The 110,104-nt window shown below is 38.6% G+C and overlaps 1 protein-coding gene across 1 annotated transcript; it reads left to right on the top strand.

The window, feature by feature from the left end:
- Positions 1–11,246: 11,246 nt before the first annotated feature.
- Positions 11,247–109,295, top strand: LOC136886799 (protein I'm not dead yet-like). Its single transcript, XM_068230968.1, has 13 exons — positions 11,247–11,454; positions 11,932–12,410; positions 26,388–26,653; positions 28,357–28,478; positions 33,245–33,293; positions 42,136–42,264; positions 45,319–45,441; positions 52,619–52,846; positions 53,928–54,022; positions 59,699–59,788; positions 74,620–74,813; positions 93,957–94,094; positions 109,170–109,295. Exons 1-13 carry the CDS (start codon positions 11,247–11,249, stop codon positions 109,293–109,295), a joined length of 2,247 nt encoding a protein of 748 aa, XP_068087069.1.
- The last annotated feature ends 809 nt before the right edge of the window (positions 109,296–110,104 follow it).

Raw genomic sequence — 110,104 nt, forward strand, 5'->3', positions numbered from 1 at the left:
AACCTCTACAAATAGCATTGTGTGATTGCTTTATGCTACATTTACTCTAGTTCACTCGAAAAATCTTGCTTTTTTTTCGCTGCTTCTTCTTCCGAAAGAACACTTAATAGCCATCTCATTCTATGACAAACGGCAGTTCATTGCCCTTAACTAACGCGTATCTATAATACGACACGCTTCACCAGTCAATCAAAACACATCCCAGCTGTCTCACTCTTCACCGCCAAAATTGTGTAGTCACAATGTACATGGTACGTAATGCAAACGACACGATTTAGAGTGCCACGAAGCAAACCTACCGTCAAAATACGAAACCAGATTGAACCATCGCTCGCAATGTTGTATCGCGCCTCATTTCCAGGCGTTGGTGGTGATTATTATTTTAAGAGGAAGTACAACTAGGCAACCATCCTCTATATAACAAAAAACAGAGAGAAAAATAGAAGGGATCGAATACTTCGAAAAATGAAGATATCAGTCAAAGAAAGGCAAGGGCTACGATGGGCGTGAAAACGAAAAACTCCCTAGGCCTCGATACCTAATACCGTCAGGGTCAGAAAAGAACAAGAGTTGACCAAGGGAGATCAGATAAGATAATGAAAGTGAGGTGCCTGGCACAAGTAAGTGGAAGCAATGTCAAGACTCAGCTCGGGGTCTCGTGATCGCCAACCCCCGCTCCAAAGCTCAGAACTCCTGGGACCCCTTTTAGTCGCCTCTTACAACAGGCAGGGAATACTGTATGTATTATTCTACCGCCCCCCCCTCCCACAGGGGGAAGACCTTGTCTTATAACGTCGATAACGTAGACGAGTATGGCGCACTGCGTTACGATATACCCATCAGCTGATAAATATCACTGAATCTCCAATTGGTATTTATTTTTGTCATCTCTCGTAGTGGAACTACATTTTACGCTTCTTATATTTCCTAAGCTGCGAAATTCTCATATTCCACCCACCGACAGCATGCATTTGTTGCTATTAGTACCCATACTGCAATGATATTACCATATAATTCCAATATAGGAGGACGTGTAATGTTAGCTGAAAAACTACCTGATGTCTTAACACAAAAAGAAAACAGACATTCAACAAACATAATATATATGTCATAACATTCCTGCAATACATACAATATTTATACGATGATCACGAGTATTGAGATTACTAGCAATAATCAATGCATGCTTGGAATTGTAGCAATTAAAAATCACAGGAATTAGCCTACCGGTACATTACTTCTTAACCTGATCTGGTCTAAAAAATAAACTGTGAAATGTAGATAGCTCCTATGAAATATAAACATCGAAGTAATGATCATATTAATCAGCATACAAATACAGTACATAACTCAAAGGCTACACAACACCCGCGGAAGTACAGTGCCTTACAAGTAAAACAAACTTTCACTCACCGTTTGGAGTTTCATGCGACTTCTTAGAATTCATGTTTCTGACACGCGCAGACAATATGCACAGAAGTACTGCAACACGAAACGTTAATAAAAAACTTAACACTAAAGATAAAGTAATCGAATACTAAACCTTATAACCTAAATATTAAACTGAACTGTATAAAATACGAAGTTAACACTTATAACACATGAATCAACGTGAATAACAACAACACCAACAAACACACTCAAAAACAATTAGAGATAATAGTAAACAAGAGACGCAGGTAACACAATGTAAGTATAACTTTGTTGCAACCAGAAAAAGCGGCTCAATCACGTGGAAAGGGGCTGGTAAATAACAGCGGACGGAGCGATCGCAAAGCTCAAATGCCCAAAACCTTCTCTTTCTGGAAGATCATAATCGAAGATTCTACACATTGACATAGTTCTAGATTTTAGTGCTCTCAAGATTGACCTCTCCCTCGTCAATAAGCTCCCCAAAATAATAAGATTCAGTAGTACGATGTTTATTGTTTTGAAATGCCTTAGATTTAAAAACCGGTAAGATTCCGTTGACCCTTCGCGAAAGATAGGTTAGAGATTTAAATAGCGCGGCTCGGACGACGTCATAGCGCGGTATACAAGACTGCCAACTTACGAACTAGTGATGATTTGGTATATTTTATTTTTCATCGGTTAATATTCACTACTCCTGGGAAACAAAGCAACAAACGAATATTATGGTTATCTAGATACGGAAAAAGCACCTAATAAAATAAATTAAGTGGTTACTGTGTAAGTCCGGTAAATTTAGAACTTTTAAAACGTAGTTCTTCGACAAATCTCGTCGGTGCACTCCCTAAATCAAAAATCACAATACCGGGTACCGGTACAAGTTTACTGTTGCTTCCTTACATCCTCTTTGGTTGCTCCTTACAATATTCGTTGCATAGAAAATTTTAAAACGATTTCCAGCTCTTTTGCTCATATGAAAGTATCAAAATATTAGTTTTGATTCGCTGCTTACCAGTAGGCCTACCGTTTGTGATCCCTACAGTCCTTACCATTTTCTCCGTCTGTACCTAATTTATATAGTCTAGTTCGCAGCAGATTTAGACTTTTAAAAAAACGCAGCCATTCTTGACATCATCACTGACTGACAGATTTGTAAGCGTTTATAATTTCGGTCGGATATTAATTACAGAGGGCTTTATTGCGTCATGATATTAGAGAAAACATAGTCGCATTGTGTAGTTTGCAGGACGAGCTAATTTTAGAAGAACTGTGGTTATTTGTGTCTTCTAGTATGCTATATCGTCGCCATAAGACCTATCTGTGTCGGTGCGACGTAAAGCAACTAGCAAAAAAAAAAAAAAAAAAAGTATGCTATAGTTTGTGTAGTAATTATAGTTGGGTTAGTTTTTGTAATTGTTGCAATTATGAATAATAGCGGAGATAATGATAATGTTGTTATGGTCTTGTGCTACGATGGGGCAGGACAGGACTAGGACTGGGAAAAAGGAACTTTGTCCTTAATTAATGTGTAGCCGCAGCATTTGGCAGGTGTGAAAATAGGAAACCATGGAAAACTATCTTCAAGGGTGCAGATGCAATCTGATATGGAGATGAGTGGCTGAAGGTAACATGCAGTGTAATGTTCGTCATTTACGACATTGCATGCTACCACATTATTTTAGTTTTCTATTGGCTCGGCGGTATTGAAGCATCCTAGGTCAAGGGCGTTTTAGCATTTCCCTTTCATTTCATGACTCCTTTTTCTCTTATTCTTATTCACGTTTTCTTTTGCATTTCGATAGTCATCTTCCTGATAACCACGTAGTTTTGCACCTAATGAAAATCGTTACAACCCGCGGGTGGGGTCACTAGGATTCATCCACGGTGTCCCCTCCCTGTTGTAATAGGCGACTAAAAGGAGCTGTCAACTGGGGAGCGCATGTTAGCGACCATGTTTCCCCTAGCTGAGTCTGGCATTGCTTGCCCTTGCGTTAGGCTCCTCGCTTTCATCTTCCCTATGTCACCTCCATACATCCACTAATTATTATTATCAAAATATAATTCACCTTCCCTGTAAGTACAAACCGTGTTGATACTCACAACAAAACATATCTATAGGGTTAGTTGTTCCTGAGACCAATGTACCTGCGAGAAACTTATACAATACCATGCACTCATTCTTTTTTCGAACGGCTGCACATGTGAGGCAATCAGATAAAAACTGTTGTGCAGGGAACATTTTGAATTCTAGGAAACGTTATTTTAGAGTAATTTATGCTCAAAGAAGACCATGCATTAACATTAATTTCGGATTCAGAATTGAAATTATTAAAGCTGGTTTCTCAATATTCCCTGCTTTTGCTTTTTCTGACCTTAGACATTCTCCAGTGATTTCAAATCTTTCAGAACCACACGTGTGATTTAAACTCTTAAGTGGGAGCTTTAAGAGTTACTGCAAATGATAAATATTATATCATGCGTCCCAAGGTGTAACTTCTTCTTCTTATTATTATTATTATTATTTCCCTATACTCCGCACGGCTATAGCTAGTGTTTGATCTGGATCAAGTTCCAACTGCTAAGCCCATACGTTGCTGCTGGTGCCAATAGGAAGGATCAAGCTTCAAAAAATTGCAAACTTTCTCTTGCTACAAACGTTTGTTCTCTCTTCTACAGACACCACTTTAGAGTTGCAAATGCTGTAGTTACTTGAGTAATCAGATTAATGATCTCAATTGAAGACACCACTTTTTTTTCTATTCTAGACAGGTACTTAAATTCTTGAACCTGCTCTATCTGAATGCCTTCACTTGTGATCTGTCAGATGTGACCTTAGTCTTGCCCCCATGTATTTTTAAACCTTACAGTTGTGCAGTATGGTCGATATCATTAAGAATATCCATGGCTTTGGTATCACTGTTGGCTGTAATGCTGCTGTCATCTGCAAACTTCAGCTGTGTCACAAAGTAGTTCTCATCAAATTGATCTCGACGTCTGCCCTCTAAGACTTTTCTCATGATAGCGTCAACTACGATGTTGAATAGCAGTGGGGATACACCGTCCCCTTGAGGAACTAATGATTAGATGATAAACTCATCTGGTTGTTCATTTTGGATTCGTACTCGACTAGCTAACTTGCCTGGAGAAACATGATAATTTTTGGAGCAGTGTGTTCTTTCTCTGCCACAAAGCTAACCAATAGATAGAGTGAAAAGCTGGAGTATCTACTAGCATTAAATCATATTTCCAGTTTTTAGAGCATTATTTCAGTAGGATCATCTCTCAACAGACGTATAAACGCTATCTCACGGCCAGGTCTGAAGAGCATCAGAGATACATGGCAGCAGAATAAAATCAGATGTGTAAGTATTGTTCATAAGAAACTTGATACTGTCAACTTATGAATGGAGACCTCATATGCTGATTTTTCAGGAGAGTGAAAATCTGTCCAAAGGGTTGAAACTGGAAACAAATTGTGCCAATTCCAAATTATGAATTAAATTTAATGATTGGTAAAAAATTTATTTTTGTTCTCTTAAGAGTTTTATTTTCTACTTACGTGGTTTCAGAAGACGTGTCACCCTATTAAGGCTTATATTTCTATGACCCAAACCTCTGGAAACACGCCTGATCTTGTGCCATAAAAACTATCAAAATATGACATAAAAACTTAAAGGTATGATGATGCTATAGAAATTAAATACAGTAAAACCTCTCCTTCATGGACACGTAAGGGGAATTATTTTTTATGCGTAATTGGGTAGAATCCAGACTGAAGAGAGATGCATATACAGTATACAGATCGAAAATTAAAAACCTTCCATTTCCAGTTATCTATTATTTAGTCCAACCATTCCCAAACTGTGGTCCGGGGGCCACTGGGGAGGCCGCGATGGTAATCCAAGGTGTCCGCAATAAAAATGTAAGTTGTAAATATTTGAAGAGTGAAATTTTATTGTAGACACGCAATACATAGACCAATACACTAAGTTTCGAAACTATGTAAGTTACATGAAACTCTTACCTTGGCCAATAGGTACAAGTTAGCAGCAGAAAAAGAAGAAATACCACAAGGCAGTGTAAGTGATGTAATTGTGAGACATTTGCAATTTCTAGTATCCACACTCAGACCATATTTTCCACCTCTGGTTGAGGAAATCTCGTGTATCAGAATTCCTTCTTTGAAATTTAATATGAACTGCCCTCCCTGAGAAAGATCAACTAGCTGAAGTATCTTGGCAGAGAGAAAGTGAAAATAAATTGAAGTATGATACTGGCGGAGAATCATATGGAGTGGCATGTTTGGCTCCAGGAAGTTCCATGAATGTATCACAACTCCACATCTCTGATCAACTTTTGTGTCCATGACTTTCTTTAAGATCTGCCCCCTCAGTCTCCATCAGCCAGGTGTGAACAGCTGGTTGGTCAGTCTTGCCACATGAACCATGACACAGCTAAGAGGGCCTATGTCTCAGAGTAGAGCTCTATTCCCCATCTTCCACTACTGGGCCTTCTTCTCTACCTGACTTCCAGTTTTTCAACGAAACCTTTTCTGTTTAGTGACAGACAATCCTGGTACACTGGCCTTTAGGGCGGATATATGTAGTGTTTGAACTTCAGATTGCACAACAGACATTGCTTGTTGGAAGTGTTTTGGGTCAAATAAACCACTGAAATTCACTGGTAAACATCTATGTCTTCTGTGTCAATACTATACTTGTTCTCCTCATCAGTGACCAAACATTCCAACAAATAATTTGCGGACTTGATACCTAACCTCCAAACAAGTTATAATTAAAATACAAGAAATGTCATCTACATAAAATATTTAAAATTACATTACTCTAAATAAGTTATAACTAAAAAGACTTGTCAACTAAATAAGATATTTAAAATTAGATAAAACAAAAAAAAAATACAAAAGGTCAAAATATATATTTTTTCCTAAAATTCTAATAATATCACTAAAAACAAAAGTGTACATCTATACATTTGTTATTACATTTTATTCCAACTCTTTCTGTTAGAAACTTCCTTCAAATGGCTAATCTCTTCCTGGTCAGGTGTGATTTAGCTTTCTGTACACTATAAAATGAAAGGTCTTATATGCAAAAAGATCTCTGAATTAAAACTTGAAGTCAAATTATTGACCTATTAGTGTGGCTGCTTGTATGCATATCAAATCGTGAAAACGTGCACCTGCCCTTGACTCGTGATTGCATACCATTTCAGAAACATGCAAGCCAGTTTTTTTAACTTATTCCTGTGCGTTATAAACCCGAAAAACAAAATTAGATTCATGATGTGATGAAATAAAAGAAGACTTTAAACTAGAACAATGACAGACAAATCTCTGCAAATAGCAAGCAATCCGAGTCAATTGTCTCAGCCAGCCATAGCAGGACTCCAATATCATAATAATGTTATTGGCTTTACATCCCACTAACACTTTTTCAGTTTTCGCAGACGCCGAAATGCCGGAATTTGGTCCCGCAGGAGTTCTTTTACGAGCCAGTAAATATACCAACACGAGGCTGACATATTTCAGCACCTCCAAATACCACCAGACTGAGCCAGGATCGAACCTGCCAAGTTGGGGTCAATCAATCAATACTATTCTGCATTTAGGGCAGTTGCCCAGGTGGCAGATTCCCTATCTGTTGTTTTCCTAGCCTTTTCTTAAACGATTTCAAAGAAATTGGAAATTTTTAGAATATCTCCCTTGGTAAGTTATTCCAATCCCTAACTCCCCTTCCTATAAATGAATATTTGCCCCAATTTATCCTCTTGAATTCCAACTTTATCTTCATATTGTTATCTTTCCTACTTTTAAAGATGCCACTCAAACTTATTCGTCTACTAATGTCATTCCACGCCATCTCTCCGCTGACAGCTCGAAACATACCACTTACAAGTAATAAATCTCATTGTAGACCGTATTGGACATCAGATTATGAACATTAAAATAAGAATAATAGTTAACACCACCTTTCCAATACTTATCTTTCCTTATATTTAGGAAATAAACATTACAATAGGCGTTATAAAATGGGACATGTTTCGCTTAACTGTCGTAAGCATCATCAGCCGAAATAAATCTTAGCCTAAAGTTAGGTCAGGGCCTGAACTAGTGTCCTTAAAATATATGGCACCCTAAGAATCAACATTTACATTTAGAAAATCAAATAGGCTTGAAACTAGTGTGAAAAAAACATAGAATGTTACAACATGGCTAAGAGAAAAACAACACAATCGTGTTGAAACAGAGGTTAAAAACAGAAAGTACAATACAGAGCTGATAGTGAAATAATTAAAATCATTAGGTTATCATTGCTACCAGTCAGTCAATCGGAATGTTCAAACATAAAACAAGAGTGAAAATATATAAGAGTTTTCATCACGGCTAAGTGAAAAAAACACATAATCGTGTTGCCAGAGGTTAAAAACATAAGGTACAACACAAAGCTGGCAGTGTAATAATCAAACTCATGGCTGCCAGTCAGTTAATAAGAATGTTCATACATAACAAAAAATGATGATTATATTCTTTTGAATGAAGAAATGATTAAATCTCACTCTTGTATAGATACGTGAGTCGGGCAAGAGAAATCACATATTGTAGCAGACATGGAGTAGTAACACTTCAAACAGGATTGATCATGCCTGAAGCCGCTTGTAAGGTAGAGGCCAATATCCACTTCATCCAAAACAATGGTTAAAGCTGAATAACAGGTGTCTTCATTTTTACTGCGAGTTCAAGACCAAAACGGAAAAAATAAGATACAAAGTGCGTGAACTGAAGTCTGAAAAATGGAAAAAGATGTACTCGGGCCTTGAAAATAGGGTGTTCAAAATGAGAGTCTAAGATCGCTTACCTCTTATGTTGGATGAGCGTTGACTGGAGACATTAGCCGTTCAAGGGTCTGTTAAACGTATGCCCGTTGCTGCATGTGTTGTATCTGTGTGCTTGCTTAGGCGGAGAGTAAGTTGGGACGGGAGGGGTAGGCGCAACAGTGAGAGTGCAGGAAGCTGGCGGTTATCTCCAGTCAACGCTCATCCAACATAAGAGGTAAGCGATCTTAGACTCTCAGTTTGAACACCCTATTTTCAAGGCCCGAGTACATCTTTTTCCATTTTTCAGACTTCAGTTCACGCATTTTGCATCTTATTTTTTCCGTTTTGGTCTTGAACTCGCAGTAAAAATGAAGACACCTGTTATTCAGCTTTAACCATTGTTTTGGATGAAGTGGATATTGGCCTCTACCTTACAAGCGGCTTCAGGCATGATCAATCCTGTTTGAAGTGTTACTATTCCATGTCTGCTACAATATGTGATTTCTCTTGCCCGACTCACGTATCTATACAAGAGTAAGATTTAATTATTTCTTCATTCAAAAGAATATAATCATCATTTTTTGTTATGTATGAACATTCTTATTAACTGACTGGCAGCCATGAGTTTGATTATTACACTGCCAGCTTTGTGTTGTACCTTATGTTTTTAACCTCTGGCAACACGATTATGTGTTTTTTTCACTTAGCCATGATGAACTCTCTTATATATTTTCACTCTTGTTTTATGTTTGAACATTCCGATTGACTGACTGGTAGCAATGATAACCTAATGATTTTAATTATTTCACTATCAGCTCTGTATTGTACTTTCTGTTTTTAACCTCTGTTTCAACATGATTGTGTTGTTTTTCTCTTAGCCATGTTGTAACATTCTATGTTTTTTTCACACTAGTTTTAAGCCTATTTGATTTTCTAAATGTAAATGTTGATTCTTAGGGTGCCATATATTTTAAGGACACTAGGTTCGGGGCCCTGACCTAACTTTAGGCTAAGATTTATTTCGACTGATGATGCTTAGGACAGTTAAGCGAAACATGTCCCATCTTACAACGCCTATTGTAATGTTTATTTCCTAAATATAAGGAAAGATAAGTATTGGAAAAGTGGTGTTAACTATTATTATTATTTGAATGTTCACATACCACTTAGTCGAGCAACTCGTCTTCTTTCTCTCAGTTCTTCCCAGCCCAAACTTTGCAACATTTTTGTAACGCTACTCTTTTGTCAGGTCAGAAGGCCAGCGCCTCAACTGTCCAAGCCACTCAGCTCGGCGTTTCCAATATCACTGACAAAACCAAGTACCGAAGAGGCTAACAGATAGCTGTCACTAGAACAGGGTAAAGTCAAGCGAGCGGAGAAACATGAGCACCTCAGCGACTGGTCACGACACTACCCAACTTGTCAGAGGAAGAATGCCTCTCTGCGAGAATTAATAACCTGGAATCGGCCTGCCAACTCACTCAAAACACAACAAGCGATGCCTATCGCAAAAGTCATCCGCCCAGAAGCCCTGTATGTCATGGAGTGTCTGTCACTAAATAGAACAGGCTTGATTGTCAAACTGGAAGTCTGAGAGATCCTAGGCCTGGTACAGGAAGTTTAGCAGTACCAGATAGATAGGATTTCTGACTCTACCTTTCACCTTGTGGGTTTGTACCACCTCTGATGGAGACTGAGGATGACAGACAGGCTGAAGAAAGTCTGTGGTTTTCATGGAAAACCAAACCTTTTGAAGAATAAAGGTTCACCCTGGTTAGAGGGAAGAAAGGAGCTGCACTGGGAGAAGATACAACAATACTAGGCAAAGATCAAAGCCCAACAGTTGAACAAGCGCAATCCGAAGTAAGCCTATTTGAAAAAAAGAAGAAGAAAATATCTCTTATACGAGGTCTCCAATCTTAAGTGACAGCATGTTAATTTTTTTGTTCTTCCTGTTTCAGAGATTCTCCTGGGAAGTGTAAACTATTCATTAAAGCACTTGGCTACTACTGGCGTTCCATTGTAATTGTGGTTTGGCCGCTTGTCTGTCTTAACATCTTCTGGGCTGGTAACATTCCGGTGAGTAAGAATATCCATATCAAGTATGTGTATATTCTGTGACACAAGGTTTGCCTGAAATAGTTGATGAGTTTGTGAAGCTGCTGCTAGAAGCCTCATCGGGGTCATGTTGCCAGGCTCTCATCACAATGGCTAACTTGACCAAGGAACATCCATTGTTTGATGTTGAGGCTTATCTAAAAAATAATGAGTCTTTTATTCCGGCTGAACACTTAAAGATTCATTGCAATGACAGCATTCTGAACCATAATACTGTGAATCTGTGGATTTCAGACTTCCAGGAAATGTCCTTTACAATAAGAAATGGGCCAATGACCATGATGTTAAGTCCCCTTTAAACAACAAGCAACAACAACAACAAAAATAAGAAGAAAACCATCTGTCAAACCTCTTGAAAACATTGAATATGTATGTGTCAGGTGTTAGTCAGAGGCCCACGATGATCGGTAAAGAGGCAAGCCCTTACATGAAAAATGACTGAACGCACAAAGATTTGAATTTTTGCCTATACAGAAAGTCAAAACTTTCATGAACTAAGTTAAGAGGACAATATTTACGTTACAAAGGTGTTGTAGGGTTCTTGTGGATACTGTGGACATTCAAACCAACTAGGTTCTAAGCAGGGGCGTATTCTCCTTGAATGCAAGGCATTCATTGCATGCGTTATGATAATGCAAAGAACTGTCTGAAGTACGATTTTAAGTTGTTTCAAATCAAATATTAACGATTTCATCTCTCAGAAGTTGAAAAGTTATGCGCAACTGTACTAGTTCCGTTGCTTGACTACGTGTGGTGCTGGTGTAGTCTCGCCATCGATTCCACCCTAGAAAGAAAGAGACAGCAAATGGAGGAGTTAAGGATGTAAGGCATTCAATTTTAAAATTGCATTCGGTGGCACACACAGTTCTGAAACCCTCCGAATGATGTCACTGCAATTGAAACTTGGCCAGACTGTCACCCCATACACGTACTACCATCTGCCACCTGTTAGCAACTTGGAGAAAGTCGGCATGTCCAAGTTTACACCTAACGGGACCCACGGATTACACCCCCCCCAGCGAGAACCCAATGTGATGAAACTGACCAGCCACTGGGGTGACTTACCTCCAGTGCTTGAGTTCTGGCTGACTAGTGAGTTCATTCATTGTGTGTTTTGCTAATTAGTGAGTTCATTCTGTGTGTGTTGTTCCTATGCAATTCATCGTTTTCAGTGTTTTATTATATTTTATGCCTATGCGGTATTAACGATGGACGAGTCTAAAACGGATATAATTGTAAATCTGTTTGAAAAGCCATTTGCTGGCCATTCGTTTGATGAAAAGATTAAAATAGTTAAAGCCGGGAGACCTCTCCCTTCCCTCGCAAATTTAAAAACTGAAAACAAGAATTGTGTTCGCACGTTCAATCCAGACTCTTACAGTAAAACTGTTTGGCTCTGCGGCTCTGAGTCACTAAACAAATTATTCTGTTGGCCTTGCGTATTGTTTGTTGCTGAAAATTCCCCTTGGAACAGCAAGAAACATGGATATGCAGATCTAAACAATCTGCACACTACTATTGCGAGGCACGAGAAATCAGATTGTCATATCCACGCATGGATATCCTTAGGTACCTTTGGAAAAACTAGGATAGATTTGCAGTTGGATAAGCAGAAGCAGGAAAGTGTTCTAAGGCACAACAAAGCCGCTAAGAAAAATAGGGAAATTCTGAAACGGCTGACTGCAGTGACATGCTTTTTGGGAAAGCAAGAGTTACCATTCCATGGGCATAATGAGGCTAGTGAATCCAACAACAGAGGAAATTACATAGAACTAATTAAATTGTTAGCCGAGTTTGATGAAAAATTAGACAGTCACTTCACAACAGCGAGTGTATTTACAGAGCTCTCTCCACTCATTCAGAACGATTTAATTCAAAGCATCTGCACTGTAATGACCACTAAAATAAAGATTCAGGTTGGGGAAGCTAAATTTGTAGGAATTATGATCGATGAGACTTCTGATGTTTCGAACTTTTCGCAGTTATCTGTTGTCCTCAGATATGTTCATGATGGTGATGTTGTTGAAAGATTTGTTGGTTTCTATAATGTGAGTTCTGATAGGACAGCGAATGCATTGGTGAGACTTGCGATTGAGTGTCTGGATAACTTTGACAGCCGCGAAAAATTAGTTGCGCAGACTTTCGATGGAGCGGCGGTACTTGCAGGTCAGCTGAATGGTGTGCAAGCTAAATTAAAAGAAGTAGTTCCTGAGGCTGTATTCACCCACTGCTACACTCACAAGCTTAATTTAATCCTCTCTCAAGCCGTATCATGCACAAAAGAATGTCATATATTCTTCGCAACGATGAGTGGCTTTGAGACATTTTTTAGTAATTCTTCTAACAGAACTAACCTGCTGGACAGTGTCCTCAAGAAAAGGTTTCCTAAACTAGCTCCAACAAGGTGGAACTATTCTAGCCGTTTAGTACAGAGCATCGCGGAATATCGTGCTCCTCTCCAAGAGCTTTACGAAAGCATTTTGGAGGAACCTGGGAACTGGGATAACAATACAATTAATGAGGCAAGCGGGTTTCTCGCGAAGTTAATAGAATTTCAGTTCAATTTTCTTCTGAACGTTTTTAATGAATTATTTTCATTGACTGATGTTACATATAACATCCTTCAATCTCAGACACTAGACATTGCATATTGCACCAGAGAAGTGAGTTCTTTAGAAACTAAAGTAATTGTAATGCAAAACAGTGGATTTACTAACATCTGGGACAGAACAGAAGAGAAATTTGATCCACCAAGGAAGAGAAGAAAGGAAAAAACTTCATTTTCGGTTAAGGATGAGTATAAGAGGGTTTACCTGGAAATACATGATATTATTCTAGCACAGTTAAAATATCACTTTTGTTCATTAGGAGATCTGTACTTCATTGAAATGCTTGATTGTAAGAAATTTTCATTTTTTTCTGTTGATTTTCCTGAAGAGTAATTCAGTAAATTGATTGAAGCTTATGGAAAATATTTTGATAGAGTACGACTTAAATCTGAATTGAGGGCAATGTGCACTTCTGAACACTTCAAAGATGGCTCAAATCCAGAAATTCCTATTGATTAGTAGTCTCCACAACGGTCTTCCCGAACTTTATAAGTTTGCACATTGATTACAACTATTCCCGCTACATCATCATCTGTAGAACGCTCTTTCTCGGCTCTAAAGCGAATAAAATCTTTCGTCCGCAATTCTCAAGGTCAAAGTCGTCTCTCTGCATTAGGAATGATGTCTATAGAGAAGGACCTTCTTGTTGAGATGAAAACACGTGAGGACTTCTACGGTGACATCACCAAGGAATTCTGCAAAAAGAATCGCAGAGTCGAGTTCACCTACATGTAATTAGGGTGAGTAGTATTAAAATTTATTAATACATTGTGTTACTGCATGGTTACTAGTTGCATGCCTCGGTGGAGATTCCAGGATACACCACTGGTTCTAAAGACAGGTGACAGTATCCAGTAATCGGGAGATAGTGGGTTCGAGCCCCACTGTCGGCAGCCCTGAAAATGGTTTTCCGTGGTTTCCCATTTTCACACCAGGCAAATGCCGGGGCTGTACCTTAATTAAGGCCACGGCTGCTTCCTTCCACTTCCTAGGCCTTTCCTATCCCATCGTCGCCAAAAGACCTATCTGTGTCGGTGCGACGTAAAACAAATAGAAAAAAAAAAAAAAAAAAGACAGGTGAAGCAAATTTCCAACTAACTGGCGATTTCAGTTCTCAGCACTGTCATTACTGGGCACCTCAGAATCCTAGGAACGTTCACTAGAATGATGTTGTTTGGTGCTGCCTATCACAGGCTGCGGTTTTTGAATGGGAGCTTGAACAATGTTGTATCGAAACCCAGGCTGTCTGGTTCCAGCAAGAAGGGGGTGACCTCTATTTCCGTGGCTCTACTCAGAGAACCGTCACTTGCAGACAGAGATGTTGAATGGCCCACAAGGTGACTCACTTTCAGTGCGTGAGACTTGTGCCATAAAACATGGACAATAGGAGACTTGAAGAGAAACATAAGAAATGCAATGGAAGGAATTTCACCTACTATGTTGCAGTGAGCAGTGAGAAATTTGAGGAAAGGTTTTGTGAAGGCATGGGCAGTGGAAATCATGAATATTAAAAAAAACATTTTTTAAACCTAATGTGTGTAGTGAAATGGTTTGAGATACAGTATAATTAAATCAATCAGTATTCGGGAGACAGTGGGTTCGAACCCCACTGTCGGCAGCCCTGAAGATGGTTTTCCGTGGTTTCCCATTTTCACACCAGGAAAATGCTGGTGCTGTACCTTTATTATGGCCACCGTGGCTTCCTTCCCACTCCTAGCCCTTTCCTATCCCATTGTCGCCATAAGACCTATCTGTGTCGGTCCGACATAAAGCCACTTGTAAAAAGTTAAATCAATAACTTGTATTTAACAGTTAGGAAATGTGTATTTTATTTTAAATCAAAAGTTATTGGGTATTTTTTACGGACCCTACGTTATACAGTAGAACTGGTTTCTCTCATGGTCTCGACATTCCTATACAACACAATGTAAAAATTTGTGTTTAATTCATAGTAAAAAATACCATGTTAGTATGAATAAGTATTTTTTTAATTTTTATGATCACATTGTACTCAAAATAAGCCTTCAGTTTATCAGGTTGTGTTCAGTTCATACCGAAGAGACGTTAACCACAGAACTAAAATGGCCAACCAGACACCCGTGGCACCTAATCCCACAACCTTCCAAATTTGCATTGTGCAGCTTGCATGGAGGAAGAGCTCTGAACTGAGTAGAGGCTTTTTTGTACTCTGTGGAAGGCAGATCTGGGCAGGGAAGTCTTCAAGCCCGACACGGCGCATCCCAGTGGCTGATAGGGGCTCTCGATGAGTGTGGTGCTTGCACCCACGGATCAACTGAGAACATGATATAGTGGCAGCAGCTATATCATTATTGTTGATACAGGTGTTGGTGGTGGTGATTATTGTTTTAAGAGAAATACAACTAGGCAACCATCCTCTATATAACACTAATCAGAGAGATATGGAAGGGGTCCGGCACTTTGAAAAATGAAGACGTCGGCCATAGGAAGATAAGGGTCACGAAGGGCGTGAAAATGAAAGACTCCCTAGGCCTCCATATGTAATACCATCGGGTCGGAAAAGAACAAGAGTTCACCAAGGGAGGTCAGATAGGATAGATGAAAGTGAGGAGCCTGGCACAAGTAAGTGGAAGCAATGACAGGACTCAGCTGAGGGCCCCATGGTCGTCAATCCATGCTTCAAAGTTCAGAGCCCCTGGGGACCCTTTTAGTTGCCTCTTACGACAGGCAGGGGATATCATGGGTGTTATTCTACCGCCCCCACCCACAGGGGGATATTGTTGATACAAAGACCGATCCGTCGACTTTGTATCTGCAAACAGCTGCATCGTATCGTGGCATCCTTGGATGTTGGGTTATTGTGTGGTTACTGTGCATTGAGGAAGGCAACGGGAAACAACTTCAATTATTTTTCCGTAGTACATAAACAACCATGATATTGTCACAGCAAGGTGTAGAATCTACTGATCATGAGACACGGAACCCAAGATCCAGCAGGGGAAGGAATGAGGCTTCTCAGGTCATCACCCAGCGAAATCCTCAAAAGAATGAATTGATGAACATTGGAACTTGGAATATAAGAACCTTACTAGAGACAGGAAACTGGAAGAGGCCAAAAATGTAATGAATGGGAAAGACATGGATGTTGGAAGGGTAATAGGGAGGTACATTCAGGGAAACGGGATGGCCTAGGGAGCGGTGATAAGGGAACAGGGAACTGGAAATCAAGTAGGGATGACATAAAATTGTTAGTGTTGAACTGTAGAAGTATTGTAAAGAAAGGAATAGAATTAAGTAATTTAATAGATATATATTTACCAGATATTGTAATAGGAGTTGAATCATGGCTGAGAAATTATATAATGGATGCAGAAATTTTCTTACGGCACTGGAGTGTGTATCGTAGAGATAGGATAGGAAGAATGGGAGGGGGAGTGTTCATTCTGGTGAAAGAAGAATTTGTAAGCTACGAAAAAGTTAAAGATGAGACACATGAAATTCTAGGTGTAAGGCTCATTTCTAAAGATAATAGGCAACTTGATATATTTGGAGTGTACAGATCGGGAAGGGGTAGCACTGACGCGGATTCGGAATTATTTGATAGGATAGTCAGCTATGTAGGAAACGACATGGAAAGAAGTGTGATTGTAGCGGGAGATCTGAATTTGCCAGATGTAAATTGGGAAGGAAATGCGAACGACAGGAAGCATGACCAACAAATAGCAAGTAAGTTAATATGGGAAAGACAGCTGATTCAGAAAGTGATGGAACCAACCAGAGGGAAAAATATCCTGGATGTGGTGCTGATAAAACCAGATGAGCTCTATAGGGAAACTGAAGTAATAGATGGTATTAGTGATCATGAAGCTGTTTTTGTGGTAGTTAAAAATAAATGTGATAGAAAGGAAGGTCTTAAAAGTAGGACTGTTAGGCAGTACCATATTGCTGATAAAGCAGGCATGATCGGTGGAAAACGGTAAATAAAAATGTAAACAGACTCTGGGATGGGTTTAAAGAAATTGTTGAGGAATGCGAAAACAGGTTTGTACCTTTAAGGGTGGTAAGGAATGGTAAAGACCCACCTTATTATAATAGAGAAATAAAGAGACTAAGAAGGAGGTGCAGACTGGAAAGAAATAGAGTTAGAAATGGCTGTGGAAGTAAGGAGAAATTGAAAGAACTTACTAGAAAATTGAATCTAGCAAAGAAGGCAGCTAAGGATAACATGATGGCAATGGCAGTCATACAAATTTTAGTGAAAAATGGAAGGATATGTATAGGTATTTTAAAGCAGAAACAGGTTCCAAGAAGGACATTCCAGGAATAATTAATGAACAAGGGGAGTGTGTATGTGAAGTTCTTCAAAAGGCTGAAGTATTCAGTCAGCAGTATGTAAAGATTGTTGGTTACAAGGATAATGTCCAGATAGAGGAGGAGACTAAGGCCAAAGAAGTAATAAAATTTACATATGATAACAATGACATTTACAATAAGATACAAAAGTTGAAAACTAGAAAAGCGGCTGGAATTGATCAGATTTCTGGGGATATACTAAAGACAATGGGTTGGGATATAGTACCATATCTGAAGTACTTATTTGATTATTGTTTGGTCGGAGGAGCTATACCAGATGAATGGAGAGTTGCTATAGTAGCCCCTGTGTATAAAGGAAAGGGTGATAGACATAAAGCTGAAAATAACAGGCCAGTAAGTTTGACATGCATTGTATGTAAGCTTTGGGAAGGCATTCTTTCTGATTATATTAGACATGTTTGTGAAATTAATAACTGGTTCGATAGAAGGTAATTCGGTTTTAGGAAAGATTATTCCACTGAAGCTCAACTTGCAGGATTCCAGCAAAATATAGCATATATCTTGGATTCTGGAGGTCAAATGGACTGTATCGCGATTGACCTGTCTAAAGCATTTGATAGGGTGGATCATGGGAGACTACTGGCAAAAATGAGTGCAATTGGACTAGACAAAAGAGTGACTGAATGGGTTGCTATATTTCTAGAAAATAGATCTCAGAGAGTTAGAGTAGGTGAAGTTTTGTCTGACCCTGTAATAGTTGAGAGGGGAGTGAGCAACTGCAACGTGACCTTGAAAATGTTGTGAGATGGACAGCAGGCAATGGTATGTTGATAAACTGGGTTAAAAATCAGGTTGTGAGTTTCACAAATAGGAAAAGTCCTCTCAGTTTTAATTACTGCGTTGATGGGGTGAAAGTTCCTTTTGGTGATCATTGTAAGTATCTAGGTGTTAATATAAGGAAAGATCTTCATTGGGGTAATCACATAAATGGGATTGTAAATAAAGGGTACCGATCTCTGCACATGGTTATGAGGGTGTTTAGGGGTTGTAGTAAGGATGTAAAGGAGAGGGCATATAAGTCTCTGGTAAGATCCCAACTAGAGTATGGTTCCAGTGTATGGGACCCTCACCAGGATTACCTGATTCAAGAACTGGAAAAAATCCAAAGAAAAGCAGCTCGATTTGTTCTGAGTGATTTCCGACAAAAGAGTAGCGTTACAAAAATGTTGCAATGTTTGGGTTGGGAAGAATTGAGAGAAAGAAGAAGAGCTGCTCGACTAAGTGGTAAGTCTCAAGTATTATTACAATATTATAAGTCCACCTGTTCAATACAATACAATATGATCCACTATTTCATATGGTCAATACATGTTTCACCCTCCTTAGGGGCATCATCAGCCTATATCAATCTTAAAAAACAATAATAATACATATACTTATAAATTATAGGTTAAAATGTTGAAAAATGGTTTCGTAAAACATTATACAATAACATCTAAAACAACGATAATGCACCAAAGTATGTTAAAAGAGAGTGAAATTAACAGTTTGAAGATTAAAACGTGATTAAACATGAGATGTTGAGAGTCTAAAACTAAAATGGATCCATATTTTTATAATATCATTAAGACTGGGAAAGCCTTGAGTATAAAAACAATCATCAAAGGGGGATGTTTCTTCAATTCCCAAGTTGAATCCAAGGTGGTAAAATCACGTTCAGTTATTTAAAACGGAAGTGTGAATGTAATAAACAAGTTTAAAATGTATATGATTGGGATATCTGAAAGTCAAGAAGAAAATGGAACTTCTGTAGAGGCGATGCTTGTGATAAAACGTATGTCAGAGCTAGCGGAGTTCGGAAATTATGGGAGTGGAATGGATCTAAAAGATAGTCAAGTTGATATATAATTCCGTTGAAACATGTGTTGGAAGAAATGTTCAGGATTTTTCGTACGGAGCGTATTAAGTACGTCAGGTTGTTACAGCAACGCAAACGGAATTATATATCAACTTGACTATCTTTTAGATCCATTCCACTCCCATAATTTCCGAACTCCGCTAGCTCTGACATACGTTTTATCACAAGCATCGCCTCTACAGAAGTTCCATTTTCTTCTTGACTTTCAGATATCCCAATCATATACATTTTAAACTTGTTTATTACATTCACACTTCCGTTTTAAATAACTGAACGTGATTTTACCACCTTGGATTCAACTTGGGAATTGAAGAAACATCCCCCTTTGATGATTGTTTTTATACTCAAGGCTTTCCCAGTCTTAATGATATTATAAAAATATGGATCCATTTTAGTTTTAGACTCTCAACATCTCATGTTTAATCACGTTTTAATCTTCAAACTGTTAATTTCACTCTCTTTTAACATACTTTGGTGCATTATCGTTGTTTTAGATGTTATTGTATAATGTTTTACGAAACCATTTTTCAACATTTTAACCTATAATTTATAAGTATATGTATTATTATTGTTTTTTAAGATTGATATAGGCTGATGATGCCCCTAAGGAGGGTGAAACATGTATTGACCATATGAAATAGTGGATCATATTGTATTGTATTGAACAGGTGGACTTATAATATTGTAATAATACTTGAGACATACGTCAACTTCAATACGGAACCAAAATGAGAATAGTCACTTGTAAGTGGTAAGTTCCGAGCTGTCAGCAGAGAGATGGCGTGGAATGACATTAGTGGACGAATAAATTTGAATGGCGTTTATAAAGTAGGAAAGATCACAATATGAAGATAAAGTTGGAATTCAAGAGGACAAACTGGGGCAAATATTCGTTTATAGGAAGGGGAGTTAGGGATTGGAATAACTTACCAAGGGAGATGTTCAATAAATTTCCAATTTCTTTGAAATCATTTCGGAAAAGGCTAGGAAAGCAACAGATAGGGAATCTGCCACCTGGGCGACTGCCCTAAATGCAGATCAGTAGTGATTGATTGATTTCTGGGGTTGTGTGAAATCAGATGGCCAGGGAATGGCAATTTCTACAGTGATGATTTCAGAATGATCTACAGTGGAGGAAGTAATGGAGTAGGACTTCTACTAAGCAAATGGGCAAGAAATGTGATGAACACCTGTCACGTAAATGAAAGGATGCTAGTTGTAAAAATCAAAACAAATCCCAGGAATATAGTTGTTGTTCAAGTGTACTTTCCCACACCAAAGAGCTCGGATGAAGAAATTGAAGAAATGTATGAACATTTTGACCAAATATGGAATCTGACAAAGGAATCAGATAATGTAATAATTATGGGAGATTTTAATGCTATTGTTGGAAGTCATCCAGATTGAGAAGGAATTGGGAAGTTCAGACTGGGTATCAGGAACAAACGAGGAGAGAAACTACTTGATTTCTGTGATCAGTACAATATGATCGTGACAAACATGTTATTTGATGTACCATTACAGCAGAGATATACCTGGAAAGCCCCGGGTGACACTGCTCGTTATCCTTGTCAAGAGAAAATATCGCAATCAAGTTAAAACAAGCCATAGCTACCCTGGAGCAGAGATTGAGAATGATCATTGCCAAATGCAATATCCAACTGAAAAAGAACTGGCATCGAAAAACAAAACCTCTAGATGCGACCAAACTAAAGGACAACAACGAGATTTTCGCCCACAAAACGAATGAATTGGCTGAAAGACTTGAAGAACCAAAATAGGAAAATATTAAAGTAGGTTTGATAAATATAGCTCATGAAACACTGGGAACAAGAAGTTTGGAACCAAAGAAACTGTGGATTACAACAGAAATATTGGATCTGATAGTAAAGAGAAACTAGTACAGGAGGGAGAATACCATAAGAAGTCAGGAACAGTATAGACTTGTTAAAAATAAAATTACAACCCTTTGCAGAAAAGCAAAGGAGGAATGGATGGCTGAGAAAACTAAGAACATTAGAAACAATATTGCTGAAGGAAAAACTGACAGAGCTCATCGACACATCAGAGCCTTAAACCAGAAACCGAAAGTGAAAATTTCTATAATAAAGGATAAAAATGGGGCAGATGAAGTCAGCCTGCAGTGGAAAGAATACCTTTAAGAACTGTATGATGGGAATTTATCTAATAAAACATGGTATATTGAACTGGAAAATGATATAGAAGAAGATGATAAGGGCCCTGTTATCAACAAGAAGAGAATATGAATCAGTGCTTGAGAGAATAAGTGACAATAAAGCTTGTGGTCCAGATAACATACCAGGAGAACTACTAAAGAATATGGGTGAGAAAATGAAACACCTACTTTATGATGTAATCTGCAGATGCTACGAGTGAAAAATTCCTGAAGACTTCACCAAAAGCAGAACAGTTATGATACCAAAGAAAGGAAACAGTTTAGAATGCTCTGAACACAGAATCATAACACTGCTCTCTCATGCATCCAAAATATTATTGTCAATAATAAAAGCCAGGATAAATAACAAACTTCATTTCCAAATTGATCCAGGCCAGTTTGGTTTCAGGAAAGGGATGGGAATGAGAAAAGGAATTTTGGCTCTAAGAACAATATTAGAAAGAAGAATGGAGATGAATAGAAACACATATATAGAATTTGTAGATATTGAAAATGCTTTATATAATGTAAATTGAGACCAACTCTTCAAGATTATTAAATCTTCAGGATTAGACTGGAAAGATAGGAGACTGATACTACGACTTTATGAAGAAAATACCACAATAGTAGACATCAAAGAAAGCAGCCAGGAAGTAAAAATCAGGAAGGGAGTAAGATAAGGTTGCCCACTATCACCATACCTCTTTAATGTATTCATCGAAAAAGCTATAAAGAAGTTCAAGACCAACACAAAAGGAATTAAAATAAATGGACAACAAATCCATTGTATTTGATTTGCAGATGATATAGCAGTGGCTGCAGGCTCAGAAAAGGAATTATCCAAGATGCTGAATATACTGTCATCAAATTTAGTAGATTTATACTTAAACATTAACATGAAGAAAGTCCGGCTCCATGGCTAAATGGTTAGCGTGCTGACCTTTGGTCACAGGGGTGCCAGTTCGATTCCCGGCAGGGTCGGGAATTTTAACCTTAATTGGTTAATTTTGCTGGCACGGGGGTTGGGTGTATGTGTCGTCTTCATCATCATTTCATTCTACGGGTGTCAAATCAAAAGACCTGCATCTGGCGAGCCGAACTTGTCCTCGGACACTCCCAGCACTAAAAGCCATACGCCATTTCATTTCAACGTGAAGAAGACAAAAATATTAGTTGTAAGTAAACACCCTGAGCAAAATCACACTAACATCAGGCTTGCTAACAAAGGAGTGGAACAAGTCACCAGTTTCCCTTACCTCGGAAGTCTAATCACAAATGATAACCGTTGCAGCAAAAGAAGAAGAATAGCGCTTTCCAAACAAGCATTCAGCAGCAAAAGAAATCTGACCAATATACATCTAAATATTGAGATTAAGAAAAGTTTTGTGATGTCATTTGTGCGGAGCGTACTCTTATATGGATGTGAATCTTGGACAATCCAAGAACGGGATAGGAAATGGCTTGAAGCTTTTGAGATGTGGGTCTGGAGGTGAATGCTAAAAGTCAGTTGGACTGAAAAAAGAACCAACGAAAGTATCCTGCAAGAAATACAGAAGAAGCAACAGCTGATGATGATAATACATAGAAGATCAGCTAAATTCATTGGACACACAGTGTGTTATAATACCTTTCTGACCAATCTACAAGAAGGGAAGAGGTCGACCTAGCCATACTTCAAGTATTGATGCAAAACGTTGGATGTAGTTCCTACTGTGAGATGAAACAACAAGCTGAAGATAGAAGACAAGGCATTGCCTTTAGACATTGATTGCTCTACCATTGAGCTCTGGTGGCAAAGACTATATTTGTTCAGTTGGAAAGGATCTGATTGTTGTGCACTGAGATCCCACTGGTGTCTGGTGGGTCATTTCTGTTCTGTACTTATCTGTGAATTGAAAGTTAATTTTGAGTACCATGTTAGAAAACTCTCATATTTTCAAGAAAAGATGTTAAAAGATGATGGCTTGAGGACTTGGTATTTGTGTTTGTCCCAACACTCTCCTCTTCATAGACACACGCTACAGTAACATGCAATAACGATTGGGGATCTTACCATAAAACAGGGCCAAGCTCTACCACCCGGGTGTAGTGGAAGAAGATGATGTTTAAGGACGATGGAACGCTGCCTGGGTGGACAGAGATTGTAGTTGTGAAGCTAACAAAAGGCCTCCTGAGGGCATGTTCCTTGAATAGTCTTCTAGATACTGGACTGGGAAAATCTACTCATTAGGGCTAAAGGTAAAACTTCACATGGAGTTAATTGACAGCTATCAGCAGATGGCTACAAAGCAAAATAACCAGCTTTTTTGAGTAAGTTGTATTTGTAATATCACAGTTGATGTGCATTTTTGTGTTATGTGTTTTTTCTTTTTAATCTATAAAATGCCATGTACAGGTTTATGGTGTATTATTGTGTTACCACGTTCACTGCAACTCATGGAACCACTGAAAACATTCATGCTTCAACAGCCTAAAAACTGAAATTAATTTAGTTGACACTGAGAAACAATGGCTACCTTCTTAAAAAAAAAAAAAAAAAAACCATAGATTGTTGTGGTGACCGTTTTGAAACTGGCGCACTACAAAAAAAGTACCAGTTTGTTCACGCTAGTTCAACTGGTGAGCAATCAGCTGCGCTTACGTCATCACTGAGCCTGGAGGAGAGACTGTCCAGTGGATGACTACATTGTACTGCAGATGCATAGGGCTACTCCCTATTCTGAAGTGTCTGTACAGGTGGATGAAAGTCAACTGAGAGGTTTCAACTCAGGGCATGCTGATCGGTAACAAGAAATAACCTTACCTTTCTAGATTTCATCTTGGTCTGCAAGCTATTTTCGAATATCTTGCCAAATATTTCATTTCACAGACTTTATACTTTTGCTCCAAAACTTTGGTTTGTGTTCTGGCAACATAGAATTGTGTACATTGTATATGTATCATTTCATATAAGTATCACAAGACAGCAAAACCTTCATTTGTATATAGAAAATAAAATAATTTTTCGTGTTGTACTTTGGACATTTGTACACCACATAGATGAAGAGGTTTGTGTATAGACAAGTACAAAGTTTCAGTTCCCAAGCCAGACTTTCACTGCCATGGTCCATGGTAAGAGTGTGAATGCAACCAAGATACTGGACTCTCAGTTTTTGTTCATAGTTACAAGTGAATATTATTGTGATTGACCCAGACTTACAAGACCTTCACTTCAACTCGAGGACAGTACATTAGCACGGCGTGAGTCTATGTTATTTGAAATGTCCTTCACAGGAGCACGTAACAGGATGAACGTTATGGCAAGGGAGCAACACAAAGACGAGACATAGGCTCTTACCTCATCATTCCCACATCTTTTTTATTTTCACTGAAGGGCTATCTTGTTGGATCCTCACTCTGATTTGGGAAGTTTAGGATAAGTACAGGAAAAGGGAAACATAAGACAAAGATAAATACAGTTGGTAAAATATCAGGAATACAGAAGGAGAAAAGGAGGACAAGATAAATAATAGGAAAAAACAAATGCAAATCAATCAATCAATCAATCAAATCAGATCGATCGATCGTACATTCATAACAATGATTAAGATTTATACATTACAATCAATTGGGAAGGGCGAAACATGTCCCAATTGATTGTAATGTATAGATCTTAAGCATTCTTATGAATGTAATGTATTGAAAAGGTTGACCATATAATAAACTTGATTTGTTTTAACTTAATATATAAACATTCACCACGGACCAAACATGAAATTTATTACATGTAATGTACCACTTAGTTGAGCAGCTCGTCTCCTTTCTCCTAAGGCTTCCCTGCCCAAACTTTGCAACATTTTTGTAACACTACCCTTTTGTTGGAAATTACCCAGAACAAATTGAGCTGTTTTTCTTTGGATTTCTTCCAGTTCTTGAATCAAGTAATCCTGGTGAGGGTCCCATACACTGGAACCATACTCTAGTTGGGGTCTTACCAGAGACTTATATGCCCTTTCCTCTACATCCTTACTACAACCCCTGAATACCCTCGTAACCATGTGCAGATATCTGTACCCTTTATTTACAATCCCATTTATGTGATTACCCCAATGAAGATCTTTCCTTATATTAACACCTAGGTACTTACAATGACCCTCAAAAGGAACTTTCACCCCAACAATGCCGTGATTAAAACAGAGGACTTTTCCTATTTGTGAAACTCACAACCTAACTTTTAACCCTGTTTAACATCATATCATTGCCTACTGTCCATCTCACAACATTATCAAGGTCTTTTTGCAGTTGCTCACAATCTTGTAACTTATTTCTTACTCTGTACAAATAACAACATCCACAAAAAGCCTTATCTCTGATTCCACTTCTTTACTCATATCACTTATATATATAAGAAAATGTAAAGGTCCAATAATACTGCCTTGGGGAATTCCCTGCTTAATTATTATAGGATCAGATAAAGCTTTGACTACTCTAATTCTCTGAGTTCTAATTTCTAGAAATATAGCCACTCATTCAGTCACTATTTTGTCTAGTCCAATAGCCCTCATTTTTAATTATATATAGAAAGAGAAGGTTGAAAGGAATGCATAACAGGAAAAATGCAACGACAGGTCAGTGTAGAAAGACAGAGGAACAATCTTAAAGAAATAGCAAAGAGATAAACAGATGTGCTCTCTTCTTATTAATCCCAGTTCTTCTACATCCATTTCTTCTCAGCCTCTGATGAGCTTGTGCCTGGTTCCCAGCTTCATCAGGGCATCAGGATTCACCACTCATTGACAGATCTTCAGTTTTTGTGTGGGAACTGTAGAATAATTAAAAAATGGATGTAGAAAAATTGACATTGCCCATCTCGTCCCTATTTTCAGGCCATAAAACTGGTCTGAGTTGAAGCAATGTAAAACAAATTGCAAACAAAGAACTAAACATATCCTTTAGTGTTTCCACGTTTGTTCTTGTCTCGCCTTCCTACGTTGACCTACCGTTGTGTGTATGACCGAACTCAAGCTTCTCCTTGTGATATGAGTTGTAGCAGACACGATGTGCGTACGTGGTGCTCGTCATGTCGTTGTTCTGGATCACCGAAGCTCTGCCCTTGCCCGTTACCTCCATGATTCCGATCGTCGCCTTCCCCTTGATGGGTATACTTCCTACGGAGGAGGTGTGCATGGTTTACTTCAAGGAGACCAACATGATGTTCGTGGGGGGCCTCATCGTCGCCATCGCTATCGAGCACTCCAACCTCCACAAGCGGGTGGCTCTCAACATTATGCTCCTCATTGGCAGCACGCACATTAGGTAAAGTAGTCTTTTGATCAGTAAGTCTGTTGTTTTTGTTGTTGTTTAAACATTCAGTGGGGACGGAAGAGGCAGGCTCGAGCAACGAGCAGACGAAGCAGTTGACAGAGGCTATGGTTTAGAATCCGAATAGTGATCAAGTTCATGTTTGAATGCTTTAAGGGCGGGACCATACTGAAATTTCTGTATTTTGTTAATTTTAGCCAAATATGGTGAGGTAGTTAAAATGATCCAAATTAACAAAAACTCAAGATTTGCTTTATGAGCAATCCATTTAGAAACTATAGATAATTTTTTCTCTAGGAAAACTGTATTATTTTTAAATGCTCCAGGTTCATCAATATTTGTCTTTTCATTTGACACTTGTTTGTTAAGTTTAAGATCATCAAAGCAATCATTTGTGATAGTATATTTGTTATAAATTTATATTTTAACAAATTCTTTTGTTATTAAGTGTCATTGCATCTTGAAAACATTTTATTATTTTTTCATGCATTACTCAAGATATTTCTGAAAGTTTCAACCATTATAAACATTGATACACTATAAATTTTGAACAACATTTAAGTGCACATTTGAAGACAACTTGCTTAAAACTGGTTTGTATGGAGCACTTACTTTTGAGGAACAGAAAAGCAGGAGTGGACATGCAAATGTGATATAATTGTCTGTGTGGAACCTTTAAAAATTGGCCGCTCATACAAAAACAAGGAATAAATGAAAGAAAGACGAGGAACGATCATGTGAACCCAGAAGTTTGCACCTTCTTCTTCTTCTGATTTTCCTGCCTCATTGGACTGCTTCAGTCAATCATTTTCTGGTCATCTTCTTCGATAAGTTTTTTTTTTTTCCAAATAGCCCCATTGCTCTTCATTCGTTCTGATCTTTTCTGTCGTTCCTCATCTGTAAATACCCTCTTCATTGTATGTCATTTGCCTATTTTTGGTTTAAATCTTATATTTAAGTTTTTCAGTTTCTTTAAAATTTCTGTTTTGTTTTGCAAATCGTCCAGAGTTATTTCTAGTTCTTTCATTTCCTCAATCCATCCTACTTGTTGCTTCAGATTCCAGAGTTTCTCTATAGCCTGGTTTCTGGCATCCTCATAATGTGACCAAACAAAGAGATCCTCTTCTTCCGTGTGGTATCTGTGATGGGCACCACTTCATTTGGCACTATCCTCCATTGTCCATCTTTTTGATGTTTTTTATTTATGCATGTCCTTACTATTCTTCTTTCTACTTTTAGGATTTTCTCGATTCTGTTTCTCTGAGCAACTTAAAAAGAGAGTTTTCCTTCTGTATGTCACCTCTGGTTGAGCCACCGTCTTGTAAGGTTTCAATTTTGCAATTTTGTTTTGATTGATAGACATTTTTAATTGTATGTAGGCCATGTTGATTTTTGAGATTTTATCATTTGTTCTTACTTGCCATGCAGGTTTATCGTCCAAGTTGTACGTTATAATTTCTCCTAAGTACTTAAATTGTTCCACTATTTTTAATTTCCTGTTCTTTACCCTTATGTGGTTAATTACTAGTGGATCTACTAACACCATCTCAGTCTTTTCAAATGATATGTGGAGTTCAATTTTTTTTGTTCTACATTTTGTAGATTTTTTTTTTTGAACCAAAATGCCAGTTAAACTCATAAAATGATTGGAAAGTTGTGAGGACATTTGTTTCATCATGGTCACTATGTTTTTCCAGGCTGTTGCTGGGACTCATGATGTGCACTATGTTTGTCTCCATGTGGGTGTCCAACACTGCAGCCACAGCCATGATGGCACCCATAGCACAGGCCATTCTAGAAGAGCTCGAGGGGGTAAGTTGTTCAACAATGGACAAGCAAATTTAAGAGAGGAAAAGCTGGATGATATGATCATCAATTTGTCTTTTCCAGCTCCAGCTAGGTCAGGGCTGAGTTCCATCCCAGTTTTTTTTCTTATTATACGTTGTTGGTCAAATCTTGGTTCTTGTTCTCATTGCCACCATTATGCACTTCAGTAACATTTCGTCTTCCACCGTCTTAACATGTCCAGACCATATAAGTTTGTTTCTTACTCGTATGTACTGACTCATTAATCCATTAATGCCCATGGTATGATATATCATACGCCTAAGAGAATATTGACTTTTCTTTTGACATTCGTAAGGCGAGAGAATTTTTTGCTTCAGGTTGGTAATATACTGTTGTCTGCTGCCTTCTATGTGATTTTCATTTGTTTATTCCCCCTCTCTCTTATACCAGACCTGTTTGAACATATTCAACAATTGTCAGGAAAGTTTCCTCAAAAAGATGTAACTGTTGTGTTCTCACTTTTAGTACTAATTATATAATTGTTGTTTAGAATGATAGCCTATAATGTAAATTATGTCTTTTCTTGATTATATACTGGTTTTCTAAAATATCTATGGAGCCATAGTCTGCCTTCCAACGGTGTATGATATATCATACGTTGGGCATTTACGGTATGATAACTTGCTGTTGCAGTATGTGGGCTTATCTAATTTGTCAACATGAATAAAGGCAAGAGTAGTGGGCCACACAGTAAATGTGAAGTAAAGCATAGGTATAGGCTTCATTTCCTCAGTACATGTCGCCTCAATATACTTCCTGTTCCGTTAACTGTTCTGTTTTACCTGTTTAAAAAAAAGCAAAGTACCTATGCATTGGTACAGTCAGGGCAGATCTAATTAGAAAAGCACCACTAAGCGATCTGAGAATGCATCGATGGGGAGTTGCTATGCCTTTCAGGATGAGCAAATAATCTTTCTTTAGCAAGATGGAATGACAATGTTTGTTATTGTATCAACTAACATTTGGATACCTAAAGTAGTGGGTTTGGGAACTTGCGCACATTAGAGTGCGAAGGAGCAGGAGAAAGCGACTACACACTACCAATACTTGTGAATATTATAACTCATGAGAAGCCTGTACAGAATGAGGATATAATCCAAGAAGTGATATAGGCTACACTTCCGGTTCTGTCTCAAATAATCTATCTTCAATTTACAAATTCTATATAGAACATTCGATGATGATATTCCTCTGCTAGAATTCCCTTGGAGAATTGTTACAGCACTGCTTGTGGGGCCTAAAGATAGGCTCCAGAAACCTCTAACATCTAAAGGAAGAAAGCATACTTAGGCAGTTGTCAGCCATGATTGAATAGATCATTTTGTTACTTGACAGAGCACCAAATGTTGCTGTGCATATTGTGGAAAGGGTGCAAAATATCATTTTCAGTGCAATGTTGGCCTCCAACCTGAACTTCGTTTTGCTGCTTACCATACCAAAAAAATGTATTTCACAGCTGGGTCCACTGACATAGTAACTAATGCTAAATGTACATTGTTGTCGGCTGATAATAGCTAGCCTCTATATGGCGATGGGGAGTTTCATCACGAGTGAGGACGTACAGTAGAGATTTACTGTCCAAGATTAAAGTACAACAATGTAAATATAGTATGCCTTGGAATAAATAACCTAACTGATGTTATTCGCGGTAAGGATGATTGGATTGTTGGTAACTTTATCAGATAATCTAAACCCAAACAACCACAAGCAACAGCTTATCCACCTTAACTTCATATTATATCAGAACTGTTTCTAAAGCACCTCTTAAAATGTAATTGTGAAAATTGGAATTTATTACTAGGGCCCAGATATTTTAAAAATGTATATGCACGTATGCAAATGCATATTTTGAACGTTAGTGCATATACAGGTATATTTTTCTCTTATGTGTGATCGATTATGTAAGATTTCTGAATGAATGAAAAATCTAATGAACTCTATGTGTTTTGCATCCCTTGGCAACACGAACCTTCCCCTGATCTAGGAAAGGGCAATACAAGCAGGTAGACGGATTATGACCGACCCATTTCACGACAGCTATTTCCTTCTGACATTCTTTTCTCCTCACAGTAGCCTTCCAAGGTTTGCTTAAACAAGTGCGTTCAATCTCTTAACTTGCTGGTCGTCTATTGCAGTGTTTTACCAGATTAAACTGCTAAAATGCCTACAGATAAGAGCTCTAGGTCTTTTTTAATTAAACAGTCGATATCAGGCAATAGTGACAGTAATGTAGTATACTATCAACTGTGCAACAGAATGTATGTGATAAACAATTTCAAACTGAACAGCATTCGAAAACAGCTTCAAAAGATCAAAAGAGCAGAGTAAGAATACGCAACAGCTATTTTTAACCGCCGTGAAAACGTGGTGTGAAGTTAATACATTTTCTGCTGATATTTGTAAGTCTTTTGTATACAGCAACATTCCACTGCATAAACTGAATAATCCACATCTACGCTCGTTTCTTGAAAAGTATTGTGCTAATCAAAGAATACCAGATGAATCTACTCTTAAGGAAGAACTATTTACTTTCACTGCACGCTTCTGTTGTTAATTCGATACAATCTGACATAGGAGGGAACTGTGTGTGGATATCGGTAGATGAAAGAACTGATTCGTGTGGTCGATACATTGCAAATTTCATAGTGGATAAATTATGTCCTAAAGAACCCGGCACACCTCGTTTACTTTCATGCAATGTGTTAGATAAAAACAACCATGCTACAGTTGCAAGATTTGTTAACAATTCCCTGCGACTTCTGTGGCCTAGTGAATCGGAGAGTGATTGTTGCAAAGTGTGCCTTTTAGTCGCAGATGCAGTTTCCTATATGTTGGAAGCTGGTCAATCTCTTCGAGTATTTTTTCCACATCTCATCCATGTCGCATATGTGGCCCATGGATTGCATCATATTACAGAAGATTTATGTACCCTCTTTCCATCTGTCAACAAAGTAATTTCAAGTGGGAAAAAACTGTTCCTAAAAGCGCCGGCTCGTGTACAGTTGTATAAAACCCATCTGCCTCAAGTTTCTCTTCCACCAGAACCTGTTCTCACTAGATGGGGAACTTGGTTATCCGCAGTATCATTCTACCAGGAGAACTTTAATCAATTGAAAGATGCCGTTAAAAGTATTGACGATAGTCATACTGCGTGTTTTCGTGAAGCAACGTGCATTTCAGTCTGAAACTGTATATAATTATATCAGTTTCATCCATGTACATTATTCGTCACTTTCGAAGGTGATTAAGGGCCTAGAAACTTGTGGTGCCCCCTACACAAATCCCTTCAGTTAATTCAAAACACAATTAGTTCTTTAAATGGTGTCCTTGGTGAAACTGGAGAAAAAGTTGAAAGGAAACTCAGTGCGGTGTTGGACTCAAACCCAGGACTGAAGAAGATTCAATCCATAAGCAACTACATAAGTGGAATCAGGCATTCTTTGCCAGAAGAATGTTCCGAGCAGTCAGTGCCAGTATACAAGTATTGCCGAGTTACGTCCGTCGACGTAGAGCGATCATTTTCAGCGTATAAATTAATTCTGTCTGACAACAGAAAGACATTGACCCCTTGAAAATATTGAAAAACTATTGATAACGCACTGCCATGCATCATTTTGCAAAGAACAAAACATGTTTGACAGTTTAACACCGAGTTAAAATTAAATAATAAATTTAGTAAGTGTATTTTGTTTTATTTTTAGTGCATGTTTTCGTGCATATTTTCAACATTTTTAGTGCATATGAATCACGGCCTTATTCATTATGTACATTATAAAAATATTTGAGGTTGCAGGTGTAACTCCCTGTTGTATCCAGTCAAAATACATACACTGCAATGAACATAAATAACTTATTTCTTACAATGGAAATTGAAAATGATGTGGATTTCTGCCCCCTTTCTTTCATTATTTTCGACCTCTATTTCGATCGGCGCAGTGATCGAGAGTGACTGGAAGAACTTTGCCCAGCCTTCACGGCCTGTGACGTAGCCATGTCAGTGTGCTTGAATAGCATACGTTGCGCTCGTCGTCCGGCCACTTACAGTGCCGGGCTCCCGCGGGACGGAATGCCGAGCGCGAGCACCTCTGCTTTATGTGTTTGCTTTGCAATATATCATTTATTTGTGTGTTTTGCTTTTGATTTTGTTCTTTCATGAATTACTTCTGATATGAGTAAATACAGTAAAACCTGTCTTAACGGACACCTCTCACCGGCGGACACCCCTCATTGGCGGACGATTTTCTAGGTCCGTAATTAAATGCCATGTTGTGTATGAGGAATTTACCCCTCTTATACGGACACCCTTTATTACGGACACGGTCACACCATAGCCCGAGAAACTCCAATTAAACCTCTCCTAACGGACACTTTCTTCTTCAAAAATTTCTGTATTTGTGTCCTGTACAGTATGTATTCGCTTACTTTTTGCACAGCCGGTACTTCCAAGAATCACAGACAATGTAACTTTTGATCCTGGCTGTACACATTCCTGGAAGGCAACACTAAGCTACGCTATCACTTCCGGAAGTTGTGTGATCTGACATGCTCGACTGCTGGAATTCGTATGTTCACTGTCAGGTTACTTTTCATTGACTCGTGGGCTTTTGATGTGTTCAATTTTACGTTAGTAAGTTGGTGTAAACACGGCTCCGAGGAAGTTTTTAACTTTAAAAGAATAGGTAGGCATAATAGACTATCATAAACGTGAGAAGTGTGGTGTGCATAAACTGTCCGAAGTGTTTAAGATTGGAAAGACACAGGCAGCTGAAATTGTGAAAAAGCAAGAGTAACTAGTGAAAGAATGGCATTTAAATGGCAACGAAGAGCGCATTAAACTGTTTCAAAGTGGTAGTGGAGCTCTCATTGACAAGGTAACGCTAGAGTGGTTTGCTAAAATAAGAAGTCAGAATGTTCCTGTGTCAGGACCAATGATCCAAGCAAAAGCATTAGAATTCGCGACAGAATTAGGTATTGGAGATTTCAAAGCCTCGAATGGCTGGCTAGAAAGATTCAGAAAGCGACATGGTATCAACTTCAGAGTGATTTGCGGAGAATCATCCAGTGTTGATATGGAGATTGTTGACATCTGGCAAGAAAAATACCTTCAATCATAGACGGGTATGCTCCGGAAAAGATTTTGAATGCCGATGAAACTGGATTATTTTTCCGTGCTTTACCCGACAAAACTTTGTGTTTCAAAGGAAATCATTGTACTGGTGGAAAAGTTGCGAAAGAACGTCTTACGGTCTTGTTATGTGCAAGTATGAGCGGAGAACGGGAGGAGCCCCTTGTGATAGGAAAAGCTGCAAAACCAAGGTGTTTTAAAAATATGGACGTTACGAAGTTTGGCATTGAATGGAAAGCGAATAGGAAAGCATGGATGACCAGAGAAATAATGACAGACTGGCTAGGACAATTGGACAGAAAAATGATACGCCAGGAGCGAAAAGTGTTATTATTCCTCGATAACGCAGCATCGCATCTGGATACAATTAAGTTGCAAAATGTGAAGATCGTCTTTCTCCCACCAAATGTAACATCAGTTTCTCAGCCGCTTGACCAAGGAGTGATCCAGAACTTCATGGTTATGTACAGACAGTTAGTGATGAAGCACATAGTATCAGAACTTAACGGGAATGAAGTAACCCTTCAAACACTGACAAAGGGGCTGAATGTTCTCCAAGCAATTTCATGGATAACCAATGCATGGAAAAACGTCACGGCCTCAACAATTTGTAACTGCTTTCTGAAAGCCGCTTTCCCGCTAGTGGTGGATATCTCGAAATAGAATCGGATACCCTTCCTGACAGCATGGAAACAACGCAAGAGTTGATGAATGCAGCAGGTTACATTGTATAAGTGAACACCTATATCGAAACTGATTCAGATATTCCAACAGAGTGTGAGAGTGGAGACACGAAAACGATTCTTCAGTCAATCCAAGGGAAGAAGGATAAAAATGAAGATTCTGACTAAAGCGGGAGTGAAGGTGATGCTAATGACGACTTAAGAAAATACGGAAATGAATGTGCTGCCAATAACCTCGTACAGTGAGGCTCTCGGCTTTGTTAAGCGACTGAAAGAATTGTATTATAAACAAAATGATGAAAGAGGTGTAAATTTGACCCAGGATTTAATTGCACATAGTGAAAACATCATTGCTAAACCAAAATGGAAAAAACAAACGAACATTAAGGATTTTTTCAAATGCTAATGTTTTACTGTACTGTGCTAGAGATTGTTACATCTAGATATTGATTTAAAGTTTCAAAAACTCGTATGTTCTTCTTCATTTTAACATGGTGAACAGTAATAGTGTACAGTATACACAATAGAGGTTTCCAAAGAAGTGTTTTTGTCTCTTTAATACAGTGCATTGCAGCTGCAGCAGCCCATGTGCAGTACAGTGCAGTATATTGTACAATACTGTATACAGTATACAATTAAAGGTATATTTGCGAGAATTGTTAACACATACAATACATGGGTTATTGTGTTCCAACTTATGTTTAATGGTACCGGTTTCATAACCTCTCGCGGACGGACACCCCTTCATAACGGACATTTTTTTCGGTCCCGAAGGTGTCCGTTATAGGGAGGATTTACTGTAATAACAAGTAATTCATCATCATCCTGATGTCTGTTTAAGGAAGTGTCTGCTTTTCTGTGTTCACAGCAAAACTTGATGCATTTCTATGAGAAAAATCCTGACCTGGCCGAAGGAGAAGAAGAGTTGAGTACTTTTAGTGTAACTACTGGTAAGAGGGTGGCTGGGAGTGGGTGGTGCGAGTATGGTATGAAAATTAGTTCCTGGAAAACCTATAAACTTTTGTGTCAATCTTCTGTTATCCCAGTTTTCCACATCTTTCTGTATTGCTTGAATCCACAGGTTGCCATCCTCGTTATGTGGTTAACACTGTTAGAGCAATGTTATGGAAAAGAAGTATAAAATGGGTGAACAGATTAAAGAAGGAACCAGTTTAATGCAACAAAATTTAGTAATCTGAAAAACTAAAAGAAAAGGCTATGACACTAACTCCTCCTCCTTATCATCATCATCATCATCATCAATTCCCCTATTCTCAACTCTTTTTCGTGATCTGTTTCAGAATGAAAATGGGTTCTACTGTTGACCTTCCACTTCTGAATCAAAACTGTTCCTGTTGTAACTGACTTTCCACCCTTTTTCAAATGCTTCTTTCCAATAGCCTTTCCATTATCTTGGCAACACGAAAGAGGATGCTGATTCCTCGGTAGTTCCCGCACATCTTCTTATATCCTTTCTTGAATATTGGTATTGTAACCCCCTTTTCCCAATCCTCAGGCACTTATTTCTCTCTCCATACACACTTGAGTATTCAACAAGTCCACTGTAGTCAAGACAATCATTTCTATGGCTACTTCATCTATTACCACAGCTTTCCCATCTTCATCTTTTTAACAGCCCATTTCAGCCCTGCCATTGTAATGTCTGATTTCTTCTCTGTTACTTCTTCTATTCCTGCTGCCTGGATACCTTCTCCACATTTTTGGTTTCTCACGTTCAGCAGTCAACTGAATATTCTTTCCATCTGTTCATTATCTCTTCTGTTTTTGTCACTATTACTCCTTCTTTATTCTTCACAAATCCTATGTTCACCATTTCATTCCTGCCATTTCTAAAAACTCCAAATACAAATTTTTTCCCCCACAGTCAGATCTTCCTTTACTTCCTGGGTGAATGTTTCCCAAATCTTCTTCGGCTACTACTTTTTTGGAAACTCTTCTTTCTTCCATGTATCTTGCTCTACTCTCTTCAGTCTTTCGTGTTTTCCATTCTTTTCCATTACTTTATCTTTCACTCTATCATTCCACCATATTGTCTCTCCCTTACCTTTCCTGATGTTCTGCCACATGCTTTCTCTGCATGCCTTACAAATGCATTATTTCTTTCCTGTTCAACATGACTAATATCTGTCCTTGGTATTAGCTTTTGTAATTCTTTCATGAACTTTTCCTGAACCAGAGCACACTGACCCAGTGTGTATCACCTGGTAAGGATCCCAGCTCAGGGTTACGAGTGACGACCTCAATGGAATCTACAGCGGAGATGATGGACTTCAGAAGGGTGGAAACTGCGGAGGAGGCAGCACAGTACTCGGGAAATAGTATGAGTACCCTATTCATCAGCAGCGTTTGTTTCCCATGTTAGGGGTGGCTGCAAGGCGTCTGTTCCCCTGTAAGGGACACCCTGAATAATTGCTGGCAGTAGCTCTAAAATGCCTTTGGGAGTGGCGACCCCATCGTAACAATAGCCTAAAATGAGTGATGATATACCATCAACAAGGGGAAATGAAAATAACGATGATGAAGAAAAATGGAATTTAAATTTCACACTCTGTTCTGACTGACAATTAATCACACATCAGTAAGTTGTCTACTGATACCAACGATACTCCTCCAGTCAACACTGGACTGTTATTTCTATGGACCTTTTGAAGTCCATTATCCTTAGCGTATGTTTCCTGCTCCACTCCGAATTAATGTCTGCGCTAGTCCGGCCCCGCGGTGTTGGGGGCAACGAGTCCGCCTAAAGCCCAGCGGCCCCGGGTTCGATTCCAGGCCGGGACAGGGTTTTTTAATTGAAAATGATTAATATCCCTGGCCTGAGAACTGGATGTTTGTGTCGTCCTTAATGTTCCTTTCCTCACATTAAACACTTTACACTTCCGCAATTACAGTTACACGCAGTTCATAACATATCGTTCCAGTAGTGGCGAAAGATCTTTAGAGGTCGACGCCATGAATAAATATTTTTTAAAAATAAAAAATAAAATAATGTCCGCACTATGAACAGCTGCAGGAAGTCAACACTACAAAACTATCTAACACAAAATATAATTATATTACATGTTATACACTTGCAGTTAGAGCACAAAATACATCAATCCTTGTAGTTTTTCACTGTGTGGTACTTTTCAAAACAGTTTTCTGGGTGGAGATCAGGTTTTCTGTAACACGTTTTACAGTAGTAAACTTTGTTGCGTACTTCGCCAACCAACCCATTGATCACCTGTTTCCAGAAGGTTTTGTGCGACGGAACATTCATGTGATTTGCAGTGCAGTGATCTTTATAGAGCAAACATATGTCGATTATTGCCACTTACAATAGCCAGACATACAATTTTCACCCCATTTCAAGTTTTTCACTCTAAAAGTATCGCTTGGTGTGTAGTGGTCTGAGCGATCTACGCCTTCCATCTTTGATGAGAAGCCAATAATTACGTTAGGTTTCTCTAATTGTTCAATGCAGTTTTGCTTTTTTCTGTTAATAACTGAGGTTGAATTGTTTTCAGTGGTCGAAAGCATCAATACTGTCCACTAACTGTTCTAAGATATCCATTTCCATGAGGGAAGATGAAGCGGAAGTCATGTTTACATTCAATCGATATCATCAGTAAACTGTCACAAACACTCGAGAATCGAGAATAACAGAAGTCATTACAATTTCCACAAGCTATAGTGAATAGGGAAAGGTGTTCTCTTGGAGGCCGGTAGATAGTGTACAATACTGGAACAAGCACAGTCATCATAGGAGCACTGAAAGTACGAGCTCTTGTCATGTGAGCGCAATGTGGAACCCCACTCGACATAGGAGTGCATATGGTTAAACAGATGAAGATTGCAAAACTATGTTAAATATTTTAAACCTTCTTCCTTGTAAAACTGAATTTTTATTGCATAGTGGAAAAAAATTCTTTCTCATTACTTTTATTTATATGTACATACTTTTTTATTGAATAGGTGGACTTAGAAGATGAATAAGTTTGAGTGGTATTTATAAAAGTAGGAAAGATCACAATATGAAGATAAAGTTGAAATTCAAGAGGACAAACTGGGGCAAATATTCGTTTATAGGAAGGGGAGTTAGGGATTGGAATAACTTACCAAGGGAGATGTTCAATAAATTTCCAATTTCTTTGAAATCATTTAGGAAAAGGCTAGGTAAACAACAGATAGGGAATCTGCCACCTGGGTGACTGACCTAAATGCAGATCAGTATTGATTGATTGATTGATTGATTTATTGATTGATTGATTGATTGATTGATTGATTGATTGATTGATTGATTGATTGATTGATTGATTGATTTGATATATACGTAAATTCTTGCCAAGAATTTTTAACTACTTTAAACATCTCCCAAACGGACCTGTTGCTCAAACAGAGTTTCAGCGATGTTCGTTATAGACTGCGCTTTGGGGACTGCAACACCTGTTGCAGAAGATGTCCACGATTCTTGTTTGTGTTGACAGTTCTTGGTCACCTTGTTGTCCCCTTTCATTGACTTAAGACTGATCCCATATGATGGAACTTGTCAAGGACATGTTAGTGCCTCCTTATTAAATCACTCCTGGTACTGTTCTTTAGCACATTCGCATCATTTGATGAGTTGTGGTCAGGCGCAGTGAATCAAATGACGAGCTCAGCTTGCAGTGACGTAGAGTCTCGCTTATCTTCGTATATTAGATTCCCTTTGCAATGTAATTTCTCACAATACACACTGTAAGGAACTAGAGGTATATCCTATTTATTTATTTATTTATTTTCATGCCTTCATTTGTGGCGAAGTTAAGGCTCACGGCCCTCTCTTACACTTAAGCACATATCTAATAAACTTCATAAAATATATTAATGAAATAATGTAACAAAATATAAATCCTAACCTCATTCATTCTTCCATTCATACTGCCAATCATACAAGCTGGTTATACATTTAATAGGTAATCTCGGCAAGACCGCTTGAAAGAAGCTAAGAAAGCGCAATTCCTACCACTAACTGGAAGGGAATTCCATAGCCTTGCACCAGACACTTGAAAGGAGCGGGTAAATGAAGATGAGCGATGCACAGGAATTGAGAGTGTAGTAGTCGATCGTGTGTTGTGTTCATGAGAGGAGGAGAGTAAATTATAGGATAAATACTGGGGTTTAGATTAATTCAACAGACGAAATACGAGAGTTGCAATGTGAAGATGTCGTAGTTTATCGATTTTTAACCAGGAGAGAATTCATAATAGGGGGAGATATGATTTGAAAATTTAATGGAAAATATAAACCTAATATATGAGTTCATTGCCCTCTGTAATTTTAATGTCTGTTCCATGGTGGTATCTATCATTACAACATCACAATAACTAAGTATGGGAAATATGAGGGTCTGAATAAGTTTTATTTTCAAACTTAGTGGAAGAAGTGATTGGCGAGTTTTGAGAGGATGAAGTGACGAGTGAATTTTCCTACAGATGCTTGTTATGTGCTCACTCCAATCTAGTGTCTCACTTATGATAATCCCAAGATTTTTTACTGACTTCTGAAATGGTATAGCTACACCACAAAGCAAAAGCAAAGGCAATAACTTCTTATTAAGGATATTTAACTGCCTTTGTTGCCCTATTATAATAGCTTGTGTCTTTTTAGGATTAATTAATAAACAGTTCTTATTAGAATAGGAGCTAATCAGATTTAAAATAGAATTCATCTGATGAATTCCAAACTCAATATCAATAGCTTTACAGTGATAATATATTTGTAGATCATCTGCATATAAATGATACTTACAGTTACTGAACTGAGAAGATATATCATTGATATATAGAGTAAACAGAAGAGGTCCAAGCACAGATCCCTGTGGGACACCTGTTTGCTTCGTCTTCCAGTTTGTGGTGATGCTGTTTATGACAACACGTTGTCGCCGATTGGTGAGGTATGAAGCAAAGAGTTGAATAGCAGAGGGACTCAGATTAAATCTTTGAAGTTTTGCTAATAATATGTCAATATTTACTGTGTCAAACACACTACTGAAGTCAAGTAAAATAAGTATAGTCACTTTCCGCTCATCTATAGCTCGTCTAACGTCATCTGTAATTCTTAGTAGTACCGTCCCTGTGCTATGTCCTTTCTTGAAACCAGATTGGAAGGGGTCAAGCAGAGAATATTTTTCCAGGTATTGTTCAAGTTGGCTATAGATCAATTTTTCTAGAGCTTTAGACAGTGCTGAAAGAATGCATACAGGACGAAAGTCAGATGCTACATTAGCTGGCGACCTTTTTGGAACTGGGACAACTTGTGCATCTTTCCACTTTATCGGAAAATAACTACGGGAGAGCCATGCATTAAATAAGTCAGTAATAACCGGCAATATTATATCCATAATGTTAGTAATAAAGAAAATAGGGATATCATCAGCCCCCGTTGCATGAGATTTAATTGAAATTAGTACTTGCCTCACTTCAGACTCTGAAACAGTTCAAAATTCGAAACATGGACGATCAGACGATTGTTGTTGTATTATAGACTTGATGGTGGCCTGCACTATATTGTGTTCAGGGGTAAAAGCATCTGTTGAAAAGTGTCTATTAATCTCATCAAGCGGTATTTCTGGTTTAGCATGCTTCACAGGAGGCCTTCCAATACCTAATGAACGAAGTTGTCGCCAAGTACTATCAGCGTTTATATTATTGGATAGACGTTGGAAGTAATTGAATTTCTTATTGCGGATAATTTGTTTAATTCGATTTCGCAGTACACGGTATTGTTCAAATGTGTCAGCTGATAAATTTCGTTTGTAACGTCTATATAATGAATCACGCTGAGCCATCAGAAATTTAATTTCAGTTGTCAGCCACGGACAGGGCGGCCGTGTTACTTTCACACAGCACTTAGGAGCATGCTTATTGTAAAGTCCATGAATATGAGAATTAAAATTGTCCAGTTTTTCATCTGTATCATTCATTAGTATTATGTCACCCCAAGGACATTTGCATGCATCTTCTTTTAGGTGATGGTAAATATTGTTGCCTGTATTTCTGTGTGACATTGAATTGTTCAACAACAATTTATTTTCATTGGTATTCAGTAAAGCTGCCATTGCAGTTATGACGAGTTTGAAAGCCCTTGTAGACAGTGTTTTAGATGGTGATTATGGCAATAATGATGTTTTGGAAAATGAATCCGGGTTCAAGGGTAGTGATAGCAACGGTGAAAGTTACTCGATTGCGAGGAGCATTGAAGAAAGTGAGAGTGAAAGTGCTGCGCCAGGTCTTTCCAAACGCACACGGCCACTGACGGAAAAGAACCTCAGTGGTTGGAAATTGGAGAATAAAGACAATAATCCTAATATATATCCATTTTGTGGATACCGTGGTGTTTCAGAAATTCCTACGAAAACTTTAGCTTATGCCCACCGTTTGAAGTATGAAGTATGGGTAACTCATAATTTTCAGAGGCATGAGTGCAAAATTTGAGTGAATTTATCTTCATTAGTTAGTATTTTCTGCAGGTTTTTGTGTGACGGGTACGCTCAAACTACGGGCGGGCAGATTAAATCTGATTCCACAGCCAACAATGTGGCCATTTATTGTGACTTGAATGTTTAACAGGAGGCAAACCTGGTCCATTCTGACGCCCCAGTTCGTACGATCAATGATAAACAGCTTCTCCTCTGCTGTGTGAAATCAACATAACACAACACAATATATCAAACTATTCTATATAATTAATTAATACTTAGTCACCAAGGAAACTTGGGCAGAACATGAGAAAGAGTTGTTGATCCCGGCAGCAATAGTGATACAGTATCTCTTTTGCAGAGAGTATCCGAATCCAAGTAGAACTACCAGATGCTACTTCCTTGCCATTACATATTCTGCTACCATTGGAGGTACTGGAACACTTGTTGGCACCGGCACCAACCTAACCTTCAAGGGCCTCTTTGAGAGGTAAGTACATGATTACCTTCTTTAGGAGCTCAGAATATGGAACGAAAACATATTTCCTCCTCTGAGGTGTGAATTAAAATACTGTTGACTGGTTAGTTTTTGTAATTGCAAGAGTATTGTCAAAGTTACAACCTTTCCGCCCAAAAGGAGATGAGCTGCTCGACTAAGCGGTACATAAGAAACAACAACACTTGTAAAGTGATGTGTATTGATTGGGTGGACCAAAACCTGACACTGTTTCTTAGTTTTAACTGTAGCAATACGGATCTATATGACAAAGTTCATAAATTGTAGTAAGCGGTACATTCCAAGCTGTCAGTGCAGAGATGGCGTGGAATGACATTAGTAGACGAGTAAGTTGAAGTGGTGTCTTTAAAAGTAGGAAAGATCAAAATATCAAGATAAAGTTGGAATTTAAGAGAACAGATTGGGGCAAATAATATTTTATAGGAAGGGGAGTTTGGGATTGGAATAACTTACCAAGGGAGATGTTCAATACATTTTGAATTTGTTTGCAATCATTTAAGAAAAGGCTAGGAAAACAACAGATAGGGAATCTGCCACCTGGGCAACTGCCCTAAATGCAGATCAGGATTGATTGATTGATTGATTGATTGATTGATTGATTGATTTCTTTCTTTCTTTCTTTCTTTCTTTCTTTCTTTCTTTCTTTCTTTCTTTCTTTCTTTCTTTCTTTCTTTCCACTGACCTAGTCCATCCCAATCTATTTGTATCAAGGAGAAATTTTCCCCCATGTTTGGCCAGAGTTTTGCTTTTCTTGATATTATTTTACAATATTACACGAGACCAGAACAATTATGAGCATGTGATCTGAGATAACGCAGAATTTCTCTGTTATTGTTGTGTTCCTCATTGCAACTGACAACCCACTCAGTGTAGTGATCCACTTATGTGTATTTCCTTTCTTCTCCTGCCCCCTTTTCACTTCTCCTTTGACACTCCACTCAGTTTTCTTAGAAAAACAGTTTAGGTCACTCTTTCTCAAAGGAAGTGAAGCACAGCCAATTGTCCGTCTGAAATTTCAAGTGCTCTGCTCTGTTACTGAACAACAAAGGAGGTACAAATGGTCAGGGACGAATTCCAAACTGTCCGAACGCTGTAATGCCATCTAATAGAGATGAGTGTCAGCAGGAAAGACAGTGCACACTTCAACCAAGAACAGCCAGTGTAATGCTCTCTCCTGGCTCTGTGATACTAGGGCATTTAACCACCCTTCGCCCCTTCATGTTCCCTGCTTCTCTCCTTTCTCAAGCAATTGTTCCTTCACACTTTTCTTCTTGCTTCGATATCTTCCTGATCAACTGAAATGAGGGACCGCTGTGGTTTTTCAGCTCGTTAAAACCATGACAACAGCCACCATCACCAGTTAGTTCATTAAAATGGTCACTGAACAATACTGTATTTCCATTTCTTCGACGCTCTTAGCATAATCATCATCCTTTCCCCTTATCCAGCTCCTGCCGGGTCGAGGCATTTAGGCACTTCTCCACATTCCATCATTTTGTCCCAGAACAGAATTCTTCTTCATGCACTCCTCTTTACTCCACCTTGTTCTACATCTCCCTCGAACTCCATCTCTATCTGCTTTTGTATTCTTTCCTCCTCCATCCCCTTTACATGTCCAAACCATCTTAGTTTACTACTACAATTTCTCTCATTTAGGTTTTCCATTCCAACCTCCTTTCACACATCTTTGTTTCTCAATCTGACTTTCCTCTCATACTTGTCAGATGTTTCAGTTTGCTGGCTTGAATTCTTCTCTCCTCCCTGCCCGTCATGGTCCAGGTCTCAATATGGATGCATAATACATTTTTTACATAATCTCTTTACACTTCCAGACAAGGTTTCTGTTGCACCTTCCATGTCCAGCCTTGTATTCTGCATTAATTCATTCCCTAGGTATTTGAAACTGATCACAATTTCCAGTCTTTGACCGCCAACTTTCACAAGGCCTTTCCCTTGTCTTTACTTTTCTCTGCACTGATTTTCATTCTATACATTTCAGGGTGTTTATTTATTTTTTATTTTTTTTGTTCAGTCCATCAAGTTGTTGTTCTGGTACTTCTTTGTTGTTTGTACTCCCCGGACCACAATATTGTCCGCAAATAGTAATAACTTCATCTCCCTGTTCCCAAAGCCTTCTTTCGTCTCCTTTACGATCTCATCCATAAAATTTGAAACAAAAAAAGTGACAACACACTCCCCTGTCTTAGTCCAGTTTCATTTCTAAATCATTCTGTCTTTTCCAAACACAGTCTGTATGCTGCTGATACAGATTCTGTAAATTGCTTGCATCATTTCTAAAGTCTGTATACGCAGTCTCGTTTTGAGCATGGTTTCCCCCACCTTCTCCGTGTCAGGTTTGCGAATGTCATGACCTGATCCTTTCCATATTCCCAACTCTTTTTCATTGATTGCCTCATGCTGAAGATTGGGTCCACTGTAGATCTTCTACTGTTCCTCTTGCAATTCTCCTTCTACCTTTCTTCTCAATCTCCTCCCTAATATTCTCTCCAGTATTTTTGTCACTTGTGATAAGAGTGTGATTGCTGTATAATTATCACACACTTTTCTGTCCCCCTTCTTAAAGACTGGTATTATTCCCTTTCCCTAGTCTTCTGGCACATGTTTCTGTTTCCACATGCCCATTGTAGTTCCAACAGGTCCAGCAGCCTTTATCATTTCCACACTAATTTCATCCATTCCTGGTATCTCGCCATTTCCATATTACAGACTGCTAATACCACCTCTAACATGGTTATATCGTCTTCCACTCTTGAGACGTCACACCATATTACTACCATCTCCTCTGCACAATTTCTCATATTCAGAATTTTTCAAAATACTCCTTCTATCTTCTTTTTATTTCTTCTGGATGTGTAATTGACTTAGGAAGCTAAAAGTTTATTTCAAGCACAATGCAGTTGTGAAAACGAAATGTTTTTGTTTAAGGCTCTGCATTTAATGTAAAAATTGTAACTTCAAGGCATATTATCCAGTAGAGATTTAAACAACACATTTTCTCTGTTTCAGTCTATTTCCGAAGGCACCACCAATAAGTTTTGGTAAATGGATGATGTTTAATGTCCCTGGTATGCTCTTAAACAATATTCTCATTTGGTTGTCGCTCATCTGGATGTACCTTGGCTTCTGTCGGTAAGTTGGTGTGTTAAACTGATAGCTTTATTGTAGTTTTTGTGCATCAAGTCTTGGATACAGAGTTTAGTTGACAATAAAAACTTAGTGTTGCCTTCATTATATGTCTTTTAATTTTTTAATATAAAAATCAATATTACATACCTGATCTTGCAGAGACTCATCGATGTAAATAAGAACAAACATTTTATCTGTACTTAGGTAACAATATTATTAAAAAATTGGTATTTGTATGTTGTTTATGTCCAGAATAGAAAGACAATTCAGTTTCTAAATTTCCATAGTCCCAGTTTATGTGAATATATGCACATCACAAAAAAATAATGAATAGAGTTGAATGAAAATCAATGTTTACGGTCAGAGGAGAAGGCACCACAATCCAGGCCAGCCATGATGAAAATGTGATCTGCGATGGCGTTTTGACTTCCTATACATTTCTTTTGCTTAGCCGGGCTGAGTGGTTCAGGAGGTTGAGGCGCTGGCCTTCTGACCCCAACGTGCCAGGTTCAATCCTCGCTCAGTCCGGTGGTATTTGAAGGTGGCAAAATACGTCGGCCTTGTGGTGGTAAATTTACTGGCTCGTAAAAGAACTGCGGGACTAATTCCGGTACCTCCGCATCTCAGAAAACCATAGAAGTAGTTAGTGGGACATAAAAAAATGTATAACAGTATTATGATTATTATGATTATTATTTGGTTTTGGTTCTAAACAAAGAGAGGTGTACAACAAGGCAGTGCACTATCTCCACTACTTTTCTTTGCACTCATGGATGTAATCATTAAAGAAATTAAAGCTGCAGAACCTGGAGATTTGATTGCATTAGTGTTTGCAGACGATGTTGCCATTTGGGGAGAAACAGAGCAAGAAGTCCAAAGGAAATTACTGTTGATTGCTGGATCAACAAATTTAAGGACTCCACGAACCTGCTACGCAGGCGTAGCAGGGAGAGAGGTGATACTCACACGTGGCGCGTCCCAGGTGGCGGATAGGGGGGTCCTAACCGGCTTGCCGGCGGACTTGAAGGAAATAAATTACCTCTCACAGACCAAACACACACCCCCTGTGGGTGGGGGAGGCAGACGAAGAATTCACCCATGGTATCCCCTGCCTGTCATAAGAGGCGACTAAAAGGGGCGACCAAGGGATGATCCTATTAGAACCATCACGCAGGGAACACCATGGGTTGCATTTACTTGCGCGTAGTACCAATATGTTAGGTACGCAATAGGTTTGTGATTAGTAGCGACAGTGTGTGAATCAGGATGGGGGTCCTGCAGTACCTGTGATTCGTACCCCTATATGAGTGACACCATGCTTCTGCCTTACCTATGCTCAGTTCCCATTATGTGAGGAATTCAACGGGATAGTACGGGTCCCTGTGGTTAGTCCACTTATGTGAGGAACGCCATAGGTTTGCGTTGCCTTTATAGGTTTGCGTTGCCTGCAAATAGCGCTGCCATGTGCGAAACACCATAGGTCTGTGTTACATGTGCGCATTACACTACCTGTGCATAGTACCATAATGTGTGGAATACCGCGAGTCTCCGCTAATTTTGATTAGTACCGCAATATTACACATAGCATGGTTCTACTTTCCTAGCGATAAATACCATTATGAGGGGCTGATGACCTGGATTTTGGACCCGTTTCGACTATACGCACTATCGATTCAGCATCGTACTATAGTAGCAGTCCCTTGGTTGGTAATCCGATAGTTTTATGCCAGCTTCTGTGCATGTGAGGCACTGTGGGTCGGATTTACTGATCATTTTAAATTCAAATCCGTCCATCCATTCTTTGTTCGTCCTCATGCTTAGAATTCTGGTCAGTGGAGGATTTTGGAATTTTAAGTTGTCATTTCATTTTGTCTCATTTCGTACCATTAGGGGCCGATGACCTCGATGTTAGGCCCCTTTAAACAACAAACATCAATCAATCAATCAATCAATCAATTTAAGGACTATAAGTTGACTATGAGTAAGAAGAAAACAGTAGTAATGAAATTGAGTAGAACACCCAGTGCATGTGACCTCAAACTTCATGGAGAGAGAATTGAATATGTAGAAAGCTTCAGCTATCTTGGAAGTATTGTATCGAACCAGGGGAGTGCTAAATTGGAAATCCAGAACAGAGTGACAAAAGGTTCCACGTTCTTCTGTCAGGTAAGAAATCTAGTGTGAGACAAAGCAGTTCCCTTAAAAGCCAAACAATGTTCAAATCTTACCTCCTGCCGCTCATGACATATGGGCTGGAGACCTGTGTGTTATTGAAAAGAGACGTCAGCAAACTGCAAGCATGTGAAATGAAATTTTTACAATCTGCTATGCAAAAAATAAGAAGAGACAGAATTAGAAATGAGTGCATTAAAAATGACATGCAAGTGACCTGTATGATGGAAGAAAGACTACGTATTGCATGGTTGAAATGGTTTGGGCATGTGCAAAGGATGGAAGAGACTAGAATCCCCAGACAATACTTGGAAATGACAGTACCTGGAAGGAGACCTGTTGGACGTCCCAGAAGAAGGTGGCTAGACCAAATAAATGCAGACCTTATCAAGAAAGGAACAACACTGCAGGATGTGAAAGGAGAGCAACTCTATAATGACAGGAACCGATGGAGGCATATTGTCCACAAAAGTCCTACCTGGCCTGCTGGAATGATACCCAGATGATGATGATGATGATGATGATTATTATTTGTTTTGTGTTTTACTTCCTATCTCCCTCCAACCAGCAGTTGATGAGTTGCTTCACTCCTCCCTGGGTCAGTGACGTAAGTACTTAGTGCCTTCACCACAGCTCATCTAGTGTGTAAATAACCTCTAGGTGGTAAAGTAGTATAGGAGCAAGTCCAAAAATTCTCAGTCTATCAATAAATAGGCCTACTATGTAAAAAAAGATGTAGAAAATAATATTTCCCATCTTATCTGCAACACAAATGAATCCAATGACAAATAATAAGGGAAATATTACAATTTTTTAACATTTATTTCGTGTTTCCTACAATTGTTAATGCTAATTTTATCGGAGAATCCTTTGTAACAGAGAGGACAGTTATTACATTCTGATCTTCCTTGCCTCATACGTTTTTATTATAGTAGAAAGGTTACCAGTCCCTATACTTGAATGTGTTGCCCGTCGCAAAGCAGGCCATGAGTGGATGTCTGCATGACTCACGATCTAGGGAGTTACCTCACCAAGTGCAACAACTTGTGTAATTATTGGCCGCAAGTGAGATAACATTCCTCTGGATCATACATATTCTGATTATTGTCTGTCTTAGAGCAGGTTCTGATCTAGGGAAGTACAACAGCTTAGGAGCTTTTTGTTTTATCTTGCCGCTCTTCTGCACTATACATATCGTCCCCACTATGGCAAACTAGCGAAAGTGACGAACTGGGGAACCGGTACATCTATGGTTTTGGTCTCGATTTTATTATTTATATAACTAGCAGAAGTACCCGTTCTTCGTACGGGTTATCAGAAACTGGCTTTATTTACTCATACTATCGGTGTGACTGACTTCATTAGATAATTATATCACTGGTGTATTTACTTAAGTACATAGAAATTATTTGTCATGTTTGGAATTATAGTGTATCTTCTTCTTCTTTTCTTCATGGGGGCCTCTAAATATTAGTTCCTAATTAGCGTCGACCTCTAAGATCTTTTGCTACCATGTTTTTCCTTCATTCCCACCTAGATATACCTGCTGCCTTCACAAAGCTGCAGGTTTAGTGGAAGTATACTTCCGCTAGATAGTACCACAAATATAAAAATTATTGAATGTATTTGTTTGATCTAACATTTCATAACTATTTTACGAATGATCAAGGAAATACGCGATGCATGAAGAAACTACTATAATTATTGAAAATTATAATTCTCAGGGCTTGTCACTCATATCACACATCATATAATGAATCTGAGTATAAGTGTTGAGAAATTTTTTCAAGTCATTGTGTACAGTATATAGGTTGTTTTCATGGTTACAATGATTGTAAAAGTGGACCAAAATATCGCCACTAATAACCTCAGTGATCCTACTACTCCATGATTTGATAGAAAATAGTTTAAACTATAGGTAACAGACTCTGCAAAATGCTGAAACCTAAGCCAGTACGTAAAAACGGAGGCCCGTCGGCAACCGCTGGTTGCTGTACTGTGGAGATCTCCGGGGCTATTATTTTTATACTTCACTCCCTTTTCATCCCACCCAAAGGAGTTCTATAAGCGTCTTACACAACAGTTTACTTTTTCCAGAGTGTAAGTCATATGTTTATCAATTTTGCTTGACAGCTATGCCCAAACGTACATGCAAAGTCTAGCTGCTGTAGAATCCTGGAGCTGACGTTGCCATGGTTACAGCCGTTCGTTTCTTTATCCGATTCCTAGAGTAGGGGTAGTGTGGTTCCAATATCTTCATAACGGTTGGTTTTAGGGCCTTAAAACATGGTTATCGGGCCCTAAGGGTTTACCGAGTTTTGTTCTTTGCGTCAAGGGGCTTAAAATGAGCTTTATCTCGTCCTTGTATGACAAATTCGATTTCGCCTATATTAGCCTATTATTTTAATATTTTTATATCTCCCCCCGTCGACACCCCCCCCCCCCCCCTCGAATTGTTTTGAAAATAAAATACAGCCCATGTTACTCAATGGCAATGTAGCTTTCTATGGGTGAAGTAATTTTTAAAATCGGTTCAGTAGCTTTGGAGTCTATCCGTTACAAACAAATATACAAATTTTTCCTGTTTATAATATTAGTATAGAAGTATAGATTTCATCCTTACACATACGGTTGCCATCAGGAAGGGCATCCAGTCGTAAACCAGTGTCAAATCCACATGTGCGACACAGTTCGCACCCGCAACCCCACAGGTGTGGGTAAAGCGATAGAAGAAGAAGATACTCATTTTAAAAATTCAACCGCTTTTTTAATTCTTTTCACCCCCTTAAGTGGATTTTCCAAAAAGAGTGTGTTCATTTTTAAAGGAGATTCCAATACCAATTTTAAAGTCTGTAACATCTTCATTTTTTGAGATATATGTATCCTCATATAAATAATTAAATTCCTTCCTCACTTTTTTCTACACCCCACCCCCTTAAGTGGATTTTCTGAAAACGAATATCTGTGTTCTTTTATTTTTAAAGGGTATTCTAAATATCAATTTTCATGTCTGTAACATGTTAGGTTTTTGTGATTTATTGTAGATAATTTCGCTGCTGTAGAATCCTGGAGCTGACATTGCCACGGTTATGGCAGTTCATTACTTTATCCGATTCCTAGAGCAGGGGTAGTGTGGTGCCAATATCTCCATAACGGTTGGTTTTAGGGCCTTAAAACATGGTTTTCGGGCCCATAGGGCTTACCGAGTTTTGTTCTTTGCGTCAAGAGGATTAAATTGAGCTTCGTCTCATCCTTATACGACAAATTCGATATTTTGCCTATATTAGCCTATTATTTTTTATATCTCCCCCCCCCCCCCGTACCCCCCCCCCCCCCCCACATTGAATTGTTTTGAAAATAAATACAGCCCATGTAGCTTTCTATAGGTGAAGTAATTTTAAAAATCGGTTCAGTAGTTTTTGAGTCTATTCGTTACAAACAAACAAATTTTTCCTCTTTATAATATTAGTATAGATGTCTACGCTCTGACAAAGTCTCACACCTGCAGCTTTTTCTGTATGGCTAACACATAAAACCAGTCAGTAAATAAGTTCTGGTATCAACACAATGGTCAACCACAAAACTTGAGCTACTCAATGTGTGGTGTGGAGTTTCTTCTTTTAGCATATGCTTTTAGTGCTGGGAGGACATGTTCAGCTTCTGGCACAGCCCACAGGCGGTAAGCTACATGTAGCACTGTGTGACGGTGTAACTGTACGGGCTAGGAATGGGGAGGAAGCAGCCATAGCCTTGAGGAAGGTACCATCCTGGCATTTGCCATCTCGAGGATGGCCGACAGGGCATTTCAACCCACCTGTCTCGTGAGCTAACCTGTGTGGTATAGAGGCGCTGATAGGAATGGGGAGCTTACAGCCCTTTTCTCCATTTAGCTGGACCATCTACTTCTCCAACCTGTACCCCCTGAGGGTGGGGGACGGAGGTGAAGAATACGCCCACGGTATCCCCTGCCTCTTGTAAGAGGCGACCAAGTTATGATGGATCTTGACCCACGAGATTACCTGTTATCAGTAACATCACATGAGGAACACCATGGGTCTGTGATTATTTTCACCGTGGGTGGATCACCATGGGTTTACGTTTCCTGTGATTAATACTACAACGTGAGGAAAACCTTGAGTCTGTGTTACTTTTGATTAGTACTGCTACATGAGGAACACCATGGTCCTACTTTGCTAGCAATAAGTACCATTATGAGGGGCTGTTGACCTGGATTTTGGACCCCTTTGGACTACAAGCATCATCGATTTAGGATTTTGCTTTGGAAGCAGCCCTTGTTCAGTTTATACCATTGTTTTAAGTTATTTTATGGGAAGGTGGGTGATTTTGGGTCAAATCCACTGATTGTCTTAAGTTCATGATCATTGTTCGTCGTTGTCTGTTTGAATTCTAGCCAGTGGTTGGATTTTGGAATTATTTAAACTCTTAATATTATGAGTTGGATCTGCTGATTATTTAAAATTCATATTCATTCATTCTTCATCATCATGTTTTGATTCTGGTCAGTAGATGAATTTTGAAATTTTAATTGACTTGTCTCGTACCATTAGGGGCCGATGACCTAGATATTAAGCCCCTTTTAACAACAAGCATCATCATCATCTCTGACCTGTTGTGGAAGACAGCTATGATAGCCCATGGAGTTTCAGCAAGAACAACAACAACAACTGGATTGTGTCTTGGATCAAGCCTCTAGTTTAATAAGAAATATTGAGGTTCATTTCAATTATGAAATCTGTCCCAGTATGGCAGCAGGCTAGAACACTGCAGTGACAGTGCTCAGAATGGTCGCCTCATATCTGCAGTTTGTAAGTGCAAAATTAAAATCTTGAAACAATCTTTTCTAATTATTATGAAATTTAATTCATAATTTGTAGCTAGCACTTTTTTTACATTTTCAACCACATAGGACAGTTTTTCTGCTCTCTTCCTGTAAAATCATGGTTTTGTTACATACAAGGTCATGTACCTGACCTGTGTTTGTTATCAGCAAGGGTGGCATGGACGAGGACGTGGCTCGTCAGAAGCTGGAGGACAAGGAGGAAGCGAAGCAGGCAGCGGCAGTGGTCAGAGGCGTGGTGAAGTCTAAGTTGCAGGAGATGGGAGGGCTCAGTTGGCACGAAATATCCGTTGGCCTCCTCTTCCTGCTCGTGGTCTCTCTGTGGGTCACCCGCTCTCCAGGTATCTTCCCAGGCTGGGCGGAAGTCATCACAGAAACGTAAGTCCTTATCACTATCTAAACACTAGAAGTGGGGATGCTTAGAAATCTTATAAAAATGTACTCTAACAAAGATTTTAAACTATTGGAACTCGCATGCAGACCCAGAAATGGAGTATCATCAGTCATCATCAGTTTTCCACTCCAGTAAGCTTCCTTCAGTTTTCGCTGTCCACCATCACAACAAACCTTTCTTGGACTCCCACATGTCCATACCACTGTGATCTTCTTAATCCTTAAAACTCCAGTCCTATCCAAGTTGTTACTCGATATTCTCATTCTTTGTCTTTTGGAGACAAGAACAAAGGAGTTCCACTTCAAAGACTTTTTTGCAGGTCCAGTCAAAGTTTCTGAAAGGAAATGGGATTTACCAACCCAAGAAAGAAAGAAAGAAAGAAAGAAAGAAAGAAAGAAAGAAATCCTCTTCATGTTCCTCAACTTGTATTATAAGGTGTATGGGACCTGTTCTGAAAATAATCAGAGTTTGAATATAACTCTTTTTAGTGCTTACCTGCAACCCAGAAGGTTCCCACTGCCATTTACACGTATGGAAGCTCCTGGTAGGCAGATGCATCTACAATTTCAGTTTGATATTTTCACCTTCCTGAAATCGTTGTCCTTTCAGAGTGAATTTCAGTTTGGGAAATAGAAGAATGTCTGCTAGGGCCAAGTAAGGTGAGTAGTTGTCTTCATGTTCATAAAAAATTATTCATGAATCAACAGCGATGTGTTGTCATATTTGAAGCTCCAAGAGTTGTTTGTCCACAAATGTTGTTGTGTTCTCTTGAGATAATACCAGCAGTTCTCCAATTCATGGTATACAACACTATTAATGTCAAATAAAACCTTTTAACGACTCTTCTACATTCCACTTGACCTGTCACATTTTCTTCGATCACTACAGGTTATTTTCTCTCCACAAATGTTTTCCTCAGTTTGAAGCAGTCACAAACTAAACAGTTAATGTGTGGCAAATGGCTAAGTTACTTAGGAACAACTAGTCTCTTCAAAGCTCAGTTATTTTACAAACAAGCCTTGTATTCTTGCAACCCACAACAGTAACTGTGTCCTGATGTTCCAGGAAAGTGAAGGATGCGACAGCTGCAATGTTCGTGTCTATCCTGTTCTTTATCCTCCCGGCAAGGCTAGACTTCCTGTACTCCCTGAGCTCTGACCGTAAGTGAGAGGCATCTGAATGTTCCATAATTAACCTTTTCACTGCTGCGGTCAAGTATACTCGATCTGCTTTATAACTGTGTATCATATGCTTCTGTCATCTTTTATTCACACTTAAAGTAGTTTGTTTTTTCCGCAAGTGGTTCTGCAGGAAATCTTTTTCTTTTGTCACAGTTGTAAACATTCTTAATCTTACACTTTTAGAGGAGATTGAGTCCAATGTGGATTTTGACAGTGACGGTAGTGATATTAAAGATATTAGTGAAGTAATGAAATGAAATGGCGTGTGGCTTTTAGTGCCAGGAGTGTCCGAGGACTTGTTCGGCTCGCCAGATGCAGGTTCTTTGATTTGACTCCCGTAGGCGACCTGTGTGCCCTGATGATGAAATGATAATGAAGATGACACATTCACCCAGCCCCTGAGGCAGCAGAATTAACCAATGCAGGTTAAAATTCCCGACCCTGCTGGGAATCAAACCCGCGACCCCTGTGACCAAAGGCCAGCACGCTAACCATTTAGCCTCGGAGCCAGACATTAGTGTTAGTGATAGGGAATGATGATAATGTTCACAGTGGTGATGATTTGCTGCCAGAGAGAAGAAGAAATGACACTGACTTAGGCCTGCCCACATGATCGGATGACGAGTTTATAACGAAGGTGCATGCATTTCAAGTGCCAAACCTCTGAATGCCCTGAAGTGGATTAATTCGGGATATTTGTGAATGAAGGGATGTGGGCGAGGGTAGCGGTCGAAGTAAACAGATTTTATAAACAGACAGCTGATGCTAAGTTCACAAGTTCCGCTCTACTTTTATCAATATTATGTGCTTAATTTAATCTTTCTCCTGTTAATAGTGTGTATCGATTGATAATGTGCATACATAGAGTAGGCATAACCCATAATGCAAATGAAAATTTCTAAGCATCTTCCTAATGGACAAAATTTTGCCACCTCGTGTGGAATCAAACCGTGGATCTCAAACATGAACCGTCTCCAACACTGTAGTAACAAACTGGAGAGTTGAAATATCATCTCAAAATATTATTCTGTAGTTAGTGCTTGTATTTTATGTTCAAATTGGCGATAATATTTGATGAGGTTGTTGGCTGAAATAATCCAGCACCTGCTTGTCCGAGAATTCAGCAGCGAAAAGGTTAAGGGGGATCTGAAAGTAATGCACTGTAAAACAAAAAACTAGAGGGTACATAGGAACCAAGGTCTCTCCGGAGCTTCCTCTAGAGTCAGATTCCAACCTGGCTTTCTCCTCGTTCATTTTGCCTCTATACAGGGACCATGTTGATCCACTGTGGTCTGTTTCCTTATCAGCGCATAATGTATGAACCACTGAGAGACAAACTATTTTCTAAAGTAAGGTCAGAATCGACAGTCAGATTTTTGAAAGGGCAGGGAAAAGTAACTTAGCACTTTCATGTCCTATGATGTCAGCACATGAAAGTTCTCTGCTGACACTTGATCGCTATCTGGTAAAGAAAAAAAGAACATCAAAAGTGACACGCAGACAGCCTAGAGGGCATCAAATCACGGTAGCTGACGCCATACGATTATTATATCCACCCGAGTATGACCGATCTCACTATTGACCTCCTCGAGATTTCATCAGTGGACCGAATACCTTCCAGAGTAAGGAAGATATACTGTATACAGTGACAAGGTATAGCCCTCATCTCTCGTAATACACTAATAAAGGAGTGTGTCCTTGAAACAGCTGTGACAAAATGGTGCAAGGAACTGGTCAACTTGGGTGCCAGAGAGGGTCACAAGAGTGAAAGACTACATCTGGCCTTTGTAGACGACATGGAAATAACAGCACGAATAAATACCACAGAGTGTCTGTCACAAGTTAGAAAATGCTTGATTGAAAAACTAGAAGTCAGAGAGAGAATAATTCACAGAAGACTGACTGTGGCCAAAATGAGACTCCAAGATTCTGAAGGAAAACAGCATCAAGAAGGCTAACAGAGAGATGCCACCAGAACAGGGTAAAGTACTTGGGTGAATGGATTGAACTTAACTTTGGACCGATGACCTTAGATGTTAGACCCCTTTAAACAACAAGCATCATCATCGAACTTAACTTGTTGGAGAAAGCAGCCTTCTCCATGAGAGTTAACAATCTAGAACTGGCCTATCGACAGAATTAAAACTCCTACCACAAATGAAGCCTATCATGAAATCTGAAGCTGAAGCACTACACAACAGTCATCTGCACGGAAGCCCTTTGTGCTACAGAGTGTCTGTCACAAAATAGAAAATGCTTCATTGAAAAACTAGAAGCCAGAAAGAGAAGAATTCTCAGATAGATCCTAAGCACAGTAGTGGAAGATGTCACAATTCAGAGTTCTACTCCCAGATAGAGAAACTCTCTGACCATGCATGGTCGTGTGGCAAGACTGTCTCCCAGCACTCTGACCAACCACCTGGCTGACGGACTTACAAAACAGACAACTTACAGGACAGATCCTGAAAAATGTTCATGGTTTTGAGGAAAAACCTCTAAAGAAGAAAGCTACCCTGTGATCGCGGAGAAGAAAGGAGCTACCCTGGGAGAAGATACGACAATACTGGGCAAAGATCAAAGCTCTCTGCCTATGCTCCCACTTTAGTTGATAATGAACTGATTCTACCATCAACTGAACAGTCTTCTTGACAACATAGATACTCAGGATAAGATCTTGTTGCTTGGTGATTTCAATGCCGGAGTGGGAAGAGGCAATCGATTGTGAGAGAATGTCATTGGTAATCAAGGAATAGGAAACTCTCTTCATCACCAACACACATTCGCGCCTACCAATTGCCTCAAGACCAAACAGTGCCATCTCATTGACTGTGTCATCACTAGGCAGCATGACAGAACAAATATTCTGATTACAAGGACAGCACATAACATTGATGACTACTGGAGAGACCATAGACTTCTGATTAGTCGTCTAAGGATCCTCGTACATCGTAAATCATGATCTTACGTATTGAACCCTTCCAAGAAAAAATTCAACATCACCAATCTTTAAAAAGAAATGTTTGCATTGCTTTCAAAGACACTCTTTAAAATCAACTAAATGTCTTGTCAAAACAGTTAGGGTGGACCACATTAAGAAACACCATCAGGAAGACTGCAGAGAAGGTCATTGGTATGATGTAGGGAGGTGAAAAGACTGGTCTGATGATAATAATGAAGGGATTCTGAGTATCATCAGTGCTAAAAGGGATACCTACCTTTCTCTTGCTCAGGATAGAGAAGAAATCAGGTTATCAACAGCTCAAGCAAAAATCTTAGACTGAAATAAGAGTAATCAAAAACAACTGGTGGCAGCAAAATGCTAAAGAAATCCAATGTCTATCTAAAGCCAGAGATCTATGGAGCTTTTATGCTGGAATAAAGGAGCTGTTTGCTCATCGGGCACCCTGAAAGCCGCCGACAATATTACCTATCATTTTCACTGACGCCGAAAGGAATATTTCAGCTGCTCTTCAACCACAGTTCTTCTGCAGCTGAAGATTTCCTCCAGTGTGTGCCACAATATCCTCCACAATCTCGGATGAAAGTCTCACCTACTTTTTAGGAATTTAGAAAGACTCTTGACAATCTAAAATAATCAAGAAAGGCCTCTAGACCCAACAACATTGCCCTTGAACTTATCCAAAGTGGAGGCTTACCTCTGAAATCCAGGCTTTTCTCCCTGATCCTTCTAATATGGAAATTTTGCAAGGTCACTGCTGCATGAAGAATTCCACCACTGTCACCATCTTCAAAAGAGGTGATCGAAGCATCTGTGGTAATAGCATATCCCTATTCTCCATAGCTAGTAAAATATTTTGCTAGAATTCTGCTGAATCGTCGTCTCTTCCCGAATCCCATTATGGGTTCTGTCCCTCAAGAGGCACTACTATGATCTTCTGTGCAAGACAACTCCAGGAAAAGTGCAGAAAACAACAAAATCCTTTGCTTTTTGTGTTCTATGGTATGGAAAAGGCCAATATAAATGGTCCATTATTAGACATTCCCTATGGGAATCTATATCAACTGGAAAAGGCCTTCGACGGTGCCTAGAGAAGCAATGTGGATTTGGCTGCCAGAACACTTTACAGGATTGATACACATGATAATATTGCGGCATGGTGAGGCGCTGCATCTGCCATGCCAATGTTCAACCACAGGAAGTAGCGCAAGGTAGCCAGCTCAGACCGCACGCTCATCACCAAGGAAGGCCCACCCTCTCCCTACTCCCACCACCAGGTGGAGGACACCTGCTTGCGGATTGGTCAGTGCCCCCACCGCTGCTATCTGGATTGTCCTGCTCACTCAGTGGAGGTCCCTGGCATTACAGAAGAATCTGAATGGTGCGCGGAGAGTATTCACCTTTGGGAAGACTCTGGGAGGCGTATCCCTTCTGGAAGCATTGAGATGGCGTGGGCCAAGGTATTTAAGTCAGGCGCAACCTACGAGGGAGTTGAGTGAGTTGGTGTAGTGAGTCCAATGTGTGGACAGTGTGTTAATGACAGCCTGAGCTGACGTGTCAGTCTGTTGGAGCCGAGCATTCGTTTATATGTAACTGTTGTCGTGCGTGTGAGTGTCTTGAACCAGTTGCTGGAACAGGACGTGTCCTTGCCCTGTGCAGCGTCGAAGATAACAGTTGGTGCCGACATGGGGCTGTGAGTGGAGTTCTACGGACTGAGCGGACAGCGTATACTATCCCGAGCTGTGAGACTGACATGTGCAGACTGTGGACTGTGACGACGCAACAAGTGTTACTCTGTGTGTGTGTGTGTGTGTGTGTGTGTGTGTGTGTGTGTGTGTAATAGCATTTTACATAAACAATGAGAAACTAAGAAAGAGAGAGATATAACCACGTAAGTGTGTCTCCTGTGTACTTATGAAAGTTGTGAGCTCGGCTGTCGTGTGTGCGTAAATGAATAGTTTTAGTGCTTAGTTAATAAATTTTAGAAATAGGCCGCTACCATGTTCTATCTTATTTATTTACCCCACCAACACATTACAATATGCTTGGATAAGTGTTGTACCAAAATGAAATTACAGAAGCATTTCCCATCATTTATGGGCTTAAGCAATACAGGTGTGAAGTTAAGTACAAGCTTGATTCAGGTGATCAGGGATCTATCCTCATTTTGAAACATCACCTATATTCATCAGAATAATATCAGCTGGCCTCAGGTCTGAATCATACTTCTATGTTTTTAAGTTTTTTTAGAAATTAATTTCTCAAGTTATAACTTTTTTAATGTTTCTGTAGTTTTTAACTTTGCTAATTATGTTTTGGAATTGTTTAAAATTGTAGATCTAATTTCACAATCATTCTTAATGTTTAGAGTTCCATAATCAATATTCATTGTATTGTGTATTCTTTGTCTTAGAGCAGCCTCTAGGTGGACGAAGAATTTAAAAGAAAATAAACAAACAATTCTGTTGTATTTAATTTTGTTTATTTGTCTGCTGATATGCATCCTGGTGTGTTAGCACCATGGGGAGTATGTAAAATGGGATAACCAGGTAATAGTTCTCAGAAAACTATATAGCGTGGTCGCCTGGAGTTTCAGGACATCAGTCTCGAGATGCGCCTCGGCTTATGTAGTAAGCTCCTGACCATTTACCTACAGTTGCAAATGTATCAAATAATTTAACTTTGTGGGTTTTCAGCTGAGAAGAGACCAACCAAGACAGGGCCTGCTCTTCTCACCTGGAAGGTGGTGAACCAGAAGATGCCATGGGGACTGATCTTCCTCTTAGGTGAGCTGTTCTCGTCAATGCAGGCTTAGTCAGTGATCATTTATCTTTTGATTATTGTTTTCAACACAAAATCTTTTAACATAATTCATGTCCATAACTTCAAGAACGTTACTGTGCTCTAAAGAAAACATTGTCTGAGCTGGTCACATAGACTGTAAGGCAAGGTTTTCCTGATGTGTCCTATGTGAGTTCTTCTCCTACACACAAACTGTGCATCGAAGGTAACCGGCACTACGTCCATTTTCACGTTGTCTTAACTCATATCCACCCAGCTGCCATGTTCACTGATATTGATAGCAATCCACCAACGTTCTGGTGTGCAGCGTTGGTGTTTCAAAATGCCTTTCAGCAGGACTGTTCACAAATGTCACCAACAAGTCTGAAATTGCCTTATCTGCAATGAATAAGGCATTGTAATAAGAAGAAGAGGAAAAGAAGAAAAAGAAGGAGCCATATTCAATTGATCATCCCCCAGGAACTCTTCCTTTTTCTTTCTTTCAAAACTTATTTTCCTAAAAAAGATATAAGAAGAAGTAAAGAAAAACAAGGAGCCATATTTGATCGAGCAAGCCTTCAACTGATCTCTTTCTGTCTTTCCCCACTGCTTTTCCTAAAGAAGAACAAAAAGCAGAAGAAGAAGAAGAAGAAGGAAAAATAATAGAGCATATTTGATTCAGTAAGCCCTTGGCCATTGTTCTTTTCCTTTCCCCTCGCTTTTCTTAAAAGAAAAGAAGAAGAAGAATTGAGTACACCCTCAGCAACTGTTATTTGTTTCTTTCTCCACAATTTTCCTAAAGCAGAAGAAGAGGAAGAAGAAAGAAAGAAAGAAAAGGAAGAATGAGAGGAAGAAAAGCAAAAGCCATATTTGATTGAGTAAGCCCTCAGCAGCTGTTCTTTTTCTTCTTCTTTTTTTTTCCACTACTTTTCCTGATGCAGAAAAAGAAGGAAAGAAGAGAAAGAAGAAGGGATGAGAAAGGAAGTAAGAAAGAAGCCATATTAGATTTAGTAAGCCCTCAGCCATTGTTGTTTTTCTTCCTTTCTCCACCGCTCTTCAAATACTCTAACGGGGGTTACAGGTGCGGACCAGTACATATATAGATATTTACCCCGTACGATAGAGTGCGTACCAATCCGCCAAAGGGTGTATTTGGGTTAATTGTATTTTTAACGCTGTTTTCCGCAGTGCAAAGCACTATACCCTACATTTAATGATAAGCAGCGTAACCAGAAGGAAGGTGAAGAACACTACATGAACTTTGTATCCCTTTTCAAGCTTTGCCAACATCTTTATCTTCATAGTATTGTATTTCATATCAAGTGCATCTGCTTTTAATTTATTAATGACTTTTGCTCTTTGGTTTCCTTAATTACCCACATTTACAATACGTTTCAGGGATCTGTATCTGTTTTTGTTTCTGTGTACAAAGCTTTCTTTTTCAGTAATAGGACTTGATGATGATGATGATGATGATGATGATGATGATGATGATGATGATGATGATGATGATGATGATGATGATATGGACAAATTTTCAGAATGAGTAATCAAAGATTGACTAAAAGAATTCTGAACCTTGTCCTGTCAATGAAAGTAAAAAAACAATTGGCTGCTCGAAGGTGGAAAAGATCTTCAGGAAATAGGCATAACACATGACACACAACCACCAGCAAAACTTGATCAGAAAATCGCAAGATTTTGGAAGAAGAAAAAGGCAACGACATCAGCTAAATCAGTTCAATCGCGCTCCTTAGTTGGGCATAATGAAGAAAGAATAATAGTAACATCTTCCATATGGATATTGACTTATTCACAAAGAAAATCTGGAATTTTCTAAAACGGGCTGAATGGCTCAGACGGTTGAGGCGCTGGCCTTCTGACCCTACTTGGCAGGTTCAATCCTGGCTCAGTCCAGTGGTATTTGAAGGTGCTCAAATATGTCAGCCTCATGTTGGTAGATTTACTGGCACGCAAAAGAACTCCTGCGGACTGAATTCCGGCACCTCGGCGTCTCCAAACACTGTCAAAGTGGTAGTTAGTGGGGGATAAAAACAATAACATTATTATTATTAATTTACTTCCTCAGTGAATGTTTTCCAACTCTGCTTTGGCTACTACTTTATTACAAATTCTGTTTGCTTTCATGTATGTGTCATGGAAATTTGTTTTAAAAGTTCTGTGCAAATGGAAGTTATTGAGTATACAACAAGACAAATAACGCCAAAATTATTGATCAGGTGCTATTATACCACCAGATGGCATGGCAATGCAGTTCTGGTGTCAGAGGTTGCCAATAATTCTTATCACAGAGATAACCGAGTCCTACCAATTTAGTACGAAGCATCACTAAATATTTCACCAATAGCACTTTCTCTTGAAAAGGACATCACCTCTTAAATTGAGTCTTAGCTGTAATTCTTCTTGGGTGTTAGGCCCTTTTTTTTTTTTTTTTTGCTAGGGGCTTTACGTCGCACCGACACAGATAGGTCTTATGGCGACGACATCATCATCTTTTATAGGTATGATTGTAATTATATCATTACTGATTAATACTGCTGTCTCAAAGTCAAAAGAGTGGGCTTTTAAAACGATGATTTCATTTTTTGTCCGTTACCCATTTGCTCATTTAAATGGATGACATATTGCTTAAACAACTGATGAGACTGAATTAATTATTCAGCAATTGCATTAACACATTTAATTAAATATAAGCCATCTATACAGTACAGAGTTCAGTCCACAAAGTGTAATTTTCATTAATCTTTGGAATTTGTTATGCTTGTTAATGCACCTCACATTTAAATTTTTAGGGAGAATCCAACTCAAGTAGGGAACATTCCACATCAAGTCAGATGAAAGAACTCTTTAAATTATGAACTTTATTAAACAGATGTATTAAAAAAAAAAAACCTTCAAAAATCAAGATTGTATAAATGATATTTTCCTAATCTCTTTTGAGGCCCATATCTCAGTTATCTTTAGAGATTCAAAATTGAATAAGGTTTTATTTTCACACATTCTGTGTGTCCTGTTGACAGTATTACTGAGATAATCATTAAAATGTTTATTTTATTTTTATTCCACAGTGCTTGAATAAATCTCCATTGTCAATTTTATGGGGGCGTGAATAAGGAATTACCATAGCGTATAGCTGGGCTGGGCGTGCTTCAGTGACAATAATGTTGAATACATGTACCAAATGAAATAGAAACTGAGGTAGTAAAATGCCCATATTAAATGAACTATTTCTTCCTTAGCATTTTCCTGTCAAAATGGAGGTCTGCCACCAAAACTATATAAACAATTGTTTTTGAATGAATGACTTGCTTACTGTACTCACCAAAAACTAATTGTGTGAAAGTTTCGGGGTTGACTCAGCAGAGTATGTTAATTCCTTTCATCCAGAAAAAAAAATATATATATATCAATGCTTAATATAATGGAACACCAGTTTTTGGAATTGTATTTCCTTCCAATGTTCTGAAGGAGCATCCTACATGTGAGGGTCAAATCATGATCTTATGTGCACTGTCTAAACTCTAAAAACTGATGTCATTCCACATTTCATGTTCAGAACATAACTTTTTCTTTCATTTTGAATAAATATTTCAAAACCACTTAGTGTGGCTGTTGTGTTCCTGTTGTTATCATTCACTTAGGACCATGCAGAATCAACATTTGTTGAGCTTTCCTCCGTGCCCAATAGTTCTTCATTTTCATCGATTGTTGTAATTTTTGTTCCACTGACCAAGTACGTTGTGTTGATTTCTTCTCGTCTTCCTCAAATCCCCTTGTATGAACACTTTTCCTGCAGATTTGGTGATCCTAATTCAGTGAGATCTTTCTCTACTTGCTGATACCGTTTTGATCTCGTACATTTGGATTGCAGAAATGTTCGTATTCGATAAGTAAGTCTGTTGTTGCTCATTCTTTCTAAATGGCTTATACATTGAATTCATCGCAGTCTCATTGTATTAGTAAGTTTAGATATTTTATTTAAAATGTATTTCTGAGTTGGTTTTGGGGTACTGTATTCCATTTTTATTTCTAAGCCCTAAGATTGATGATAATAATAATAAACTCAGTAGAAAATTTTAGAACGTATCCTGTGAAGTGATAAACTAAACATCTCTCTCTATATTTAGCTTGACGCTTTCATGGCCCATTCATAATATCATGTCTATCTCTATTACCTAGTCAACCAGTGACATTTCTAATTCAGGTATCTGACTTTCCCAATCTTGGCATTAGCTCAGAGTTACCTCCACATACCTCACAATGTCCTTCTTACTACTTTTCTGGCAAGCAGTTGGATTTGATTAACGAAAGAAGTGAGAGGTACATCAGTTTTCAGTTCACCGTTTCCTCCAGACAACAAGGCTTGTTTAATAGGCACACAGACACATTGCAATGAATGCAAATGTAGGAAATTGATTACAGGAGGGTCATTACAAGTTAACAAATGGAAAATCTCAAAGTGGTATTTCAAAGGGTCTTGTTTAAGTTTATATGTTAAAATATATTTGTAGGGCCTACCCTTTGTCCCAGAGCCATTAAATGAACTGCAAGGCACTCTGAATATACACTATTGGCAATACCATGGTTGTAGATGATACAGAACTATTGCTGGTAATCTTCTGAAGATGGAGAAAAATACATTGAGTTTTGTGCAAGTCTGAACCTCTATACAAGGCTTTTGAAAGTAGCTTGAATTTAATGTGCCAGAAACTTCATTTAAATCTCTTGTGAATTATTCAGTTTGCTGCTGAGATCCTTCAAAATCTTGGGATACTGTTTCTCAAAAATACAGTAGAAGTCTGTTACAGCGAGAATTCATAACAGCGAAAAATTTACTCGCTATAGCGGATTGTCTTTATACCCGATTTTTGTTTGAAATTCGGAAAAAACCCCATACACATTAAAATCGGTATGAAACAGCTGTCAGTTTGTTGAAAACTTGCGTTTCCGCGGATGATATCCACACTATGGATTACCTATTTGTTATTTTTCGTGGAAGTGTGTATTTAATTTCATTCTGAAAAAGTTATAGTACCATATTTCTCTGAATCCAAGACAAACCCCACTTTTCCTTCAAAAAATTTAAATCAGGTTCAAAAAATGCTTTGTAAAATCATATGAATGCCTTTGTTGTACAGTACGCTTTCTTAGACGCCGAATATTGGCTTTCGTTATGCCGTTTTTTTGCGGCTGTACAACTATTCTTTATTTTCGCGGGTTTGATGACCACTAATTTAAAATTGGCATCATAATACTGAAGAGGATCCGTTGAAAATTTGCCGACAATACCTATTCCACGCGTCTCTGCAATACGACGATCCATCGGAAAAATATTCTTGCTGTCTATAAAACTGTTATTTTTACTCAGCGTCAGATATAACCGGCTACTGTTACACACTCGTTTCACTTACCGGGTTCGGCCAACTTCAGCGGCTGGCGATGTATAGGCCTAATTGCGGACGTTGAAGGTCGACGAACAAGTTTATTGCACCACGGTACGGCCATTCTGCCCTTGAGCTTTTCGTGCACGTACCTCACAATTCTATCTTCGCCTTCTTTAAAGCGTCCTTGCTGCAGATCACTGAACGCATTTTTTGTACAGTACGCATTTTTTTAGCTATCTTTGTCTTCACGCTAACGTCAAATATTGCCTTTAGTTAGTCTTATACCGTATTTTCTTGCAGCTGCACAATTTCCAAGTGTTTAATAACCATTAACTTAAAATTGGCATCATAATATCAACAAGAACCCGTTGATAATTTGCCGGCAATACCTGTTGAACGTATCTTTACAATACTGCTATCCATCTCGAAAATGTTTCTTCTGTCTGTAAAACTTAAGTTTACTACGCGTCAGGTACAGTAGACATGTTATAACTCTGCCACTGAGTAGCCGTGGCCTTTCTAAGAATTCGAAGGCTCGCACGTTTTGATGCGATTCTGCAGATTTGAGAAACGTTTTTGTACAGGCTAATAGAACGTAATTCTCTCTTCACTAGGTATTTCTCAAGATCCAGTGACGTTACACACAGCAAGACCAACTCCAATACTGTTAGAGTTGGAGTTGGTCTTGCACACAGGCACTGTACAACCGGTTGTCGCGGCTAGCAATGTACTGTATAATAAAGAGGCGGTCGTTTATTTTCAACGAGTTTTTTGTGTGCGTGCGCGTGCGGGGGTGAAAAAAAGCAGCGTGGTTACTGCGGAGGTTGCCAGTGGTATTCATTACTGTCAGGCCGTGAATGCAAGACAACTCTTGATTTTTCGCATTAGATTCTGACAAAAAAAGTCGTTTTGGATTCAGAGAAATACGGTATCACTCCAGAGGCTTATGTGGCAAATATTTCAGTTTTCTTCTTCAAACGGCGTCACCTAACCTAACTGCATATGTATCATGAAAACATATTTGAAACGCATGTAGAGAAATTTACATGTGAACAGTCTTTCCGAAATTTAACTAGACGCGAGAAAATATGAACTATCCTCTGAAATCAGCGATGTACCGGTACTGTGCAATATCTTGAGGTGTATCACATTCTTACTTAATTTCAATATGTAACATTAAAATTAAGCGATCGTTTACTTCAGCCTTTATTTTTAACAAGTTGACAACTACTATCGGCCACATTATTTACGCATTTATTACGAAAACGTGTTATCCTCATTCATTTCGAATTTTCATTAGAGAACAGCAGTCGACGGGTATTACTAATCGACTCCAACATCGCCTTCGAATGTCGACGAGAGAACTCGCTAGTGGAAATAGCTAGGAAACGATACCGAAGGTAATCGATCGCATGCAACATAATCGCTGGGGTGCATAAATACCGGTAACGGAAGAAATCGCGTGCGCTTAATCACTCAAAATAACGGATGCGTCAGTGATAGGACTCTTGCTGTAACCGAAGATTAATACACAGTTTAATATAGGAATTTTGAAGGGACAACAAAATATTGTCGTTATAGCGGAGTTCTCGTTATATGACGCACTCGCTATATCGGACTTCTACTGTATTTTATTCCATTAACAACATTGCTAATAAGATTTGGAAAGCAAGCTTTGCGTCTTGTTTTGTTTGTTTTTTTAATGAAGGAGGATGTAATTGAGTTTTAATTACCTTGGGACAGACTCTTAAGTGCTGAAGATTCACAAATATAATTAATTTTCATAAAGCTTCCTGTAAAAGTTGAAATTTACATTTTCATCTGTTCAACCTTATCATGGAAGTAATTCCTTATGCACTTTAAAACATGCACAAAATCCGAAATTGCTCTTTTTCTTTTTTCTTTTTTTGCCATCTTCTGGATTTAATATAAGTACATTTTCTCTGCTTTCTCCTAAGGACCTCCATGCCTTTTTGTTTGGCTGACCTCCGTGACACGTGAAACCGATGACTCTAGCGCCAGCTTCTTCTATTTCCAAATGACTTGAAGAGGATTTTTTCAAGGACATCTGCAGGTGTTGTATTTCTACTAGCATAATAGCAAGTGGTTGGATGCAATTTCGCATGAAGGGAACAAGCATAACAACTAAAGCATGGTTTGCTATATCATTTGAGTGGGAGGGTGGAGTTAGGATACCTACGTCAACAAACCATCTAACTTAAGAATAAAGTTATTGAAGTGACGCTCTTCCCTCAATTTAATTTCATCAAAAATCACAGTGGGATATTTCTTATTCTTATCTTATTCCTATCAATTTCATCTCTATAATACTTCAAAAATACCCTCCAATGTGTTTGGATTTAACCCATAATTATGCCCTTTAGAAAAGTTCTTCAAATAACTTTCGGAAGGAAGAGGAAGGAGTCGTGCTTCACACAGTCTCTGTATCCTTTGGGGGATTTCATTTTGAACAGCAAATTGTATAAAATGAAGTCATTGACAACAAAAATCTGTAATATGAGATAACTCCAAGGTTGATCCAAACTGTAAATCATAATAAGGTCTCTATTATTTTTCAAGCACAGCACTTAAATGTTCCAATTACCACGTCTAATCTTACACCCACCCACACCAGTTTGGACAACACCTCCTTAGCAATAACACATGTGCACAAAGTACAACCCACTCCCCTTCCCCCTCTATGCTCCACCAATCCGCTCCTGCATCAGTATTTCACTAGAAGTAGAAAGGTTAGTCATTCAGACGCAACCGGAACAAGTGGATCCAGCTAACGTCAGACTGAAAATGTAAGTTCAGTCACAATCATGGGATTTACACTATTATTATTAACGCGGGTTATAACATTCATAATTCTAAATTTTATTTTTCTTCTATTTATTTACAGATAATCTCATGGTAGAGCAATGAAACGCCGATCCAATAGTTGCTTTGTACAGTCTGTAAATTGTTAGATATTTTAAATGTATTCATGTAACAAATTTTGTTTTAATTGAAGTTGCCCCCCTTTTTTATTTGTAAAAAATAGGAAGATGTATAAGGTCGTATTTGTTTATATTGGTTCCAAATGTTTAACTCAGACAAGACTTGGGTCTTGACTTTAAGATTGACGGTAGGCTGTAGATGCCCAAAAACAGGGCGAAACATGTACCTACTGTATGTAGTATATACAAATCACTTAGAATTTAATCACCATAAACAGTGAATTGGATTGAATAGGTGGCTACAATAGATTTTATTCTAACAGAATCTTACTTATTCTTAGTTCTTGGTGGATTTTTCTTCGATTTGGAAGGTCACTGCCTTTATTGTAGAATTGGTTAATATCTGTGATGTTGAGGGCCTGTAGACAATGCGTCGTTTCGGATGTCAGATCACGCACCAAACGAAGCTATAGCTGGCTTCGCGAAGGGCGTTGCATGCGCTTATTTGTTGCAGATGTACTTCCCAAGTTGCTTTGAAAAGTCCGAGGCCTTTGAATCTTAAATCAGAATACAGAGCACTATTGGGTGTATCCGAGGGTAATGGCAAAATTTCCTTTAGAGAGCTCTTTACCATTTTGTTAGTGGTTTTCAGGAGGCTAAGCAGTACTTGTCTAATTTCAGCGGTCTGAAAAGTATACATGAGAGTAGGGCTGACTGCTTTGTTCAAAACAAGGAACTTTTGATCTGCCTTTAACAAAAGTGAGGCTGTAAGCACGTCTAACTTCTTGCACAAGGTTTTTAGAGAAGAGTTCACATCAAAGGTGAGTGTTTCATTAAACTTGACGCTGAGATATCGAATTTCTTCTCTTTCTTTAATAGTACTGATCTTAAAATTGTCATGAATATCGAGCACTCCGTCCATGAGTTTCCCCTTTTCAATACATATGCCCACACATTTGTTGGCATTTATCTGTAGACTAATTTCCTGGAACAACGTGATAGCGATGCATGTCAACTCAAGAGCTGCTTCCTTGTTTTTGCCAACAATGACTGTGAAGGGGGGGGGCAATTCTGCAGAAACTGATTTGCCGTATGCTTGTAGTAGGTTTTCTTCTGTTATCTCATCAAAAATGAAATCTGTGGCCAGGTTGTACAATGTTGGCGATAATGGTGATCCCTGCATAAGTCCTCTTAGCAAGCAAATTGGCTTCATTTTACCCTTAGTAGTTTCGATCTGTGTTGTATTGTCAGTCTGTAGATGGATGATTAGTTCCTTCAGTTTAGATGGAATTGGCTCGGCAGCTAGTGTTAGATTAAGGTGCTGATGTCCGATGTTGTCGAAGGCTTTTGATATGTCTAAAAAAACACGGTAACATCTTGCTTACCTGTCTTTGCTGTCTTGAGAAGTCCGATTGTTGAATCCCTCATCAAAGTCACATTTTGGTCAAGCAATGGGTTTTAACAACTGGAAAAATTTGGCAAGCCGTTTAAAATCCCTTGAGTTGTCACCAGACCATTTCAAAAATATGGCTGCATAGTTTGAAGCAGAAAAAAGAATTAAAGGAGACACATCAGTCAACCAGCACATTATGAAGCAAACTGAAACTGAGGCTCAGAGTTCAGAAGAAGTATTGAGTCAGTTAGTGGAAATACTTTATATCTAGCAGAGCACAATATGGCTTTTGTGGGTCATCTTCCAAAGTTTTCACAAAAAAATAATGGAAACTTTCTTGGACTTGTGCAACTTTTAGGAAAATTTGATAGTTTAGTAAAGGAACACTTAAGACGTATAACTAACAAAGAAACACAATTTCATTTATTAAGTGTGTCAATACAAAATGAGCTAATAACTATACTAGGTGACTCAGTAAAGCAAAGTATCTTGACGAAAATAAAGAAAGCTAGATATTTTTCCGTTATCCTTGATTGTACTCCAGACATAAGTCACAAGGAGTAAGTTTCATTAACGATTCACTACGTCACTGAAGATAATGATGGGAAGATCAAAGTAGAAGAGTTGCCAAAGAAACCACTGGAGAAGCTCTCGGTGACTTGCTGTTCAAAGAAGTTGAAGAGTATGGTTTGAACTGTCGTGGTCAACGATACAATAACGGCGCCAACATGGCAGGTGTACATAAAGGAGTTCAAGCTGGTGTACTGGTCAACTTCCCTTTGGCTGTGTTCATTCCTTGTGGGTGCCATAGCCTAAACCTAGTAATTGCTGATGGAGCAAAATCATCAGTTAAGTCTACATCTTTATTTGGTGTTTTTTAACGTCTCTTTACCATCTTCTCTAGTTCAACGAAGCACTGGTGTGTAATAAGCGACCATACGAAAGCAAGTGTGTGAAATGCGTTGTGAATCTCGCATACGTGCTGTTCAGGCTGTTAGATACCAATATGCGGAAGTTAGGGATGCATTGGTTGAGTTAGGCGACAAAATTGATGACCCCAAAACAGCCTCTGAAGCTCAATCTTTGACTAATCAGATGGAAGACTTTTCCTTCATCATAACTTTGATCTTGTGGAATGGCATTCTTTTTGAAGTTAATTTGATCAGTAAAAGCATTCAAGGGAAAGAGGTAGACATCAGTGACCGTTCTGAAAAGTTCAATAAGTGTTTGGAGGTTTTAAACAGATTTAAAGAGAATGGATTTGCGGACGTAGCAATCTCCGCTAAAGAAGTGACTGCTGAACTTGGTATCAGACCTGTTTTTCCCAAGAATAGGATCCGTAAACGAAAACACGTTTTTTTGTAATAGTCTTCCGAGGAACTGCAATCGTCGCGTGAAGAAACCTTTATGAGAGATTTTTTTAATCCATTAGTGGATGAAGTTTTGAACTCACTTAAGAAGAGATCAACTGCGTTGAAAGAACACCAGCAAGTGTGGGGATTTTTGGGTTAATGTTGCTCAACTTCCAGGAAAAGAAGATCTAAAACAAAGTTGTTTGGGCCTTGAAAGACATTTAACAGACAAAATAACCAAAGTGTCTGATATCAATGGCATTGAACTGTATCTTGAACTTTTAGCATGTAAGTTTGATTTTGGATCTTGGAAAGAACAGTCACACCAAAAGAAGTCTTGTTTATGATCAAAAACACAGACAGTAAAGATTTGTTTACAAACTTGTGGGTCGCATTAAGAGTGTTACGAACAATACCCGTGACAGTTGCTAGTGCCGAACGAAGCTTTAGTAAGCTTAAACTTATTTGTGCTCTACAATAGCACAGGAAAGGCTGAACTCACTCGCCATTCAAGCAATAGAAAATGACACTGCAAAAACTTAGACTTTAGAGAAATTCTGACAACATTTGCTCAAGTGAAAGCCAGGTGAGTGAGTGCCTTTCAATGTTTGAAGTCTGTATATGGCAACAAAAAAAATAAAAAAGGACCAAAGACAAGAACAAGTAAAGAAAAATCAAAGACTGCATTTTGTATATAAATAAATCAAATCTTAGTATACTGTATGCATATAAAGTATGTAGTGGAGAGGGGGTGGTCCGTGAGGCTGTTATTTATAATAGCTGCTGGTTTTTCCAGTCCGGAACATGGTGGGTCCATAGGTGATAGATAATGGAGGGGCTCTAAGGAGCTAGGGTATCATCTCCCCGAACCTAAACTGGAACGAACAAAATTACGAGTTTTACCGGGGGTGGGGGGCACCGATTTAAGCCTTGCCTTGGGCGCCTACATACCACGCGACGGCCCTGTGTACAGGAAATAACAACACGGTTCAACCTGGAAAAAGAACTAAATAATTCTATACACCGTGGAAGCTTCACTTCTAAGACACTTTTGATACTTACACCATTCATGTTTAGAAGTGTAAATACGAGATCAGCACTTACATCTGTCATCTCTCAGTTCACCTTCAGTTCCTATTGTCTATGAAGAATCCCTGCAACAGCCTAATTTAAGTGACTGCAGAGCTTTCCTGATTGATTATGTGATGTCAGAAGCTTCTGAAATGAGAAATCATGTTTTTAACAATATACATACACTGCAACAATTCTCTGTGATATGTAAGCTGCACCTACAACCAGTGACAACAAGGCATGGCAAAGCTATGAAATTTTGAGGAAGAGAACATATACTGATGGATCATTTTGGGAAAAGGGCAGCGTGTTTATTAGAAATTACTCCCAGAGAAAGATATCGGATTAATTCATGACCTCTTCTGAAAATGGGAACGAAGGTCCTTGGAATCTACAAAAGAAACAGACCTTCATTTGACTAGAATAAAATATGAGACTCATGGCAAAGTTCAAATCATTAACGGATCAAATCAAGGTGTTACTCTTGGTGTAAGCGAAAAGGTATTCACCGACACTATAATGTCCAAAGAAAGATACAGGAAAACATTCATCCACCAAAGTTAGAATATGCTTCAAGCAGCTTTCACAACTTAGATTTTAGAACCTACTCCCTATTCACTCAGGCGTTAATACGGTTGCTATCTATAGCATTTTGTCATATAATCATTACGTGAAATGAAGGGGAGGTATGAAGGGCATCTTCCCTGTCAGAGACAGGCTTATATCTAGTGTGAATACGTCCCGCTCACTCCCAACGAGATTTTAAAAACCACTAAATCAATGAATATTTAATTTGGCATGAGAGATTCCTCTGATATCATATGTAACAGCTAAGAAATATTTTTTAAAATTAAACACAGTAACTATCACGGGGATTTAAATTGGGAGATTTAACCAGCCAGTTACTCACAGTCCTTGAAAACATCCCTTAATATTAACAGTGTGTATTGTACTAATGCCAAAAACATTCATAGGAAAACTAGACTGCCAAAATAAATGTATTGGGGAATAAGAAGACTTCACTTATCAGTCTTGCCTCAGCTGCACAGGGTGGGGTCACAAATGCATGGCATCGTGCTTACCTTGCTCTGTTTTTAACACGTTCACTGCATGTTAGTAGAGCATGACAGACCCACCAACCTGAGCAAAATATTTGTGTGGAACTCTTTAAAGGTTGTAATAATTGGAGTTTTGAACGTTGGTAGGATGTGTTCTATCGAACTTGCCCACTCACGTACCTGGTGCGTGACCCGCACGGTGGTTGAAATCGAGAGGTAATAATGGTCATTAGACGGATCATGCGCCTGATTACTGTGCATCATTTACTGCAGATAACACTGAAATGCATAAAGTATGATTACAAACATAAATGTATTCATATTTCCACTTTTTTATCGTAGAATTTTATGTCACAATATCTTTATCATTGGAAAACTGCCGGGGCAGTATTTCTCCTGTCGAAGCGCGTCTTTTATTGCGTAGGCCTTGTGGTGTTGAGGGAAGTGCATTGTTGACCATCTGAACAAAATAGAAATAAAATGATGGCCTAAGCATCATGATGCAGTCAGAAATGATTACTACCAGTTCTTTCATGTTACTCATAAATATGGTTCAATAATAAATGAAAATGACAAGATCAGTCCCTTCACTGACATTTTTGCAGTACTGAAGTGGAATTTATTTCAAGAGCCGAATTACTCGTAATCCTCTTGAACCAATAATAAACAGAAAATTTAGTGTCTTACCTCGCATTGCAGCTATCTCACTGCTCAAAGATCCCCAAAAGAATGATGACGTATGACAAAGACTGTGGAGGGGAAATGTGCAAGAAACGGAACGCACATGCGCAAATCTGGCTATGGATGAACCTGCTAGTAGATTTGGACTTACACGATGTGCAGGATTACAAGGAGAGTCTTTTGTACCATGCGGGAAACCTGTGATTCACATTTTTTAGCACTCGTACCATGACGCGCTAGGCGCGAGCTCCGCACAGGCTTGTAAACTAGCCTCACACGCCCAGCGCGTGATCCGCATTGAACGTGTTAAATAAAAACCCTGTACTTGATGGTGATACTACAATCTCCAGTCCATTGAAGGAATTGACGAAGAGTAAAAGGGAAATAATAATGACAATAAGAAGTTTACCACGGTTTCACATGTGTTACAACGCCTGTGCTTCAGGCTCCACGAGAAGGGTATAAACCGCCCCTTTGGCCACGTGCTTGAAATGCTCCTTTAATGAGTAAAAATGCCAATTTTCTGGCAAATCGCTAGAGTTACGAAGGAAATTGTGACAGTGTTTATAGGAGATTTAGTTCTAAATTTTCTATGGATGCAATACTAGCAGTTTACCCAATATATCTGTTATAATATCCACCAAAGCACAGAAAGGCAATTTGTTAGGAAGAAAATTTACATAAACTTTTTTCTAACAAAATCTAGGTACACTTGGTAGGCTCAATTTAGGCAGTGTATTCACTTCTAAGGGTCCGAGGCATACATTTTCCTCTCACTTGTTTCACGTTTGGCCCCCTAAAGAGGTAGCTATAAGCTTACCAAATTTGAGCTCAATTTGTCTAGTAATTTTTCTCTGAAAGCATGAGACAGACAGACACACAAACAAACAGCCCAACATTCAGGTTTATATACTCATAAGGATTCTTGTTACAGGTGGTGGTTTCGCTCTTGCAGCCGGAAGTGCCGCGTCAGGAATGTCCAAGGCCATCGGACAGTCGCTGAAAGGCATGTCAACCTTGCCACCGTTTGCCGTCCTTGTGCTGTGCACGTTCATCGCCACCAACATGACCGAGTTCTCGTCCAACGTTGCCATCGCCAGCATCCTTCTGCCTGTGTTGGCTGAGATGGTGAGTTAGCCATGTTCCTTGAAGGCTAACATAGACACAAGTTATGCAAACTACACTTCTTCCTGAAATTAACATTAGAAATTTGCTACCAATTATGTGTATGAGAAGTTATTTTCAAACTATCAAGCCAGAGAAGATTCCGAAAAAGTTCCTTGCTGATACAGACATACTAATTCGAAGTGCTCTTAAGGAAATTCTTCAAATACCTGCAGACATTCCTAATGGAATGGTCTACACTGAGAAAAAATATAAGGGGTTGGGACTCCTCTGCACCACTTGGGAAGCTCATCTTCAGCACATTAACATCTGTAAGGTAATATTAAGCTCAGGTGACGAATACATCCGTGCTACAAGAAATCTGAAAGAAGAAATAACTCTCTCTACAATCCCTCAATGTCCCTCCATCTGACAATTTACTACATCCACGCCTAGAAATAACTGATGCTAGGAAAGTGAGAAGAGTACTGACAGAAAGGGCATTCAGTGAGTGGAGTAACTTGCAGCAGAAAGGAAGAGGTGTATGTTTGTACAATGAATATACACCTGCCAATTCCTGGATTCGAGACCATCAAGGCTTATCATGTAGTGAATGGCGTGAAGCAGTTAAGATGACAGCAAACATTTCAGCAGTTAGATCGGTACCAGGAAGATCTCAGAACGATTCCCTTTGTAGGCGCTGCCTCAAGGAGATTGAAACTCTTGCACATGTTCTGGGATCTTGTCCTCATGGTAAACTTTTAAGGAATATGCGTCATCATAACATTCGCTCGTTAATTGCGGCAATGCTAAAAGACCATGATTTCCAGGTATTTGAAGAGGTTCATGGCTTAGCGGACAACGGAAGTCACAGAAGGATCGACATCATTGTTTTCATTTAAACCTAGGAATTTTATTTTTGTCCATATTGAACTGAGAAAGGATGATAGGAAAACTTAAAACGGTCCACCTTTTCAATACAAAAATGTTATATTTATTTATAACATGTATTTGCACTTGGAACTAGTTTCGACGCTGTGTTTGCGTCATCATCAGCCAAAATCTGGGAAATAGGCAAGATGTAGGCATTTATATTACACAAGGCATTACATTAAACAATACACATCTTACAAGGAGGTAAAAACAGGGACGAATATAGAAACAAATGAATCGTTGAGAAAACAAAAGTTATACATATTAAAAATAACGTTAACCACACATCTTGCAGTGCGAAAGTGTTCTTCTTGAATGATTCCTGAATATAAAAAACACACGCGCACACATTTCTGAAGAGCCAGCAGGCAGGACAAAGTAAAGTGAAACCTTAAGAGTTCTTCTGAGAAGAGTTCATCATTTTTTCTATGTTCCGACTAACTAATGAAGCCTCCCTTGAGTTCCTGATAAACATACACAACAGGAAATTCTCCTTCACTCTCAACAATAGCTCTAAAGACCAACGGTAAAATTTTAATTTAAATATTGTGCAGAGACGTGAAAGCATGATTTTGAACATGATATAACTCCTTCATATAACCCAGTTTTTTACACAAGGTGTTGCATTAAATAATACACATCTTACAAGGAGATAAAAACAGGGACGAATTTAGAAACACATGCATCGTTGAGAAAGCATACATATTAAAAATAAGCTTAACCACATAACTTGCAGTGCGAAAATATTTGCCTTGAATGATTCCTGAATACAAAACGCGCGTGCACACACTTCTAAAGAGCCAGCAGGTGAAACCTTCAGAGTTCTTCTGAGAAGAGTTCATCATTCTTTCTATGATCTGACTAACTAATGAAGTCTCCCTTGAGTTCCTGATAAACATACACAACAGGAAATTAAACAATACACATCTTACAAGGAGATAAAAACAGGGAAAGTTATACATATTAAGAATAACCTTAACCACACATCTTGTAGTGCGAAAATATTCATCTTGTGTAAAAAATTGGGTTAAATGAAGGAATTATATTATATTCAAGATCATGCTTTCACGTCTCTGCACAATAATTAAAATGAAATTTACCGTGGTCTTTATAGCCATTGTTGAGAGTGAAGAAGGATTTCCTGTAGTGTATGCTTATCAGGAACTCAAGGGAGACTTCATTAGTTAGTCGGAACATAGAAAGAATGATGAACTCTTCTCAGAAGAACTCTTAAGGTTTCACCTTACTTTTTCCTACCTGCTGGCTCTTTAGAAATGTGTGCGCGTGCGTCTTGTATTCAGATATCATTCAAGGCAAATATTTTCGCACTGCAAGTTGTGTGGTAAAATTTATTTTTAATATGTATAATTTTGGCTTTCTCAACGATGCATTTGTTTCTACATTCGTCCCTGCTTTTATCTCCTCGTAAGATGTGTATTGTTTAATGTAACACCTTGTGTAAAAAATTGGGTTAAATGAAGGAATTATATTATATTCAAGATCATGCTTTCACGTCTCTGCACAATATTTAAAATGAAATTTACCGTGGTCTTTATAGCTATTGTTGAGAGTGAAGGAGGATTTCCTGTAGTGTATGCTTATCAGGATCTCAAGGGAGACTTCATTAGTTAGTCGGAACATAGAAAAAATGATGAACTCTCCTCAGAAGAACTCTTAAGGTTTCACATTACTTTTTCCTTCCTGCTGGCTCTTCAGAAATGTGTGCACGTGTGTTTTGTATTCATGAATCATTCAAGATGAATATTTTCGCACTACAAGATGTGTGGTTAAGGTTATTTTTAATATGTATAACTTTCCCTGTTTTTATCTCCTTGTAAGATGTGTATTGTTTAATTTCCTGTTGTGTATGTTTATCAGGAACTCAAGGGAGACTTCATTAGTTAGTCAGATCATAGAAAGAATGATGAACTCTTCTCAGAAGAACTCTTAAGGTTTCACCTGCTGGCTCTTTAGAAGTGTGTGCGCGCGCGTTTTGTATTCAGGAATCATTCAAGGCAAATATTTTCGCACTGCAAGTTATGTGGTTAAGCTTATTTTTAATATGTATAACTTTGCTTTCTCAACGATGCATGTGTTTCTAAATTCGTCCCTGTTTTTATCTCCTCGTAAGATGTGTATTATTTAATGCAACACCTTGTGTAAAAAACTGGGTTATATGAAGGAGTTATATCATGTTCAAAATCATGCTTTCACGTCTCTGCACAATATTTAAATTAAAATTTTACCGTTGGTCTTTAGAGCTATTGTTGAGAGTGAAGGAGAATTTCCTGTTGTGTATGTTTATCAGGAACTCAAGGGAGGCTTCATTAGTTAGTCGGAACATAGGAAAAATGATGAACTCTTCTCAGAAGAACTCTTAAGGTTTCACTTTACTTTGTCCTGCCTGCTGGCTCTTCAGAAATGTGTGCGCGTGTGTTTTTTATATTCAGGAATCATTCAAGAAGAACACTTTCGCACTGCAAGATGTGTGGTTAAGGTTATTTTTAATATGTATAACTTTTGTTTTCTCAACGATTCATTTGTTTCTATATTCGTCCCTGTTTTTACCTCCTTGTAAGATGTGTATTGTTTAATGTAACGCCTTGTGTAATATAAATGCCTACATCTTGCCTATTTCCCAGATTTTGGCTGATGATGACGCAAACACAGCGTCGAAACTAGTTCCAAGTGCAAATACATGTTATAAATAAATATAACATTTTTGTATTGAAAAGGTGGACCGTTTTAAGTTTTCCTATCATCATTGTTTTCAAGAATAAGAAGAGAGGTTACATCATCGACCCCACAATTCGCTTTGAAAGCCATAAGTCGCAGCCCTCAGATGTTAACCTAGAGAAAAGGAATATTTACTTACCAACAATTCCATACTACAGGGAGAAATACCAGATAGAGGAAACTGACATAGTAGGTCTGATGATTGAAGCAAGGGGAACGATTCCCGCTTTTGCCGCTAATTTCTGGAAACAGATGTCTCTGCCAGTTACAATGTTACGGGAGATTGCCATCATAGCCTTAAGGGGCTCACTGATAATTCTAAGAAATCACTGTTACAATTAGGTTACCTTCAACATTTCTCAAGTACAGTATATCTATGTCTCTTCTAAAAATAAATGTAAAAGTATACTTTGTTGCAACGCAGCCTCTGCACGAGAGGAAGTATTTCATAAAATAAAGTAATAAATAGGACACGGGTTTTTAGTCACTAAAAATGCTTAAAATAGGCAGTCAAAAAGGCACTGAAAATTCGAGAAATAGGCACTTAAATGGCACAAAAAAGTTCAACAAATAGGCACATTAAAAGGCACTTCAAATTCAATAAATTACAAAAAAAGTATGAAAAATTCAAGAAACAGGTACTAAATGAGACAAAACAGATTATTATTACACTTCTGTTTTAATTCCCAGTACGCTTACAGTACTCCATCTAACAAAACCTCCATGCGACTTCTATCACAACGGATTATCATATATTTTTCAAGATTTTCTGAAGTGAAACCTGTTCTATTGTCTGTCAAAATATTTTTATAGCAAGAGAAACTTCTTTCCACCTCACATGAAGTTATCAGAAAGATCTTCATTGCAAACATTTCACGTGGCTCCAGAAAAACGTGGCTGGAGTTTCTGAATCTCCTTTCAAAATAGAACAGATAGCTGAAATATTTTCCACCTTGGACTACATTCAAGCACATGCTTTAGTTTAAAGCTCACTGTTTGGTCTTCACTGCCTGGCACTTCCTGTAAAGTTTCACCATTTTCACCAGCGGTTTGTTTCTCTCCTCTAGCTCTGTGATGTAGCTCAGATCATTGGTGTCATTGTAACGATTCATTTAATTGCGTTATCTGCCTAAACAACGGTGGTATTTTAACCGTTGATTTTGGCACTTTTATTAACACGTTCGCTGCTATTTTTACACCGTTGACATTAAACATGAGTGCGTCACGAGGCACTTGTGACTCGTCTTACAGAAGTAGTTCTGTGGGTTGCCGGTGGATGGAGAAAGTATATTACTTCAAAATAATGAGATTAGTAGCTGCAGGTCATGTCAAGTTCTCACATTCCTCAGCAGGGGGATCCACCAGCGCTCACTATAGCGGCAATAATCACTGAAGTCCACGAGTCACCTGTGCCTCGTGTAGCACAGAACAGTGCGTTAACATCCCTTTCTACATATTGGTAAAGGTTGATTTACATGAACATAAATGCATTTTTAGATAAACATAAATGAACATTTTTATTTGCTATAATATAAAGACACTGCATATAAAATTTAAAATAATATTTTTAAATAATACTGTTCTCTAATTTAACCCAATTGTTTATTTCTTTTCACTGATCTCAAAATTCCCTAAATTATTTACACTTATGATCTCACTAATTTTATTATTATACAATGGCAAGTTTTATTTTGAACACAGTAAGTTCAGTTTCAGCATTGAAATGGAAATGGCGTATGGCTTTTAGTGCCGGGAGAGTCCGAAGACATATTTGGCTCGCCAGGTGCAAGTTTTCCGATTTGACAACCGTAGGCGACCTACGCGTCGTGATGAGGATGAAATGATGATGAAGATGACACATCCACCCAGCCCCCGTGTCAGAGAAATTAACCAATGATGGTTAAAGGTCCTGACCCTGCCAGGAATCAAACCCGGGACCTCTGTTACCAGAGGCCAGCACGCTAACCATTTAGCCATGGAGCCGGATGGTTTCAGCATTTATGAACATCCAATGCACATGAATGGTTTGTCTGAACAATCCTCACAGTACTTTGTCACCTGCTTTGTTTTCTTGTCTGCGTCTTTCGATGTGCCACATTCTCGCTGAGTTTTATAGCAAACCAAGCATTGTCACCGATCTTTTCTGGCCGGTTCTTCCACCTTTGAGAGACTGTGCGCACGTCTTTTCTCAGGACTGATGACAGGTTCTGTCTGTAGTCCAACCAGGTTTCTTGCGACCTTCTCTTGAAATTGCAGTAGTGGCATTTTTTTTTTTTTTTTTTTCGCAGACGTCATGGTGTGAAGTATCCAAGCATTAACCAAGGCTGTTCCAACAATGACATCTAGGGCTACTTTCCTTTACCAATTTAAACCTTTCCGCAGACCTGAATAATTGGAAGACATTTGATGCTAAAATCGACCCCCTTTTTTGCGCCATTGTAATTAAGAACAGAGAGAGGATTCATGACAGGTTCACCATTTCTGTTTCCTTTCCAGAGTCTACCAGACAGTCACTATGGCTCCGCAGTGTTGAAAGCATTAGAACAGGTTGCTTGATGACTCGAGTACCCACCACCTCTCCTTTCTTCATTTTCTGTTTCACTATCATTACTATGAAGGATCCCACACACAAATGTTTTGTTCCTCAGAAGTACTTCTGCTAGAGGTACACTGGCGTAGAGGATACATCCTTCATTTAGAAATCCACTTAGAATCTCCATTACAACAGAATGAGCATGACCCACTCCACTTTCACTCACACTGGATTTTCCTGCATAGATCTAACAGTGTAGCCTTCTTTTGTACACAGTTTATACACCTTAACTCCATATGTTAGGAATGTACATTATAAAAACTAAACGGCCTCTCCAAGGAACCATAGTTTTATCTATAACCATTTCTTTCTCCATTGTCAAGGCATTCTCAAAATTTTGTTTTAATCAAGGAGGGGTTGGGTTCGATAAAAACAATCGCCTGGTTGATGGTTAGCTTTGTTGTCTGTGAAGTGCCAGAATCTCGAGAGAAGAAGGAAACGATCCTGTGGTATTAACAGTCTAATGTCTGGCTCCATGGCTAAATGGTTAGCGTACAGAGGGTCCCGGGTTCGATTTCCGGCCGGGTCGGGGATTTTAACCCTAATTGGTTAATGCCAATGGCTCAGGGACTGAGTGTGTGTGGTGTATTCAGCATTAGAAATCATCCTAGGTAGGGCCTTCATCTTTACAGGTCGCCTAATAGACTGTCACATGTGACTCACAAAGCAGGGAACATGTTAAAAGTAGGACAGAATGACACAAATCTGACAGAAAATTCTTCTTCTTATGAATCAGTGGCAATCCATTGCTTCAATAACACACTTCTACAACTTTTTTCCTTTGGCATTTTCACCTCCAGTTTTTGCAGCAGATGTGCACAGAAGTACAAGGAAATATGGAATGACCTCATTTGTGCTTAAAGAACAATTTAAAATATAGTAATACACCTAGAATTAGTGATTCACGTCTATTCCTTTTTGTTCCTCTTACACAGTAATTCCATAATTGTCTACATTTAGTACACAACAGCCTTATCTTACCAGTTTATCACATCCCTAAGCAAGTTCATCCTCTCCTGGTGAAAGGTCACAAATTCCATACCAGAAGGGCCAAGCTCTGGAAACGTTTACATTCAACATGCAGTATGATTGCGAACACTAAAAGAGTAAGGCAAAAATAGGACAAATTATCCGAAAAGGCCAGTTTTAAGCATCAACGACCAAAATAGGCACCATAAAATTGAAGTTTTAGACTCGTTGTAGCATGAAACATGTTTATAACTTAAAAGCCTACCTTTCAGACGAAGGGAATAAAATAGGCAAAATCTGCACCCTAATAATAAACACAGATTTTAGTGAAATAATTGCTAATGTAGAAGAAATGTGACTAAGTTTACTCTCGTCTAAAGTAGGCTGCCTTTATTTAACTCATATTTGCCCATACATGTTTCAAACAATGACATTCATTTAGTATAACACAACATGAATAAACAACAAAGTCTAGAGGTGAATAATAAGGGCGGACATCTTCATTGTGGACTGTCCACAACCAGCTCTGAGACTTCATTTAGTTCCATAACTCTTATCACTATTCTCCTAGATAATCTACCCTCATCCATTCTCCTCATATGACCCCACCATCAAAGTCATTTTCTACCTACAGCTTCTTCATCCTTCAAGTTCCTTCCTTCCTTGACGTTTAAGTCCTTGCATTGTTCCCACCTGTTTGTTTCAAAAACGTCTTTTACTTCCATCTTACGGAGTTTTCACTCTCATAGGAGAAAGCCGGCCTGAAAACAGTTTGATAGAGCAAGAGAATACCACCACTGATTGCAACTGCAAGCTCACTGCACCTTACTATACTACCATCGTGAAGTGATCTACCTGTTCCAGTTTTGTATTCTTACCTGATATTTGATCCTCGGTTTCTTTGCTTATCTACCTCTTAATCCTGTTTTCGAGTTGGATATGAGGTTTCTTCCCTAGTGACATCACTTTAGTCTTGGAATTGGTAATTTTCATGTCATACTCACTGCACCTATTCTCAAGCTCTACAATATTAGACTGCAGGTTTTTCGGTTCAGTCTGCCACTAAGACCAAGTCGTTAACTGCTACTTTATACCCTTCAGTAGACTACGAATAACAAAGATGAAAGATTATAACTTTGTCTAACTACTTTGAACAAAGAACTCATCTGGCCCTGTCAGCCCCTGTGTGGTCTGAACCTACACTGCTTTTCATTCAACTTACTCTTTACCACTGATTGCACCCTCCCTTCCAAGATGTCAGTCAACACTTTGCCTGGTATACTGATCAGTGAGATACCTTGATAGTTGTTGCACTCCTTCCTGTTCCCTTGCTTACAGATAGGTGCAATGTCTAATCAGAGGGTACCTTACTAACATTCCATCTTCTTCATCTTGAACCAACTCCAGTTTCTCAGGTGCAGTGAATGAGTGCGCTCCATTTACTTCTGTCCATGTAAAGGTTTTCTTCCATAACCTGCTGCAATTCCAGATCTTGTCCTGCTAGATCATTTCTAATTTGATCGATCTATCTCTTCCTTGGCCGACCTCTTGATCTTTTGCCTTTGATTTCCTTCTCAAACTACACTCTAGCTAATCTTGTTACTCTATGAAGACATTTCATCCCTGCCTTTCCACTATATTTCACCATTTCAGGTCTTGCATTTTGACAATGTTCTTTATTTATCATCCTTTCCACTTCCTCAAGCGTAATTTCACTGACATCATTGTTCTCCTCCCCATGAGCTTGATTGTTCATGACTTCAACACAAAGATTTCCTTTTATGCTGAGAAGATTTTCAAAATATTCCTTCCACCTGTCCAGTGATTCCCCTGGGATCTACTATGAGTTCACTTAATTTACCCAAAATGCTATTCATTTCCCTTTTCCCTTCCTTTCTAAGATTCTTCGCTACTGTCCAAAAACGGTTTCCCTGCTGCTTGACCTAGCCTTTTCAGGTTATTACTGAAATCTATCCATGATTACTTCTCGGATTCTACAATGATTTGCTTCATTTTGTTTCCTTCATTACATACAATTCCTTATCAGCATCAGTCCTTGTTTAGAGCCATTTCTGATTCACCTTTTTTATATTTACAAGCTGCTTTAACTTCATTATTTCACAAAGATATCTGTACACACAGTTGTTCCTATCTTTTACCTTGCCATTTCTACCACGACATCCCTGTGTGCCACCCATTCTTCTTCTATATCCTGAATCTGCTGATCAACTTTTCTGTGGAATTTTTTACTAATCATATCCATGTACTTGTAATTACCTCATCCTGGAGATTTTCTACCCTTATTCATCTGCAGACTGACTAGGCCTAGGCGTAGAGATATGAAGGCTAGTTTTTAAGTAAGGTCCGTTTGTCAATAGAAACAAAAGTAATAATGATATTGCCAAAACTTTTTTATTATGTCCTCTTTACACATTAAGCTATTTTTCTACACACACATAGTTACCGTATTTGTGTAAACATTTAACACATCATTGCCCCAATTTTTGTTTTCCCTCATCGTAGAACTCTGCCGCTGATCTTCAACTGCTGTTTTCACTTTTTCATCGGAGTCAAACCACTGACCGGTGAGGTCCAGGCTGAATGGTGGGTGGTCCATTTATTCCCATTCAAAAGATCAGATTAATTCTTGAGTTTGAGCAGCAGAATGAGGTCATGCATTGTCATGCAGCAACAAAACTCCAGATGACAATAGACCATGTCGCTTATTCTGTACAGCACGCTGAAGCTTTTACAAGGTCGAGCAGTACGCAGCTGAGTTTATTGTTGTCCCTTGTGACGAAGTCGACTAACAGGACACCATGTCTGTCCCAAAACACAGTGGCCATAATCTTGCATGTTGACATTGTCTGTTTGGGTTTCACTTTAACTGGAGATAACATGTGCTGCCATTCCATTGATTGCTGCTTCAATTCGGGCGTCAAATTCTAAATTCATGTTTCGTACCCTGTGACATGTGGTCTAAACTTTGATCTCCTTCCTCAGTGTATGTGGATAAAAAAGTCAAAGCACAAGCCATTCTGCTGGTTTTGTGTTCCTCAGTAAGCATTGCGCACACAAGTTGCCAGAAACTATTTTGTATACCACTGACCTCAAAACTTGTGGAAATTGCAGTGACAAAGTGAAACGCTGGTCTTCATGCACACTATATCATCTGAGATTACAGAAGGTCGACTCAATGGTGGTTCATCGTGGACACTGTCCCACCCGTTCTTGAACGGTCTCACCCATTTACGCACCCTACTGTCGTTCATTGCATTTGGGCCCTACACCTCACATATCTGGCGATGAATGTCCACAGCTGACACGCTCCTTGCTGTAAAAAATCAAATCACAGAACTTATTTCACTCTCAGCGGGACGCTGAACTGCCCACATGGAACCGTACGCAACTGGTGTCGACTCGTGCCCAAGGCATGTCGGGAGACAACATGCATGTGCATTTGAACAAGCGCACCAACTCTACAAAGCTACAGCTGATCGGACTTCAGTTAAAAAATTACCTTCATTCTTAGCTCACTGAAGATCAAATAGTGGCCTGTATCATCAAAAAAATCTCTGAAATATCTGCACATTTCTAACAGATTTACCGAATTCTGTATTATGGACCTGGTGCTCCTACCCTCCCATGTGTAGCAGTGGATAGTGTTATGCTTGAAGAAAGAATTTGCTACTGTTAATCCCATACAGCACTGAAGTCCAGTAAATGGTTTCATATCTTCCCCACATCTGCCCATGACCTCAGATCCACCTTCTCTTGCACTGAAATAATCCTCTCCTTGCGGACCGTGGCTATGATACCTACTTCATCCTCGCATGGAGAATACAATGAGATGATCCTCATCCTAATTTGTTTTCCACATCATTCATTCATCTACATGCCTAACAGAAACTGTATTTCCTAATGAACAATCCTAGCTCACCAATCTGCCCTTCCTCTTTCGAAACTTGTTAAGGACACCTCATAACCTCCTATATCTTCCTCGATATCTCCTCTTATCCGAATATCATTAACTCCTAACACATCCTCTTTGCTGCCTCAGCCAGTTCTACTTTCTTTGTTCCATAAGCCTCATTAATGCTGATGGCTCCCCATTGAATTCCATTTCATTTGCCTCGTTGTTTCCAAGGAATCCCTGGCCTGTCAAATGGAAGTGGAACTTCATTACTCCCACAGGTCTGAGGCTTGCTTAAAGCATTCTGAATGTGCTCCATAAATTTTCTATGAAGTAGGCTACTGCCCTACATACACAATATAGTCCCATTTAGAATCTCTCCTATAAAACCACTAGTGGATTGTATAATCCTAGTTGCTCAAGCACAAGAGATGCCCGACTCTCAGGACCACGGTTCACGAACTAGGATGAGATTACAGTAACCATGTTACAATGCTGTCCCATATCCATGTTTCCTTTACCTGTTATCTACAACGACATTCAAGACTTTAAATCATACAGACTTTGTATTTATGGGCACAGTAGAGCAAACACTTAGTTTTCGTTATAGGATGTAAGTTTTTTCTCTCTATAGAACATTTTCTCGCCTTGTCAATACTTTACATATTTTATTATACTTAATTACCGTACATGTTTCGAGACCTAACTACTCTCCTCTTCAGCGGTGCCAAAACATCTAAACTAAATCTTTGGACTTGATTCATTTATACAAATGTAGTTATGAATAGAACAATAAATTATATATAAATCTTGAAATTGTTAAAATATTTTTGTGTTTCAACTTTTACTTACTTACTATGTCATTTACTACAAACTTTAAAATAGAAAATTTCAAATCATAAAATGAATTAAACCTATTAAATTAGTCATTATATGCTAAAATTTAAAATCTGCTCTGCTCTTGGAACTTAAGTCCTTATTTACATCTAAAAGAGAAATAAAATGTTTCTTTGCATCTAAATTTACATTTACTTTGTCATTTAGTAAAACACTTTAAAATAGAATAATTTTCAATTCATAAAATAAATAACACCTATTTAGTCGCTATATGTTGAATTTAAAATATTTTCTTCTGTCTTCTTGAAATTTCTCCTTTCCTTAAGTCTGCTATATTTCTGAGACCTTTCACATAAATCGGAATTTCCTCCTCTTAATTAGGTCCGACCATGCTAGCAATTTTCACTGTCAAATTCTTCAGTTTCTACTGGTTATCAAATTTATCCACAAATTAAAATAACATTACAGTAGTCTGAACCAAACAAACATGCCCTTGCTCCTTTGCTTGCTGTCAGTGACCGATTACGTAACCGGCAGCATAGCGACAAGTAGCAGCTCACCTCGTAAGGTGTTTTGGCACCGCTGAAGAAGAGAGTAGTTAGTTCTCGAAACATGTACGGTAATTAAGTATAATAAAATATGTAAAGTATTGACAAAGCGGGAAGGTGTTCTATAGAAACTAAATATAAGTCAATACGGACAGGATTAACCACTATATTTAAAATAATCAATTCAGAGGATGTAAGCAATAAGCAAATTAATTTTTTATTAATAATCTTGACCATAATGGCCAGTATTGACTTAATCACAGTAAATAGAGGAATGGATAATCTGTCTAGTCAATACTATGTATTAAAAATTTATTTACATTTCACACTTTAGAATATATAGAGTACATGTTTCGAGAAATATGTTAATTCTCTTCTTCAGCTATATAGGTTAAAAGTCATATACAGTAAAACCTCATTAATTCAAAGTCAGAACACAAAAATCAGACTTCGAATTATGTGATTTTGAATTAACTGCCAACTCGTAATTCAGGAATGCCAACCATTGCCGCATCACAGAATATTCTAAGAACCATTACTGCATGCAATTATCGTTGATTCACAGTTTAAACATTTCAAATGCCTTGGAAAAAACTATTTCCAAATTGTATCCAACAAGGTGCATTTACAGTATTCAAATAATGCACTTGAATAAGTCACTGGCAAACATAACCTCACGCAACAAAAGAAAGAAAGAAAGAAAATACCATGATTAAAGACGAGGAGAAATCTATGCTGGCTTCCCTGTGCAAGTGCTTTGTTCACTGGATTACTGTATGTATGCATTTTAGATTCCTTGTACTTCCATGGAAAGTACCCGATGCCCTTAAAACATCATGGCTTATCCTACTTTCCTATGACGAGGGGAGGAAGTCTTTTGCTTCCGTGTGCGTAGCAACACAGCACAGTGACCCCACCCTTGTACGGTTTCCTGGCTGGCACTTCTCTCCTTTAAAACCGTGCCGTTTGGGGTTGGCCTAAAATAATGCAGTTTCATCGGCATTCACAATATTGTTCGGTGCGTACGAATTGATTAGTTTATGTGTGCCACACTTTTTCACCAACTGTCGGCATCTCCAGTGTTCGCAGATTCTGCTTCTCAGCACACTGCCTGCTACATGATATTGTGCCGTTCCTTAAAACGCTGAATACAAAAGAATTACGATTTCACTCGAACTTAGCAACTACGAAGCACACTGTAAACACACCAAGTGAGTGAAAGTGCAGACAACTACGCCTGCACATTCCAGAAGATGTGTTCTACCATGACATGGATGAAATTGAAAATCCACAGCCTGTTTTCAGTCATTCGACCGGGTCAGGAATGGAATGAATGAAGCCCCCATCTAGCGGCGTGGATAGGAATTGTGCCGGCTGCTGAAGCTTGTTGCACCCCTCTGGGACAATGATAAATGACTGATAGATGAAATGAAATGCTAATGGAGAGTGTTGCTGGAATGAAATATGACAGGGAAAATCAGAGTACCCGCAGAAAAACCTGTCCTGCCTCCACTTTATCCAGCACAAATCTCACATGGAATAACCAGGATTTGAACCACGGTACCCAGCGGTGAGAGGCTGGCATGCTGCCGCCTGAGCCACAGAGGCTTCACTGTGACGTGGATCAATTTTGAATTTAAATTACTCTGTTAATACTTTTTTTTAGTAATGTAAAGGCAGTTTTGAATTGAGACAACAATAGAGGTATTTCCATCCTTGAGTGCATGTATAAGATTTTCTCTAAGATGCTATATAATCGGATTAAAGAACAATTTGATCAAGAGTTAGGTGAATACCAGGGAGGCTTCAGACCTTGGAGAAGCTGCTCTGAACAAATAATAACTTTGAAGCTAGACATGGCATATTAGAGAAAATAAAACAAGCCCCTTTCAATAACATTTATAGATTTCAAGAAAGATTACGACTCCATCCACAGACCATCATTATTAAAAATTTTAAGACATTTCGGACTTCACCCAAAGCTAATCAAATTGATTGAACTTATTCTAACTAATACAATTTCTAAAATTAAGTTCAGAGGAGAACTTTCTGAACCATTCTTGGTAACAACTGGTTTTAAGACAGGGTGACGGATTGTCACCTCCTCTTTTTAACTGTGCACTAGAGTACGTTATGAGGGAATGGTACAAGAACAACTCAAAAAATATAAAAATTGGAACCTAGAGGGATAACATACATTTGAACTGTCTAGGATTTGATGAAGATCTAGCTCTTCTGGCCAATGATATTTAAGAAACAAAACAACAAATAAAATCTTAACAGGAAATAGCTCAAAATATTGGTTTGAAAATTTCATTTGAAAAAACAGAAATTATGCTAACTCAACTTCCACTTGCAAACAAAATTAAGCTGGGAGACCAAGAAATAAAAATTGTAGAAAATTTAAATATTTAGGTGAAATCACATATAACCTGAACGAGAAACCATGATGGCAAAATAAAATAAATAAACTGGTTACAGCACAGAATGTTACCAAGAATACATATAATAAAAAGTTTCTCTCAATAGCAACAAAATTGAAACACTACAAAACAGTCACACAGTCACAAATTACATATGTAAGTGAAACACTATTCAAAACAACAAACACAGTTGCAATAGATAGAGTAGAAAGGAGAATAGTGAGAACCTGTTTAAATAAAAATTATCAAGTAAACGGAGACTGGCTTCCAATGAGTCAGTTTATAAAGAAATAGAACCTGTGACTAGCACAATGAAAAAGAAACGAATGTCATTCTTAGGCTATCGAATACGGTCACCAGAAAATAGAATCAATAGAAGAATTATGGAAGAGTAAGAATAATATTAGATGGATCACAGAACTTAAAGAAGACATGAGAGAGTTGCATATTACAATAGAAGATTTAAAATACAAAACAAATACACTCAAAATATTGAAAGATAAACACACTAGACTACAGACAAAAATCAACAAGCAGAGGATAGGAAGACTGATTCCGGGAGCAGAAAGAAAATTACGTTCAGAAAGGATGAAACAGTATTGGGCTGAAAAAAAAAGAAGAAAAACCTCCATAAACCTGACTAAGTAGTCCTATGTTGGCTAAAAAATTAAATAAATAAATAAAGAAAGGCAGTTTTGAATTAAAAGTCTGAATTTTGGTAATGGGACCGACATTGTTCTTCAAATTACGAATTATCCGTAGTATTTCAAATTAAACAATTTAAATAATGTGAAAAACCATACCTCATGTTCCTGGGAACGAGAGCTTGTTTGAATCAGGTGGGATTTTGAATTAACCGATTTCGAATTATCGGTATTACCTTAAGACTTAATGAAACAAGGCCCCCCACTAAGAAAACTAAAACTGTAACATGTACAATATAACATCTATATATATAAAATAAGAGCTTTGTCTGTACATTGCGCAGAATTTGAAAAGAATGGTATTTCTATATCAAGGGCCGCCTGGCCGAAGCGGTAAAGGCGTGCTCGGTTCGCCCGGAAGGACGTGGGTTCGAATCCCCGTCAGGAATATCGTAATCTATAATTTTAATTCCCCGTCAGGAAGTCGTAAAATTTAAGAAATGAGATTTCCACTTCCGGAGGTGCATATGGTCCTGAGGTTCATTCAGCCTACACCAAAAATGAGTACCAGGTTAATTCCTGGGGGCAAAGGCGGCCGGGCGTAGAGCTAACCTCTCTACCCCATCAAGTGCCGAGGTTACAGATAGTGGAAGCCTTTACCTTCCACCCCTCCCAGGGCCTTCATGGCCTGTACGGAGAAGACTTTGCTTTGCTTTTTGGTATTTCTGTATCGGTCATGTCCACAGTAACAAGGAAATGCACTTTTTACTTTTCCGTAATTTCTGTCTGTATGTATGTATGTGTGTATGTACAAGCATCTCGTGAAAACAGCTGAAGGGAATTTAAAGAAAATTGGTATGTAAAGTCGGGGGATGAACCACTACAATCTAGGCTATAATTTATTTTGTTCATGCTGATTAAAATGGTAGTTTAGGGGAAGGCCTGAAATTTAATTCTCAAATATTTATATTATTACTGGTCCTAATTTCCGATCATTTATGTCTTATACATTTTTACCATACCAGCTAAACATAATTTAATGAAAATCGGTATATAGAGTCGGGGAATTATAAACTACAGTACAGTCTAAGCTATAAACAATTTTATTCACCCTGGATGAAATTGTAGTTTAGGGGAAGGCATCAAATATTTAATTTTTAAGTGCCTATGTTATTGGTCCTATTGAAAAGTACTGCATAACAAAAGTTAGGGAGAATACAATTTCCAATCATTTTGTTTTATTCAGTTTTACCGTACCGACTATGATAAGAGTGGTATCTCAGAGTCGGAAGAAAACTACATGCCAAGGTCTACAATATCGAAGGCTCCTAAAATTGATCAACAATAAAATTATATTGACCATTGTTTGTTGTGATGTTCTTTGTCTCTTATGCTGCCACTGAACTCTGATAGATGGGATTACTGCTGCGTACCGAGTGTAACAGCCTGACTGAATATTGGCAGGGAATAGCTGGGGAGTTAGGAAACTTTCTTCTTTAGCATGCCATTCCTCTGGTTCATCATAGTATTCCAGCTATTCGATCCCTACTCTGTTTTGAATGAGCCATGTGCACATTTAAGGCAAAGGCTCAAGGAATATTAGTAGTAGTAGTTTTCTTTTTTCTATTGGCTTTATGTCGCACCGACACAGATAGGTCTTATGGCGATGATGGGATAGGAAAGGGCTAGGACTGGGAAGGAAGCAGCCGTGGCCTTGATTAAGGTACAGCCCCAGCATTTGCCTGGTGTGAAAATGGGAAACCACGGAAAACCATCTTCAGGGCTGCCGACAGTGGGGTTCGAACCACCTATCTCCCGAATACTGGATACTTAAGCGACTGCAACTATCGAGCTCGGTAGTAGTAGTAGTAGTAGTATGACCTGGTCTAGAATTACAATTTAGGCCTATTCCAAATTATAGTACCACAGTTCACTAAATAACTGTTTGTTAAGAAAAGCTTCTTCCTCTTCACTTTTATTAAATTCTACATTCATTTTATTCCAAATTAACAGTGAAGACGGGTTCTCCCCTCTGGCTTGGAGGAAGAATTTGCCTCCAAGTCAGTTCTTTCCGCTGCCAGTGTAGTGAAATGAGATTTTCCTATTCATCGGGTACTCCTAGGAGAAAGTCTTTCTGAGGATGTAAAAAGGCAGGTGGAGATTGAGTGCCTACAAATTGTAATGAAAACTTCCCAACTTGATTGTGTTTGATAGTAGGCAAGCGGGCCTACCGTTAGAATGAAAATTCCCCAACAGTCTTCATATGAGAAGAGACGTTTGGTGACTTCTCCATTGCGTTTCTAGGGTAACGTTAAGAGCTATGCAGTTTAATGCAATCTTGCTCACAACGTGTACACTACCTAACCTAGAATTTCTGTATACAATGTAGAATTCTGTAGTGAAGCACGGGTACATCAGCTAGTAATAAATATTTATAAATAATGGCATGGAAGTAAAATTCCATCTTGTCATCTCTATATAAACACGACATCAGGGGTGTATCTGCGTGGATGAAATGTTGAGCACTGTTGCAATATGACGTCAAATGTGTCCTTCTTAATCCAACACTCCCTTAATGAAATCACATTGGATCATACTAAAACTAATATAAAATGGTGTATAACCAAGTTGTCAAGCCATTCCCTTCGAACGTCAGTTGCCTCTGATAGTCACATGTCATCTTTGCACACCCACTTGTTTTATAATATCGACTATGTGAGGTTCCTGGATAATCAGTTTGATTTCGATAAGAGAGTACTGGATTAAGAAAGACACATTTGATATCATATTGGAACAGTGCTCAACATTTTATCTACATAGACATACCTCCAATGTCGAGTTTATATGGAGATGACAAGATGAACTTTACTTCCATACCATTATTTATCAATTTTTAATATGTCATATTGTACATGTAACAGTTTTATTTTTGTTAGTTGGTGCCCTCTGTTTCATTAGGTCTTAATGTAATACTGTATATGAATTTAACCTATAGAGCTGAAGAAGAGAATTAACATACATACTGACTAGGGGGATTATCCATCTCTCTACTTGCTGTAAGCAAATGAAGTACGTTCAAAGACATTCCATTTTCTTGAGAAGTACTCGTCGGATTTTAAAAATAATCACACCCTGAATTTACCTTGGCTAAGACCCTTAATGCTAGGTGTAGAAAACTGTGTAGTTCTATTGAAAAAGGGAAGTTAGTACCAGAAAATTGCTGCAGGTTCATTTATGAGCCCCTTGGTAACATAACAGATTTCCGATACATTAAACTGTTTGAGCCTGAGTTACTGTATGTGACTTGTACTCTGATACTGTGAGGTACTGACTGGCTGAAAATGTAATTTAAATTTGTCGCCGAGAGAAAAATACTCTATTTTCTTACTTTAGACTTGAGTCAAACTTACTGACAGCCAGAACAGGCCTCAACAATGAAAATAGGTTGAAGACGACCTTAGTTTCAGATAATAACTGTATTGTATGGAACTGATGAGCACTTCAGCTTCTCGACTCTCTTGATGATCTAGCTTTGTAAAACCTGTGACATAAATTTTGTTTTATGATTCAGGCCGTAGCCATCGAGATCCACCCCATGTACCTGATGATTCCCGTAACCCTATGCTGCTCCTTCGCCTTCATGATGCCCGTGGGCACTCCAGGCAATGCCATAGTCGCCGGTATGGTCAATATCCGCACCAAACAAATGGTAGGTGGTCCATTAGAGGTTTCTAAAAATTGATGGAGGGAAAGTTATTTCTTTGGAAGTTGAATCTCATTCTGCTCAAGGTTGTCTGGAAAATCATGAAGATGTGGGTTTGAGTTACAGCTCTTCTACTTCACTGGTGACAGTCCTCAAGGAGTTTAAACTAGGGCTCATTGAAGAATGTGGTAGGTTGATCAGGCTGGTAAGAAGAGAACGATTTAGTGAAATACACCCAGAAAAGAGGTGAATTGTGGGTTGTTCACTACTCCTCTGGTGATGAGTTAGAAAGGCAATAACACAGCTCCGTTCATAACACTGTACTACTGAATGAAGTGTGGAACCCTATTGGGAAGGCTATATTACTGCCCTTCCCGATATAGAGTACAGGTACAGCAGCATCATACAAGCCTGCTTCCAAGAACAGCATGTCTAAATAAGTACACACTGATATAAGGACCAAAAACACATACGCATCACATTAATAGACGACTTCACTACAACAGTAATAAGCTGCCAGGATTCACAGAGTAACGGATTACGCATAACATGTACCAGAGTGACACAGAAAGAAAATGAAGGAAGACAACAAAGCGATGGCTGTTCCCACCATTGTGCTTCCTCCCTGCGAATGCGTTTATGAAATAGAAAATATTAAGTGGTTATTTTAATAACACAGGGCAAAAAACGCCTCATCATTTTTTCTTTCTTTCATAATACAATGTACAAGTACATTATAATACTCCTTAATCACTAGGAATTATGTGTGGAACAGGGGGTGTGTTCACTCCTTGTAGGTCCATAACAGCAATACTGTTTTTTTAGTGTGGAATGAGCTATAGTCAATACGGACCAACTAAGGATCCAAACTGGTCAGATTTTTTGAATCCAAATGATTTACGCACATCTGTAGGCTACATACACTCAATGCCATAACCAGCCAGGAACTTCATTTAGAAACACACAAGCAACTTCCTCAGCACATCACCACCAGTAGTAAGCTGTATGAACAGTATGGACATACACTATTACGCTAAATGCTGGGGTAAATTTAGCTGCTTGGCACCTCTGGGCAGAGAATATTTCCACCCCTTATTTTGACTTTAATGTATCACCACCAAATAAGTTACTTCTGTACGTAGATGAATAAGAACAACAACAACAACGTTGAACTCGCCAAACTCAAGTCAGGCAACGAGTCGTTTTCCGCGTGCTTTCTTTGATGCAAATTCATTGATCACATTTTCATAATTTGGCTGCAGTGTTACATCAGAATTCTTGGAAGTGAAGGCAAGACTGTTGACTTGATCTTGTGACACGAATCTTTTGAGGAGTGAGAAAGAGCGATCAGCTGTACAACTGGTTGCAACGGTTGACAAAAATATTGGTACCAGTAATGCAATCTCTAAATTGGGAGATAGATCTTGAATGTAGTTTTTAAGCAACATTCTGTACAATGAACTTAAGGTTCAGTCAAACAGAGAGCAGACTGTCAGGGACCGGGGTAGTCCAACAGAACGCAAGCAGTCGCAATCAAGTGTGTACGAACTTCATTCAATATCTTCTTTCTTGAACTCGTGTTAGTTTCATTTTAATCAAATGCCCAATAGTTCCTCACTCCTTCTATTTGTTTTGAGTAAAGCAAAATGAAAAAGAGAAGGGGTGCATGAAATAAATAAAAAACTAGCGAAGTGCCGTGAATTGATTTCATTTGATGACTGGTTTTTCATATATTTTATCTTTACAGTGTCATTTCTTTATTTATTCAATTGAAATGTGTAAGTAAGTAAATAAATACCTGGCTTCCACGTTTCTGCCTTCTCTGACACATTGTTGTAATCGGTGTGCCATAAAAGTGTTCATGACCATGCACTAGATCAATTAATTTCTCTGTGTCATCTGGAGACATTGTTCGTTGCTGCCCATGCAAACTCTGTAGAAAATTACAAGTGGAAGACTGCCCGCTGCAGTCTTGATCGCACCGCCAGATCAGCTCGCATTCTCTTTGACCAGAATGATGCAATATTGCAGCAGAAAGTGCCTGCAGCAGGCAGTGCAATCTGGCTGCATGGACAGTTCACTTTCTGTTTTACTGAACCTTTAAGGAGGATTTACTCATAACATATGCTTTAATAAAATTAATAAACTCATCACTCAAAAATTCTTCCAAGTCATATTTGTAACACTTTTGTGGTTTTCTAACATATTTTAATAGTTCATTATTTTTCTCATCCAGGTAAATTACATAGGAACTCAAATTTGTTATAAAACCCTTCCAACAACTTTTCTCTAATTCAGATATCAATCTGAATATAATAAGCACAAATATACATCCATACATCTTCATTATAGATTGCTATGATTTTCAGTGCTCAGTCTGTGAATTTACTAACTGCTGCCACAATCCTCTATTTCTGTGGGCTCATTTACTTCTATACTCTCATCTTTAAATCGTTAGAAACCGAGTCTAACAATCATCATCTTGGTCTCCCTCTGCTCTTATTCTTACCCTCCATAACAGAGTCCATTATTCTCCTGTGTAACCTATCCTCCTCCATTCACCTCACATGACCCCTCCACCGAAGTCGGTTTTGCGTACAGCTTCATTCCTAACTTAACCTCTATCTCCTCATTCCGAATACCCACCGTTGTTGTTCCCAGCTGTTTCTACTAAAAGTCATGCTCGCTACTTTCATATCTGGTACTGAGTCCACCCAGCTATCACTTCCATAAAGTAAAGTTGGTCTGAAAACAGACTGATGTAAAGATAGCTGACTTCCTTTTTACAGAATACTGATCCCTTACTGCACCTTGATTCAATCTCACTTACTATATTATCATCCTAAGAGAACACACATCCTAATTACTTGAAATTACCTGTTCCAGTTTTGTATCGCCAATCTGACATTTAATTCTGTTGAATTTCTTACCGACTGGCATCAATTTAGTTTTGGAAAAGCTAATTTTCATACCATATTCATTGCACCTACTATCAAGTTCCAAGATATTAGAATGAGGGCTTTTGGCACAGTCTGCCATTAAGACCGAGTCATCAGCATAGCCCAGACTGCTTACTACATTTCCACCTAACTGAATCCCTCCCTGACAGTTAATATTTTTCAGCAGATGATCCATGTAAACTATGAACAATAAAGGTGAAAGATCACAGCCTTGTCTAACCCTGTAAGTACCCTAAACCAAGAACTCATTTTACCATCAATTCTCACTGCAGCCCAACTGTCCACATACAGTAAATGCCTTTGATTGATTGTAATAATCTACCCTCCAGTTTGGCAAACATTTTTTTTTTTGTTAGGGGCTTTACGTTGCACCGACACAGATAGGTCTTATGGCGGCGACAAACATCTTTTCCCTCTGTACTCTGTCATATGCCTTCTCTAGATCTACAAAACATAAACTTCTATTTCTCATTTAGCATTAAAAAAAAAAAAATTGTGCATACTGAAAATCTGATCCTGACAGCCCCTCCGTGGCCTGAACCCACACTGCTTTTCATCCAACTTACTCTTTACCACTGATCGCACTCTCCTTTCCAAGATACCAGTGAATACTTTGCAATCCTTCCAGTTCCCTTGCTTATAGATACATCACCATTTCAGGTCTAATTTCATCCATTCCAGCTGCCTTATGTCAATAGAGCAATGGAGTTTATTTACTATCCTCAAGCATAATTTCACCAACATCATTGTCCTCCTCCCCATGAGCTTGGTTGTTTGCGACATCACTAGGATGATATCCTTTTATACTCGGAACATTTTCAGAATATTCCTTCCACCTGTCCAATGATTCCCTGGGAATTAGGAGTTTACCTGAATCACCCAAAATTATATTCATTTTCTTTTTCCCTCCCTTTCTAAGATTCTTTGTTACTATCCAGAAAGGTTTACCTGCTGCTTGACTTAGCCTTTCCAGGTGATTACCAAAATCTTGCCATGACTTCTTTTTGTATTCAACAACTATTTGTTTTGCTCTGTTTCTTTCATCTACATACAATTCCCTGTCTGCATTTGCCCTTGATGGAGCCATTTCTGATAAGCCTTCGTTTTACGTTTACAAGCTGCTCTCACTTCATCATTCCACCAAGATGTTCACTTTTTCCCATCTTCACACAGTTGTTCCTAGGCATTCCCCTGCTGTTCCTACTACAGCATCTCTGTATGTCACCCATTCTCTTTCTATATCCCGAACCTGTTTACTGTCCACTGTTCGAAACTTTTCACTAATCATATCCATCTAATTCTAATTTCTTTGTCCTGGAGATTTTCTACCCTTATGTATCTGCAGACCAATTTCACTTTCTCTATCCTAGGCCTAGAGATACTTATTTCACTATAGATCAGATAGTGGTCTATATCATAAAAATTAAAAGAAAAAACATAAACCCTCACTAAGAAGGAGGTGCAGACTGGAAAGAAACAGAGTTAGAAATGGCTGTGGAAGTAAGGAGAAATTGAAGGAACTTACTAGAAAATTGAATCTAGCAAAGAAGGCAGCTAAGGATAACATGATGGCAAGCATAATTGGCAGTCATACGAATTTTAGTGAAAAATGGAAGGGTATGTATAGGTATTTTAAGGCAGAAAAAGGTTCCAAGAAGGACATTCCAGGAATAATTAATGAACAAGGGGAGTGTGTATGTGAGGATCTTCAAAAGGCAGAGGTATTCAGTCAGCAGTATGTAAAGATTGTTGGTTATAAGGATAATGTCCAGATAGAGGAGGAGAGTAAGGCCAAAGAAGTAATAAAATTTACATATGATAACAATGACATTTACAATAAGATACAAAAGTTGAAAACTAGAAAAGCAGCTGGAATTGATCAGATTTCTGGGGATATACTAAAGACAATGGGTTAGGATATAGTACCATATCTGAAGTACTTATTTGATTATTGTTTGGTTGGAGAAGCTATACCAGATGAATGGAGAGTTGCTATAGTAGCCCCTGTGTATAAAGGAAAGGGTGATAGACATTAAGCTGAAAATTACAGGCCAGTAAGTTTGACATGCATTCTATGTAAGCTTTGGGAAGGCATTCTTTCTGATTATATTAGACATGTTTGTGAAATTAATAACTGGTTCGATAGAAGGCAGTTTGGTTTTAGGAAAAGTTATTCCACTGAAGCTCAACTTGTAGGATTCCAGCAAGATATAGCATATATCTTGGATTCTGGAGGTCAAATGGACTGTATCGCGATTGACATGTCTAAAGCATTTGATAGGGTGGATCATGGGAGACTACTGGCAAAAATGGGTGCAATTGGACTAGACAAAAGAGTGACTGAATGGGTTGCTATATTTCTAGAAAATAGATCTCAGAGAATTAGAGTAGGTGAAGCTTTATCTGACCCTGTAATAATTAAGAGAGGAATTCCTCAAGGCAGTATTATCGGACCTTTATGTTTTCTTATATATATAAATGATATGAGTAAAGGAGTGGAATCGGAGGTAAGGCTTTTTGCGGATGATGTTATTCTCTATAGAGTGATAAATAAGTTACAAGATTGTGAGCAACTGCAACGTGACCTCAAAAATGATGTGAGATGGACAGCAGGCAATGGTATGTTGATAAACGGGGTTAAAAGTCAGATTGTGAGTTTCACATATAGGAAAAGTCCTCTCAGTTTTAATTACTGCATTGATGGAGTGAAAGTTCCTTTTGGGGATCATTGTAAGTATCTAGGTGTTAATATAAGGAAAGATCTTCATTGGGGTAATCACATAAATGGGATTGTAAATAATGGGTACAGATCTCTGCACATGGTTATGAGGGTGTTTAGGGGTTGTAGTAAGGATGTAAAAGAGAGTGCATATAAGTCTCTGGTAAGACCCCAACTAGAGTATGGTTCCAGTGTATGGGACCCTCACCAGGATTACCTGATTCAAGAACTGGAAAAAATCCAAAGAAAAGCAGCTCGATTTGTTCTGGGTGATTTCCGACAAAAGAGTAGCGTTACAAAAATGTTGCAAAGTTTGGGTTGGGAAGAATTGAGAGAAAGAAGAAGAGCTGCTCGACTAAGTGGTATGTTCCAAGCTGTCAGCGAAGAGATGGCGTGGAATGACATTAGTAGACGAATAAGTTTGAATGGCGTTTATAAAAGTAGGAAAGATCACAATATGAAGATAAAGTTGGAATTCAAGAGGACAAACTGGGGCAAATATTCATTTATAGGAAGGGGAGTTAGGGATTGGAATAACTTACCAAGGGAGATATTCAATAAATTTCCAATTTCTTTGAAATCATTTAGGAAAAGGCTAGGAAAGCAACAGATAGGAAATCTCCCACCTGGGCGACTGCCCTAAATGCAGATCAGTATTGACTGATTGATTCCTAACAGCCAGGTGTAGCAGTGAATTGCCTTATAATTGAAGAATGTATTCGTAACTGCTAAACCCATACTAGCACAGAAATCCAGCAAACATTTCCCATTCCTATTAGCTTCAATATCTTCCACATATTTACAAATAACCCTTTCATACCTGCCAATTTTATAAATAAAAAATAGGTAGATTTTTTTTAAATTCTTGGATTTCATCACGTTACGCCATGGTCTAGGTGAAAAAAGGACAGGAGCAAAAGCCTATATACCTCCAGTTAGAATGTGAATTGACCATTACATTTAAAACCTTATACTAAGAAAACATGGAAATGGTAAGAAGAAAATGTACCTAATCATTCTCATTTATGACACATACACACGAATAATAATATTTATATCACGCTGACACACGCAACAAAATGCATAATAGTTCCCTTTATTAGACTGTAAAATGAATGGAAATTTAATTTTATAGGTATCTCTGAACACTTGAGGATAATGTTTGTTATGTTTGTTGGCTATAACATGAAGAAAAAATACCAGAAAGTGTCACTGATGCAACTCCCTAAAATACATGCAGCTCATTAAAATTTTGAAATAAAAATGAACACAAATGCACAGAAATATGCCAAACTACCACATACACAACAGATCAATGTGTCTTATACATTATTAACATGTGACTTTGACAGAGGGGGAACACATGGCCTACAACTCCAACAAAACTATATGCTGAAATGATGTTAACAGTGCGCGAACCACACATAAACAAACTCATTCTTTCGTCTCGATTAACTGAGTCGCTAGTTCGCGCTAGCCTCTCTTGCTTGTAGGACGAGTTCCCTCCCGAATTCCCAGTTGTAAAGCACACACGCTGCTGCGGTGAGCAGGAAATATGATTCACGAAGGCGACGAACGATACAGTCACGAAATAAACCATCAAATAAATATGCTTGAAAATGAGACTGCGTAAATTAAACAAGCACATAAGAATGTATCTGTTATCCTAGGGGAAGAGTATTGACTGTACTGGAGGTTATATTGGTCAAGAATAGGAAGGAGTAAGAATAAATCAGAAAACGAGTTAAAAAACGGAAAATGAAGGGTTGGCAGGTATGCCCTTTCATATCCTTCAGTTTTATTTCCAAGTCTTGTATTGATTACTATCCTATCCCTGCTGTTGACCCTGACTATATCACTCAAGTGCTTTATAAAACTTGTCAACTTCATTTTCATCTGCACCCTCACATGGTGAATTCTCATCCTAATTCCTCCAACTGCCAAATCTACCCACATCATTCGCTCATTTACATGCCTCACAGAAACTATGTTTCGTGCAATGGTGTTCCTGATAAACAGCCCTACCCCATAGTCTGCCTTTCTCTTTTTAACACCCGCCAAGTACACTTTATAATCTCCTATCTCTTTCTGTTCCCTTACCCAAATATCATGAACTCCTAATATATACAGATGCATCCTCTTTGCTGACTAAGCCAGCTCTACTTTCTTTCTTCCGCAAGCGCCATTAATATTGATACCTCACCATCGAATTCCATTTTGTTCACCAGGTTGATTCCAAGGAATCCCTCGCCTATCAAATGGGAGTGGGACTCCATTACTTGCTTAAAATGTTCTGAATGTGCTCAGTGAAGCAGGAAGCTACCCTTACGTACACATAGTCCCAATGAGGATCTCCATCAGTGGATTGTAAAGTCCTAGTCGCCTGAGCACGTCCGAGATGCCCGACCCTCAGGACCACTTACTAGGCCACTCTGCCTGGCATCAGAAAGAGCATCTAGTCCTAAATTAAAATGAGCCTGGGTGGCTCCATAAGAAGAGGGGAACAGCTGATCTACACGTATAATATCGGGGGGGGGGGGGGGGGGTGGAGTCTAATATAGTGCAAAAATAATTCGTTTTCCTCACTTCGTCTACAATATACTTCACCACCTTTTCTGCCAAAATTGAAGCTCTTCACACGTCCGAAAAGAAAGATATAATGTGTTCCATTTCCCTTTGTTTCCATAAAGTTCTGTATGTTCAGCTAGAAAAGCATCGAATTCTGCTATTGGCTCTAAAGCCAAATCAATATATTTCCAGTATGTGCTGACCCAAACCACTGAAAGATAGGATCTGTATGGAAAAATTATTGACCACAGCAATGACTTGGTTAACTAATCCCTCCAATATTTAACTTCTCTCTCAAACTGAGATGGTTATATATTATCTATTCTCCCTGTGATTTTTCCTCTAGCTTTTAAAGTTAACACAAATTTCCTGTGTTCACTGAATTTTCAGGAGCAGTTAATTGGGACTGGCCATTTTTTTCAGGCACTAAACCCCTGTTTTCTTTTTCTTTTTACAACTTTACTTATGTCACACTGTCACAAATAGTTCTTATGGCAAAGATGGGATAGGAAAGGGCTAGGACTGGAAAGGAAGCGGCCGTGGCCTTAATTAAGGTACAGCGCTAACATTTGCCTGGTGTGAAAATGGGAAACTACGGAAAACCATCTTCAGGGCTGAGCGGGAGTAGGGTTCGAACCCATCATCTCACAAACACAAGCTCACAGTTACGCAACCCTAACTGCATGGCTAACTCGCTCAATCACTCAGGTTATGCAAATTCTGATGTTCAATTACATAATAAACATAAGGCACAAATTATGCCTGCTGGGCTGAGTGGCTCAGACGCTTAAGGCACTGGCCTTCTGACCCCAACTTGGCTCAATCTGGTGGTATTTGAAGGTGCTCAAATACCGTACATCAGCCTCATGTTCACAGATTTACTGGCACATAAAAGAGCTCCTGCGGAACTACATTCTGGCACCTCTGCATCTCCGAAAACCATAAAAGTAGTTAGTGGGACGTAAGGCCAATAACATTATTATTACAAATTATGCCACCCTTGCTTTGAGAGTACACTAAAAACTGTCTATGTTGTTTCTCACCATTCCTCAGGGTTCTAAGAAGCAAACGTTGGAAAGTCAGTAAATTGTCTGCATGAATTTTTAAAATTACAACCACTGTCCATATTTTGTAAAACATGACCTTATTTAGCGATATGATTCACTTTGCAGGATCGTCGCAAATTGAATCACTTTCATCATTCACTCTATTTGCATTATTTGGGGCAAATGAAATTATTTTTTTCTGAGTCATTATTATTGCTTCCAATTTTGGAAATGCCAGACTCTACAACCCACACGCTCTACTGTTTGCCACATTATTACTCGGATGTACCTGGAACAAGGCAGCTGGGTTTTTTTTTTTTTTTTTCTATTATACATCTATTTTTGCAATCTTTCTCACATTTTTCTCTCTTTTTATTGCCTTGTCTATCTTGAGTTTCTGGATGGAGACATACTTAGCATTTTGTGACTGTTACCTGTTTTAATTAAAATTATAATTATTTAGAATAAAATAGCAATAATTAAAAACAGTTATGTAATATTAATAAAAGAATAATGCCTGCTCTTGATTCTTGAGATTCTCTAAAAAAAGGTTGAATAAAATCAAATAATAAAAATGTTTACGTTTATATGTCCATATTGTTTGATTGTTAAATTATGCCTGGTGACGTCAAGTCTATATTGTCTGTCACTGCTTGAAGAACTTGGTAGTAATAACAATGTACAATTCTAAAACACTACTTATCTAATCATGAATGACATATAATTCAATAAAATAATATTTTATAGTGTTAAAATATGCTTCATGATGTTCTCATAGTCTAAAATGTTCAATAGCATTCTTGTGACACACTTAACATCTTGAACTGTGTTGATAAAACATTATTTCCATTAATTGCTCATGGTAAGTTCTAAGGTACATAGGAGAGTTATAGTTGTGAAGAATAATCTAGTATAGTTGTGAAGAATAATCTAGTATGTTCACCAGTATACTGAGACTCTGTTCTTGATGATGCACACGCTCATTTACTTCATCTATTATTGTGCAATTAACCTACTTAATTTATATTTAAACATCATAATGTTCAGTTATAAGTTGCTATATTTTGCAGCATCAGCATCATTAGTAGTTCTGGTAAGTGTAAATGCTCCCCTCTTCATACTCGTGTTCCATTGGACATATCAAATAATCTGTGTAGAAAAGAAAAAGAAAAAAGGGAATGTAAAAAGTGATTTTACTAGTCGAGAATGTCTATTGAACGTGTTAAAGAGTTAAGTGTTTGTCGGGAGCACGCTGTGCACTGCTTCATGTACACCGAGGACTAGCTATTTGCAGCATAGTAGGGGAGGGGTAGTGGAGCGAGGGAAGTACCTCGCGGAGGAGGCGGGGTAGAGCGGGGCGTCTTTTGGAGGTTCCTTTGTGTGTATTGCATTTTGTTTATTAACTTTTTTTTAACACCCCTAGCGTGTGCAGTGCAATGGTGTGCCCACTGGTTTGCGAAGGTCACAGCATGTATGGCGTAATGGTGCACCGTGACATTTGAAACGCCTGCTACGTGGATTTCGTAACAGTTATCTGCTTCATCGTAAGATGGCAGGAAGAGGCAGCTTTTAGCTACACTCAGAGCTAATAATTATTCCCGAGAGAAGTTCGTAGAGCTCTCCACACGTGTTTCACGCTAAAGGACTGCGAGTTTGTTTGTAAACAAGGCAGGTCCAAGCGGAGTGATTTGTGATGCAGAAATAATTAATTTACTGATTAATAGTAGCAGTGAAAGTAATTCAGAGTGTGACAGTGACTTAGAGGATGAGTTCGCGATAACGTCCAGCGAAGATAGTGATTCTGACAATTCATGATAATACGCCAAGAAATGCGAACATCTGTGATATCATAAACCCGCCAATACCTTTCGATTGTGACTGTGTGTGTGAAAATAAAATGGACCCAGCTGAAGGAACATCACTTGGCTTTCACAAAATGTTTGTAGACAATGTTTTGATAGATCTAATTGTTCGTGAAACCAATGCGCACGCTGATAAATACTTGCAGCAACATCGGTTACGCCTCCAATTACTGACGAAATCCCGGCTGTCGAACTGGACGCCCACTAATGCCAATGAGAGAAGGGTGTATCTTGCACTTTTTATATTGATGGGCATTGCTCAGAAGTCTAGTGTGCACAAAGAAGGGACAGAGAAAGGACACCAAGTACCACTGCAAAAATTGCCCAGGACAACCAGGCCTTTGTGTGGACCCGTGCTTTGAAATCTATCACACAAAGTGTCAGTATTGATGTCCAGCTGTCCAGGGATAACCAGGTTAGCATACGTTTATATTATAGTGTAATATGTTATTGTTATTGGGTGTTTCTTTAATAATTTTTCGTCCACCTGTTTGAAAATTATAGCAAAATTCATTAGACACCGCGCTCAACATTGGGAGTAGGCTAGAAATAAAGCACGCTGTGGGTGCAGCACGCTTGAGGGGTTAAATAGGTGCTTTTCAAGAAAGGGATAGCTGTATTAAAGAGGATGTTTACTATATCTGTGATCTCGTTGAGGTTGGAATTAGGATTGCTATACTGGTCCATACTGATGTCAAATTCTTCCAATTAATGGTAATAATATTTTATCAACACAGTTCAAGATGTTTTTAAGTGTGTCACAAGAATGCTATTGAACATTTTAGACTATGAGAACAACATCATGAAGCACATTTTAACACTATAAAATATTATTTTATTGAATTATGTGTCATTCATGATTAGATAAGTAGTGTTTTAGAATTGTACATTGTTATTACTACCAAGTTCTTCAAGCAGCTGAAGATGACCTGAGTAAAAGGTTAAAACTGGCACTGTGATATAGAAATGTTTTATACACCTTACATTAATAAAAGTATTGATTAGGTGGAAGGTTCCTGTCTTTATATTTGTGTATATTGATGTATAGTCGACAACTCACATTTTCCGTCCCCCAGGGATGTGTTCAAGGAGCCATGGAGTAGCTTTTGCTGCCATCTCCACGCAATATAGGAAAGCTGCAAAGAAAATAAACTATAAAACACAGCATGTGCTCGACCACATGGCGTCAGACGAGGTTATTATTATTTATTTAGCATATGGCTAACACATCACATTATAGATACAATAATAATAAATAATATTTACAATTTGAAGTATTTACAGGTTCAAATTATTTACATATTCAACACACAAGGGTGATAGTCTCTTGGGTTTCCCTGGTAGGCAGTGAGAGGACATGTGCCGAACTGTTTGCTTCACAGCACCACAACTGCACGCCGCCGAATTAAGTATTCCCCATTTATGGATGGAGTCGCCACATCTGCCATGGCCAGTGCGAATCCTGTTGATAGTTGTCCAGGTCTTCCGTGGAAGATCAAAACCCTCTGGTTTGTTTTTCAGCCATGGTAGATAGTGATATTCTGATGGAGCACTGGATATCCATACTTGCTTCCAGGCCTGAAGCAGATTAAAGTTAGCGTCTGCTAGGTTTCTGGCTGTTCTAACAGGTGGGCGTCTTGATTTTAGCCTGTTAATAAGAACATCATTCATGTCACCATGGATTGGCAACTGATTGTTGTTAGTTATTTTCTTATAATCTCGTAGGAGAGCATTTTCTCGGCGGAGGTGAGGTGGTGGAATATGGGATAGAACAGGTAGCCAGAAAGTGGGAGTAGATCTAATTGTCCCTGATATCATACGCATAGTGTGATTCAGCTGAGTGTCAATTAATTTGGTGTGACTGCTGTTCAGCCATATTGATGAGCAGTATTCTGCAGCAGAGTACACAAGACCAAGAGCTGAAGACCGTAGGGTAGATGCTAATGATCCCCAGGTGGTTCCACACAGCTTCTGTAAGATGTTGTTTCTTGATCGTAACTTAGCAGCCGTATTCTGAAGATGTTTCTTGAAGGATAGAGTTCTGTCAAGAGTAATCCCTAGATATTGTGGATATGTCAGACGAGGTTGCAGCTGGCCCTTCCAGGTTGGATAGAAAGCGGTATCATATTTTAGATGAGGAACAGATAAACAAAGTGTTAGGAGAAGAATCCAGCAGATGATAGTGATTCTGAGAACAAAATACACGGGACAAACGAACAATCGAGTGATGAAAATGTCAGTAATGATGAAAGCGTGGGAAGTTTGCCGTATGTTGATGGGTGGAAGGAAGTGATGTCCGAGGATAGGAAACTGAAGGAACACGCGTACTGTAAATTCTGGACCTAACATGAACTTGCCACATGATGCAGAGCCTATTGACTATTTTTCCCTATTTTTTGACACCGAGTTAGTCGGCACAATTGTTACCGAGACCAGCAGGTACGCATGTGATAAAATCACCAAACTTCAGCTCAGCCCTAGATCCATATGGAACAAGTAGACTGAAGTATTACTGAAATGAGGGCATTTTTAGGTATCATTATAAATATGGGTATCATTTCATTGCCTGATATAAAGGAGACATTCGATTGTTTCTACAGTATGTAAACCTTGTTCACTGTACATTAATCAGAAAGGTACCCATTTTGAAAAATATGTAGGTTCAGAAATATGCCTTTTTATTTAGTGCACATCAAATTTATATTGAATAGAAATAATAATTCAATAATCAAAGAAACTAGCAGAGAAATACTATTAGAACGGGGAAAAATCAAGAGGACTGATGAATTTAAGTATCTCAGCGAATGGACTGAACCCAACTTATCAGAAAGAGCATCATTATCCATGAGAGTCAACAAATTGGAACTGGCCTATCGACTGACAAAGAACACTTATAACAAAAAATGCCTATCACGCAATCTGAAACTGAAGCAATACACACCAGTCACAGACCAGAAGCTCTATGCCATGGAGTGTCTTTCAATGAACTGAAGAGGTCTGATGGAGAAACTGGAAATCAGAGTGAGGATAATTCTCAGGAAGATGTTAGGTCCGGTAAAGGAAGATGAAGAATTCTGTAGACAATACAATTCCGAGCTCTGTGAACACATAGCAAGGTTATCTGATTGTGCTAGGAAAAGGAGAGTAGCTTCCTATGGCCATATAATAGACTGCCTCCCAAAAGACTGACCAATCGCCTGTTCATCTTCTGGCAGAACAAGGAGATTCGTAGCATTTGCCTGACAGAAACTGAGAAGGATGTTTTAAAGAACTGGGACTACCAGATCTTCAAGATAGACGTAGCCTGAAGGAAGTCCATGGATTTCAAGAATAAACCTGAAAGAAAGGTACCCCCTCGACTGATGAAAGGAAGGAGTTACACCGGCAGAAAATGTGCCAATACTGGGCAAAGACCAATGCCCAACAGTTGAACAAGCGTGGCTTATTCAAACCAAGAAGAAGAAGAATTAAAAAACCGTAACATTTTGTGAACTTGCTTCTTTACCCCGAAACATGTACGTCCTGGCTGCAGAAATATCTCGGATCCATATGACTGCAAAGGGTTAAGCCTCGAGCAAACCCCTTGGTATTATTTGAAAAGAGTAGGCTACGTGCCCACACTGTTCTTACCTTGTTATCATGCACCACATGAGCCGAACATATCATTGGACTCTCCCGGTATGTGCCATGTGCTAAATAACTTAAGAAATCTTCATTACTCAAAATCTATACATTTTGAGTGATGAAGATTTTAATTTTTTACTTCTATTTACCATGGATGGCAGAATTACTTCATTAAAAGTGGGCAAATTGTTCTTTCTCTGTTTGTTGCATGAAAGGAATGTTTATTTGCTGACAGCTGAGAAAGCTGTGCTAGCTTCTCTTGACCTCTGCAGAGGTAAAACATTATTCTGATTGTGTTCCAGATCGTCGCCGGGATTATCCCCAGCATCGTAACCCTGATTGTGGTGTGCGCTCTTTTCCCCACGTGGGGAGATATCGTCTACGGTGCTAATGGCTTCCCAAAATGGGCCACCGACAGAGAAGTGTGATCGTTGTGCTGTATCCTTCGTTTACTGTCTTAGATGTCCAATATTTGTGTAATAAAAGTCAGGTTGTATAAAGACAAGTACAGGAAAAGGGACACATTTTTCCTATCTTTATACAACTTGTTTGTCCTTTCAATAAACCTGTGAACTAAATCGTCATAGCTAAGTGTTTTCTGAGATAAACATCTTCAGCCTGCAAGTTAGTGTTCCGTAGCTCTTGGTCTTGCCCTTCTCCCCATGAAGGGCAGACAGCAATACAAGCATCACTTGATTTGTTACCTGTTGGCTTCCTAATCTTTTACTACTTGTATTCATTTTTTAATGTTTTTTGTTAATTTCCTTTTCCTATTTTTATTCCACTTTCTTCTTTTTCTGCACTCTCACATCAAGATGGAAGATCTGTTGAGATCTGTGGTGTTCGGTGAAGCAACCCACCCCCACTGCACTCTCCAAAATCAACATTTCCATTTTATGAACTCACTTGATAACAAGCAAACAGATCAAACAATAATAAATAAATAAATACAATTTTTTAGGTATTAAAGAACTTATGAAATTATAACTCACCTGAATGATTTTTGGAGGTGAACTCAGCTGCGTATTTGCCAAGTAGCTGGTACTCTGCAGTCGGGAAGCGGGTTCAAATCGAGTCCAAATTTATAATGTGTAAGAGAATTTGGTTCACCTTGAAGAATTCCTCCAAGATGATATTTTGCCATTCTGCCAACCGTTTTGGCCACTAAGCAGTAAATAACAAGATTGACTTTATGATCCTTATTGACCGAGTGGTATGTCCTGAATTATGTCGACAA

Source organism: Anabrus simplex, chromosome X (assembly GCF_040414725.1).
Source record: "Anabrus simplex isolate iqAnaSimp1 chromosome X, ASM4041472v1, whole genome shotgun sequence".
In the NCBI taxonomy this organism is placed as follows: Eukaryota; Metazoa; Arthropoda; class Insecta; order Orthoptera; family Tettigoniidae; genus Anabrus; species Anabrus simplex.

Excerpts from the sequence above, each read along its gene's own strand:
- LOC136886799 (XM_068230968.1), top strand. The coding sequence starts at position 11,247 with ATGTCACTGCAATTGAAACTTGGCCAGACTGTCACCCCATACACGTAC. Across the intron at positions 26,654-28,356 it reads ATTGGCAGCACGCACATTAG|GCTGTTGCTGGGACTCATGA; the intron begins GTAAAGTAGTCT and ends ATGTTTTTCCAG. Across the intron at positions 52,847-53,927 it reads GCGGAAGTCATCACAGAAAC|GAAAGTGAAGGATGCGACAG; the intron begins GTAAGTCCTTAT and ends CTGATGTTCCAG.